Source organism: Centroberyx affinis, unplaced genomic scaffold, assembly GCF_046629955.1.
Source record: "Centroberyx affinis isolate AG114_WGS23_722 - 3 ecotype Tasmania unplaced genomic scaffold, CSIRO-AGI_Caff_v1 ptg005099l_1, whole genome shotgun sequence".
Taxonomy (NCBI): Eukaryota; Metazoa; Chordata; class Actinopteri; order Beryciformes; family Berycidae; genus Centroberyx; species Centroberyx affinis.
In genome coordinates, this window is record NW_027282524.1 from 1 (window position 1) to 133,605 (window position 133,605).

General features: G+C 43.8%; 3 protein-coding genes across 3 annotated transcripts; 1 reads left to right on the plus strand and 2 right to left on the minus strand.

Annotated features, from left to right (window-relative positions):
- Positions 1-629: 629 nt before the first annotated feature.
- On the plus strand, positions 630-22,083 carry LOC139666733 (elongator complex protein 2-like; the record flags this gene model as incomplete). The annotated part of the gene is made up of 15 exons (XM_071546052.1): positions 630-776; positions 1,166-1,261; positions 2,132-2,232; positions 7,462-7,593; positions 8,225-8,374; positions 12,045-12,236; positions 12,534-12,603; positions 12,821-12,916; positions 14,571-14,628; positions 15,746-15,818; positions 16,574-16,766; positions 19,397-19,518; positions 19,893-20,026; positions 20,374-20,487; positions 21,328-22,083. Coding segments are annotated over 15 exons (1,895 nt in total), but the record flags the coding sequence as incomplete, so codon positions are not given.
- On the minus strand, positions 8,578-10,825 carry LOC139666734 (bactericidal permeability-increasing protein-like). Its single transcript, XM_071546053.1, has one exon. The coding sequence runs from the start codon at positions 10,820-10,822 to the stop codon at positions 9,410-9,412; it is 1,413 nt and encodes a 470-aa protein (XP_071402154.1). The 5' UTR covers positions 10,823-10,825; the 3' UTR covers positions 8,578-9,409.
- Positions 22,084-29,721: 7,638 nt separating the features above from the next.
- LOC139666736 (gamma-aminobutyric acid type B receptor subunit 2-like) lies at positions 29,722-106,147 on the minus strand (the record flags this gene model as incomplete). The annotated part of the gene is given in 18 exon segments (XM_071546055.1): positions 29,722-29,887; positions 32,538-32,655; positions 37,327-37,456; positions 38,286-38,468; positions 38,787-39,011; positions 40,828-40,938; positions 71,002-71,124; positions 75,941-75,957; positions 75,960-76,047; positions 77,415-77,547; positions 77,986-78,136; positions 79,162-79,242; positions 83,339-83,399; positions 88,947-89,189; positions 89,927-90,115; positions 91,307-91,372; positions 97,271-97,372; positions 105,977-106,147. Coding segments are annotated over 18 exon segments (2,358 nt in total), but the record flags the coding sequence as incomplete, so codon positions are not given.
- Positions 106,148-133,605: the final 27,458 nt, after the last annotated feature.

Genomic DNA, 133,605 nt, shown 5'->3' on the forward strand with positions numbered 1-133,605 from the left:
GTCATCATTATCATCGTCATCAACATCATGACATCATGACTGACAAACAATCATGGCCTTCCTCCTCCCTGTGCCAGCAGTTGGGAGGCCTAAGGCAGTAGGGATACAGGAATTCTTTTGCCTGTTTTTCTTGGCATACCTAAAACACAAAATGTAAGGAATGGGCGCAGTTGGAGATAATTGCATTTGCTTTGATTACCACCTGATGTATATTTTGCTGAAGCTGCTGAACTGTACTCCTGGTATCTCTTCTCTCGAATGCCTAGATTACTGTACTGACAGATAATTGAAAAAGGCAGCACAGAATCAATACAAGCTCTATAAAACAAGGTCATCAGGGTCCTATCAACCTGGAAATTATATGATTTGATCATATATTATTGAAAGTCATCTTGCGGAGTTATCAAACATCTCTCTTCAATCTGTGTACTCATTTTTAATTATAACATAATTTTCATTCATCTCAAAGTGCCACAAGAACAGTAAAAACAAGTAAAACAATGGGTCAAAAGTAAACATAAATAAATTAATATAACATGGAAAGCAATAGGGGTAAATGCGGTGGAAAGGTAATCTAAAATGGCTTTCTGTAGAGGAAGGTTTTCAGGTGCTCTCTCCAACTTGTTCAGGTGGGGAGCTGTTATTAGCCAGCTGTTCACAGGACTGTCTCATCAGAGTGTGGCGGCTGTGTGCCAAGTCTGGGACGGACGCCCGCGCAGAGGACGATCACACCATCATCAAAATGAAAGAGGACGTTTTTGAAGTGAAGGAGAGAGGTGAGTGCCCAGTGCGGACTTGATTATAAAAGGCTGGTAATTAACCAAATGAAGACATACTGTTTTCGACGGTTTCATGGCACACGGGGGTCGCCGCCACCATAAGATGACCAAGCGTGTGTGTTTTTGCAAAGCTGTGTTTACGTGCGTCAGTGTAATGCATAGTGTAATTAATATTTCATGGAGCATTTAGAATCGCAAGTCGGTGTGCCATAGCAAGTAGAGGGACAACAGAAAAGGTTCAGACAGGCTAAAGCTCAACCAGGTCTGATCTATGCATACTCGCTTTTCTCAACTGCATTTCCTATCTCTTGTGTTCAGAACCTTTATATCCGCTTTATATGCTGTACTAACGGTATGTTTCTGGCCTCCCTGTGTTCCTGCTCCAGACGTGTCCGCAGTGTTTGCTGTGTCTCTTGAGACAGTCCTGGCAGGCCATGAGAACTGGGTCTATGGAGTCCACTGGCAGCCTCCGTTCTACAAAGGTACCTTGATCAAAACTTTAAAGGGAAGCATGAGGATTTTTTTTGGAGCCGGCCCCACTGATCACTAATGAAGCCTATTTTTAGGACAATCAAAAGGTTTCACACTGTTTTTGAGAAATTAGCAATATGTTTCTGCTAGAATTTGTTGGCAGTGCTAGTGCAAGTCAAACGGGGAATTAAACCTTTTCTTTCAGAATCACATATCCATATACATATCGTCTCTCCAAACGGTTCAATCATGTATTGTATTTCTACAGCCTGTGGAAGTAAATGGAATGGCTTGGGATGGAATGGCTTGCATGCAATGCTGAGAGACACTGTTTCTTTCCCATAGGTTTGCACTAGTATTGCTAACAAATGCCAACAAGAGATTGATGGCAATTTCTCAGAAAGAAAAACACTGGTGTGAAAAGTTATTGGCTCAAAGGAAAGTCTCAAAGGGAAAGGCTTCTAAACATGCTGAACCTTCCTTTCAGAAGTCTGGTTGGCTTAAAAGCTAACTGCATCAAAGGTAAAGGTAGAGCAACCCGCACACCAACTGGGCAGGGCCAAGCTGCCTCAAAGGGCACTCAATATGCTGAGATCAATGCAAAAATGTCTTCATTCATTAGGCGACATGGTGAAAAAAGTGCTCATGTCTGAAGTTAAAAGGCAGCAGATGTTTCAATCCATCAGACTATCCTCAGTGCAGTTACTAAAGATAATTTTAAATCCATTGTAGCTTCTGTGTACATCACATTAAACATGATTTTGTTTGTATACTGTAGGTAGAAAATGTTTACGTGATAGAGGGGTCAATAACAGGCCTGACTTGACTGTGTGTGCTGCTCCTGTGCTGATTCTCCAGCGTTCCTTTGTCTCCCCCTACAGGTGGCAAACTGCAACAGCCTCTCCGTCTGCTCTCTGCCTCCATGGACAAGACCATGATCCTCTGGGCTCCTGAGGAGGGATCTGGAGTCTGGGTGGAGCAGGTCAGTGTGGAGCATGCTGGAATACATGAGAGTGAATGCACATACACAGACTTCACACACGCACATTCACAAAAACTCACTCTGAATCACTCTCAATCGCTCTCTCTGAAGCGAAAGCAGAAGGGCATACCCAGATATGCGAGCACACACACACAGATCTACGAAGCGATTTCCCTCTCCATTTCTAGTAGCTTGCCTTTCAGTAGCTTTTGACATGATCTGGAACTGGAGCCTCCCCCCCCAGTATCCCCTCTCCCGCTGTCAGTGCCCCTGCGTTGGTTTCCACTCTCCCTGACATTGAGGTGTCAGGAATAGCAGTGATAGACAGTGATGAAGAGGCGCGGTGCCCGGCGCACCACTGTGAGTTTAGACAAGCCGAGGTTGTCCTCCCCCATCTTCCCTTCTATCACTCACTCACACCGAACCCCCTCTTTTGCAGCCCGTTCCCCAGCAGATCCGACAGGGGATGGAGAGGCCAACGGAAGAAATGCCAGAGCCTCTGCTGCGCCTTTCTCGTTATTTTTTGCTCTTTTTACCCCCCCCGTGATCTATCCATCTCTCTCCCTCTCCACACCTGCCATCCGTCATTTTCTGTCTCCTCCTCCTCGCTCTTCTTCTCTCCCCACATCTCTTCCCTCCCCGTCTCTTCTCCTGTCTTCTCTCTCTCTCTCTCACTTTATCTCTCTCCTCCTTTTCTCTCTCTTACACTTCATCTCTCTCAGCTCCCAACAGCTGCTGTTGTGCCAGCGCGGGGCTAAATTTAACACAAGTGTGGATGGCGAAGAAAAAGCAGTTCCCTGCCCATCTGCCCCACAGTTTTTTTTTTCTTTACATTTTCTGTGTGTGGCAAATTCTCAGATGGTGCCGGAGTACCTCAGATTACCTTTCCACACACTTGCCAGAAACACTTACTCATGGGCACATTTTCGAAAAAAAGCAGACACACACATACACACACACACACACACATAGAGAGAGATGTGATGCCTCACGTTGCACAGAAATCCCTCACCTCGCCATGGCAGGCACCTTGAGTGTCATCACACTCAAAGGTGATTCCACACTTGATCAATGACATTTCTGCGCCTTTGATCTTGTCATTCGCACGCACAGTGACTAGCAACAAAGAGCGGAGATTGGAGCGCTTGTGACAGTCTCACACCTCATCCTCCTCCATCTTGGCCTTGACAAGGGAGGTCATGATTAGTGGCTGAAGCTGTAGGCGTCACATCTTCCCAGGTGGATTAGAGGAAGGTGGGCAGTGGAATGGAAAGGCAGCAGCAAGTTCGGTGTGCCCCCCCCCCCCGGCACAAGTCCGGCACACCGGACTTGCTGCTGCTTTTCCACTTTCCACGTGTAAAACATGTAAAGCTGGGGGGGGGGGTCAGGCCCTCTCGACCTTCTTGATGTGCAGAGGGGGAAAAAAATAAAACCCCATATACCTGGAATAACCTTTTTGTTGAATGTGGAAGTGCATAGTATATGAGTCTCTTTTTCCTCCATTTCTCTTTCCCTCTATTTCTCTTCCTTCTCACCTGTTTTTTCAAACGAGGGAGCCAAACTCTTTGAACTGACAGGTTCCCTGCCTACAAAGGAAGCTTAACCTCTGAAGCTCACACACTCACACACACTCACACACACACAAACACACACAAACACACAGACATAACAGCGAAATGTCAGTGAATTAAACTGTATTTACGTTTTTGTCCCAGGTGCTCTTTACACTTTAGACAGAATTAAAAGCTAAAGCCACATTTTAGACACATCTCTTTAGTCTTTTTCTGTCGGGGGCGTGCTGCATCCCTGAACCGGCCTCACAAAGGCCGTGTTGTGCGTCACGGCAGCGTTCGGCAAAGCAAAGTCCTGAGCGGCAAATGACCGAGCATGTGTGTCTTAATTAGCAGAGTTTTACAAAGAAGCGCTCCGTCTCTCCTCCACGCTGATTAGAGTAATTGGTGAGATTTAATGGAGAGCGGGGTTAGCAGTGGGGTGGCCAGGGCCCACCGCCGCGTAAAGCACATCTTACTAACGAGACACACTGGTAATTAACAGCCCAGACTGACCGCGGCGGGCCACCACAATGCCTGGAGGGATTGTCAGTGTGTGCGTCTGTGTGTGTGTGTGTTTTTAAGAGATAACCTATTTTCAGACCTCTTGTGTACTCCGGACAATTTACAGTGAGCCCCATGGCAAATGAAGTAAAGCAGCTAATACCAAAAGTGGTAATATTTTAGTGTGTGTGGGTGCACGTGTGAATGTGTGTTTATGTTTTTGCAGGAACATGATACGAGTTGATTTCATGTTATACAGGTCGAATGGGAGGAAAGAGTCAGTCAGTCGGTCTCTCAGTCAGTCGGTCAGTGTCTCTCGGATAACGAAAATTTGATTTGAAAACCTGTATGGGCTTTCCCGCCCCGCTGAAGCTCATTCCGTCCTCGTCACCCTCCTCTCTCTCTCTCTCCAAGAATGATATATGCCCTCCTTTCTTAGTTGTCCTTGTTCCATTCCTCCCCCCTGTACCCCCGTTGGCCAGCGATAAGGCATGCCGCACATCCATATTGTTCCCCCTCTCGTAAACAAGACAGATGACGGGCTTTTTGCCTCTGTGAGTTTTTGCATGATTTACGGCAGGCTCTTGTGTGCAGAATTTTAAAATCAATCTGCTTAATGTTGCATCTCTCTTTCTCTCTCAATCTCACCATCTCTCTTTCTATCTTACCATCTCTTTCTTTCTCCTTTCTGTCTCTCTCTCTCTCTCTGGATGGGTAGGAGACTGTGTCACTCAAAGTGAAGCAATGCCTTTATTGCTATCATTAGTTCCGCTGTGTTTCAGCCTGGGGACAGGCATTATTTTGAAGGTCATCGATGACCAGCCCAAGCTTTTTAAGACTGCCGGATGATGGAGGACGCCGCTTGGCTGGCACATGCACTAGATAGACGTAATGAAGATGTGTATGTATCATTACAGGTGTGTGTCAACCTGTTGTGAGTCTGGGTACAATATAATCTATGCATGCACATTGTTATGCGCTTGTCCTGCAATCTGTCTCAGGTTATAGCTGCAGCTGAACGTGCTCTCGATCAACCTACCTGGTTAAAAATGGATAATAGGCTAAGCTGTACATGTTCTCTGATTGGAATCATTAGAGTTAGAATTTAGCACTTCTCATATTTCCTAACAGCCGATTTCCATATCGTTTAAGACACAAGCTAATTAAAGATGGAAGAGATATAATATCGCCGTAGCTGGATACAGACCACAGTGCTGCTGAGGTAGCAGTGTGGCACTCTCTAGGGGGGGTTCTGCCGCTATTGATCTGAATAGATCTCCCCTCTGGACCCAGTTTACCTCCAAGGCCTCTGGGCCCGATAAAGCTTTTAATTGTTTGACTTGCTCATGGCAGTAGGAAGTAGGCCTGGTGCAGAGTTTTACTTTGACTAGTCAAGTATTGATGTAAAAATTCACTCCACCAAGTAAATAATGTTGACTTACAGCTGCAGAAGGGAGTTCTGGTTTGTCTGTTAAGTGGCAAAACTGATATAGCTGCTAATATAATTTTCTCCTATCATGCAGTGGAGCGAGGGTGATGCAGTGGGTATAAAGCTGCTTTCTTGCGTTGTCCATTATAGTCCAAGGACAAAGCTCATTTATTCTACTAGAAGCCACTTATTCTGTGGCAGATTCAGATTATTGACACATTTTAGTCAGAACAGCTCTCTCTAGGAGAAAGAACAATTCCTATTTCTAGTAATTTACGCAGATTTTCAACATTCTGATTGATTTGGGCATTGTTTCTAAGTTATTTCTGTCTAGTGCCGTAATCCTACATTGAATCCTACTGGTTATGCAAGCATCAGGATATGATATTAATATTGTCTGTTTCTTCTATTTTGATTTGTAATTTCTGTTCTCTATGGATATTAATGTCAGTGAAAGGATGAATGCACACAGATTGTGGTGCCATTTTTACATTTTTAGAACTAATGAGAACCTTTAAGTTCTTACGGTGGAATGATATCATTCAGTTGTAATCCTCTTTTTCCTCCTACACTTCTATTTGCATGAAATGTGCTCCTTTATTTCTTTTCTTTTTTTTCTCACCTTTGGAAGAATACTTTGGGGAAACTTTTAATGCAACATTAAGTTCAGATGGAGTTTAAACAGTTACATGCTCATTTGCCATTGTAACTGGTAACCGCCTGTCAGGACATTGCTGACTTAACACATTGTGCTTGAATCAAAATGGGTTAGCGTCAATCAACATGGTGCTCAACTGTGGACAGGTGGCAAGAATCCTGAAACAAGCACTTTTTAGTTTCTATCATTGTTCTGACCTTTGAGGCAGTGATTATGGACTATTTTAAATGGGATTGGGTTTTTTAGTTCAGGCTTATCCTTTAGACAGAGGCCAGGGAGGGTTTACACTGTCTATATGATCTACCCTCTGAATATTACGCAGGGGTCACAGGCTCTCACCCAAATCCAATTTATGTAAATCTCACTCAGTGTTCTCAAGCTTTGCCGTTTTTTATGATTATTTGTTTCATACGATATGGTGCAGTGTGATTGCTTTCATTTTGTATTAGACAAATGTATTTTGTTAGAAAAAACAACACAATTTATTCAACTCTAATAAGTCCAATTTTGCATAATTTCTCATCTGACTTGTCAGCTTAATTTGTTTTTTTGTGCTTCTATCCACCATTATGAAGGCTGTTGGTTAATAAAAGTCTTGGAAGGAGACTGGGAACAGATTGCAGGTTTGCTGTCCCAAACATTTTCATCCTCCCTTCCTCTTCTCTACATTCTTGAGTCTGTAGCCTAAATGCTGATTTTGAGGTAACCAAAAGCTGGTGTTTGACAGAACAAATACGCTACATACTGGATGTCTGAATGGGATACAGGACTACATGTGAGAGTATAGCCTAAAAATTCATCACTATCAGAAATACCAGAATATTGTGTTTCTGAATAGCCTACTTTGGATTCAGGAAACCCTAGCAGGCCTTGATATCCCTGTGTATGTGGCAGGTGATGCATATTCATGTGGTAACAGTGTGAATTGCTTTTATTTTCGTCTGCAGCAAGTCATGATTCTGACCTGGAAATGAACTGTTTTTCGCACACCTGATGTCAGATACGAGTGTGTCAAATACGTAGATGAGTTGTTGGCTTTAATCAATAATGACCGACCCCGTAACCCTTTTTTTTTTCTGTCACACTAGGTGCGTGTAGGGGAGGTTGGTGGCAACACTCTGGGTTTCTATGGCTGCCAGATGAGTCCGGATGGCTCCATGATCGTGGCTCATGCTTTTCATGGAGCGCTACATCTGTGGTACAAGGACCAAAACAGACAGGTGAGAGTCAACATGGCCAAAGTAATACTTTCACTTTCAAATCGCTAGTTAATGCCAGCATTTTTTGTAGATCTTGTATATTCAATTACAAGACAAATGTTAAAATTGTATTTATTTATTTATTTATTATAAAATTGGGTATTGTAGACATAAGTAGAGATCCAACTTTTTTACTTTTGCAAGACGTATAACTTTTTGCTGAAGCATCGCCATTGTGGGTCTGTTGGAAACTAGATTAGATGGCAGTGAGTTGCGACTCAGCTACACTGTGTGAGAGACAGTGATTAGTGTAATTAGTTGCACCAAGTCCCCTGACTGCCACTCAATTTGACTGGCTTAGCATGTCTCTTTGTTGGGTGTCCCTGAGAGAGAGTGGGGTCTGAAGTCACAACGAGGGTTCAGGGATAACTCCATTTCAATTAAACCCGCTTGGAAGGTGAATTTAAAGTTCAGCACAAACCTGAAGGTATTGATAACTGACTCAGATTCTGTTTTGTTTCAAAGGGAATCAGCTTCATAGATGGGGACATTTTCATCAGCAGAGGAGGGATTGTAGTCTGACCTAGATGGAAAATATAGGGTTGAAAGTGGTGAATTGAATGTTACCTGTCACTGCATGGCATTTACCCAGAGAGAGTGGAGTCCAGGGGTTGTGATATCGGGACACTTCAACGCTGTCCTTGACCTGAGCTGGGATCCTGAGGGAGAGTTCATCCTCAGTGTGGGCTCAGACCAGACCACCAGACTCTTCACTCCATGGAGGAAGCGAGGCAGCATACAGGTAAAGTAGGGACAGAATCTCCTGCAATACCTTGACGTGCATTTATAAGAGCATTTGGAAAGCGATTGTAGCGCATAATTGGTGGCATTATTTGAACCGTTTTTAAAATCATTTGATCAATTTTCACAAAATCAAACGACTTGCAGAGCAGCACACACACACACACACACAGCTTTACAGCTGGTTTTGTTTATTGGGTTGCATGAAAGAGAAAATAAAACATTTCTTAGACTTATGCATAGTTAGGAATATTAGGAATGCACTGCTAATATTTGGAATACATCACAAACACCATCAGTCGAGAGTTCAGATCCCTGAAAGAAGATGAATAATTTTAGAGGTTTCAGTAAAACACTGCTGTTGGTGGCTGTATTCCCATGATATGAGCTTGCGGTGTAGATGAAGTACTATCAGTCTACATTTCCTCATTCTTGAGACCATATTGAAAATAGAAGCCCATGAGGTCACTAGCTTTCATACAATGGAAAATGACTTTTCAGAATGCGGAACTGTTTTGTTAGTTCCCAAGAATATGTTTTCAAAATTAATACATTCTGAAAGTAAGATTTACTAATTTACATAGTATCTAATATCATATCATAATATAAAAGTTCTGTGGAGTTGCGTAGTGAAATCAGATGTGCACACATAGGAACAAAGATGTGCGTATTTTGCCATTCACATTGTTATTGCTTCTGTATATCTCCTTTTCTCCAGTAACAAAACAATATCACAATATATTTGTATGCTTTTGACACTGACTGGTTGTACTGACCTATTTGTGATATAGTCAACACCTAATACATATTCTTCTTGCTACAATTTTCTAAAATATGCTTAGTCTCCATTTAATAGGTTCTTTAGTCACAGACCATATTTCCATGATTTCACATGTCATTCTATTACACTATGATTTAGTAATATATGATTATTAAGAGTTTCATAGAAGTAATAGCATAACTTTAGAGTAAAGGAATCAAGACTTGAGATACTTTGATTGCTCACCACGGGTAACACCGTAGGACACTGTGTAGATTAAACCGTAACATCAGAGGAAATGGCTACGAAGCCCACCTCTACCTTCACCACAGGGTTATCCAGGTGAAGCTGGTGGAAGCTGGGTAAAACCGTGCCCTCTGACAGTTTGGCATTCAGTTTAGGTAGAAACATCGTCTTCATTCCAATCTTCATAACATTTTCCAAGATGGTAGTTTGGAATATTCCCACCTCACTTGATGCCAGTGCCAAAGTAAATGTGTTCATCATAGCAGAGCCCCTCATCTTCCCTTGTGAGAAGAACACTTTGCATGTAAAGCTGGAATTGATGTTCAGTTTGAACAGGGGAACCAATGTTTTGTTTGGATGGATTGCAAATGCCTTGACTGAGGCCAAGAGCCCCAGATCCACTTCATCAGAGATGAATCTAAACATTGGAACTTCCCTGGCAACCACATGTAGTTCCATTAGCATGTTGGGGAACATCTTGGGAAGCTGAGGGATAAACGAGCCAAAGAAGCTGGTGTTGAGGTGAAAAGGAGAACTCGGTGGGATCATGCTGTCATTGATCTGGACTTGGAGCAATCCAGCCGAGAAGTAAGCATAGGAAGCAGAGTTGACTGAGAACTCTGACAAGCCAAGGTGGAGCATGTAGTCGCCATGTGGGGTCAACGTGAAGGGTTCGGCTTGAAATGTAGGTTCTGTATGGTGCTGGGCATTATAGAACTCACCCTTGAAATCAAGATGAAGGTTTGAACTTTGCACGCTGGGTGCACTAGTGAGTGGGAGCTCCATGATCAGATTGTGACTGACGCTGACGGAGACGTCCATCGCAGTTAGATGTTGTGTCAAGTCTTCAACAAGCCGCCTAATCTCTGGGCAGATTTTCCCCTCAATTTGGCTTTTTATTTGGCCTTTATTTCTGTCTACAAAGGGCTTGAACAATAGACTTCCCCCACCTTGGACGTTTATCGTTATATCACTGATCCGTGCAGAGCAGAAGGCAATGGAGATGGTTAAGTGTCCCATGTGGTCGTTGCCCAGCTTCACTGCAGAACTCATACCGATGTTTGACAGTGACAGGTCAAATGAACCACCATCATGGATGAGTCCATAGTGCGTATTCCACCTTCCGCTCACCCAGATGCTGAGTCCAGTGACCGCAGTCTGGAGTCCTCCAGTGCCTTCGTCAAACTGCACTGAGGGTTCAGGTAAGATGCATCTGGTGACTGTCATTTCACTGAGAACGTAGTCCACGTTTCCAAGCAGACCGAGGCTGACAGAACCCTGGACTTGTGGAATAGACACACTCTGTACCTTTTGCTGCATCCACTGGGTTCCCAGTTGGCTTCCATATTGAAGTGCCTTTTTGGTCAAAATGAGCTTCATTGCAGGAGTTTCTCCGTAGGAATGAGCAGTAAGGATCAACAGTAACACTAGGGATGACAGCATTCTTGCCTCGATGGGGGAGTGTGGACACTGTGCAGTGCAGTGCAAAATATATACTGCTTTCTGTAACTTCTCTTTCTAAATGTCAGATTTAGGTGACCACGCTTCCTGTTTTATATGATAGGGAACTTGCACATACTGTCATACAAACTATACCTGAATACATCTCAAACTTAAAGTCTACACTGACTGTGATTATATTAACAGTCAGTGTATTATTGGCTGCTGTACTGCTCAACCTATTCTGTTTTTTTAGAGGACAAGTAGTTTGACATGCGGCATGTTCCTCATGACAGGGACACAGCTGTTTCACACAGTCATGATGTGTTTGCAGGCATATTGTCTGATGTTTTGGCTTCATACTTATTACCTTATTACCTTCTATCTACCTTCTATCTTAAATGGCATTATTTATACATGGTCCCCTCAATTTAGGAAGCCAAAAGTATCTGAAGGGAATAAGATTATATAGTATATAATAAAGTAGTCATTTTTCACATATACTAAAAACATCTTGCCATGGAAAAAGTCTTCAATTGAAACGTCCGTAGACTTATTGTCACCTTCAGTCTCCATCCTCCTTGTAAGTAACTGTGATAAATCAGCAGTCGACTGCTTGGTTTAAATTACTCTGAGGCAGTATGGAGTCCATGGTTGTCATGCGCTAATCTTCTCCTATAGCCACTGGGTTCCTAGAGTTTTCCCATAATGAAGCGCTTTGTTGTTCAGAGGAAGCTTCATGGCAGGCTATTCAGGAATGGTAGGAACTCTTACTTTGAAGGAGAAAATTACCACTTTAACCCCAACTTGACTTGTTTTATATTACGTATATATGTATTTATGCGAAGGTGTAGTTTTCATTTGGATTCAAGCTTTTCTGTATAAGACGCATAACTGTATTCCTGACTAATTTTGAGAAAATGTAACTCGCATTATATATTTAAGGTGCAAAATAACAAACCAGACCGTCTTGACTTCTTTTTTATATATATATTTTTTTCTGTAACTTAGATGTTAAGAAGCTTCAAGGAGGAGGAGGAGGAGTTATTTATTATTATTTCAGCTCTTTTTTTTTGGTGTTGACTATGATTCACAAATAAATCCCAAGACAGTCCCACTGTTAACGACTGTCATTGTTTTCCATCTTGCTGTCTTAACAAGGCCAATACCACAGCATCCATCTCCGTCTCTTATGTCTTCTCTTCTGCCTCTCTATCCCTTGCAGGCAACCTGGCATGAGATCTCGCGCCCACAGATCCATGGGTATGACATGCAGTGTCTGGCCATGGTGGGAAGGTTCCAGTTTGTGTCCGGAGCCGATGAGAAGGTGCTGCGAGTGTTTCAGGCACCACGGAACTTTGTGGAGAACTTTGCTAACATCTCTGGCACGACTCTCGAGAAGCTGTTGGCATCCAGTGTGAGTAATACTATATTGAGAATTTTTCAGTTATCAAATTTTGTTTTTTTCCGTGCCCAGTAATAGTTGAGTGGTTAAGTCCGCCTCTTCTGGAGCCACATGTTCCCTCACTGTCCTAGAGTCAAATCCCACCAGAACTTTCTCTCCTGTGTCTCCCCTACTCTGTCTTTCCACTCTAAATAATAATAAAATAAATGGTGAGTGGACTAACCACTCCCCTTAAAAAAAACCCTTGGTGGTTATTGATATGCATTTTTACACAGGTGTGTGTTTATTCATGTATTTGTTCATTGCCAGGACACTGCCGACCTTCCAGAAGGAGCCAGCACACCTGCCTTAGGTCTATCCAACAAGGCTGTATTTCAAGGTAAAAACTTGTTCAGCTATGCATTTGAGCATTTCAGTTTTCAGGGTTTCGTGGCCAATTTTTGCCTTGTAATCAATTTCCATTAGCTCCACACAGTGGTTCTGGACAGCAGTGCATCATTAAATTTGGAGATGATTCATCTTTAAAGTTTGTTCAGTAGCTTCTACTTCACTTCTCTTATAAATGTTATTTACAAAAATGTAATTTTAATTTGCAGGTGACCTCGCTCCAAAGACTAATAAGGAAGAGGAACAGTTCAGCAGTGTGTCTGACCAATACCAGGAGTCTTACTTCCACCCTCTCAACCTTACTGGTACTTTCAGTTAAATAAATCTGTGTAAATACATGTTCACATCATAAGATAGACTCAAAGAGCCGTGAACAAGACGTTTTTCCCCTCAATTTAGTCTTTGTCATCGTTAAAGTACTCATTCAGATTAAACCTCCCTAGACAAGAACCGATGAAGCAGATTAATAATTTTTACAGAGAAAAGCAATGACTCACCTAAACTATAATGCGTCCCTATCTCCCTCCGCAATCTCAAAGCCTGATTCATATTCCTCTGTCAGATCCATCCACTAGTCGGACAAGGCGGCCCCAGAGCACACTTTAGAGTTTCTGTCTCCCTGTTGTAGGATATTCTTATAAGAGACAATGATATGCAGCCAGAAGGACAGCTAGTTATTAGTCTTTGCTCTCCCTGTGCTCTAAAAAAAATACAGGAAAAAGTGTTAGAAAGAATGAGTTGCCAGTCCAAAGCAACTGAAAACCTGAAAAAACCTGAAATCCTATACCTGAGATGAGGTGGGGAGGTTGAGGCAGTGAAATGAGGAGGAGGATGAAGGTAAAAAAGGTAGAAAGAGGTACACAGAGAAACAGGAGAGAGCAAGAAACAAGGGGAAAAAGAGAGAGAGAAAGTGATTGTAGAAAGAAGGCAGATGGGAAGTGGATGAGAGTGAAATGAAGAGAGCGTGGTGGGGCTGTTGGAAACCCCTAGGCTAGACGGTGTCGAGGGCCGTCATCAGCATGATTGAAGCCGCTCCTTAATCTGCAATGCTAATTAGAAAGCAGGCTTATGTGATTGCAAAGTTTAAGTATCGATGACCCCAGGCTGTAGAGAGCAACCAAGCGGCGAGACTGTTGTTAACAACACATTTCCTCTTCTCTGATTGGCTCCCAGAGGCAGGAAGATTAATGAATAATTAGACAGAATGGGAAGCCGATGACCAATAACAAAGCAGAAGGAGTGTGGCTTTCAATCACATGCAAAATGAAGGCAAAGAACGCTTGTGTAAGAGTCTGCGGTAGGAAGGAGAGGATTGGCACCCGGCTAAATTTGATCCCCCTCAAAGCCAGCAGCCGTTAAGAATTGGAGATAAAGCTGCGGTTGTTTCAAAATAGCTTTTTGGGAAAAGCGGCAAGTTGAAGGGCTAAGGATTTTATGCGAGCTAAATGCTAAGAGGAGCTGTATGTGAATGTGAGAGAACATTGTCTCCAGGCGATCAATCATGTTCTCTGTCTGGCATATGGCTGTACTTCTGTATTACTCTCTTTCTCCCTCGCTCTCTCTCTTGCTCTCTCTCTCACTCTCTTGTGCTTACCCTCTCTCTCTCTCCCTGTTGGACTTGTACTCTTGTCACATACACACTTCCACATGCTCCTTTCTCTCTCTATCCCTCTTTGGGTTAACAGTGTGGGGATTTAAAAGAGGGAAATTATAATAGCCACTCGGATGTAATCCTCATTTAGTAAATTGGGAACTGGTTGTATTTGAATTTTAAAACAGCTCAGTTTTCAGGGCCTCGCAAACGGCAGTTATGTAAGAATTCTAAAATATATGGTTCATCACATACTGTGTGTGTGTGTGTGTGTGTGTGTGTGTGTGTGTGTGTGTGTGTGTGTGTGTGTGTGTGTGTGTGTGTGTGTGTGTGTGTGTGTGTGTGTGTGTGTGTGTGTGTGTGTGCAGAGCCCCCACCAGAGGATCATCTCCTCCAGAACACACTCTGGCCTGAGGTCCAGAAACTGTGAGTATCTCTCCGCTAACAGCCTATCCATCCCTCTGAACTTGACTTTGGGTTTATTGTTATACATGATACCCAGAGAGCAATGTAACACTAACTTGCAGCAGATTCTAACACAACATACGATAACAATCTGAGTTTCTACCCCTACTTATTTCTACTTCATTCACTTCCCCTGCCTGTAACGACATTGGGGTTCCCATATCGCTCATAATGAAGGAAAATTACCAGATGGAATTGTTTTTGTTTGCTTTTGCCCAAAGGGATTAATATATCTGAGAATGATGGACTTCCTAAAGCTCTCAGTGCTGCCCCCCCCCCCCCCCCCCCCCACTCACCAGCCAATCAGAATGCAGATTCCTACTATCCCATGAGCCTTTTCCCCAGGCTGAATATATTGCCTCCATTTGTGGCCAATGTTAAATCCATTTACTAGTCAATGCAGCATAAACATGACGTATGGTGTGGGCATTTATTGGAGTTGTGGGCATTGTGTGTTGAATAGCATTTTTCTACCTCAATTTGGCATCAACCCCCTTGAATAATTTAGCGCATAATAGAAACATTAAAATGAGTAAGTGGCCGAATTATTTTTGTGGCATAAATAATTCTCTCACCATTGTGCCAAATTGCCAGGTTGCAGAAAGTTTAGTAGTTCTATGGGAATTTCTCTACTGACTAGCCGTCTGTGATTTCAGTTTGTTGACATTTTAAAACAACAAGGTGATAGTCAGCAAGCTAAAAGTAATTAGGTTCTGAATGATTAGCCAGAGCGTCATTGTTCATTTCTGTCAGAGGGAGAAGGAGCAGTCATTGCAGATCAGTATTTTAATTTCACACTCTGTCTGCTTATTTACCTGTCAGCTAGGGATGATGCCTTGAGCCTGGGAGCTTGTCAGGGCAACGCTTAGGAATAACAAAATACTTAATTTACTGTCAGACTGGGAAAGCTGTCTTTGTTGTTGTGCTTCCTTCTTTTGCTCTCCCCCCACTCCCCCTCTCCTCTCTCTGTCTCTCACAACCTGTCTGTCCTTCCACATATTCGTTGGCTTTTATCTTAGAGCCTGTTAATGATTAATCTCTCGCCCGCCTCTTTCTTCCCCTCCTCTCTCACCTCCAGGTACGGCCATGGCTTTGAGATGTTCTGTCTTGCCTCAGACAGCGCCAGAACGGTGGTGGCCTCTGCATGCAAGGTTAGTGTGATAACACCGAGGCCAGAGGCCACATCACACACACATACACACACACACACACACACACACACACACACAGAGTCTGTACTACATGGCCCCTGTAGCACATCACTTGGGGCTTTAGGTCGGAAGAGAGAGTGCATTATCTGTCACATCACATATGTATGTGCGCATACTCCCACACTTACACTCTTATACATACAAGAATGATTGTCTGCTGGAGGGCTGCATGTGCTCATGCATACGTGCATGCCCACACACACACACAAACACACACACACACACACACACATCAGAGCTGGGTTGACTGTGCTGTCAGTCAGGCATTGAAAGTACTGTGGTGGGGCAACGCAGGACAGCCTGTCCTGACCTTGGTTGTACTGCCAAACGCAGACACACACATACACACATACACACACACACACACACACACAGCTGGTAGCTGTCAGAGATGGACAGTATGGTTTCTCGCCTATCTCCATCTCTGGCATGCAGTCCTTATTTTCACTTTCAGCTGCCTCTCTTTCTACCTCTGCCTTGCCCACCTCTCTTTCCATCCCTCCCTCACTCCATGTCTCACTCCCTTCCTCCTCCCACCACACATTACATCCTCCATCCATCTCCCTGTCTTCTTCCAACTGTCCCTCCTCCCTTCGTCTTTTTCCTCCCTTTAGCCTCTACATGTTTTTTTCAACACGTCATTGCTGTACTATGTATTTTTTATGAATCTAAATGAACCTACACTGTGTTCCTAGGCGTCTAAAGCGGAGCATGCGTCAGTGCTGCTGTGGAGCACAGCCTCCTGGCGTCAGCTCCAGGCACTGCCCTGCCACACCCTCACCGTCACCCAGATGGCCTTCTCCCCCCACTCACAGCTCCTTTTGGCCGTGTCCCGAGATCGCACCTGGTCTCTATGGAGACGGAACCCGCCCACTCCTGATAGCTCAGGTGAGAAGGGGAGGGGCGCTTGTTGTGGAGGGATGTGGGATTAGTTACAGGATGAACGATCCAACTTAAAGGACCCATATTATTCAGGTTCATGACTTTGTTTTCAAATGTGCTATGGCTCAGGATAAGAATAATGTTCTTCATGATGTTTTGCAAATAAATGTAGTTTAGTTAAAGGGCATTTATGGAGTGAATTTGGAGAATAAGCCCTCACAGGGAGAACAGTCACAACACTGGACCCTGATTGGCCGACAATACCAGCTCCTCTAATTCAAATGACGTAAACCTGCTGATGGAGAAGTTCCAGCTCAAATGCTGCAAACTTGCCTGATGGGAAGGATTTTCCTAATTATTAGTGCAGTGAGCCAATCAAGACCAAGTGCAGTTGTGATGCGTTGCCTGGAATTAGTCCAAAACGGCCTGTAAAAATTGATAGATTTATTGAAAATACAATAACTTCAAATTTAACCACTCAAAATATTTTTTTTTGTTTATATGTATAAATAGAGGAAAATCGGATTTGTTTTGTTCCAATAGAATAGTTAATTGTGGCTATTGCAGTGTCGCTTTGAACATGGATGAGTAGTCCTTTCTGTTACCCATTTTGTCTGTTGTACAATTTCTCTAAAGATTTTGCTTGACTTACCTCTCTGAGACTCATTGCTGGTGACGTTAATGGTTACAGAAGCAAATTTGTGGCTAGAAGGTCACCATCTTCAGTCGCTAGATGGTCTGGGAAGTCAAGTGAATGAGAAACCCTCTCTCCTCCTTCAGTAACAGCTGTTAACCTTCTTTAGAGCAAAGGAGCCGACCCCTAAATACTCCTGTGCAGCTCCCCACTTGTCAACAGTACAAGACAGCGGATACACTGGGCAGCTCCCGTTAGAGTCTGTGTGTGTGTGTGTGTGTAACCGCTTCTCCATGCAGCTCCTCTGCAGACGCCCATGCTGTAAACAAGAGCGTGTTCTTAGCAAACTTGCTTGGATAAATAGGAGAATCTCAGCGCAGTGCCACAGACAAACAACCCGAGCGAGCCTGCGTCCAAGATGAGCAGAAAAAATTTCAGCACACAACCTTTAAGCCCACAGGATTTCATCCCACCTGCCTCTGGCAACGAATCCCATGGCCCTTTTGGCAGCTCAGGGTGGGCTAAATGGGCACTGACAGTGGCTAACCAGCCCAGCGCTCTCCTATTTGCCTGTATGGTGGAGTGCAGCGGGGCAGGAGTGTGTGTGTGTGTGTGTGTGTGTGTGTGTGTGTGTGTGTGTGTGTGTGTGTGTGTGTGTGTGTGTGTGTGTGTGTGTGTGTGTGTGTGTGTGTGTGTGTGTGTGTGTGTGTGTGTGTGTGTGTGTGTGTGTGTGTGTGTGTGTGTGTGTGTGTGTGTGTGTGTGTGTGTGTGTGTGTGAGAGAGAGAGAGGGTTCCCGTCTGTTCTGGTTGGCTGCTGAATCACTCAGGCTGATTGTGAAGAACACACACACACATTCTCACAGGCCAGACCAGGGAAGGTTAAACGAAGTCAGAGCTGATCAAACAAACTGACTCCCTCCATCCCTCCCTCCCTCCTTTCTTTCTCTCTTTCTCAACCCTTCCATCGGTCTTACCTGGACTGTTATGCCATCCTCCCTTCCTCTTCCATCTCCCTCTCTCCCTCTCCGCCTCCTATCACTCTCCCCCTGGGTCAAACACCCAGAAATCTTCATTAAGGAGACACTGTCCTCTTTCTCTCTTTCTGTCACTTTCTTTCTGCCTTCCTTCCAGGCTGTCTAGCCTGTTTATATGCCCTGTTTTTATATTCTTGAAGTCTTTTGCTTGTCGTCTCTCCTCTGAACGCTCTCTTTCCTGCCACACCTGCTCCTCTCTCTCCCATCCCTAACTCTCCCACCTCCTCCTCCTATATGTCTCTATCTCCTGTCTCCTTCTCTGTCTCTGTGTGGTGGGACTGACCAGCCCAACATGCCCCACCAATGTGGATGGAGACACCACACAGCTGCACCTGTCTGTCTCAAATATATGTGTGTATTATAGAGAGAGAAAGGGAGAGTTTTGCATGTGTGCACAGACAGGACAAGGTGATTAACTCGGCCTGCTGTGGCGACACTGTGGTTTAACAGCCATGTGTGCACGCAAGCTTGGTTATGTGTGTGTGTGTGTGTGTGTGCCTGTCGAGAGCAGCACAGCTACGGACACGCGGACAGACGGCTGCCAGCAGCATACAAACAAGCTCTCTGGGGAAAACCAATCTGGGGGCTGAAATGACTTAGGCTGGGGAAATAAACAGCAGCAGGTCATAAACCAAAACTGACTGAAATGGAGGGCCGGAACGAGGTTCTCTGTCGTGTTGGGTTGTTTATTTGTCGCTTGGGAGAGTCTTTGTTTCTGTGGAGTGGTGATGCAGGGATCCAGACGTCCTGACTCCTCGCCACACAAATCACAATAGGAATTTCAACTGCTGCCTCTTTTTGAATCGAAAGCAAGTGTAAACGTGTTTTGGCATAATTGAAAAGTGACAAAACATATGTAGTGTTGTGATTGATATTCAAGTAATTATAATGAAATCGAGGTTTAACTCATTCTTCATATATTCCTTTCTCTTCGGGTGTGAATGTGTGTGTTTGTCGTATCCATCCAGAGCCCCAGTTCTCCTTGTACGCACACACGGGGAAGGACACCGCCGTACACAGCCGAATCATCTGGTCCTGTGACTGGAGCCCCGACAGCAAATACTTTGTCACTTCCAGTCGTGACAAGAAGGTAACATGCAAATATTAGACACATTTTCTTATAAACTATATTGGACTTTCTTTTGGAATGGCATACACAACGAAAGTAAACTTGTCAGCATCAAATTTCCAAACAAATTCTGGAGACACATCACTGGAGAGATGCATGATATTCTGATACGCTAACTATGTATTATTACAGTCTCATTTTGTGAGTTTTGCTGAAAGGCAGAGCAAACTTCCTGCCTTTTGTTGCACAGGAGAGCTAGATATTTTTTTGTGATGGAGAGTGACGGTGACAAAATCGCCAGTTGTATATTGAGGGCATCTCCAGCAGTGAGGACTGTCCCCAATCTTTGTTGACCATTCATAAAGTGATGAATGCATGCATGTGTTGGTGTCCAGGTGATAGTGTGGGGTCCATGCAGTTTGGAGGAGAACGGAAACCCTCCAGAGATCCAACCCTGTTCCTCCATCTTGGATGTGGGCGATTCTGCCACCGCCGTAGCTGTCTGCCCCATACTCTGCTCTGATCACAGGTAAGACAAAGTTTACTCTTCTAGCCAAATTCTGAGATGGGGTCCTCTTGGTAAAATCTCATCCCTCTCATCAAGTCCCTTGTTTTTTTGTAGCCAACCCTATGAACAAGTATCACCTTGTTCATTGACAAGACCAGAATAATGTCTTTCTTTAATAGAGATATGGTTCTCTGTCTCGAGGCAATGTTGCCTTTGAGTCGACCTTTGCCGATGACTGGAGTCCTTGTGATGAACAGAGAAATCACAGAAAAATAAAAAAAAGTAATTGAATAATTTATTTTCAGGAAAACTTGTGCTCAATTGATATACAGTATAGGACTACAAATGTGTATGTGTGCATTTCACAGCTACTTGCTGGCAGTGGGCTTGGAGTGCGGCAGGATCCTGCTGTACAGGTGGAGCCCCAGCCAGGAGCCTGCTGGAGGACTGGACTGGAGCCGGTGTGGAGAAACGGACGCCTCGTATCCTTTCAACACGCACAACCAGAGTCCATATGAAGTTCATTAGCAATTTTCAAAGGCCTCTGCTGGCCACTGGCAGTCGATCTAAATGACAGAGCGGCAGCCAAAGAGCCGTTGTGTTACTGTAACAGTAGTGTGGCTTCAGCCTGAAGCCTGGTGGGAGCAGCAGCTTTCTGTTTACCATTACGGCTGCAGGAGAGAAAGGCACCGGGCCGCAGGGTGGAGCTGAATGGCTGCGCTTCTTTTGAACAGAGCAGCACTTAAATGGGAAGAGCCATCAACAGGTTCTTTTGTGTTTTTGTAAGAGTGTGTGTGTGTGTGTGTGTGTGTGTGTTGCATCCCATGTGGGTGTTCTGTGTGAGTCATCGGCTGTGGAGCAGAGGAAGTGAATTGAAGACTGGAGCCTGCACTGAGTCTTTGTATCAGAGGGCTTCTGCTCCTCAGACGGCCTTTACAGAAGTGTTTTGCTTTACTGCTGCGCTAGTTCTGCTGCACAGAACCGTATTTTTGCCAATTCGACAACTTTCAAAATGAATGAGTTGGTCTGTGCCTCATCAGCGTTTTTTTTTTTAGAAGTACTTTTTGAAATATATTTTTTCACCCCCCGTTTTGTGTGTGTGTGTGTGAGATTGTGTGCGTGCCCCTGTGTGTGTGTGTGTCTGCAAGCCAAGCGTGTTGTAAGATGTTTGCGACCAGTCTTTGTTCATGTCGGTGTGTCTGAGATGGAGAGACGGTAATGTGTTAGACGTTTTGCTGCGTCTTAGCTAATGCTTAATACATTCTGAGTAGGCCAACCGCAGCAGTATCCCGTTGTTTCCCTTCACCACGCTCCTCTCGCAGACAAAGCCACGCCCTGGCAGTGAAGAGGCTCCGCTGGAGGCCCAAGGCGGGCTGGGCGGGTCGAGAGAGCAGCAGCGGGGTCGGCGTGCAGGGAGAGAAGGACGGGCGGTCAGACGGAGGGAACGGAGCCGAGGAGGAGAGCTCCTGGGTCCAGCTTGCCAGCGCCAGCGCCGACCACTCTGTCAAAATCTTCAACGTCAACAAAAGGGCTCTTTAGCACCGCCAACACTGACACTATTATGTCTCACACACACAAAGACGCTCGGACTGAAGGGCCACGGGCCTGTCTGGGGCACCGAGGCCACCGCTGCTCCCTGGCACGCCATTCAGTCCCAGTGACAGCCAGTTAAGACAGGGGGTCACTCCCAGGACAAAGCCGCGGCCCACATGCCCCGCAGTCTGTCTGGGCAGATCTGACCGGATTTGATGGGTGTAAGCAAGATGGTGAAAACACTGTGACCTCAGGGTGGTATTTTGCTTATACACTTCAAAGTGTTTTAGAGTCAGAGAAGCGGCTTGTATTCACTGGACGTCCATTCACTGCCAGAGACGGTACGTTTAAACTGTCCAAGCAAACATTTACATGGTCAAACGCAGCCTATTGTTTCTGTGGCTTCAGTGACCGATCAAGAAACCAATTAGTTTGCTCTCTGGCTGTTAGGATGTAATATATTCTCTCCTCTGCAATATCTACAAGCATGGCTTATGTGGTGTATTGTTCCTATGTTTTGTGATCGATTCATTAAATTTCTTTTTATATCCAACTGTTCTTTGTCTGAATTAAGCTATAATGAGGGTGCGATCACAAAATTGAAGAACTCTTAATGCAACATGGTGCAAAATCACAGAAGATCGCTAGTGTACATTAGAGTAAAAGTAGAATAGAATATTAAAGTTGACTGTAGATTAGGATAAAGCAAAGGAGCGACACAGACGGCCCAGTTACTGTACACTGCAGCCCCAGATTAATGTAACAAGGTGCTTTTGGAGACCTGCAAGGACCTTAACAGAATTCCCCAAGGACAGAGGAAGTCCACGTTTTGGATTTACTGTGGGTTCAGCCGAGTGCGCCATCATTACATGTCAGCCATAAATCTAGCTCTAGGAGAGTGTAAGTACCAGCCATAACTCTCGCTCTAATCGCATAGCCCTGTATGTATGGAGGCATCAGTCAATCCAGGCCACACGCGCCCCTCTAGGAAATGGCTGTTTTTCAAACAGTGAAGCAAATGAGGTTTTGGGCCAATATGGCCATATATCAAGGGGTTTTACACATCATATATAACATAATGTAATTATTGAATCATTATCTCTGATGTTTCAATTTAAACATGAATGATCGTTATGCCGGGGAATTTCATCAACACATTTGTGTGAGAAGCGCTCTCTCAGCTCTTTGCCCTGACTAGCATACTAATACATTAGGCATATGTTCCTTTCTAAAATGTCCCCCCCAATGTGCCCTTGACCACTCATCCTGATGAGGGTGGATAATGTTGAAGCGGGGAGAAATTAGAAGTCATGTCGGGATATGCTGGAATTCCGCAGATATATGGGGGAAATGGTGACCGGTGGCACAGGTAATATCCCACTTAGAGGGGATCCGGCTAAATATTCTCAGAAACACCAGATCTATAAAGGGTAGTGAACAAGGGAATATTGGAGGTGAATATATTGCCCTGCTTCTATGTCAAAATGTCACTTCTTAAAGGCGAAGAGGCACAATGCTCTCTCCATTGAAAAGTTTATTTTATTGCAGCATTAAAATTGTGACATTTCAAGCCTTAATCAGATTTGAAGGTCATTTTGATAGAAATGTGATGTTTTTAATGCCACGGGTCGGTGTGTTGTGTGTGTGTACAGTATGTATGCATTTATTCTCGTTTGTGTGCATCCGCATGTGTTCTTGTACAGCAGTGTCTGTCTTTGATATTGTGTGTGTGTGTAGTTCCTGTGTAGCTCCCAGGCTTGTGCTCCCCCCAGTCATTCCCCTTTTCATCCATCCTTGATGTGGGGAACGCTCACTGCTGTAGCCTGCTGTACTCTCTTCCCACCACAGGTAAAATGGGTCATAGTAAGATCATTCCAAATGTTGCATGGACTTCCAAGCGAGTTACGTCGGATGTCAGTTGTGTGGATTGCAGGTCTGGATCAAAGATTAGCCCAGAAATGCAAATGCTGTCTGTCTTTTAACTCCAGGCAAGCTAAAACAAAACATCATTAGCCAAAAAAAGACAAACACTGGTCCAATAGATAGATAGAGATCAAAGAACAGCTACTTTTCAGCCTTTGAAACTTTTTTAATTTACTATCACAGTCAAAGAGTGGAGAGTTACGGAACATTTTGCAAATGCACAGAACAATTCTCTCTTGAATTCTATAAATGTTGGCTCACTTTAATCAAGTGCACAAAGCCCTCAACTGTCTACAAAAACACAATTTTCCCAGTTGTCCCATTGCCCATGAACCCAGACTTAAAAAGTGTGTGGGAAAGGTTGTTCTTAATGATGAACAAAACATAGCTGCTGCTTAGTATGAGTGAAGTTGTGTGTGTGTGTGTGTGTGTGTGTGTGTGTGATTTCGATCAACAGAGCAGCCGCACAGCCTTTCAGCAAAAACAAGTGTGACCTTGTACTTGCTTTCACACACCACCAAAGATATTGTGGCATAAAAGATGTCAAAAGAGCTCCTGTGAAATTCATGTGTGTGTCCTCCTCTTGCTCAACCCCCCTAATCTCAATCCTCAGATCAACGCATCTTAATGTGTGCATGTATGCATGAGTGTGAGCTGGAGTGCAACACAGGCGTACTCACTCGTCCGCGGCCAAGCCTTAATTTTTCCAATGGAACCGCCACATGTGAGGGAGGATACGGAGACGCGTCCCCTCCGCTGACACCCGGGTCAACTTAATCAACCCGCCTTCCATTTGCACAGCGTGATCCAGCTGAGCTGAGATGAGAGCCAAGGTCATACAGCATTCACACACTGCAGCGCTCCTCGTCCGGAAGCCGCTCTGCAAAATCTGGGGTTATCTTTGAATCAATAAGCAGCAGAGGCATTATTTGGCTTCGACAGCTGAAGTTCACTTGATACCCTGCTGAGCTGTATGAACAAGAGCAATAAAAGCCACCAAGAGGTTAGCAGTCATCCTTCAAAAGACTGAGGAATGAAAAATCTATTGGCAACTTAAAAAATTACACTTTTAATGTAGCTCATTTCGATTGAGTAGAAGCGTTTTTATACACATCTCCTTGAGCTTGGTATGAGAAAAAAAAAACCGTGCATGCTCCTTGTTCTTCATTTTTATGCGTCTGTGTGCATGTTCACCTGCATTCAAGCATGTGTGTAATGCAGGCACAGGTGCTCTCTTCATATTCACAGGAGAGTTTAGCTGGGTCTTTTCTCTTATACGCAGACGTCTGCCTTCTGAATTTAGCCCAAGTAAAGCTAAGAGGATGTAGAGTGTGTGCTATTTACAGTGGGATGGCAGTAAATGAGCGTGCCTGGCTGCCACAGTCCCAGGCTGAACTGCTCCACTTCTCCATGTGGGACAGAGTTGGGCCCCTGAGCAGCCTCGTCTAGCACAGACATGCTAAATATTTGAGAGTGGGGATGGAAAAGCTGGGCTAGCTTTGACAACAGGACATGTGCGCACACACACAGACACACACAGACTCACAAAAGCGGATGCAGAGACACACACACACACACACACACACACACTCACATGCTCATCCCCTCCATCCTGTTTGCAACTGGGTTCCTCCTAACAGTTCAATTATTTATCAACCTCAACATACAAAGCTTTTCATTACAAATTTATTCTCCCTTCGCACTGCCTCTGTGTGTGTGTGTGTGTGTGTGTGTGTGCGTGTGTGTGTGTGTGTGTGTGTGTGTGTGTGTGTGCAAGGACAGTAGACAGCTCACTCACTCTGCATGTCTTTTGGTGTTTCAGTAAAGCGCCATAAACTGCACTGGATGGTGTATCATATGGGTACGCTTTTACAGTGTTCAGCCTTTTTTTTCATGAGAGGAGCAGGGGTGAGAGATGGAAGATTTTTTGACTCAGTGGCATGACGTCTGACAGCTTAAAAGCTATATAGAGCACTGGAAGGTTATCAATGTGTGTGTGTGTGTGTGTGTGTGTTTTGGCCTTACCTGAAAGACCTGGCACACTACACACAATACACATGAAGTAAATAGGGTTTCTCTTGTACGTCTCCACAGCAATAGGATTGACATTCATAATAGCAAACATGATATGCTATTCTTTGTGGTGTGGCATTACTTTGTGCCTCTCAGGACAGTTTGGAAGAGGCATTATTATTTGGCAGGGTGTTTCATGAATACATTAACAACTGACCTTGTGCCCAAAAAGCAGTTATCTTAATAGGGTTTACTGGCAGTGGTTTAACTATGAGACGGGAATTTAGATCTTATTGCAAATGCATCGTTTAAAAGTGCAGATTGTGGACTGATTTCCTCAACAAGTAAATGCCTTTACCATGAATCAGCGTTTGGGAGCAGATTACATCGTAACATGGAGAACCACAGGGATGAAACAAGTCTAGCACATCAAGGACTTCACTGTGCGCTCTCTGCAGATGAAACAAACAGCGTTATTTTCAGTCTCACTTTATTTAACGATGATGTGAAAAGTAAAGGCTGTCCATAACATTCAGACAATTAAAGAAGAACGTTATTCAAAACCCCCCATAACAACCAATGGCTCCAAAAATGTTCATGTGTTCCAAGTGTGATACTTATTTTATACAACTTTTTCATATCTATACCTCATCTGTACATAACATAGTTACAGATACTGTAAATTAAAAAAATGACTTCCAAGTATCATCGTGGTGTATTTGTGAACGTCAATATTTCCTATGTAAAAATGAGAATGTACGTAAAGATCTTTTACATATATATATATATGTATATATATATACTGTAGTTCTCTATTTCTTTCTGATATAAGAAAACAAGTTATTGCCCCTCTTGAACATGTTGCATTTAACATAGGTTGTTTTTTCACCTTTTTAAATTCTTAATTGAACTTAAAACTCCATGGGATACCACATATGAAACTGACAAAAAACAGTAACAGTATGGACCTGTGTGTTTTTCCACTTGATATATTCTTGTATATTCTTATATTTTTGGACATGTATGTTTCATGTTCTCCAGAAACCCTGATGATGATACATACAAAGATATGAATATATATAAGTTATTTTGATCTTCAAACTGAAAAGAAAAGGTAAAAGCCAAGGACCTCTGGCAAATACAAACCATTAGTATGACGCTGTTTATTACAGGAAATTATGAGCCCTTGAACTACCACCATTGCATTTGAACAATTTTAAGAAAATGTTGAGGAAAAGGTTAAATCAATCATAACAAAACAAAAAAATCAGGGCACATTTAAAAAAAAATACACAAAAAAACTAGAAGAACAATACCTGATGATCTGCATTTGGCATTTCGGACTGACGATAGAAAAGTGACTCTGTGATTCCGTAAATGCCAGGAGTGGTTTATTAGAACTGACCGTTCACTTCGCTACTGCCTTCACTTTATTGCCCTCAGTGCCTAACTGCTAATCCATGTATGTAGTTTACATGGCGATGTTGAGAGTTTGTCCACTGAGAATCTTGGCATCGACATGTGTGACTTGATCAACAGGTTTAAAGAACTTAAAGCCATGTTTTGTCAGGAAATCAAAGTAAAACTGTATTGTAGGTGAGAGAATGAAACAACAGAGTGGATTTGTCACGACAGTCGCAAAAACAGAGGTAACTCTATGTGAATTATACATTTTATTTCATGCCGTCTTGAGAAAGCCAAATACCAAATATTCCATACATGGACACCATCATCAGGGTATCAGCAAATTGTACACAATCACATATAATGTAATATATAAAATGTGTGGTTGATTTTTCTTCTCCTGAAGGAACAACCAACCCTCAAACAGTGTCTCACTCACTTGTCAAGTGACCATGATTCTCTGGTTGGCAAAGGTGGAGGAGAAGCCGTGACTCCTTGGAGGTCTGTGCTCGGGGTTTCCCTGCCCCTGTGCGCAGTAGGGGCTGGAAGGGGAGGAGCTCTCACAGGAAGTCACCCTGATATGTCCAATAGCAGTTCGGTCTCCACAAGCTCCTCTCCCGCTCCTATTCTGGATCCTCCACTGGGCTTCCGAGCGAAGGCTGATTCAGAGGAAATCCACTCCAACTTGAGTGGAGCTGTCGCCAAGTTCTCCTACACTGTCCCATGCATTGAGGCGTTGAATGAAAATAAATCTATGACAGGTTGTACAATTTACAGATGTGTAGCTGATGTTGTAGTTTGCTGGGTCAGCACTATTATCACCTTATTGTGTACTGTGGGTCCTGCAGGCTACAATATAAGATAACAGGCACAGCGCTCAACAAACGCCTTAAAAACTAAAAACCAAGACACCAACGGTGAAACATATGTTGAAAAACAAACCTATTCAGACTCTCGATAAAAAGTCTTTTTTTCGGGAGTCCCTATTTGCTTTTTTCCTGTGTGAGGACAGTTTTACAAAGAAATGACGACACTATGTCGATGGCCCTTTTGCTCAGTGCAACCTTGTTGGGCCAAGTTCAACTGCACAGAATTACATTTCCATAGCAACTATGAGGTATGTTCACTGTTGCTAAGTGTGTTGTAAGTGATTTTTCATGACATTTCAATATATGTGAGAAAAAGCCCTGTGTCTGTGCTTTATGCTCTATCACTGTGGCCAACAGTGGTGACATCACCATCTTGGAACTGCAAGCTACAGCTGGCTGAGGCTTTATTACATGAGGCTTTCATGTATTCATCGCCTTTACCATCAGTCATGGAAATTCAGGTCAACCATTTGACACCAAACAAGTTGTGGAACTGGCAGACCTACATCCTCTCCAGCATCCCTTCTTCAGCTTCATAGTCTTTCATGTTTCATGCCATTGAACCCCGCTGGCCTCAGCCGTGCCGCTTGGCTCTGAGGGCTAGGTTAGATGGACATCTTAACAGTCTGTGGAGACCACTCTGTGGGGATCAACTATGACCAGGCCGGTCACTAACGCCTTGTCTGAAAAGCACCTGAATTCATAAGGTGCTCTCTTCTGTTTTCAGTGTGTATCTGAACGTGTGCATTTCTTGGCGTATAACACACATTAAAGACAACTGTGGAACTACTCTTGTGGTGTCTTTTAGCTCTATTTTCTAACATCTGCAGCCTTGGAGACCTGTTAAAAGGCATAGCATCAATATTCTGTATATCATGCTTTTTGAGGACATTAAGCAAGTTGTAAAATATGAAAGGCCTATGCAAAGTTTGATGTGAAATCTTTAAGGAAAACTAGTGGTGCAAATTTAGCAAAGTGGAAAATGAGCCATGTGCATCTTACTCCAAGTTAGAAGAATTGGCCCCTGGTGTCTTTTGACATTTTGTGACTCACAGGCTTTGATGTATCTTACTTTGTTGCCCATGAGCTAATGTATCATCACACTGCAGTGGAGCAGTAATATTACACAAACCAATCTCTATCTCTTACATATGTCTAATTCTTTGTAAGATGCCAAGGTTTTTTAAGTTTTAATTTGAGATTTTCATGACTTCCTGCCCCTATTACAAGCTCCACCCTTAATACCCCTTTAATCGTCCATTCACAGCATATACAAAGCTTACAGTACATCAAAGTCAGAAATGATGATATTTACATGTCTCCACAAGCTGGGGTGGGAGTGGGGTTAAATTGGATGAATCCTTTGTTGGGCTGTGGAAATTCCACGTTTCCACACTGGTATCCAGTCACTGAAGCAGTGAAATACTCAAGTTGGATGACAAGCTCACACATAGCCGAGAGTACATACATACGTACGACGAAGAAGGAACAGAAACAGACAGTCCCCTCTGAAGCAGATAAGGCTACACGTCAGGTCAGGGCTGGTCCACCGCTGCTCGGCTGTTGGGGCGTCAGTGTGTGTGTGTGTGTGTTTGTGTATGTGTGTGTGCGGGTTTGCGTGTGCCTGTCTGTATGCGTGTGTGTTTGACTGTGCATATCTGTATGTGCGTGGGCAAGGGGAGCAGATGAACAAGGGACGTCGCTGTGAATCATGGGAGTTTGTAAGGGTAATCCCGTGCCCACTCTCTCTCCTCCCACCCCTTCCTGACTGAGGGTTTCAGTTCTAAAGAGGTGGGGGGGAGGGTGTAGAGGTATGAAGAGTGAATCTCGGCCCCCCTCCCTCTCTCCTCCCCCTGTCCTCCTTGTTCCGAGACAAAATACGCACATACGCTGATGATATCAGTCTATTTGTTGTAGAAAAAAGAACCATGGATGTCTCTTCTGCAAAGTGCCAGGTGGGGGAGTGAATGAAGCTCACAGGCCAGAGACCATTACCCGGTAGGATGGGGGCATGTGTCTGTGCCGCGGGCTGGAACCGGGGCTGCCGTTGGGGCTGGTACAGCTGGCATCAACCCCTCCTATGGACGGTAGGTAGGCATGGTGCAGGATGGGCAGCTGCAAGGACAGTCGACGCTGTATGCTGCGGATAGAGAGAGACAGTTATACTGTAAGAGGATGCTCATAGCGTGGACATTAGCATGGTTTATGCGGCCTTCTTTATTCTGAGGTTCCTTGAGGTTTTATCCTTTTAAAAGGTGAGTGTACAGGGGCATCCTGGTGGCTCAGTTGGCTAAGGTACATACCATGTAACTGTGACTGGGTTCGAGTCTGGCCTGAGACCTTTGTCATATGTCACCCCCTTCTCTCTCCCCAATCTTTCCTGTATCTCTTCACTATATAGCTAATAAAAAAAAAAAAGGGCATTCCACTCACTTCAATATTTCTTATTTATTCAGACAGTTGGAAAGCAGAGTTGGAGACAGAATTGGGTAGACATAGGAGACAAAGTTCTGGCAGGATTTGACCTTAGCCCAGCAGGAACACGTGTGGCTCCAGAGGCAGTGGACTTACTCACTTGACTATTCAGATTTGACATAATTATAGTTTGCTACATCGATGGTGTCATCGCATCCATGAAAGATACTGTGATAACACTGGACCGACAAGAGAAAGGATAGCTCATACCTGCCCTCTAGCGATTATTCTGACTTTCTCTCCCATTCTTCAGTTTTGCTACCTCCAAGGCAGCACCCTCCTTCCCCTATCCTAGTCCTCTCCCTTCCTACTAACCCCCTAATCCACCATGCCTCCAGGCTTTTGGGATCACGTCTGACAAAAAGAACATTTCATGCTTCCGCCTGGTGTGACAGTTCGCACCGTACCTCGCCAATGCCACCACCACCGCCAGCCGTTTGCGAGCCAATTACATAACCAAATGCCAGTTATGTAAAAAATCAAGAGGGGGGAAAGTAATTTGAGGTCATTCAGCACTAGACCTCGAAGAAATCTCTTAATTAGGTGAACTTTGAAATATTAATGGTCCTCAGGACTACAGAGTTATCCTGACCTGTTCTATTTTTGTTGGGAACAAGATTTTGCTTGCTCATGATGTAATTTGGGAACCTTTGGGAGCCACCAGATTGACATATTCTATACCTTTTAATTGGGAGTTTGCCTTCTACACACACCCCCATCACACATATACATGTATCTACATCATCAGAACAGTCATAGCACAGGTTGAGCTCTTTGCAGCACCTCTAGCGCAGGTAAGGCTTTAGTGTCTTTCTACTATAAAATGAGGAAAACTCTGTCTGTCTGCATCCATTTTGCTCCTCAATGGGTTGGCCAATCAATCTGAAACTGCACATGGGCATTGAGCATTGGCATAGGCAGGGACTGACGAAGCTGATTTTTCCGTTTACCCAAATTTACGCTGTTTATGCGCATTTTTGGCAAGTCTGCACATAGCTGTGGCACGCACATCCCCGGGTATGGACTAGTGTTCAAGGACATTTGGAATAGAGCAGAACTTTCAACTGTCTAGTCATGGGACAGGCCATTCTGAGTTGATGCAATGTATTTTGAGATCCCAGTTGATAACAAACAACCTGAACAATGTTTACCTTGTTAGAGAAAGGTGTATTGCAATAATTTTGTTGGGTTTCACAAGGATGCACCTATACTATAGACACTACATTCTACAGTTATACATACCTAGCACTCTTCACGTTTATCTGTGACAAAGTGTTATCACTCATTCTGTCTCCTCTACCTTTACTCTCTCTATACCTCTTTTCTAACTTCTTTCTCTACATTCCTCTCTTCTTTCTCTTCCCTCCTTCTCTCTCCCTGCCTCTTCATCTCTCTTCCCTCCATGTGATCAAACATTCATGCGGCATGGGAATAGCTCCGAGTGTTCCTTTACTTCTGTTCTCCTCCCTGTCTATTTTCAGAGCTGCTTCCAATGCGAGCTGTAAATCACTGGTTACATAAGCCTCTGTGAGTCTCTTCTTCTTTCGCTCTCTCTCTCTCTCTCTTTCTATCTCTCTCTCTGTCCCCTTTCCTATCTAAACATCCTTCTCTTAATCCATTGCTCGTGCCATCTCCTTCTCTCTGCCTTCCTTTCTCTGTATTGTCCTCTATCCTCTCCACAGTATTTCCCCCCCTTGTCTGCTCTTTCTCCCTTCTCCCTCTGTCCCTCTATCTTGTGCATTCTCTTCCTAGTCCTAGTTAAATGAGTGTAGGAGGGAGGGCTCTCAATGATGCATGAAGTCCCCCCCACCCCCACCCCCACCCGTTGATGAAGTCGACATCCCTCAGCCTTGCTGCGTTATGAATAATAAGTGAATGTAGATCTGTATTTGTCGCACGAGTGTTTTGAGTGTCCAAGACCATCATCTTTTAAGAGTTGGGGCAACATACAATCAGCTGTATGTCTGTGTGTGCATGCATGTCTACATATGTATGTGCACGTATGCGTGTGTCTGAGTGTGAGCAGACATGCTGTGAGTATGGGCCTAGCATGATGGGAGAATTTACACATATGTGGTTATATGTATGTTGATGTGCGTGGGAGAGAAAAGTATGGGGCCTCAAAACTGGTCCATCCTCTTGCAGGGCTCGGTTGCCAGAGCAACCGCCTGAGAGCTGCTGGTGGTTGCGATACATCTGACGTCTAGTCTTATGAGAAAACCGACAAGACAGAGGAAGAGGGAGGGTGGGGGGGCTGTGAGGAGGAGGAGGAGGGAACAGGGGGGAAGAGGTGCTGAAGGGAAGGGAGATCTCACTGTTCGGGCGAGTTGATATCCTCCAGGGGACCTCTGTTTATTCTGGAAGGATCCATGGAGCCCCACTGTGCCTGAGGCTTCTGCTCCAGGTGGTTCTTCAGTATTGACTTCTCCCCATCTACAGGGAAACACAGGGAGACATCACAAAAAACATATATGATCGGGTGGCGACTGAGACATCACACTGAGCCGTTATAAGTTGCACTGTGGCTTCCCCAACATACGCAGCACCTGTGAAACATGAATTTCAGTCGGTCATGTCGACCACATCTCTCAACTGAGTGTAAGCCATGATGTTAAAATAGGAATCTGATTGCATAATTTAACCACACCTGTATTACACGATGAGATATTTCAAGCACAAACAAAAACAGCCAACACCTGCAAGTGATGAATTCAGCAGATGGAAATAGAACCCTCCAGTCTCTGAGAGAGAGAGAGAGAGAGAGAGAGAGAGAAATAGATACAGAGATACAGATAGAGAAAGAAAGAAAGAAAGAAAGAAAGAAAGAAAGAAAGAAAGAAAGAAAGAGAAAAAGAACAAAAGGACAAACAAAAGGACAAACAAAAGGACAAACAAAAGAACGAAAGAACGAAAGAACGAAAGAACGAAAGAACGAAAGAACGAAAGAGTGAAAGAGCGAAAGAATGAAAGAACGATAGAAAAAGTTGCCTCATGCTGTGTCTCCCTCCAGAGAGGCAGGAGGTGGTGGGGACAGAAAAAAACTTCCTGACATGATTTCTGCATTTCCCTGATGTCACAGAGGGAGGCAGACGGTGAGGATGAAACACGATCAGAACTGCAGTAAACAACCTTATCAGTTTTCCAAAATGGCACCTGGAGAGTAGTGGAATGATCCTTTTTTCCCTGCAGAGTTTCCCCTCCAGTTGTCCCAGATTTCCCACCACTTGGCATTCCGCTGACCTGATTCGCTGATCGCAGCGCTGTACTCTGTGCCCTCATTGGACATCTGAGCCCGCAAAACTATTTTAGAGCAAAACCAGCCCTCTATGCACTTTGAAAAAAAGCCTAACCTTGTAGCTCTGAGAGCTGTGTTAAAAGCACAGACATAGATATTTATACACTTCATCATGGATTCAGACACAGTACATATATGCATGCCTTTAAAATATAATCTTGTTTTGGGGATTAGAATATCAGAAAAGAAAGTGTTGGGTGTAATTTTCCAAAGGTCACATGGCTATTGCTCTCTGCAGCAACAGCGCTGATCTGTTCTGTATTGTTTGAACAGTACAAACTATATTGACTATCAGCTATCAACTATGTAGCAGAGATATAAACATGATCTAAAATGTGGACAGGCATGATGTGCAGCCTGAGTTGGGGCTCCCTCAGGTGCGCAGACCAGCGCTCGATGCCAGCCGGTCAGACGCACAAAACCACACCTTGCCTCCGTCATCCTCTGGCGTTCTCCAGCTCCACCATGTGCTGGTACATATTCATGAAGATAGGGAGAGAGAGAGAGAGCGAGAGAGAGAGAGACAGAGAGAGAGAGAAAGAGAGAAAGAGAGAGAGAGAGAGGTGGAGTGTTGCTTCTCACCCTTTGTGAGTGATTGTAATCGCTGTTGACACGGCGTCCTACTCTTATAACAGCCACTCATTCACGGCCTCCAATACATTTAGACCAGCTCTCTCATGAATACTGATGACTACAGTTAAGAGCTGGCGATGATGGTGATGACTGTCAAGCATAAGCAGATTGAGGCCGGGACAAGTTTATATGCTGGTGATCCTTACAGGAGGTTTAATGACCTGTGATTATATTTCCATAATGTGTGTCAGATTGACCGTATCTAAAGTGCTGCGTCTCTTTCTCTGAACACACGCTAAATAAATCTGAGTGCTGAGGTAGAGCGGTTATTTTAGCTCTTGTGAAATCTTTCGAGAACTTGAAAAATTTGTTATCTAACAAAATTTGGTATGAGCCAGTATTTTGCTTTAATTGTCTTGGAATGAGAAATATGAGTCAAAGATCTCGCAGTAGTGTGGTAGCTCATTTGCTAATAAGAAAACTTGGCACTGATGTCTTGCTCTCCGTGTTCCCTTTTCAAAAACACAATACATTGAGCTGCTCCATCAACCAGTAGAGCAATAACCTGCACAGCAGGACATGTCATATTTAATTTCCAAACTATCGTTATATGGGTCCCCATCACACATTAACTCCCCTCCCCTCTCCTCTATATTTCTAAAGCCAGACACTGTTTGGACTAAAATGGAGGGGAGTGTGCTTGTGTCAGTCTGTTTCTATGTCTATGGTCGTGTTTGTATGTGTGTGTGTGTGTGTGTGTGTGTGTGTGTGCATGCATGAGAGCAAGAGCAAAAGCTAGAGGAACAGAGAAACGGAAAGAAACAAAAGCAGCAAAAAGAAAAACAGAAAGAGGGAGCAGGAGACATGTTGCTCTGTGAATGTACTCATTAACTGCCATCAGTTCATTGCATAACCATGAACTTTCACAGATGAGGAACTTCTCAAACAATTCAGACACGCTCCGCTCCCAATCCGCAGAACAAGCGCAGCTGTTTTACTCTTTTACCTTCCAACACTCAGACAGATCCATTAGACACCCCTGAGAGCATCATGTGCCGGCGTGTGCGTCAGAAGTGCCGAATCTGGCTGCCATATATCGCCATCACCCCGTGTCTGTTAAATTGGTGACTAATGCAGGCGATGCTGCTATACCACAGCAGGCTATGGGTGCAACGATTCACCGATTCAAAACGATGCACCAGGCTTAATAATGTCTGAAATACACCTGCATCTATTCGATTCACAAGACCTGTATCAGGCAGATGTTGGGAGGGGATCACAGCTAAATTGATGCGGAAAAGCTCGATATGACACACATCTTTTTATTTTAGCGCCTAATAATATAATTTACTCCTTGTGTGTTTCCATACGCTTGTCTCTGCCAGTGTTGTCAGCCCAGTAAGAATCTTGTCACGTGTCTCTCTGCCCCTCAGTCAAAGAAAACAAACTTTACCCCCTCCCTTTCATACTCCTCTATCCATTAGTTTGTCGACCGACAGAGAGCAAATTTACAACACACCAAACTGCATTCAAATGTGTCGCCCCACTTTGGGTTTTATAATAAAGGTGGAAAACTTGATCAAAATGTGGTACTATGCAAAACTTGCCTAGCAGCAGTGATACTGGTAGCACTATTAATCTCATGACCCATTCTAAGAGATGCCATGGACTCGCTGTGGGAGAGTGTGTCCCTGTTTGCCCTCTTCACCTGCAGCCAGCAGCAGCACTAGTGATGAAAGAAGGTATCAAAAAGTCGCCACACACCAACAGCTCTGCATGGTCAAAATCCATTACTGAAGCTGCTGCGTATGTAAACATAGCAGCAAGGCGTTAGTAATAAACAATAGCCTGTTTGAAAGGATTATTTTGATGTGACTTTCATTTTTTCATTTCATTTGTTCATCAACAAATGAGATTCCACATATCATGGTCATCAAAAGAAGACCATTTTACTGCACATCTTCTTCTGTCACATAAAACTGAATTGATTTATGCCTAAAGATTGCTTCTTGCAACCAGTTGCAAAACTATGGTAGAAGTGAAATGGAACAATTTGGACTACATTGAATCTCATCGTATTGCAACGTATTAAACTGTACTGTAATACTGTATTGTAATGAGATGAATTTGACTGTATTAAATTGTTGGCTGCTAAAAATGTATCTTAGGTGCATTGGATCATTGATTCTGTATTGACATTCGTATTGAATTAGTTTCAGAAGGAGAGATACAAACCCCTACAGCAGACAAAGTGCACTCTGCAAGTGGCACTGTGGAAGCAAATGGCCAACATTGAAGGCAACAGTACGTTAGTTAGTAGTTTCACTCTAATTATTTTCATGCAGATTATGGTACGTCAAATTAGAAACGGTAATATCAAATTGGAAAATATTTTTTTTGATAAAATTTGCAAAAAAGTTCTTACGGAGCCCCTCTGGGGTCACATGGCAGAAAAAAAAACTCGATGTGTACATCCATGCGAACGGATTTGTAAACTGTGCGAACGGATTGTGAAACGGTTTTCAAATCCGTGCGCACAGTTTTAACGGCAGATTTAAAGATAGTGAAATTAGTTAAATTGATTTAGCTTTGTGTTTTTGGAGTTTCACAGCTTTTATGTGTAATTTAGCATTTATTGTACAAATCTGTTCGCACAGTTTACAAATCCGTTCACACGGATTTACACATCGAGTTTTTTCTTCTACCATGTGACCCCAGAGGGGCTCCGTAAGTTCTTGCCTGAAGCAGAGAGGTTTTTTTTGGATAAAGAAATTATGCAATTAATAGCGACTAAAACACATAAATGTCATATAAATAATAACTGATTGGCCTGAGCAATGGTTCAATCTCATTGCACAACATTTCAAAAGTGTCTTCATTCTGAAAGGCTGTCTGGAAATATCTGTCCACCACAACCTCCCAGAAATATATATTTGCTGTTTTTGTCTGTTTGTACGATGCCTGTTGTGGTTGCATGGCCATTAGTTCATAATACAGTGAATATTGCCAAGTGCATTTCTTTGTTTTCATCTCGAGAATACCATCAACATTAGCTGAAAATAAAAAAATAAAAACGTAACCAATAATGATTAATTCCCCTAAGTGTCTCCATTTTGGTGGATGTGATTTCTGATGTAACCTATTTATTTCGTCTAATCCATGTGATGAAAATTTGAAAAAAAAGTTGAATAAAATTATATATATTAAAAAAACACAAAACACAGCTAACTTCTCACCTTTGCCATCTGTGAAGTTGCGTATGCTGAGGATGTTGTTGGCGTCGGGGTAATGGTTCTGTTTGATGTAGGGAGTCTTCTCTGGAGTGTCCTGCAGCTGCATGGTCACTTCTTCCAGCTCCTTGTCCAGCTTTGTGAGCAGAAAAACAGACAGATTAATTCACTGATAAAACAAGAAAATCATTTTGTGTATGAGGAAAATGTAAAAAAAGTTTACTCATAGAAGTTAACTGTCTTTTACCACATTGGACTTGTTTTCATTAATCACCGACAACAGACAACCAAGCAAAAACATTCTATAATGATGTCATCAGCACAATAAAACCCCAATGTTGGGTCTGATGTTTTATGAACAACAAAGTGCTGTCGCTGCTTTTTACATTTGAAAACAAACACTGAAGAATGTCGCAGACTACTGTCTGCCAAAGACACTATTTCCTATTCAACATTACTTGTCCTCCAAGAGTGTCTGAGTATGTGTGGCATTTGCCACATTCAGGAACAAAAGCAAGTACAACAGCAGTAATTCATGTCTTAGAGATCTAGAGAAAGCCTAGGTGATTGCCTTGGGATTTTTCCTAATGTCATTCAATGTCAGCAATGTGGAACATCACGTTTTTAGGAAATAAATCTGAAAGGACGTACAGCTAGGCAGAGAGACAAAGCTTTTTGATAACGCATAATCTTTTGGTGAACAGTGTCGCTTTTATTAACAATAAACAATAATTTTATTAAGAATGATTTAAAGCAATTTAGAGAGTTGTTGAGAATTTGTACATACTGCTGTAACACAGAAAGATAATAGGAAAAAAAAAAATTCTGATCACAAGAATGAACTGGCCTGCTGGTTTCAACTAGAACAACTCTTCCAATTCAAAGCCAATGAATGTGTTGAGCAGAGCAAAGTGACTCCACAGTGAAGAGAAGTGCAACACAACTGTACGCTGCTCAGCTCAGACCTCTGTTATCCTCATGCGGAGGCGGTGGTTGTCAGTTTGAAGGCCATCCAGCCGCGAAGTGTTGGCCTGGTTGACACTGGTGACTGAGGTGGAGGTCTTGGAGTCCTCCTTCTTCTGGTTCTGGGTGAACTTTAGCCTCCGGTTCTGGGTGGCCGCGTCCGGGTTGGTTCTCATGGTGATGAACTGGGAGAAGGGTTATAGGTTTTAGAGTCACACTGGCACTCTGGGATCAAATTACATGGACTAGAATAAGCTCCACAGCAGCTCACTGGAGGTTATGATTCAGTTTTAGCTTCCAGAACTTGGTGAAGGGCAGCGTGTGAATGTAGTGATAATTATGCACTCTAGTCTTTGGCAATCCAGAGTTGTGCACTCTTGCTCAAAAAAACTCTGATGCACACACACACACTCACACACTCTCTGTCTCCCTCTCTCTCTCTCTCTCTCTCGCTCTCTCTCTCTCTGACACACACACACACACACACACACACATAAACTGACCTTGGGAACGAAGACCAGACAGAGCGTGATGGTGCTGCAAAAGATGATGACCAGCGCCACGATGCAGAACTGAACGTTGGGCTGGTCCCTGGTCAGAAAAGACACTGCGGCGCCGATGATACACATGATGCCCACGTTGTACACACTCATCCCTATGTACTTGCTGTCATTGAGAGCAGGGATGCTCACATTCCTGGTCTCCCATGCCAGGAAACAGCCGAACAACTGTCACACAGGGAGAGGGAGAGGGTGGGGGGAGTGAAAGAGCGAAAATGGTTTTATAAGAAATATGAGGGAAGGTTACAAGGACGTCTCCATAAAAACAAAAGAATTCAACCAGCCTACAACTGACAGCAATATTTCACTTTGGTCATGGTAGTTTTGCGCTCATATCTCTGTGTCGATGCACAGCCATCAGTATTGGTCATCCCAGCTATTCACAGTGACAGTGATGCCACTTTCTTTCATTTTAATTCTATTAGTCCGAAAAAAACATAAAAAAAATCACATAGACATAATAAAATAAAAGCAGGGTGATCGAGATAACTTGTTTTTTTCCCCATGTTCTTTGTTGTTCAGTGCTCTTCACTGTTCTTCACAAATACTGATGGAGTCTGAAAAAAACATGAATGTTGGTTGTGACTATACATTCCATGGGCAGTTACATACATCGATGTTGAATATTCATGTAGTCATATCATACAGAGTAAAGTCAAACATTGCTTTAAGAATTAAGAAACACTTAAGTGAAAGTATGATTCTAAATTATATGATACACACTGAAAGAGGGGAAAAATCATCTAAATAGGCCCAGCAGCCTCGGCTTTCCTGGTTGTAAAAGGTTTGTTTAGTGAGAGAGAGAGTTGTTTGTTTCCTGGAACATTAGCCACTCCAGACCTGCAGCAGCAGCAGCAGCAGCCTGCACAGCCTGCTGAATAATTTACTGTGTGCTATGTAAGGTGGGCTGCCTGCTTATCCAAAGTCTAAATGAGAGTTAGTGGAATGACAAGCAGCAGAATTACAAGAGCAGTCATTAAGGATTAGCGCACCTTAGGTGTGTGTATGCGTGTGTGCACGTGAGTGAATATGTGCGTGCAAATGTGTTAATGTGTGCGTGTACATGCATATGTGTGTGTGTGTGTGTGTCATGACTCAAGCCTTAATGCTTCACTCTGCTGTGCTGTCCCTCTATATGGCAGATACAGACGAGTAGAGTGATGCTCCTGTCAATCACTTCATGCTAACTTTTGCACCCCTCCCGCCCCCCATCTTTGTTCCTGTCATCCAAACCTTTCTACCTGTTGCCCCGCCATTCTCTCTCTCTCTCTCTCTCTCTCTCTCTCTCTCTCTCTCTCTCTCTCTCTCACTGTCTCATGCTTTATTTTTATACCATCCTCTTTCCATCCTCTTTCTTTTTTCTCAGTCTGCTTGAGATGATTTGTCTTTACTGCTCTCTCTCTCTCTCTCTCTCTCTCTCTCTGTCTCTCTCTCTCTCTCTGTCGTTCTCTCCTAGCCATAAGTGGAGTGAGGTTTGCATAATTTACAGTTGGCCCTGGTTTATGAAGGTATTCACACACACACTTGGCGGTGGGGAAAAGGAAAGTTTTTAAGCATGTTACACTTGGTTCAGAACCCCATGGGACTTGGCTCAGACTCTGTGGTGAAGACTGTCACTGCGTGTCGGCATGTGAGGTGTGTAAGCGACACACATCCACAAACACACACACACACATCCACGTGTTCACACACATGCACATGGGAAGCTGAAGGATAAAGCGTAAAAACAGATATTTCAGGTTTAACGAGTGCACTCTTCTTAGAAGTGGAGCTGAATGACTAAATATAACAGTGACAAAAGAAAGGCATCAAGGCTCGCTAAACGCACATTTGCAAGGCCATCGGAGTCAGACTGCATCTGTTGCTACACTTGAAGCCTTGTGCACTTACAGTAGGTGTGTATTAGAGTGCAAGTGTGTATTTAGATGTGTGCATGTCCAAACTATGAGTACATGATGAAACTTTCTATTCTCTCTTCTCTCACCATGAGCAGTCCCTTGTAGGCATAGACGATGCCCAGCCAAATGGTCATGTGGGTGTTCTCACAGTGCTCCAAGAAGGGACGGATGGAAATGTCTCGGCCTTGGGGGTCCGCCTGTGGACACACACACACACACACACACACACACACACACACACACACACACAGGGAAAGAGAAGAGGAAGAGAATTGAGTACACCCAAAAAAAAATCTGTCTATATTGCTTTGAAAAAACAAATCAGATAAATGAACAAATCAGAGGCAATGGCCAAAAGTGACAGAAAAATGAGCAGCGTCTATATCCCAGATTGTATGTGTGCAGTCAAAAACAACGCTCCCCCCTTGAGGAGCAAATAAACCCAGTGCAGAAAGCTAGTGCCAGAGCTGAAAGTGGAGGAAATCGTTAGAGAGCCCACGGTCTGTTTCCACACTAATTTTCTCTGTGCAGGTGTTCTAATTTCACATTCATCCATTGTGGGCGAACGCTCCGAGGGACAAAAGGTACACAGATTGTTCTAGATTGGTCGTCCGCTGCTAGCCAGAATGAATGGTGTCAGCGATCAAACATCCAGGTGTATAATCAAACTGTGTCCCGCCATGGCCCCCGGGCTTCTTCAAAGTCGGCTGAAGTTACATTAATCCTAGCTTAGGACGCTAATGGCCACGACTAATGAAGCTTATTCATTAACGTGATTTACACCTCCTCCCTTCTTTCTTTCTGCCTCCGTCTCCGTCATTCTGTCTCTCCATCCCGGTCTCCGTCTCTCTCTCTCTCTCTCTCTCACTTCATCTCTCTCTTTCTTTTCATTTCCACTTTTTTTTTTCTCACAGTTGGTGACACAGGTGACTTACAGGCCAAATTAGCACCTGGGGTGTATATTAATGCGATGAAACACGTCACCTCTCCTCTCTCTCTTTCCCTCCTCTCTCCCTCTCTGTGTCTTGGGCTTAGCTTTCAAAAAGCCTTTATTAAAAGCATTAGAGTGGGGTGCATGGATTTGGCTGCTGCTGTACCAATATATCAAGTGTGAGTCATCTGGGGCAAGGCTGGACATAATGCCATGCTGCTCACTAGGTGTGTGTGTGTGTGTGTCTTTTGGCTTATTTACAGTATGACATGTCTAATGGCCCAGCAGATGGTGTGTGTGTGTGTGTGTGTGTGTGTGTGTGTGTGCAGGCATTTGAATCTACATTATATATTGTATTTCATATGGTGCCTGTTGAATTCAGGGTCATGGCACAAATAGGTCTCGTTAAAGGGGAGAGAGGGATGATGAAGGACAATTTAGCGATGAAGAGGGGTGGAGAGAGGGAAGAGGGTACAGAGATGTTAGCTGGGCTTTGGTTCTGTCCCCTCGTAAACTACATAGACTGCATAGCCTAGTTTTATCTGCTCCATTTAGCCACACCTTTCAACAGGCCTGCTGTCACTTTCAAGCCAGCTACCCACAAACACATACACACACACACACACGCACGCACGTGCACACGCACACGCACACGCACGCACACATGCGCACACACATATATCTCTTCCACTAGCAATTATAACCCCCATATTCTCAATTTTCATCCACATTAATGGAAATTGCCTGCTTTTCTTTATGACCTTGATGGCTTTATATTAAATGGTATCTATGTGATGATCACTTAAAATGGGAAATGGGCAATTTATGAGCTGGACTGATTCACCAACAGAAATTAGCCCGTTATCCTGTGTTACAGTATGGTTTCAAGGTACAATTCCTTTTGCATTCAACAGCTTAATTTTCTGTATACCTCTGTCTTGGAATACAACTGTCACACAGCGTTCCTCATTTGGCTCTCACTCTCTTTCTCTCTCAACATTCAAAAAGTCTGCAAAGGATTACACATGCAGTTATCACATCACAAGCAATTTCAAAAAGAGATTGTGTCTCCCAAACTCAGATAACATAGCAGTCGGAACCCCGACAACACAAACTCTGATGTAGAGTCAACTTTTCCACCATCTGTAGAAGACCTTTGAAACCTCTGATGTCTTAAAACAGAAACACATTAAAGCAAGAGGACTGCTTCGGTGGCAGTGAGTTCACACACTTTGTCAAAGCACTCTTGTAACCCCTTCTGAGAGTTCCCGTGGCAACCATATGTCTCGTTGTCATCTCTGTGAGATTATTCCGGGATGGCGTTTGTTAACTTGAGGTGAAGGATTGGTAGAACGGGGTTTCTGCCTTAAAAGCCACTGAGGAGGTGGAAACACAGGAAAGTGGGGCAGGAGATGACGCACAGTGAGGCTATTTTTATAAGGAACCACAATTAGTTGACAGGGGAGAGAGGAGGGATCCTGCAAGTACTGGAAGTCAAGGATGAACATTTCATTTTAAAGCTACATTGTGTAACTTTTTAATGAAAAGATACTGCCTTATTTCCAATATAAGTAATTTGTTTGGACTGAACAAGAGAAAATCCACCTATCAGCAATGCATGAGACCCCCTGTTTGGCCCATTCTGGTCCGATCAGGCATGACCAGTGGCAGGAAATCTTCTCAGGGCACAGGACGTGATGCGTTTTACATATTGTAGGTAAATAATGAGGAGAATTACGCCGCAATCTGCAGGCTATTTTGGATGGTAGTAGGTGTAGCATGGCAGATACAGCTCCCCAGGGATTGGCTTCATCCCCTCTGCCTTCAGCCGTCCTCTGTAACTGCAAAAGTTACAGAGTGTAGCTTAAAGGACAAAGCAGTTGACCAAACTAGTATCAACTAACATGCAGAGTGAATTAGGCTGTGGGTGTAAATGTACCAAACCCCACAATGTATTAAGTGTGTGTTGTATGGCAATAGTTTGCATCCAAAACAATCTGGAAAGTGGTCAGAGCTCTCCAGCTCTGGTCTACAGCTTTGCTGCATCATCTACATCCTCACCATTTACGTGCTTTGGCTCAACCCCAGACATAAAACCTCTTATTCAAACAACAATGCTCTAAAAGTCACACTTTTTTCAAATCATTTGTTCATGTGAGACACACATTCCACATCAGTGCTCTTTGCATACTCCCAGCTCCACACCAGCAAACTTGTGCCACCAACAACAAAATGATAAGACAAAATGAGAAATTGTGCTTATTAGGCCCGGGCCTCTATCGCAGCAGAGCAGACGGGAGCTCTCGCCTTTTGGAGGGAAGCTGTCTGGGGAGTTGCCAGGCAACAGGGCTGTGGGCGGCAAGCGGGCCCAAAGCGGTGGTGACAGCGGTAAAAGCGCCGGTTCACTGTCATTTTTCACAGCATTAGCCCTGTAACGGGATTGCTCTAGGAGGGCTGGAGCAGGCACGGTACTGGCAGACTGTCTATGGAGAGATAGGGCTAGACGAGGCGATGGAGGGAGTGATGGAAGGGAAGGGAAGAAAGAAATGGAGGGTGAGATGGAGGAGAAGACAGGAAGCAAATGCAAGACCAAAAAAGGACAGATGGAATGATGGAAGTAGAGATGAATGGAAGGATAAAGGCATAGCAGGAAAGGAAAGTATGGACAGTTAGGGAGCCAACTCCGTCTTCTCAGCAGGCTCAGAACAGGGAAGAGAGAGGAAGGCTGGCAGGCCTATTTCTTTAGACAGATATGGGAGCAGCGAGATAGAGAGGAGGGAAGAAGAAATTGAGAGAAGAAAAGATAACTGGAGAGCAACGGGGAGAGGGAGAGGATACTACAGGTAGAAGAGAGGCAGGGGAAAGTCAGAGGGCAGAGATGGACCAACAAGTGAGAGAGGAAATGGAGAGCTCACTCATTGTCACCTGCAGCTACTGCTTGTGTGTGAGCATATGTGCCTGTGGGAGTGTAGGTTTGCACATTTTCTTGTTGGAATGTGGGCACACATAATGTGACCGATAATGTGTGTGTATAGTAGTGAATGTTTGTGTGTGTGTGTGTGTGCGTGTGTGTGTGTGTGTGTGTACGTGTGTTTGCGTGCGTGTGGGTATGAATGTGCGTATAGATGAGCTATCAGGCAGCCACTGACAGACACACTCCATCACTCGCACTGGCAATTACAACACAGGAGATTCCACCATGGTGAGAAAGAGGGAGAAAGAGTGAGAGAGAGAGATAAGGAGAAAAGATAGGTAGTGAGGGTGGAGCTTTGGACTTTGTGGCAGCAATTTATGTCAGAGTGGTATTTCTAAAAAGCAGAGAAAATGGCTGCGATGAAAAATGACAGAAGGAAAGCCACAGAGAATAGTGTAGAGGAAGAGAAAACGAGAATCAATGCCGAGAATAGATATTCTACAATAGCTTTTTCCCCTCAAGGGGGAACATAAAAGTTTTACCATATTTCATAAAGCACTGGATACAATTACTGTTGTGATTCCTCCAAGGATTAGGTCATTTACATTTATGTATAGGTTGTGGTTATTTGAAATAGTTCTCAAAACAATAAACAGTCATATGTTGTGTATTTACAGTAATAATAATTCAAAAAATACTTTCTGATGGGTGCTGTCTTGAACATCAATGCTCTGATAACATATGCAGCAGATGAGAGGCAATTGCTGCTGCCCTCAGAAAGAGAAGAGCGGGTCAATGGGTGGCATCATGTTTGTGCCCAGGGTACCAGCCTTGCCACCTGTTTGCCTGGGCATAGAGACAGGGACAGATATACACTGATAGTGTTATCTAATAAAGATGTCACACACACACACACACACACACACACACACAGACACACACTACCCTTTCTGGCACCAACTGTTCTTAGACTATCATTTTCTGCATTTGTCATATGTCATTTCCAGCATGTCCCCACTGTCTTAAGGTGAATACTGTTATTAAGACTCTGGTAAAAGATTGCAATTGTGGCAAATGGCATATAATGACATATCTACATTGGTGAAAGTGTTCTTAGAAAAGACGCAAAGAGGGCCATATATGGTGTGTCCGTGTCTCAATTTGTTCAGATTTTAATTTTTGCTTCATAGTCTCAAGGACCGGGGAATGAGGGAAAAGAGAGTGTGAGTATTTAGCATACTAAGAAATGTGTGACAACGGTGGAGATATTTGAAGAATGAATGCGGGAGTGGAGAATGAAAAGCGTGGATGGGAGACGGGGAGGGAGGCGGAGGGAGAAAAAAAAAAACGAATAAAGAGCACAGAGGGCAAAGAGATGGAAAGATGAAAGGCATCCTGACGCCATAGTAATTTGCAGGAAATCATATGAAAAGCAGTATGCACCATTTTCATAAGCCCTCTATGAAATTCTGAACAGTAAAGGACTTTTGACAAACAGATAGAGGAAAGTGCTTAGTGGGTGATTTGCTCAGCTGGTTGAACAGTGCGGTTGATGCCTGCGATGCCAAAAGTAGAGAGTTCACACCCATTTAGGAGAGTTACATGTCAACAAACAAAAACCATGGCACGGCTGATTTCGAACAACTAAATGTCCAACAATGAACCAAATATTAACCTTAGCCTAATTCCAATGTTAAGATTAAAGACAGCGGGGTCTGATTGCCTCACCCTTTATCATGTTATCACTTCATTACTGTTAGATTTTTTGCCAAAGCCTATCCATACGTTTGCTAGGTGGAGCTGCTTAGGGACGGCATGTGTGCATAACTTTTGGTGAGCATTTTACTCAATCCTGTGTATGGCTTTTCCGAAGCATTCCAATAATACAATCGTGAAAATAAGTTGTGAAGGAAAGAATGGATGGATGCTGTAGAGAGAGCTATATGGAGGGAGGAAAGGAGGGAAGGAAGAAGGAGCCAATGGGGAAGGGTTGGAGGGAGAGAAGGGAGAGGGAGAGAAGGAGCCAAGGAGGGAGGAAGGGAGAGATGGAGCCAAGGAGGGAGGGAGGGGGGAGGGGGAGAAGGAGCCAAGGATGGAGGGTGGTGTGCCCCCGGCCGAGGCTGACCTACATGCAGCGGGGCCAGGGTGGCAGGGCAGGAAGACGCCCCTGGCGGTCCCATGCCATGTGGGTCTCAGCCATCCCATTACACACTGGAACACTGCGTGCGAGCACCATCTAACTGTACATGAGTGTGTGTGCCTGTGTGAGAGAACATGTGTGTGTTTTACTGTAGTGTCCTAGTCACACTGGATGGCTGACTAGGATCTTCCACTCCACTGCATCTTCACAGATATTATTCTGGCTCATTTAAGAGCGTCAGAGAGGGAGAGAGAGAGAGAGAGAGAGAGAGAGAGAGAGAGAGGAGAGGGAGGAGAGAAGAGAGGGGTGTGGGAGATAGAAAAAAAAATGGGAGAGACAAGATAGAAAATAGAAATAGAAATTTAATTTTAGTCCTTTCCCTTCCATCTCCACACACAAACCACTTCCCGATCATTCAATCTTTAAAACTTCCCATCTCATGATACTGTTTCCAGCCCCCGCCCCCCCCCCCCCCTTTTCCCCTACCCCACTAATGATGATAAAATGATCTCTCTATTTGAATATTTCTGCTCTCTCTGCCTTGCTTGGGAATGCAGCCCCTTTTTGCTTTTTTCATACGAGCCTGTAATCCAATTTGAGGACTAATCCCTCTGCTACAGCCGTGGCCTGATGACCTACCATAACAGCAATGGCACCACTGGACCAAATTGGTGGTGACATAAATATATTGTGAGTGGATGTTCATTGTTATTCCTTTCCCTGCAAGAGACTGGCATGATGTTGAGTGATTCCACTTTGTTGAGACAGCCGGCTCACTTCTCCTGACCCAATCAATGGCCCCAAGATGGGCAGCATCCCAAGTCTCATGGAGGGGAAATAAGGGCTGGTTAAGGGTCAGTTTTGTTTCAGTTGCTCACAGTGTGCCAGGGAAGACCAGTCAATCATAGATAAAATGATATTTTTGAAGCAGGTCTGAGCAGCACAGCACAGAGTGAATTCTGGCAGGTCATGTCTTGGGGATGCCTTGTTTCTAAGTGGACAGTAAAAGGTAGGGAAATACAAAATCATTTTCTCTTTGTGGAGGATTGTTAATAACACAACTTAAAAAAACGACACTTCAAAGTAGAACAGAGGCAACTACCTCTGTACCCCAACTACACCTAAATACACACACACACACACACCTACACACACACACACACACACACACACACACACACACACAAACGCAATCAAAGGCACACACGTGCAGACACTCACACTGGGATAGAAACATGCAGATAGGTGCACACACACAAGCTTACTCACTTACACATGCACGCACACAAAGTTACAGCATTATGGCATACACACACATAAACAAAGCTACAGTATAATGAGATACACACACAGTGAGATCAAGACACAAACACACACACACACACACGGGCGCAGCTCCCTGGGCTCCAGCAGGGAGCTGCCTTAACTGATTTATTAAGAGCTAAACGCGTCATTAGTGCAAGCGGCTAACCCTGAACATTGGACCCATTAGAATATGCAAATGCTGTGGTATAGCCTGGCAGTCTGTCAGATTGCAGGCTGGGGCTTTTGTTATCATAGGCTCCAAATGCTTTTATTGCTGCTATTCTTTAACGTAACACCCCGTCATAACGCTAGCTTTCATCCGAACCTCCATCTGTACGCTGCTTGGCTTAGGGACGGGGGGTGGGGGGTAACTGTAACTGCCTTATGTCATTACACTGCAGGGGGTGCAGTAGGGTGGTGTAGCAGTAGTTGCGGAAGAGGTGGGTATATTGTTGTATAAGGAAGTTTGTATACTGCTGGGGAGGTGGTTTACTGATAAGGAGGTGGGAGTACTGTTGACAAAGTTTGCGAACTACTGGGGAGGAGGGTATATTTCTTCAAATCCAAACTCAAAACCGGACACAGCATTAATATAGGAACTAAACTAGGGCTGCCTCTTGGTCTTTCTTCATCATTCCACTCACTGCCTGTCTACTGTCTCTATGAGTGTGTATGTGGCTGAGTATGTCTGCTTCGAGTGTGTAGGTCATGCTCAGTGCTGTTTTCCTTGTCTTTACTGAGGGTGTAATGTTGGTGGTAGGCTAGGCTCGACTAGGTATGTGGGTCTTTTCAACATGCTATTTTGTGTCTTGTGCTTTGTTTCCTTCTGTTTTATTTTGTTGCGTACTGTATTGCATCATTTGTTTTTTGATTGATTGTTGATTAGTTAGATCTAGTTAGGCTCATTCTCTGTAAAGTCCTTTGAGACATGTTTGTGATGAAGGGCTATAGAAATAAACCTGATTTTATTTGACTTTTGTCTACAATTTTGTAGACATGAACACTCAGTCTACACCTTCCGCACATAATATCCCTCCCAATTACCCCAGGTAAAGTAAAGCATCCACACACACTCCTTTTAACACCTGAGATCATCAGATACAAGTCATTCCAGCACAACCCCCCACCCTTCCTATTTTTATTTTCTTCCTCCCTCTTTCCCTCTCACATTTCCTGTCTAGCTATCTCTTTCTTAGCCTATCTTCCTCTCCCTCTCTCTTTTTCTAGCCAGCTGGCCTGTCCTCCTCCTTGAAGTGGTCATTCACTCCAAATCCCATCTTCAGGAGGAGAGTCAGTCCACTCCAGGAAAGATGGACCCTCAGTGTCCCTCTATTACTTTCCAAAAAAACAGTCCCAGAGATTGGTGGAGGCGTTTGACCAAAGTGAGGAATAAGACACAGGCAGCACATTTGTTTTACTGTACACAAACCACAGAATGCGTGCACACACACACACACACACACACACACACACACACACAGGCACACACACACACAGGGCACATTGCCCTCTGCACCAAACAAAGATATATTGTATAAAACCAATTTTAACGGCAAATTTCCTATACATTATTCTGCCCCAGCTCCTGATTGAAGGGCCAAGGATGACATTCATGGACGACCTTTTCGCTCCTCTCATTTCTTCATTCCACTTGCTACTCTACCCTTCAACCCATTCTTATTTTTTTCCCCCCTTTTCTCCTCAAGGTGGTAAGTTTCGATTTATCTCAATACCAGCACTGCTTTCGGTGCTACTGCCCTTTATTGCGAACTAGTGGTAGTAATTATGGACAACAATAGACCACAATAAAAGCCCAACATCATTATGTCACTAATAACCTTGTTTCATTTGACCTGCTACACTACATTTCCCAACATCCTTTGTCAAACAAATCTGTGCCAGGAAGTGATTTCAATGCCAGGAAATAATTGCTATTATTCTCAATCATCTTCTCTCCCTACCTGTTTACACAGCCTGATACAATATCTCTGTGTTATAACACATCGTATCTTCCTCCGGAAATTACCGGAAATGATTTAGCATGTTAACATAAATTGAACAGGGGGGCCTATTTAGCCAAGTCACGAGCGAGTGCAATATGTTCACACAATATTTTAATTTGCTTGCAGATATTTCCCGCTCCAGGACCTAATAACATCAAATGCAACAGCGCTTCAACACAATAAGAATGCAGAGTATAATGACCTATTTCAATCGCTCTGCAAATATTCGCTTTTCTCTTCCTTTATGTGGAAGGAGAAAATTGCTTGGGAAATCCCCACAAGGCATTTCCCCGTGCGAGAAAGCAAATGAGCTAACTCCAGCATTCTCTGGAAACACACTGTCATCATGATATTTGATTACCCATGTTGCATTTGGACAGCAAGAAGAATCTCTCTACTTCCAGTAGAGGGAAACCACACTATTCTCTTTTGAGTAATCTCTCTCTGCGTGTCTCTCTGTCTCATTCTCTCTCTCTGTCTCTCTCCACCCCTCCCTCTGTCCCTGCAAGCCGAGTGCAGTAATTGAGTCCTTTGAGGCCCGCAGTTGCCATGAGCCCTGTGTTGTGGCTGCTTAATTGGCTGTGTTATTCACAGGCGAACCGCACTGTACTGTACTGTGTTAGTGGTAGCAGCTTATGAGTACTGTTTGTCTACTTATTCTAAGGGACTAGATGGCAATATTTATACTGACTGCACTTGCATCTCTCTGTATACATATACTTGCTATATTAAGTTGTGCGCCTTTGATGAGAGCTGTGCCTTCTATAGGGCTCATCTACCTTTCTGCTTCGTTGTTATATAACTCCGTCTTCCCCCTCCCCTTTCTCAACTTTGCATTTTTCTATCTCTATGCTATCGTCATCTTTGTATTAACCATCTCATCATCTACCTCTTTCTCCCCTACTCTGTTTCTCCTGCTCTCCACAATGTTTGAGCCCAGCCCTCCTCTGTGTCTCTTCCCTTATATTTCTCTTTCCATTTTCCTCCACTTTGTCTCTCACTGCAAAACTGTTCATCTAAGACTATATATAAGACTCACTATGAGATTAAATGTAATGTTATGTTAAGAGGGACATTTTCTGCAGCGCTAGTTGCATAAGCCCAGGTGTGTGTGTGGTGTATGGAAGTTAATGGGAGCAGACAGCATAACGCAGCCCTCAGCCCTACGTCAGCTGGCCTCGGCTCCAGGACTCAGGTGTTACGAGAGATACGCTGCACTGCAAAAAATGTCCCCCATCTATTACAAGAATTTTCTGGAATTAAGTCTTGATACAAGAGGAATGATCGATCTTATTTCAAGGTGTTGTCAATTGTTTCAAGAAATTTTTCCAAACAGATCAAAGTGCATTGGAAACTAATGAAATTACTCCATTGGCAGTTTTTTCACTTGTTTTAAGAAAATCAACATTTTAAGACACAATAATAGATTAAATTAGATCAGAGTCATTCAGATGGATATTTTTTACAGTGCAGCTGCATCGCAGGACCCCTAATATCTGCTGTAGGCCTAGTACTATATATCTTCCTCACTGTGTTTCCGTCTGTCTTTCTCTCTCTCTCTTGTTCATATCTGCTCTTCCTTTTCTCTTCCACCTTGTGCTCCTCCAATGCCTCCATCTCCACTCTTCCTCTCACTCTCCCCAATGTCTCTTTTACTCATTCCCTTTGTTTTCCATCTCCTCCTCCTTTTTACCCTGTCTTGTTTCACTTCCTCCTCCATTCCTATTCTTCCCATTCTCTGGTCCCCCTCCACTGCCTGCGGGGGCCAGCCTCTCACTCGACCTTAGTGAGAGGCCTAATGATGCAGAAATGTAGCAGTGCTCTGCAGGAGCTCTCTGATATGCTGTAAGGACAGGACAGCGACACACACACACACACACACACACACACATACAAAAACACAAAGACATGCATGCATCACAGGCTAGTAGGGACAAGAACATGGCCAGTGTGGGCCACCGAGGGAGGGGGAGAGAGAGAGGGAGAGAGAGAGAGAGAGAGAGAGAGAGAGAGAGAGAGAGAGAGAGAGAGAAACAAAGAGAGAGAAACAGAGAAAGAGAGACAGAGAAAGAGAGACGAGTAAGATTATAGGAGCATCAATAGCAGCCTGCGGGAGCTGACACAATGAGCGCAACGCCATTGGCTTAATATGACAGTCCCGCCAACACCTCGCAGCCTCTGCGTCGAAGACACACACACACTCACACACGCACGCACATACACACACAAACAAGGGTGAGTCAGAGACCCCCAGGGGCATCTCTCCACCTAGCTAAAGCTTGGCTCTGACAAACACAACACCTTATGGTTGGCTACTGTTGCCCAAGGAGAGAGAGAGAGGTGAGAGAGACCGACACTGTCCTAATTCCATCCCTGTGCTCAAAACACACGACAATGTTGTAATGCACCACACACCTACAGTAAGCCTGTAATGATTTAAAAGGATTCACACCTTCCATTATTTGTGTTTGTTTATCACCAGGCTAAATTATGTGTGTGTGTGTGAGTGTGAGTGTGTGCAAATACAGGTGCATGTACAATACAGTCTCATCAGGCCTCTGCTACATCAGCAGCAGGCAGGAAATCCATAAGAGCTTCACAGTCAATTACCTCAACTGTCATTGGCCTGCCATCACCTGCCTCCCCAAGGACAGCAACCAATCACACCCAGGAATGATGCAGTGCCACCAATCACAGCAGAGAATGATACAACCTCAGTCATGCCTAACTAAGGTGAGGTACATGGTCTCTGGCAGGAAAACAAAGCCAGATATCCGACTTAGGGCGTTAATCGCTGAGTAGTCTTGGTCTGCTGACATTCTCATAAATATTAATTAATGACGAGTAGGCCTACAACAGCCAAATGACCTAGAGTAAAAGATCAGAAAAATCAATGAAACACAATAAAGTATTCTTTAGTGACATGGCATGGCACTGCTCTAACACTTCCTACTGGACTACAATGTCCCCGCCCACCTGAAGAGGAACATGCTGTGTGCTGTGTGTGTGGACAGAACTCGATGGTTATAATGCGAGTATAGATGCTGAAATGTTGCAAAAGATTGATTCAAGGTGGGTGAGGTCAAAAGGCACTTTCATATCTTCTGCTGAAGTGTGCCAGAAAATGAAACTGTCAAAAAACTTCCAGCTTTTCTTTTTTTAAGTAGACTGCAGTCGAGGTAGAGATGGTGTAGTCAGCGGTGAGGGGGGCTCCCATGTCCCCTTGTCAAGTAAAACACACACTCACGCGTCAGAAGTGGCCACTGAAGCACGAATACATGCGCGTGCACACACACACACACACACGCTTACTTTTCATCCAATTTTAGCCTACTTCCTCACCAATCCAATATATCTGTGCTGTAGCTCAGAAAACCACCCATTGGATCTCTTCTTTACTTCCCTCCGGTCCAGTTAAAAGGGAAAAGGATGCCAAGAAAGTGCCTCTTTTTAGAAAGGAGATCAAAGCTCAAGCCAAATGCTTTCGAACAAACGGTGTCCCATTGCACTCCCATTTTAGAAGGAACACATGCTGCTCACCGTGATGGGTTGGACATGGTGCCGTGGAGATTTTGTGCCGGTATAGGGTGTCTACACAGCACACCACAATTTCATCAATAGCTTGCCATGATGTTTTCAACCCAACAAATCATCAGATACCGCCATTGTCTGATGCACAAAAAATAAACGTCAATCTCACAGTCAATTTCCACTGGCCTCATTCCTTTTGGAACACACACACACAAAACAGTCATGCCATGGTAATTCCACTGGCACTCACAGTCATGCATGTCATTATCTTTATGATTTCAGTCATGTGCCATCTAGATCCATCATAGTGAGAGCCTCATGCAAAATTCTGTGATGCAAGGTAGTGGATGTGTGAGAAATAGGGGTGTTGGTGAGCCCCTTGGATGTCCCAGAGGGACTGAGTTACAGTACGTCTAACTCTGCATCTCTGGTTCAAAGAATAGGGATGGAGGAAGGGAAAAGTTGATCACAGCTGAGCAGTGGAAGACTTCAAGGGACTTTCAAGTTGATAATGGTTAAAACTCCGTCCTTCACTCCTCCATCCCTTTATCACCTCTCTCTCCGTCTTGTTTCAAGGCTAGGCATGGCTATGTCTGTGACCACGGAGAATGGAGAGAGAGAGAGAGAGAGAGAGAGAGAGAGAGAGGGAGGTGAGAGTGGAGGACGCAAGAGACACACAGATCCAGCGACAGAGTGACAGAGTCCTATCCACAGGAGATAGCATCAACAGATAGGACAGGAGATAGACGATGAGAAAGAGAGCGAACCACAGCAAAGCAGAGAGTAATAGCCGCTCTGTGATGTCCCAGCCAAATGGAGCTGGCAGGGTGACAGTGGGATTATTATCGTCAGATGGTCAGATGGTGGTTGTTATCGGGGCTCAGCTGGTTGGGTCTGGCCATCGGGATCGTCACCAGGTGCTGCCATGTTCTCCCTGGGCACAGACCTACCATTGGAGGGCACTGCAGGGTTGGCACACTCCCCAGCGGGCATGGTTGTGACCAGATTAATGTTGGAGAGACAGGACAAAATATTTTCCTCTTTTCACTTGCAGGATGCTGCCAGTTTTAATGTAGATCACAGTTGATCCGAATGGAGGGGAAAGAAGGAAGGAAGGAATGAAGGAAGAAAGGAAAGAAGGAAGGAAGGAAGAAAGAAGAGAAAAAAGAGAGAAAGAAAGAATGAAAGAAAGACAGGAGAACACAGTCTTGTGAACTTTGCTATTTGAGTGTGTGTCCTTGAATTCGTTTAGACCAAAAGGTAAGAATAGAATTTCTATTCTGATTGAGGCAGATTAATTAAAAACCAAAGCCATGTTAATTATACGCAGCCATCTCAGAGAGATGAGCCTTCTGATGCGATCTCTTCTTCTCTCACCTCAGCTCCTCTGGCGTCGTCCCTCCTTGCTCTCCAGTGCATTTATACATCTGGTTTAAATTCACACTGCAGATTAAATCATCAGCCCTACTTTGCCCTCTGTCATTACAGCATTTTCATTCCAGTTTTCACTCAGCTTAACCTGCCCGTTCCTCATATTTATTCTTACTTTACTAATACAGATACTGTATGTAGTAGTAATCTGTAAAGTTTTTTATTTTTTTATTTTCAAGGATTACATTATACAAGCTGTATGAAGGTACATTGAAAAAAAATATCACGTAAGGTACTTAATTGAGTAGCATCAAAATGCTACTTCTCCCTTGCTGCCACTTCTCATTTCTTTCCTTTTATAGGTGTAATGAAGAACAGCGAATACATCTCTCTCTCTCTCTCTGTCTCGTTTGCGCTCTCTCATCTCTCGTCTCTCTATTTCTCTCCATTGCCACCTTATCGATCCCCCCATTCCAATCAGGCTCTCGCGGCTACGTGAATCTCATTCTGAGGACATGGCAGCACATTTCATCTGAGCACAAATCAATAGGAGTATGTCTTGTGAAGGAATGCATACAGTATGTATATGTACATGTACAGTACATTATATGATGTGAGCCCAAGCTTGAATTACATTACATTACAATGACATAAGAATCAGGATTAGTGCTGTTGTGTCTGTGTGTGTATGTTTGTGTGCTAAGTGACCACATACACCTCACCAATTAACCAGTAGGGGGTTAAAGATAAAGAATCTTGATATACACATCACCATGAATTATAAATGGACCTACTAACTTATTTCTGGTATATACTTTTAATGGTAGGTGCAATAGTCTGTTTTTACCATGAATATAGCACTACTCTCAAGCCTCTGTATGACTACTATGTCATCATGGTGGTCATCCCATTAGAGAAATATATACAGTATATACAGATAAAATGATATATATAGTAATCGATACAGGAAATGCAGCTTTTCCATGGGTGCTTGCAACCTGACACCTCATTGCAGATACAGCACTGTCTACTTTATACTAGGAATGCTGCACTGCTGTTATGGCTATTTTGAAACTGCAGGGCAACTCTTCCATCAGCCACACGTGCACGCACACACACACACACACACACACACACACACACACAACTCCCAAGGGATCATAAAATACAGGGCAGGGTGAGTGTGCATTTCCACGTTCACCGAGTGAAATATCAACGTGCCGCTGTCACGCAGAACCCAGGATTGCTGTTTCACACCTTCTTTGCTCTCCCCTCGCTCACACACACTTTCTCTCTCTGTCTCTCTCTCTCCCTCTCAATCACACAACCCTATCTTCCTCTTTTACTGTCCCTCAGTAACTATCCTTGCTCTTTCTCACTCTAATTTTTCGCATCCACCCCCCCCCCCTCTTCCTCCGACCTGTTCGGTCATAATGATAAATGAATGTGAGTAAAGGAGGTGCTACAGTTACAGTGCAGATAAGACGCCCGTAACTGAGCAACACTTTTCCCCTCTGCATCGCATTACATCACAGCAATAAACACAAACACACACTGTCACGCATGCAGAAGAGGCTGATCCATTAGGATCAGAACTTGAGAGGTAGATGCAAATAAGCCAAAATGACAGTCAGACAAATTCACAACCGCACACATAAATACACACACACACACAGTGATTTGGTGAAGGGCGGTACGGTGGACGATGGCGCACGGTGTGTCAGTCAGGTTAATTACCGGACAGATGGCTGTCACTGGGGTTGTGGTGGGGGGTGTGGGGTGGGGGCATGCCTGGGAGATAACAGCACTGCTCTGTCAATCTTGAGAACATACGCATAAAGACACACACACACACATGCACACACGCACACACACTCACACACACACACACAAAGCAAATGACGTTCAACAGGTTCGGCATTCAGTATGCAAGGATCTCTTCATTGGCATCTAATCATCTCCCTGCTATTTTCTCTCTTTCGCTCTTGCACCACCTTCCCCCTTCTTGTTCTTTCGCTCTATCTCTTTCTTTCCTAACACCTCTTGTGCGTCGCTGCTCTCTCGCTAATCCACAGTGACACATCTCACCATTCAAATCTCACACAGAGAGAGCCCGCCACGCTACAGCTGATAATGTGCAATGCGCCACAGAGAAGCAATCAGACGATTTAACACTGAAATAAACAAGCGGTTCGCACATGACAGGTAATTCATCATTAATGACTGTAATTTTCAGCAGTCATTTCTATAGAGGCTCTGGGCCTTTATTTATTTATTTTATTTATTTAACCTTTATTTAACCAGGCAAGTCATTAAGAACAAATTCTTATTTACAATGGCTTTATAGTTAGCATGCCAACAAGCTACTATAGCTGTGTTCTATTATGACAATCATGCTGCACAAGTTATAGCATTTAGGCTCTGTTAAATACAGCAGTGGGGGGGTGGTGTAAAATGAGTTTGGCTGAAGATTATGCTAATAAAGCTTGCACTGGAAACAACTTCAATGCTAATGTTACTAAATGCTAAATGCTTGTGACCTCAGTGAGGACACTAACCCTTCCCTAAGAGCACTGCTGTATCAAACTTGAAGGGTTTTAGATTTCCTTGAGGACACAAGGGAGAGAGCAGAACGCCATGTAGCTCTGTAAGAGGCTACAGCCAAGCTAAGTGGCTGGTGTACGGTTCAAATAGCGCCATATGGTTTACATCCCCCCCTCCCATGATGCACTTTCTGAGCAGCCTGGGCATATTGATCCAGGATTCATCATCTCTCTCTGCTCTCGGTGTTTCCGGTGGTTTCTGGAAGGCAGAGGTGGCTGCTGAACACAGGGGGGACGGAGAGAGAGGAAGAGGAAACAAGAGAGAGCTGAAACCAGGCCCAAGGACAGCTTGTTACACGCACTAGAGTGTAAAGAGGATCGGAAATATGGGACATTTATTGGTGCATTAGAAAATGATAAGTATCAGTTGCAATACAATGATGCTGGGTACATTGTGCCTGGCAGCAATGACACATTCAAATTTTATCCTGGTCACCTCTGAAAGTTGCACATTTTCATAGCAGAAGGCAATTAACAGCTGTGAAATAGATCCGTAAGCTTTGCCAGGCCGTGACTGTGAGCATTTGACTTAACTTCCTTAAAAGAAGGATGTTGACTGCTTAACACAGTAACCTGTGTGGTTATTATCCACTTAGAAAGCTATACATCAGATTAACCACTTAATTGGAACCATTTTCCCCCTGAACGTTTTGTTCCCATCACCAACACCACCCCTTCTTTTCTATGTAAAGAGCATTATTAATAATGCCTGAAGCATTATTAATGCTTTAACTGCCAAGCTGACAGCATCTGCCGAAAAAAGTGTGCGGGCTGCGCTCTAAAAAAAGACGCATGCTAAGATCAAAGCGAGCGGAAAATTCACAGGGGTCAAATCCAATCTCGCCGTGTTCCACTCACAATGCCAAAAAACTCCTGTGGGTCCTTTGAAGAGTCGACTTTGGAAATGACATGGAACATAATCAGGGGTTGGAAGAGGAAGAAGAGAGGGTGTAAAGAGAGCTGAAATTCACACAAACACACACACACACAAACACGCACACTTCACCCAATACATCACCCGGATAGGTTGGAACGTATTATCTGTCACAACATCGCTTCACAGACAGACGAGAGAATGGCAGTTAGATTATTTACTACATATCTCCCATGACAAATGACTGGGTGAAATTGCAAACCGGCAAAACAAAAAAAAAAAAAAAAAAATCTCTGTGGAGGACTGGGTTACAGGAGCCAAACATTTCTCCAGATTTTGGATGTTTTGGTCTCAGAGACAAACAAGCAAGGGTACTGCCAGCTCCAATGACGGCTTAAATAAAAATTAACTGCTGTTCATGTGAATTGTAAGTATTTTTCTGGCCTTACCACTATTATTCATGTAAAAAGATATTTTTGATGCCAGCTTTTATCTACATTCTGTCAGCTAACTCAACCAGGGATCACTCAGCAATATTTCTCCCTAAAAAACCTTGCAGTAGTAGTTTCTTTAGTAGAAACTCAATGACAAGTTAAGCTTTTACAAATTTGGCTTTTCTCGGATCATGGTGCAATAATAGCTTTAATATGGTGGGATCATTATGGCCAACATGAACTGCTGGAAAGTGTTCTGCAAGCTGTTTTGAGGGTACACAGTTGCAGTCACCTATTCTTGGGCCACTTCTAATATATATCTGCTTCTCACACACACATATGCACACCCAACACACACACACATCTGCACATACACCCAAACACCTGCGCGCATGGACACACACACACACACACACACACACACACACACACACACAACGACGGCAGCAACATCAGCAACGACAACAAGAAGGATCTGTCTCGTCCGACTCCATCGAGTCGGAGGCAGAGTATCGTTCGATAGTGTGTCCCCTGCCCGCGTCACCCGCGTGTCACCAGCTGTTTGCATCACTTTCGGGTGAGGGGGGGAGGGGGGGGGAGGGGTGAAAGGGATGGCAGGGGGTGCGGGAGCTAGTCTGGCGTGGTGCCAGCTTGTTGCCGCGGCGCTGGGTTTAATTATCTGACCTTCCCATGGACGGGCTCACAGGCTCCCTGCCGACGGCAAACGCTAATCAATGTCACCCTCGGCAGGGTGACGATAAGTAGCCGTGACACCCCTTCTTCTACCCTTTCTTTCTTTCTTTCTTTCATTCTTTATGCTTGTATCTCTCTTACACCTGACTGCTGTGTGTCTCTCATGACATATCTCCCCTAATGTCTCCATCTTAATAGTTATGGCTGTTATGCTGGCAGCCCTCTCCTCTTTTGGCTCTTTCACTCTCTCTGCAGCTCTTTTGCTGCCCTTCTCTGTCTCTTTCCTCCTCCCTCTCACATGCCTATCTTCCCCTGCCCTTCCTTCACCTTTTCTCTTGCATCCCTTCCTCTCTCCTCTCTTGTCACTCTGTCTCCTTTGAGTCTCTCCCCCCCCCATCCTCAACGCTCTCATACTGTTGGTGAAAGTCTGCAGTGCACTGAAGGCTCAAGGTCTTGTGTAAAAGAACTCTTCCTCTAGCTGCATGTATTTGTATTCCTGGGCTCATTGTGCTGAGGCAGCGCCGGCACTTTGTTCAAGCAGTGGCAAAGTGCTCACATCTCTCCATCGCTGGCCAACCTTGGTGGTCTCCTATACCTGACTCTTAGGAACAGTGGTGTGTGTACTGTATATACTGTATGTGTGTGTGTGTGTATGTGTGTGTGTGTGTGTGTGAGATCAGTAATTAACCTTTTTCTAACTGACCCCTCTGCACACACAGCATCATTGAGGTGCTAACGTTTCTCAGCGGTGCCTCCGTGTCCTTGGGAGGTGAACACACCTCTGCAGACGCTGTGCAGTGCCAGTGCAGTGTGACTGTGTGCAACAGCTTGTGTATGTGGGTGTGCATGAAAAGTAATTAGAGACAAGCGTGAAAAGTCAATAGCCAGTAGATCATACAATAGCACGGGTCTCATAAGGCACAGCTGCTAATTTATTAATTAATCGATCACTGTGGTTTGCAGTTTCCAGCATGTTGTAGTTGAATTACATTATATACAGTAACATATCTGAACTCATTCATAGTCATATATACAATTCATTCTTTTTTAATGGTCACTTCATGGAATGACAACAATACCACTCATCACATTTTGTTTTGGGTATGATCTGCTAATATTCCTTTACGTTTCCACTTTACAACCAAAGCATTTATTGTAAAAAATAATTTTCCCTAATTGGTCTGCATGCTTAAAGGAAGGTTAAATGAAAATAAAGAATTAAATAAATTCCCTAACGAGCTACAAGGTTGCTCAGGCAAAACCACCTGTTGGGAATGAGGTGGGTGGGTGGGAGGTGGGGGTCAAGGGTTGCTGATTACACCCTGGCTGGCTCATCAACAGGAACAGCCTTCTGAATGATAATGAGGTTAGAAAAAGGTTTAGTCAAATGGATGAAGGGACCTAACGATTTTCTGAGTACCTCACATCTAAATACAGCGACAGCCCAGCTTGAAGTTGCTCCTTTTGAGATTTCCTACATGAAAATTGGCCTTAAATTGTGCTGGCTATCTCCAGCACTATGATATATCAAAGAAAAAGATGCTATGAATCATTATCATCTTCATCTTTATAGCCACAAGTACCACTATCATTGCCACCAGCATCACCACTGCCACCATCATCATTATCATCATCATCATCATCATCATCACCTACAGCATCGCTTCCATAATCAAGCCCAGCATCACTATCTTCAGTCTCTAGCTAATCAAGTCTCTGCCAGTGGCCAGATGAGACAGAACGGCCTTTGCCTGAGCTGTGTGTGTGTGTGTGTGTGTGTGTGTGTGTGTGTGTGTGTGTGTCTGTGTGTGTGTGTGTGTGTGTGTGTGTGTGTGTGTGTGTGTGTGTGTGTCAGCTGCTGAGCCATAATGGAATCCTCAGGCCTGTGGACGAGTAGAGGAGGAGGAACACTGATGGATGTGTCTGGCCACTGATGGAGTGTGTCTCTGGTATGAACAAGAGAGAGAGAGAGAGAGAGAGAGAGAGAGAGAGAATAGGATAGAGGGAAGGAGGAGGAGTGGTGAGGGGCGAGGGAAAGAAAGAGAGAGAAAGCAAAGGCATAACAAACAAAAAGAGAGAGAAAACATAAAGATAGATAGCATTATATTGAGACAGAGCAAAAGGAGACAAGATAACATAGCAAAGTGTGTGTGTGTGTGTGTGCGTGTGTGTCTATGAGAGAGAGAGACAGGGAGAGAGAAAGAGAGAGAGAGAGAGAAAGATGGAGATCTCCCAACTGCGTCACGGTAACAATATCAGGCATCAACATGAATAGACCCCCGAAAAACACACACACACACACACACACACACACACACACACACACACACACACACACAGTGACTGTCTGCAAGGAGAATGCACCAGATTGTCTGTGCATTGTATAAAATGCATGGTAACCACACACACTCAGATACATATTTGCATATGTAAACACAATGTGCTCAAGTCCACATGCAAGCATGGTGCACACACACACACACACACACACACACACACACACACACACACACACACACACACACACACACAATGATGGATTCAACTTGCTTATCTTATCCCTTCATTCTTTCCCACATCCTGCCACTAAAAATCCATGTCAAATAAGTAAACAAGACAACTAAACACACATTTTCCTCTGTATGTGTGTGTGTGAGTGAGTGTGTGTTCCTGTGTGCATGCGTGTATGTGCAGCCACTTATACTGGACACTCCATAGGACACTGGACGCAGCTTTAGCTGTAACTGTGGGAACTCTTGACACCACTTTTCATTTGGAAGACTTCTAATTGGTCAATTGCATACCCCTCATGCTCAATCAGCTGTTGCCTAGCAACTGCAGTCCAGAGGAGCAGGAAGAGAGGAGCAGGGAAAAAGGGCTGGGCCAAAAGTGAGAGCAGAGCGAAAGAGAGGTAGGGGTGAGGGTGGAGGTTGGGGGTAATTCAGTGTGTGTGTTTGTGCTTTTGTTGTTACAGAGACAGAGGGAATGAGAGTGAGAGAAAGATATATAGAGAGAAAGTGAGGGAGGGAGGGAGGGAGAGGCAAAGAGATCACACAGCACTGAGACGGAGAGTAAGCAAAAGGAGGTAAATATTGCCACCCAATTCCATTTTCGACAGATTCACTTGAACAAGCTCAGCCATGCACAACCACATGTCCAATTTACCAGCTAGAGTGTCAACAAACACTGTACCTCTGAAGCAGTCCTTAGACGCTTTCCACTATGATTCACTGATAACTCTGTCGGCTTACACATACACTGTTGTCCCTCACAAGACAAATACCAGTGCATTGCCAAAGTGCGGCAAAACATCATGTGTAAATATTCCCCACAAAAATGATGAAATCCTGTGTAAACTGACACCTTTGTTCACTTGGCTAGATATCTAGATTATAGGTTTTCCTTCCCATACAGATTGAGATCTGGGCAAGAAAAATGTTAAAATGCTTTTAAACTTGAACCAATTGAGGTGAATTTGATTTAACCTGCCAGATTGTTTCAGAGGTGCCATTTCAGAGGTAAAAACGTTGGTTCCAAGATAAGGCAACTAAATGTACTTTTAAAAATGAAAAATATTCAACTCCTATTTTCACCAAGCAAAACTGCAACCTTTTCTATGTAGGTTGGGGTTATTGTCCTATCTAGGTGGAGGTAAGTCGTGACTGTTCGTGCCGGCTGGGCCATGTAGCGGTACGGGTAGCCTATAAACAGAAGCGGGTATCCCCTAGGTAAAACCTGTGACACACTTAGACAGCCTTGGAGGACTGCAACGTAGCAGGCTAACGTCAGCAGCACCATGTCACACTGTGACCGGCAGGACCTTAAGGTAGAACCTCTCACTATGGTTGCAGCAATGGAAGCAGGAAAATGTGACTGCCAAGTAGTTTGATGTTTGTATGCCTATCCTATTGCACTGATTTGAAGTATTGGAATATCTATTAATGTGGTTTTACAATCAGCAAGATGATCGTTGCCTATTTTTATAGAGCCTTCTAGATTAGGAGGATCTTCTTGAATGTCAATACTGCTACCTCAATGCATATTTCTTACATTAAACACAACACCAGGCTTTAGTGCAATCTAATACTGCAACACACAGCATAACAATGCATAACCATAACCATAACAATGCATAACCATCCTCTTGGGATATGCAAACAGCTCTCAGATGCTCACACCGCCATACAAATCACCAAGAGCGTGTGAGGTCTATGCACCCTCCCCTATTGTTCTCCTCCCTCTCCCTCCCCCCTTCCCTTCAGTGGTGGTCGATGAGAAAAGGCCTAGGTGGGTGGTGGTTATCCCTTAACGACCCAGTTTACTTTGAACGGGCATTGATCTCAGCCAGCGCTTCACTCAATGCTAACAAAGGAGCCTCAAAGCTCATCTTAGTACCACAATCTGTCAACGCTCCAAGGATAATGCTGCAGATGACGTTGTTCTTCACTCTGCAGAACAAACGCTTCCTGATTGTTGCATCTTGTCACGTATGTCACATCTTTGTCTCTGCCATTAGAAACAGAATTACTGCTGGCTATATCTGTGTGTCGCTCTAACCAGGCTTTGCTTAATCTAGTCAAATTCAATGTGAAATGAAAGAGATGGAGGTGAATTTGATTTCTATGTTTTTTAAATGTTTTTTATTTGTGATTTTCATCAAATACCATTTTGAGACTGGAGAGCCAATAGGATTAGATGAAAAATAAACACGGCTATCCTTTCTGCCTTCTTCCACAGAACAGGGCTTATAGTGAAACAGGAGCATCGCGTCCTTCAGATGGCATTCATGCAGTCAACAGTTGACTGGGACTGCAGTGGAGAACCTGTGTGAGCGCACAGGAGGGGAGGAGGGAGTACCAGGGCCACGGGCAGGTGTGTGTGTGTCTGTGTCTGTGAATGTGTGCGTGCATATATGTGTGTGTACGCCTGCATTGTTAACATGCTCTCAAATGTCTGTGCACACAAGCTGCCTGGTCAGCCTCAGCCCACAAAGCAGCGCAGAGGGGTTTGGACTCCCACTGTCAGCCGCTCTCGTCATCAGTCTGGCTAGAGGAACTTTGGTGACAGCTCTCCCACTTCCTCACTCCCCACCTGCCACTTCTCCCAGCCCTCCCTCATTCTGCCCTCCTAACACCGGTTGGAATTGGGGACACAGCCGGGTGTCCATCCCTCCCTTTGAAGCGGTCACAGGGAAAAATGGATAGCGCAGGAGACGGTGAATTGAGAGAAAAGAGATGGCGAGAGAAAAAAGACCAGCGAGAGCAAAGATGGGAGAGAGAGAGGGAGAGAGAGAGACAGAGGAAAGGGATGCAGGGGAAAGAAAGGGAATGTTCCAGGTCTTTCTGAGTCTCGTCCCCCGGTGCTGCTGCCACAAGCTTGTTTTTCGATTTTCTCTGCTTTTTCAGCGCACTCCCATGGGGTGGGAGCTGGCCAAATGAGGAAAGGCAGCAGAGGGGGAGAGGGAGATGGGGAGAGGGAGGTATGGAATGAGAAGGGGCCCCGCAAATAGAAAAGGAGCTGGTAACACAGGTCTGATGGTGTGAATGTCTTAGAGAGGGACAAAAGGAGTGAAATGGAGAGATGGCAAAGGTGGAGGGCAAGAGAGAGACGGCTCCAAAGTAGACAAATAGGCACGGCAAAGAAAATGAAAGATGTAAAATAAAACAGAGGGGATTGAAAGGGGAGGTGAGAAAACAGGTCCTCACACCTGTGGGAGGCGAGAGAGCGTGCTAGCAGGTCGTTGAGAGGACTCAGGCAAAAGTCACCGACAGACGTAAGAAAACAGATAAAAAGAAAAGTTAATCCTAACCCTAACCCTAAAAAATGTGTTTCATCAAGTCAGTCACTGAGCGCCCTTTACACCTGGCATTAATATGCGCATCTTGCATGTTTAGACTGTATTCGGATAGAACTTAACCGCATAAAAATCCAGGTGTGAATGCACTCAAGCCACACTGAAGATCTGACTGCTGAAACCACCTCTGGAGGTGGTCAGAGACACATTGGGCCACATGAATACCAAAGTGTAAATGCAAATGTATTTCCAATCCAGATAGAAGAGCAGTCGAAATGGAAATAAATATTTGTAGAGAGAGACTTTGGAGAGATCCAAATAGGAAGTGCATGCAAAGCAAACAAGAAACATATAGAACTGCCTTCTCAGCTGTTGCCTATGATGACTTCTTCCACTGTTTAGAGAAGTAAAACATAATGCTTATAACAATACAATTTCCCAAGCGCTTCCCACCTTACTGTAAATATTACTAAAGGAAGGGACACGCACGGCAGCCTGTGAGCAAGGGAAAGAGCAATCCAATTTCAGCGTGGGCATTGGAGAAGTATTTTAATGCCAGAAGTAAATATGGCAAAATTATATCTAGACACAATCCGGGCACAAGATGCATGTTAATGATGGGGGCCTTAGAGCGCCCTAACCCTCAGGTCAGAATACTTTGGCATCTCAGCAACCACCTTTTTTCCTGAGCCCAGCTTAGCAGCAAGGATCCCATCTCCATCTCCCCCGCTGATAATGAGGCTCATATTTTCAAACTAATCACCTTTAAATGGCCATCTCAGAAAGAGGAATATTTCCACATTAAAGGAAAGCAGTGAGTCATATGTTGCCTTGCTGCTGCACAGGGAGCGGAGACATGATACTGGGAGCAGATGAGTGCATTGTCAAAGCACCGGGACAAACTTTTCTTTCTCTCTATCTCTCTCTCTCTCTCTCTCTCTCTCTCCCTAACAGCTCACAGGTGGGGGCGGCAGAGGCACAGAGCTTTAGCCAGAGGGAAACAGAGGAAAATCTCTGTCAATACGTACGTGCATTTGTTTGCGTGTGTATATGTTTTTGTACGTGTGCCTGTCTGTTAACGTGTATTTGTGTTTGTGAGATTTGAAATACAGACTTGTTCCTTTATGTTTCCATATCAGCAGTACCTGTGTTTCTACATGGCTGTTTAAAATGCTCTCTGCATGTGTCGCCATGCTGAAGTAGCCGCCCCAGCCCATTCTCTCTATTTTTGTCTCATGGATCAACAGTGCCACTCTCCGCGTTATGGGTGTCAGAAACCATGGCCGTTGCCATGGTGATGCCACACTGCAATATTCTTTTGCAGCCCGCCTGCCTGCCGATGCTTGCAGCAGCTTCAGAGCCGGGGAGAACGGCAGAGGAGGGAGGGGAAGGAAGAGGAGACAAGAGGAGAGAGGAGAGAGGAGAGACTAGAGGAGAGGGGGTCTGCGGCAGGACCCACCAGAATGCTAATCATCCCTTCTCGACAGTTTGTCCTTCATTACGCAGGAGACAATGCCCATGACCACAGGACAGGGCGTTGCGTATGCGCACGTAAACAGACAGGCACATGTACAAAAACATATCCACGCATGAGTGGGCACATACAAAACACACAAACGCACATAGGCTCCAACATACATGCAAGGTCATATACATGCACTCTGCACGAACACATGTACAGATACACAGTACAATGACACAAACATGCACAATACACAATACATACTCACGCGTGCTCGCCTCAGTACACGTGTGTGCATTGACACTGCAACACGTGTCGGTACTGCGGGGCTTAATCTGACGGCAACCAGCAGTCTGCCCTGCTGCTGAAACATCCATGCCATTAACAAATGCTCAATTATTAACGAGCCACAAAATGGATCTAATTGCTCGCCGCAGCCCAACGTCTCCATCAGCATTCCCAAGACATTCCTAGAGCCAGCCAGAGGGATTCCTGCTCTCAGACAACTCTCTGGGAAAAAAAGCCACTGATATGCAGAATATTCCCTGCACTATTCAGATTTAGGGGTCGGAACAGGGTTAAGAATGAGGGAAGAAGGGGAGCTGCAATTACTATCTGGGCCAAGTTGCCTTTAATCTTATCAATATTTTTATTGAATTTAGGGTGCAAGGATGTGCCTTATGTATATACTGAAGTGCAGATCAGAACCAAAGCTTGGTTTAAGAGGGTTAGGGGACAAAGTCAAGGTCACAAGTCTTTTCTGGTGAAGGCATTTCATCTGCATAGTGTAATTAAAACTGCCTCCTTGAAGTACAGCCATGAAATAAGACTCAGGGGTCACTCTCCTCTCATTTTAGAAGCTCAAAGACGAACTCGCTACATGATCTCTGGCCCATCTTTACTTTTCTTTGGGAGGGTATTAAATCAGTCATGTTTTATGAAGCATTCCACAAGGATCTATTGTTAGCCTCCTCCCAGTTTCATCGTCTTGCTAATGCTAATAAAGGATGCAAAGGGGGATGCCCTAGTTTTGCTAATGGTGGCTCATTAAGCTTAGCCTGCTGGTTGCTGGTTTCACCCCTGGCGACGCAGAGGATTGACTTTGTCCACGTTCCCACTGGGTAAATCTTGGTTGAACAGCGTGAGCGCGATCATCTCAACTCACCAGTTATCCAGACTGTTGAACGTCCCTGTGTCTGTGACCACATGGGGCGCAGATAATATTAAATGCGGGAGTACACGGTTTAATATACTCTGTTCCACACACACACACACACTTCCACTTAACATCATTACCTGAGCACCTCCATACTGTATGTGTATCTAACCCCAAAGCAGCAACTACTTTTCCTGTAAACAATGTGTAAATACCCATGTTGGTTCTGAGTCAATACGGAAACCCTCTTGTGTGACGGTTAAAACAACAAACCTGGTAGACGAGCACGCTCACAGTGACAGTTCAATAACACCATGTTGTCACACTGCATACCCTTGGGTACGGCAGGTAGATACAGCTCTGAGAACCCAAGGTCAGTGTTACTCCCAATGCGCTGCAGTGGAGAGGGGGAATAGAGAGGGGGAAGGGAGAGTCTGAGAGAGAGAGAGGGAGAGAGAGAGTGAGAGAAGGAAGAAGATACAACAGAAATAGAGAAATCGCGGGGGAGGGGAGGGTTAGCAGAATGTGAAGGCTCACAGGAAACTGGGGAGCTAATGGTCCTTCTCCTTGCACCAATCAATCAGGACAAATCTCCCTGGCTGTTGTCCCCTGTGGAGACGATCCAGTCCATCGTGGTCCCATCTCTCCCCAGCCCCCACCAGGTGAAAACCTTAATAAAGGGACCCAGTTCCATCATCTGAGTTTTGCCAATATCTGCCTTTTTATCTTTCTGTTTGTCTTTTCTCTCAAGATCTATAGACTTTGTCCCTCTATCTGGCACTTCAAAGCAGTCTCTAACCTAACACAATCACTTCATAAGCAATATCTCTTTCTATCTCATTTCTTCTGCCAAGTGGTCTCTGAATCTCTTTCTCTCTCTCTCTCTTTGACCGTCATCATCAATCTATATGAAAATAGGCAATATCTCTGTTTCTCACACTGACATTGTCTATTTCTGTGGACAGTGTGTATGTCCATACAGTGTTATCATCATTTTCTCAAGCCTCTGTCTCCTCCCTACCCCCTTTCTGAGTGTCTGGGTTGCTGCTGTCTTCTGGTCCCACCTGACAGGCCTGGAGGCCCAGAGGCCCAGTGGAGCTCCGGGCTCCATGCTGCCTCTCCCCCAGCTGAGCCCCAGGAGGGCCCATGGGTGCTGGTGCTGGAAGCCTGGCAGGCTGGGCAGGCATGTGGATCCTCTGCCTCAGCCCAGGCATGCAGATCCAGGACCCCAAGGGGAATGTAGGCTCATACACTGAGTGGCTAATACATTCACAACACTCCCCTGGCTTGGGGCTTAGAGTCTGAGAATGCTCCACGAGGACCCGACTGCACACACTGACAACATTCACAAATGAATATGTTAAGCAAGGCTTTGCTACACCCTTTAGGCAGGCTTAAATATATAAGTGGCTATCATCACAAAGGAAATACGGCTTTGTCTAGAGTTGTACAAATGTGCTAAGTATACCTTCAGAGTATGCCAAAAGGAGCACAAGTATGTAAATAAGTCTGGCAAGATATTATGTATCTCTACAACAGCTTCTTCCTCAAACATCTCCAATAGAAATCTTTTCATCAAGGAATGAGACAGGGAAAAAACCTCTGAAAAGCTGACCTGCTCCCAGGGCTCTTTGATAAACACTACTTATCACTTCACAGAATTTTCATTTAATTGAAGTCACCAAAAAGTCAAAACAGGTGCAAAAGAATGTCAGCCATCCTTACATCCCCCACAGGACCTTTGCAACAAGCAACCAAACCAACATGAAAATCCAGTCAATAGCATCAAAGAAGTCTCCAGAAAGATCCACCATTGGGCCTGCCTTTCATTGCAGTGACCTCCCAATAACCTCTGTATATTAGCAGGGGGCAGTGAGGATCCCATCCAATGGCGTCACTGTTTGAGGACGTGGGCCTATTGGGAGCCAGATGATGGTTTCGTGGCCTACATGGAGAAGTCTGGGGGACTTGAAAGACGACTCATTAGGGAAAATCTCCACTTAGCAGTGTACTCCTGGTGAGCCTGATCAGTCTGAGGTTTGTCATCAAAGACAGATGCTTTAATCTCAACTGCATTGGAGTAATTGGGGTTTCTGCACTTGCTGTGGGTTGGTAGTAAAAAGCAACTGCAGAATAAACATAATCTTTCCTGTCCCTTGCAGTTGTTTGTTAGGACATAAATGAGAATGAGATTTAGGAATGTGAAATTGAAAATGTTTGTTTATTGATGCTGTGGTTCTATCAGCATGCCCAGTCGCACAGATAAAACTAAGGTTACAGATAAGAAAACAAAACTGTATTTTAGTGTTATCTAGTGGTGAAACCTGGCCCCAGTAGGACCCTTTATGCCCTTCACTGATCCAGACATTATTCACAGCCTGCATTCCCTAAACACTCCTGACAGTGTGTCAGTAATGTGCAAATATGTCATGTGTCACCCAAAAACACACTTCACACTCCAACAACCTCTGATGCCAAAGCTATATCCATTCCAGCCAATTGGGGCACAGCTAGACTAATCCTTAGCCAATCTCAGCAAATCTGAATCTACTCAAACCAATCATAGCACGACAGAGTCCATTTCAGCTCGACACCCCGCCTCCTCTCCAGCAAGGCAAGAATGATGCCAAGTGCCTCTTTTCCAATGGGCCTTGCCAATGTCTCACATCCAAGCTGGCGAATGTCCGGCTATGGGATGAGCACAGGAGGCAGCGATGGCTCACATCCTGACCCAAAAATAACAAGCACAACAAAGACACTAGTGCTACAGCCCAAGGCGGACATTTTGTTTGCCTAAGCTCCAAATACACAGGCATTTTTAGTGAGAATCTGTGTCACCGGGACACTCAGCTGAGGCTAATGGTGTTACATCAACATAGACAAAACCACAACCAAGAGCAAGTCTACATTTATTTATTTCAAGACAAAATATAAGAAGGAAAAACCCCAGTCCCTGAGGTCCATAGCCAAGATATACATCTCTGATCACATCAGGTAATGTGAAAAAAAACCCAAGTTTCTTTCAGCCAAAATAAACATGCAAACTGACCTCCAAGCTGTATTCCTCCACGGTCCTCTTAAGCGGGTCCACAATCTGCCAACAAATGAGGATGCACAAGTCGATCAACAGCATCCCACCTACGATGATCAGCAACTTCTGGTCCTTGATGATCTGGATGGGGAAAGGAAGATGCACAGCAGATGAGAAAAGTAAAGAAGTAGTAAGATTAGTTTGCAAGTAAATACAGTATGTTTTCATGGCAGCTGTGGCAACAGCTGTGTTCGAGGCTAGCGCAAGTCCAAGGGCACACCTGCTTTGCAACTAATATCATGTACAGTATGTGTGTCTGTAATAGGGCTGAAAGATATTGCAATTGCAATTTAAATTGTGATTCATATCATTTTCTTGTGATAACTTTCTATTAAAATTGTTTAAAGAAAAGTGATTTTGTTTAAAAAAAAAGAAAAGAAAAGATTTTAGCAGAATTTACTGAGTTTTAGTATGATGAAAGATTTTTTCCAATATTGCACTTGATTCATGGACCAAAGATTTCCCTCAGCACTAAAATACTTGTTTAGAAATCCATTGTGGACGCCCCTCTCTTAAGCGATTAATTGCAGCCTCTGTGATTTGGAAATTGCATTTTTTTTTCGATTAATTGTTCAGCTCTAGTCTGTAATGCCCTTTCAAATGACTAGTTATTAGCCATTGCAATTATGTTAACCCAGTTGTTCTCAACCCTGTTCCTCGGGAGCCAGAGCCCTGCTGGTTTTCATTCTAGCCATCTAATCAGGGACTGATTTACACCTGGGCTGCCAGGTGAACGCAATTACCTGCAATTAACTACCTGGTAGGATAGAAAACCAGCAGTATCCTGATTCCTGAGGACCAGGATTGAGAACTAGTGTTAAATAACTATTTTTGTACCTTCAGTTTTGTCAACACTGGGCCACCACCAAAACACCATTTTACTACCTTGTAGCCCGGGAATGTGGAAAGGATCCACCAAACAAGTACCAATCCTGTCAATCACTAAAGCTCCTCTTTTGTACTGTGAACTTTAGAGGGATGAAAGCCATGCCCTGTTTGTGATCTTTATTTATAATAGCGTTTGACTGTCTGGGACCGCAGATCAAAGGAAAGGTCAGGGAACACAGGCGGGGCTGTGTGTTTGGAGAATATCACATGGCCCAGATGCAGCACGGTGGTCTCTCACAGGTCTTCATCTGCCGCTGGGCTCAGGATGAGATTCATGAGGGGATTGTTTTTTGATCTGCTGTCTTTTGATGGCTTTGGCATTGAACAAATATAGGCAAGGCGAGGGACATTTCTTGTAGAGATATTGCAACGCTTTAGGACCACGCAGAGAAAGTTAGCAGCAGAGCAGGTTCAAAAAGGTCTATAATATGAGTTAGTGATGGTTATTACCAACCTTGAAATGGCCTCTGGCAAGCTAATGAAAAATCATTTGATGCTAGTAGGGGCAAAAATATGATATCCACATTTTAAATTGAATACAATCTGACTGATGGAATTAATGTTCTCTCATTCCAAATGATTGGCAACTAGTACATTACTTGAGCACAGCATAGCTAAAGTGTACCATTGGTTGAAAAAAAACGTCACATTGTGATGCAGATATAAAAGCCAAATTAACACATAGCTACATGAATGAATCACAAAATCATGACTGAAAGAAAAATGTGTGAATGAATGAATTGAAATGAAAAAAAGACAAGTGATTGAAATAAATGAATGTGCAAATGGTCACGGCATGAACGATGCCATGTACAAAAATGATCTTGTGTAATTTCCATATTTCTAAATAAATCTTTGCTCCTATCCATTTACTGTGTAGTGTCAACCAACAAGCGTACTCTGATGTCCGGGGGGCTTGCTATCTCTGCTATGCTGACATAATTGCATTTTAAATGCTTCAGCCAAACCTGAGGCATTGCGACAGTAAACTACTGCTGATCTATCAGGATCCAGCAAGTAGTGGGGAAATGTACAATTTGTTCAGTATACTTAAAGTTGCTATATTCAGAAAACCTCAACTGATGTGCATGTGCGCATGTGTGTGAGCATTGTGTGTGTGTGTGTGTGTGTGTGTGTGTGTGTGTGTGTGTGTGTGTGTGTGTGTGTGTGTGTGCGTGTATGTGTGTGTGTGTATGAAAGATCAAGTGCTAGAAGATGTGTGTCGTGTATTTGCATGTGCAATGATGTGTCTTGCTTGTATGATTGTCTTGTTCACCAGCTTTATTCAGATCACTGATATATAACCATACAGCATGCAACTTTAAGATATATGTGTTTCCTGCTCATCAATTTGTGTGTGTGTTTGTGTGTGTGTCGAACTATACGGGATCTCACTCAGGAGTACTCTTGAGTAAATCTCTTAGATAAGACAGGCGGACTGATTAGTAGAGAGGGCTGGGTGTGAGGGGTCTGGGCAGGGGTGAGTGCATGGGTGTGTGTGTGTGTGTGTGTGTGTGTGTTAGTGTCAGAGGGGGAAGGTGATTGACAGCCCCCCTGTGCTGTCTCTGGCACTGAGCTCTTTAAGAAGTGAAAGAGTGCGGGGCGCATCCCACCGAGTGGAACCCTTATTGAATGCACCCCTGATTTACAGTCTGTGCTCTGCCAGTGTGTATTGGAGATGGAGGGAAGGATTGAGCGAGGGAACGAGGATGGGAGGAAAGACGGAGGGAAGGGAGGTAAGACATGTGCTTTCAGTCCCACTGTTTGAAGAAGAGATGGGGCTTACTGTCCCTCCCCTGACAGTGGGTTGCAGGAGATTCAGGACACTGACAGCAACTATCAATCCATTGTCGCCAAAGCACCTGCACTCAATCAATGTGGAGCAAGTGTTTTGTGTACACACACGTGTCTGTCCTGCCCACGGACCCCGGCCCTGACCCAGCAGGGAATATGTCTTGAGGTTTAAGGGCTGAAGCGTGCGGCGGGGGTGAACGCTGCTTCCGAGGAAACATTTGTTTTGTCTCTGCTTGGATGGAGAGAAGGGACGGAGCGAGGCGAGGAGGGAGGAGAGAGGGGGAAACTGAGCAGAGATAATTGGCTGTGAAGTGTCATGGCAAAGCTACTGAGCTCGTAGAAGCAAAACTGTTTTGTTTGCCTCAAATGACTACTCTGAAAAAGACCAGGAATAAAAACAATATGAAAGGGCAAGTCCGGTGTCATCCAACAGCTGAGAGAATCAGTGTGTTATTCTTGCGTTGGCCTGAACTCAGAACTGCAGTGGAAATACAAACTAATTCAGAGCTTGGTCATTCCTCCCTGTCTTTTACACTGTACTCCTGGTTCTGCCTCTCTTCCTCTACCCTTTGCCCTCTCTGACAGCTTTCCCCTTTTCTTCTCACAGTGCCTTGCCTACTTTCTTTGCCCCCTCTGTGCCACTTTCTTTGTCTTCCGTTCTTATCCCTCTGCCTCCGCTGCCTGCTTTGCCTTCCTCCTTCTGTCTCCCCCCCTCCCTCCCTCCCTCCTCCCTCCCTTCTGCCACCACTTCTCTACTTCCCTCCGACCTCTTCGACTCTTCGATCCCTCCCTCTTTCCTCCCTCTCCTCCCGCTCGCTGACAGGCCACCCACACTTCCTCCAATATGCAAGAGGGGGAGGGAAGGAGAGAGAGAGAGAGAGAGAGAGAGAGAGAGAGAGAGAGAGATCTATAAATACAAGAAGGCCAAGTACAGTTACGACACACAGTGAGCCTGGCACCTCTTTATATAACTGGGCTAGTGAAACAGATTGTGTCAGATGTTTATAAGGCCATTTGTATATATCTGAATCTATTTCAGAGGAGGAGAGGCTGAAAGCGGGTGCCAGGGGGTGCCGGTCTTTGTGAGTGTTTGTTAAAAAGCATGAGTCTGAGCACCCACACACCAATGTTGGGCTTTCAAAAGCTATGTGAGGCTTCCTGAATAAGAGTCCGTCCGTTTTGGATATTTCAATGGAACAACTGAGACTGTATAAAGTTTTATTGATATTTTTATATTTATTATTAGTTAAAAATGTCATCCCAAGTTAAAAGAGCTCATTTACTAATACAACAGGAATGTTGTTGAGCAAATAGATTTCTTGCCACATTAGATGACAGAAACCTTGATTTTGAAGGTTGTGTTACCAAATTGTAGCAACCCTGCTATACACTGCTACATATGACTTGACAATGTTTTAGTACAATGATTGTGTACACGTATAAAAAAAATATAAAAACATTCCAACCTACTGCATCAAAAAACCACTAACAATAGTGACCCAATTTTATTTCTAACTCTCCTGTATCATCTCTTATTCTGTCCCTAATTTCTTTTCACCATCGAACAGATGTACATGGCATGATAATAAAAGGTTTAGTGCCAGTTAAACAAGGGAGGATAATATTCATATGTGGGCCCATAATGGCCAATTATCATGCTGGCTCCCTCTGATCCGTATCCACAAAAAAGACTCCTTGATTCCCTTACATTGTATCAAAGGGCATTTGTCAAAGGGCGTATAAAATAGGGATCTTTCACTTTTTTTATGGTGTGAACAAGCTAATAGGTGATTATTGTATGTACTGTTTAGAAAAAAGGATTGTATAAGCAGGCCTGTCATGGCCATTTTTTTATACTGACAACAGTGCCATGTGTGTCATAATTTGAAAGAACATAGGTATCAGTAATAAGGAATCCCTACTAACCCTCATGAAAAAGTGTACATATGAATATATACTGTATAATTTCTACTTCCCTCAATATCCAGACATTATTAGAAACTATATACATGCTCATGTATATGTGAGCCTTGTTTGTTTATTCGATGCGTAAGCTGTCTTTCCAACCTGATCTCCCTGTATCACTGTATCATTGTATCACTGCTGTTTGTTATTTGAACTTTGAGATGTGCCATTGTCACTATCATGTATACCTGTTGAAAAAATAAAAACTTAAATTACAAAAAAAAGGAACTATAAAACTATCTTCTCATACCTTCTTCTTCATCTTACGTTCTTGAAGATGGCGTGCACCCTCCAGGTCTTGGCAAACATGGCACCAAACGCCGTCGTGTACCCAACGATGAGGATCCATGTCCGAACCTGTCAGAGCAACAGAAACACACATAATCCTGTCACGTCTCAAACTGATCAAGGCTTAAAACCAGATTTGATCTGACAGCTATTTGCATTTTTCTTTGCTCAACATAGAAGTTCACTCAAAATAGTATTTGTGAAGCATTCTAAAAATAACAAGCTGTCAGATTTTTTGAGCTCTTAGAAGAAGTCCTGGACTACGGAAGCTGTCAAACTCCTGAGCGTGTATCATCTTAATAAGAAACAAAGTATAGACCTATCCTGCTTTGGCACCAAGGACTCTGCTGACGTCTTTTTAAAGCTTAGCGTTTGAATATAGCCTACAAGATCCTAATATAGCTACAGAGTCTCTCTGTGTGTGCGCTCCGGTATCATACATGCGCGCGTTTGTGTGTGTGCATTCATCCCTCTGTCTGCACCACACACACACTCCCACACATTTGCACCTGCCCTCTTTGTGTGTCATTCTCTACCATATCTAGAAAGCAATAAAGTCAGCGAGGGCTAGGTAAAGAAGACAGCGAAAAACAATTACGCTATCTATTCACGAGGAGACCAGCGCATATTGATTGGTGGTGAATGGATCAACCTCTGTGCTCCTTTGCCGTAGCACAAGGCCCCATGTGACAAGCTCCATTTTGGGTTTGCAGCAGAGCTTTAGCCAGGCGCTGGCAGCTCGATACGTGCCCTGCCTAACATTATTTTGGTGTCCGTGTGTGGTGTAGGTGTGTGTGTGTGTGTGTGTGTGTCTGTGTGTGTCTGTGTCTGTCTGGGAGGGAGGTATCTCAGTGGAAACCGGTTATCACTGTAATCAAAACTCTTTAATTAATCCAGTGTCTCACATAGTCACATTCTAACGCTAGCTAGGGGAGACACTTAATGTGCTCCGTGTTAGCTAGAGACACATATAGAGAGATTCAATCGCTCTCTATTATACCGTGTTTACCCATAGTGCGGTCCGGAGTTGGTCACATATGTGATTTGTGTTTCAGCAGAATGCTCCATATTCAGGCAAATTCAACATGTTCAACTCACCCTACAAAGTATAACTGATGTAGCAATTTCTCTTTCGGAAACTGGACTACAATTTATTTTGAGAAAGGAAGTAAAAACAGGATAGTGGATGATTGTTTACCGAGGCAAGATGACACAATTAGAACAATCACAACTGAATACTACAAATGAAAAGCAACAAGAAATATTCATTTTATATCTAAGAGACATTATAAATCTGAGGCGTTTGAACGGGCATGGCGCTAGTGCCAACATGTCACTTGTTTGACCAACCACCATTCCTGGACAGGTCCAGTAGGTGTGAGTCCAGCCTCGGTCCTGTATTTTATGTTTCGGTGAACGCTGCGGATGATACTCACGGTGCAAAGGGTCTCAAACTCCTTGTCGGAGACAAAGCCTCCGTCCAGGCCGAAGAGGAAGATGGAGGCATAGGAGAGCATGCCTCCCAGGATGATCAGGTTGTTCATGTAGGGACTGGACATCTTGATTAGTCTGGAGGAGAAGAAGAGAGGGTTAGAATAGAATAGAATAGAATAGAATAGAATAGAATAGAATAGAATAGAACAGAATACGTCCTATTCATCTGTCTGGAAAAGAGCATAAGGAGCTCAGTATGGAGGAGAGTGAAATATGAAATAATAATATACCTACAAACGGTTAAAGGTTAATTATCATTCTCATCCTTTCACTTCTATGCCACTCCCTCTCCCTTGACACTTCCCCTCCTCCTTTCATCCCTCCACAACTCCTTGCTCATTAGCTCATTCATCCCTCTCTTCCCCTTCTCTTAACTGTAACCCCTCGTTTACCTCCCCCCCCTCCCCTGCCATACCCCCTAAGTTGCATTCAGCCTCCATCTAACCCACAGCCCCTCCCTCCCTCCCTCCATCCTCCCACTCTTAAAGGTGTATTCCACCGCTGGAAGCTGACCTGTGGTTGCGGTTCTTGATGTTGAAGAAGAGGAAGGCCCCGGCCATGAGCATGCCCAGTATGGTGATGGTGGACAGGATGCTGTAGAGAGGCACGTTGATGTGGCGGCGCTGCAGACGCACAAACGTTCGATCCTTGGGAGGCTCCACCCCTAACAGGAGCAGGAGGTGGAGTACAAGGAATGATTCAGTTTTAAAATCAAGATGAGTGACTGAGAGAAGATTTGAGCCTGCAGTGAATTCACTAAAGACAGTCTCTCGAAATCAGTGAGCCTTAAACAAAATGCAACAATATTGATTGATCATTTGCATAACGGTGCCTTTCTGGACACTTTAACTTTTAACTTTCTCCAGTGATGTTACTCTCATCACTTTGACAACTTAAAAATTGGCTTCCTTCAATTTTTTTCGCTTCAACCACAAAAGTGGCAGATATCCAGCTGTTTGAAACACATTTGCCGGCCCTCAGTTTCCCTTAGTTGTGTGAATGTACCTCCATGCAGTCCGGTTATAGTGGTCAGACCCTGCGCTTTCTTATCTTTTGCCCTATTTTTCTCTCGCCAGTGTGCCAATCGATCACAGTGGCATCATCTTACACATCTCTGCTTACTGTGGTCAGAGATGTGGAAACAAGCATTTTAGATGGAACGGTCCAAGATTGTGTGTATGTGGGGCAAGGCTGAATGGAAAAAGGAGGAGGGGTGGGGGGGGGGTTGGGGGTTAGGGGAGGTGTTCGCCAAGGGGATCCAACAAATTACAAAGTATGTCAACACAAGCAAACATTGAAGGGGTAAAACATGGACTCGTGAATAATTTAACTGAGAGAGGACAGTTTGGCGTGGAAAAGGAGAGTGCTGCGTGCCCCGGATCCTACGCTGAGTGGTGGTCTGTGTGTGTGTGTGTGTGTCTGTGTGTGTGTGTGTGTGTGTGTGTGTGTGTTTGTGTTGGGGGGTCGCTGGAGTTTGTAAGTGTGCGAGCGAGCAAGTGAAAGAGAGATAAGAGTGCTGAGGTGGCAAATGATGGACCTTTTACATACATACAAACACACATCAGGTGCATCAGGACACATTTTCTCCTCCAGTGATCTTTACATTTCTCAGACCACACACACACACACACACACACACACACACACACACACACACATACACACACATACATCTTGACTTCTTCATACCTTGGAACTTGATGGAGTTGTTGACGAGGTCCAGCACATCGGCAATAGCGTTGTACTCTCCCACCTTCACCTCCTTGCCCTCTGTTGAAAGGACACACACATACATAGTCATCAAACAAAAACTGTATTTAACTACAGTACCTGACTGACTGGGTGCTGAACCACTTCTCTTCATGCTGTAGTATTATAGCAAAGGGCTCAGTTCTCATTTGAAATCATTTCACCTATTATGTGCTTGGTTTACTTTGCTTGAAAAGCAAGATGGGTGGGGTTGACACTTTTGAGAAGTCCTAAAATGGTAATTTAATATGCCATGTATAGGCTTATATAATCATCCATTATGTTACAAGCAGCAGCCCCAGTAATCTGCTTGCTTACATCTGGTCCAGTGTTGGAGTTTTCAGGCCAGACTCCCAGCAAAGTCATTAGAAATCTTTCTGATAGACTGGTAAATTATGCAGTGGGGAGGGAAAATAATAAAACGCTGATAGAAAGTGGCTTGCAGGGTTTATAGAACTTAGCAGCAACGATCCTTATTGGGAGAAAAAGCAACAGAGTCTACTTAAAGTAAACAAGTAAATCCAATTCAAACAGTAATTGGACACAGTGAAGTATGGCCCAGCTTTGAACAGTCTGGCAGAGTGGCACAGCCTCATCCAGAACTTTAAATCAAAGGGAGAGCTTCCAACACCCATCACTAATATAATAGAAAACCCTAAAATTCCCTGACTGTTAAGCCATTCAGTCAGATTGTCTTTTAAGATTCTCCATAGAGTAGGTTTTAAGATGCAGCTTAATAGGGGCGGGAAATGGTCTTCCTGTTTTATACAGTCTCAATTATCAGTTTATTTTACCTCAAGGAAACCAAAAGGGCAATGAAGAACAGAGACTACAGAAACCAGCTAACAGGCCAAGACACACAATAGCTCAAATGTAGCAAGAGTGGCCTTTTAAATGCATACTGTGAGAAGAAACTGCATCTCCAGCTGACGTGGGCGGAAATAATAAATAAATGCAATTGCACCTTGGTATTTATAATGCAGTATACATTGACTTGAACATTTCCTATGTACAGTAAAGGGATTTTAAATTGCAATATATCCCAGCCTGTAAACACCACTGTCTCTCTGGGGTCCTGTTCACACATAGCTATTTCAGGATTCAGTATTTTCTCTTTTAGGAGCAACGATGGGTCCCTCGGGTATAATGTTGGAGGAGGCATGACCCTGTCAAACAGATCTGGGCCTTCACTCTCCTTCACTCATAAAGATCACTCACTTACAGTGTACACATGGGAGGAAAGGAGAAGGGGATGGGAAGAGAGGAGGGATTATTCTGATTCTTTTTTGTAAACACTACAAACAAACCTGCATTTTCTTCAGGTGTGCACACAAAAATGTTCTCTCTCTCTCTCTCTCTCTCTCTCTCTCTCTTTCTCTCTCTCTCTCTCCTTCTCCCTGTTATCACTCTTATAGGCCCATTGAACTCCTCGGCAGCATTGTCCTTGACTAGGAAAATGACAGATAACATCAGCTATTGCAGCATCAGAGGGCACCGCGCTCCTCTCTCCTCTCCTCTCGGTCGCTGAATCAACTCATCTGATCTCCAATTCCGGCATGAAAGCATCAACAAATGTTGAAAATGTTCGACTGACTATGCATGACTATGCCAGTGCTGTGAATAGTATGTGCATACACAATGAGGACTCGTATTTCTCCAACCTCTCAGTGCTGAACAAGGATCAATGCCCGTGTCTCCCTTGACCACGTCCTTTGTTATGATCTAAACGGCAAAAGGGATCGTAGATCAGCACTCCTCCTTTGAGATACCAGGCCAGCACTCTGTCCCCACAGGGAATATTGATCGCTTCTAGAGGCTGTTAAAACTCAACCGGTCGCTCAGTCTGTGGAATGACATTTCATGCCTGTTTGTTTGATTAGTCACCTTAACGACTATAAATTCAATGGTGATTATGTTAAACGGGCATGAGGCAACTTTCATGAGACTTAGATAAGACTCAACACTTGTGACATACTGCATGGTCACATTCAGTGTGGTTTCTTTCAAGTTTGTACTGAGTGAGATCTGTGAAATTCGACATCCGGAGTAACATGGTGTGTAGATTTCAATGATGTTCCTGCGAAAACTATTTAAGACGCAAAGGACTGTAAGTGACCTGTTGCCTCGAGGTAAACAGTGAGATTGTTGCTAGTTCAAATCCCTAGAAAGGTAGGAAATTAATTACCGGTATTACTTGAGGGGTGTTGTAGATGTATACTGAGGTCAATCCTGTTCATATCTTTCTAAAGAATCCAAAAAATCTCGACCATTCATCCAGATACATCGCACTCCCTCCTTGCACATATATATAAACTGGGATCAAGACCTCTGGTAGCTATCTCTTATCCCCAAGAGAGACAGTGGGAATGTGAACTATTGGGGCCCCCGGCTGAAGACGTCTGACAGGCTAGAGTGGAGGATCAGAGGCTGAGGACGGATGATAGGGTTATGTTGAGGATCACTGCCTTCTGAAATATTCAAGCCGGGGCTATCCCTCCTCTCCTCTCCTCTCCTCTCCTCTCCTCTCCTCTCCTCTCCTCTCCTCTCCTTTCCTCTCTGCCCAGCTTATGCTCTTGGTATGTCAAAAGGGTGACACATTCACGCTCCCTGACAAGTGAGAAAGAAGTGATAGAGCAAGGGGTAAAGAGGGATAGAGGAGGTGTAATAAGGCCAAAAGATGACAGGGAGAGAAACTGGTAAAGGAGAGGAAGATTTGGTTGAGGAAAGTGTTGTGAGAACGAGAGAGAAAGAGAGAAACAAAGGGTGAAAGAAAGAAAGACAGAAAGAAATGAAGAAGAAATAAAGAAAGAAAGAAAGAAAGAAAGAAGGAAAGGAAAGGAAAGGAAAGGAAAGGAAAGGAAAGGAAAGGAAAGGGGCAGGTGTGTGTCACAGGGTGTTGAGGGCACTCGTGTAATTTTTCTCGCAGCACAAAAAATCAAGCCTCCGCACTCTGCAGTGCAGCCATGATAACATTTCCTTTCTTTCCTTATCCACGGCTGCCAGGTGCCTTCAGTTAGACTGGCTGCTCCATCACCTCCCAGCCAAACAGGCCTCCCTGCCTTGGGGAATCACACACACGCATATGTGCACAAACACATAGACATGCCTATGCACACTAACGCAAACATGCACGCACACACACACATACACAGAAACAACACAGAGACACATTCATGCATAAGCACACACTTTTCCCTGGCTCCCTTTCTCTCTATCTGTCTTTATCTCTCTCTCTCTCTCTCGCTCTCTCTCTCTCACTCTCTCTCTCTCACACATACACACACACACACACGCACACACCCCATACATGCACACTCAAGCCAACAGAAACATATGTATACACACACGCATGCACAAGCACACACATATATACCACATTTTTTCTCTCCTTCCCTCCCTCCTTTTCTCTCCCTCTCCCTCCCTCCCTCCCTCCCTCTCTCTCTCACACACACACACACACACTGCACACACACATTCATCCCGTACATCCATACCCATACACGCTCAAACCAACACAGACTAACACATTAATGCACAAGCACACTCTCTCTCTCTCTCTTTCTGTCTCTCTCTCTTTCTCTCACAGACAGAAAACGGGCACACATACATACACACAGGCACGCACACACACACACACACACACACACACACACCCCGAGTGCCCCTTCACTACACCCTCCCTTCCTCCCCACCCCCACCCCCACCCAGTGTGATGTAAGCAGCCAGAGGGAGCACCTCTGCAGTGGGGGAGATAAGATGGGAAGGCGGAGAGGATTGAACAGCATCATGCAGTATGCTATATAGGGGGAGCCCAGGAGCTGGGAATCCCCCGAATCGAGATGCAATCTCTGGGTTATTGTCCCACTCAGCAGGCCCTATAGCCCGGCCCTGCTGGCTGGAAGACAACCTCTGGATGATGCTATGGGGACAGATAGGGGGTACTGGGGGATGAAATTATGTACAATCAACGTACACAGAACTACATTTCCCATCACCCCAGAGGACACCGATCACAGTGGACCTTGTTGTTGGATGGTACAGTATATATACAGGTTAGTTTGAGGGGTAGAAAGGATATTTTACTACTGTACTTTTGGTTTAAGACTGTGTCCCATACCTTGAAACTGGTTGAATTTGATGGTGCCCATCCTCTCTCCATTCCGGAACATGACTTGGCCCTGATTAGAAGGAGAGAAGAAAGATTAGAATATCATCTCTGTTAATAAAATATTCATACAGTCATTGAAAACACAAATTCAACAGTAAGTCATAGGAAAAAAATTTAAGTCGGCTAAACAAGACACAGAATAAGTAGTTAAGTGAGTTCCAGCAAATGATGAAAAGGTGTTTTATTCCAACTAAATCTACGCACAGTGCCTTCTTGGTACTGGCTGGAGTCCTGGCTGCTAACCAGCCAGGCAAAGGGCAGCAGAGTCTGGGCTCTGGCATCTCATTTGATTAGAAGTGGCCAAATTGATCTGTTTATGGAAGTAAACAAAATTATCTTTGGGCGGATTAATTTACTAATATTCTTGGAATAACGGCAGGTCAGCAAAACTGTCTGATTCAGCTGTGTATGCCCACTTAGCATTAGTACAAATCTGTGCCCAGACAGCAGTTAAAAAGCAATTGCCAAAGTGAGAGTCTCACCTATGGCTAAAGAAGAGTCTTTAGTGCTCAGTCTCTTTATTACAGGGATTTTATTGTACATTTTCATTAGTCAAAATTAATTTCCTACCAAAAGTGTTTGTGTGCCTGTCAAACAACCACCTTAAAGTGAAAAAATAACAAAGAAAAGTCTTTGATTTCAACTCCGCAGGAAGAAGATAAGCAGGAGAGCGTCTGGCACTCCCAAACAAGGCAGACAAAAGCAATCCAACTTTGTGGCACTATCATAAGAGATATTCAAATCAATTTGGGCAGAACTGGCTCCTGTCACTTTCTGGCTCCTGTCTCTTTCTCTCTCCCATGTACTCTCATTCTTTCTCCCTCTTGTTCTATTTTTTTCTCTCTGTCTGTCTCTTTTTACTCTCTCCCTCTTCATCCACCAAGACTGTTCAATTAATTCAGCCCACCATCTGCTTACAGAGCTCCATAATTAAACATTTAACTGGGTTTACATATTACTGGCTGGCTAACAAAACAGGTGAGAGCCAGCAAGAGACACAGATAGAGATAGACAGAGAGAGAGAGAGAGAGAGAGAGAGAAAGAGAGAGAAAGAGAGAGAGAAGAGAGAGAGAGAGAGAGAGAGAGAGAGAGAGAGAGAGAGAAAGAAAGAAAGAAAGAAAGAAAGAAAGAAAGCGTGCATTTGCATTGGCTGATTAAAAGACAGCTGAGGGGGAAATATGGGGAAGGAGGCTGGAGAGCCAATTTTGCCTCAAAAAGATGGCAAGCTTTGAAGTAGCAGGGCGGGATCCCACCCCTCCGTTTGAATCCCAGTCTTTGTGTGGCATCTTTGATGTTTGTCTGCGTGTGTGCGTGCATGTGTGTCTATGTGTATGCACATAATATGCTGTCATATTATGCTTATGTACATGCACGTGTTCCTGAGAATGTGTGTGTGTGTGTGTGTGAGCAGAACAAGCTACTCCTGGGACACACACTCTCTAATACTGCCTTAGCCTCGGTGATGTAAGCTGTACATCGTATCCTCTGGTACCAATTTCACACCAGTGTGTCAATCTGACTTGACAACGCTAGCAAGTTCCTTTCGTCACACATTGCTCTTTCCTACAATACGTTATGCAATTATGCTTGAAGTGTAAGTAGGACAGTGCAGTGCACCTCAGTTCAGCTCATTAGGCATTACAGTACATTCAGATAACTGTGGTGTGTAAACAGGGTCAGACAATGTAGGTTGAAAATAAGGGAACTTGCCTTGAACTGGAAATTGAGAGTGGTTGCACCATCATGGTCTCACATAGCATTAGCATTGGCACTAGAAATACCATTCAGATCAGCAAAAGGAGAGGTATCATAAACCTTACTGAAACAGCATGTACTTCAGCTATTTTAACAGTCCTCCATTTGTCCCCTCAAATGTATACATGGGTTATAGAATATACAAAGTATGTCCAAAATGTGCAGGAACACTGACTCACACCCCTAATTGGAAACAAAATATCTCTACTACAAAGATTAAATTGACTTCCTCCAACCAAAAATCGAATAACCTGCTGTAAATCCTCTTTACACAAGGTATTATGCTCCTCTGCTTCCTCTGCTCCTCTGGAGCTTAGGGAATCTCGCTGGAGTGTTTTGACCCAGACAGGTCACCCCTGTCTGGTATTCAAAGGACGTTGAGACCTGTGTCACGACAGTGGGTGATGGAGGGAGCAGTGTGTGTATGCGTGTATGTGTGTGTGTGAATGTGTCTCTCTGAGGTGAGACAGTGGAGGTAGAAAGCTAACGCTTTGTCTGTGGAGGTGAGAAAAAAGCCAGCGATGGGGGTGTTGGGGTCAAGTGAGATGTTGCTCCGTGGGCTTCAGGTGTGGCATCCTCTGGGTTTTCAGGGTTTGAGGTGGGAATACAATGGGTGTGGATGTAGCTATGATGCAGGCGCACATGCACACGCACACATTAACAAACAGATAGCAACACAGATGCACACAATGCAAATGCACTCTCTCTGTCTCTCTCTCTCTCTCTCTCACTGTCTCGCTGTGCGTGTCTGTTTGAGATGGCTGTCGAGCCCCAGGCTGTATTATTTACCATTACCAAGAGAGACACCAAGAGAGACACACACTGACCACAGCCAAGACAGGACAAAACACACACACCCCCCACCCAAACACACACACACACACACACACACACACACACACACACATCTCTCTCCCATCACAGTCTGCTGTGCCTTCCTTCCATCCAACCCTCCCTAGTGTTTCCACAGTGTACAGTGTCCTGTACAGAGTGGCCTGTGGTTCCAGCAGCTCTCTATACTCCCTGTGCCCTGGAGGTCTCTCCCAGCTAATGTCAGCCTCCTTCTCTGTGGTCCTGCCAGCAGCCAGATCAATACTGTGGAGCCCTCAGTGATCACACCACTGCTGCTGCAGCTGCTACTGCTACTGATGCAGCAGCAGGATTGAGCTCAGTGCAGAATGGACACGGTTTGGTCCCACAGGAAACAAGTGTGCGTGTGTGTGTGTGTGTGTGTGTGTGTGTGTGTGTGTGTGTCAGAGAGAGTGTGTGCACAGCATACACACAGCACAAAACCGCGCAGCAGTAAAGAGATGAGGCTCAAATCGGGCTATGACCCTGTATGATCAAGCACAAATGACATTCAAACCAAGGATGTACAACTAGCATTTACTGTCTCACTGGTGCTTCTGCATGGGTCGATGTGTGTATTTGGGTGGAAACGATTGCAATACACAAGCAAAGCGACAGCTGGTTGCGTAATAGCTGCTTTTGATATCTACATTCCAAAATAGCATAAAAGATGTATGCAGTGTGCAGGGGAAATTGCCTTCCCATGTCTTTGTTCATCATGTGTGGGTGGATGTTTCTATGTGCTATGTGTGTGCCACATACAGGGAGCGCTTTTGATCTCATTTCATGTAATCCCTCAAAAGAACAGCTATAATAGTCTGTGGATCTCAAATCTTTTGCCACAAAAATGCACTAAATTATTTTGCAATGCTGCTCTGTTCAAACAACGTAATTGCTTACCATATTCACGAAAGAGTATTCTGTATTCTTGCTCTGTTTTTGTTTTGTGTTTTTTCTCGGATGTCGGCAGCACATCGATATAAAGCAGAATTTACTTGGCTAAATAAGTGTTCTGTATGTCACTGTTGTCTTTTTCTTCAGCGACACAAGTACCTACAGATGTACTGTAGCCATCTTAAAGTCCTCCGTAATGCATCTAGCCACATCTACCTCCATTAATACCTCAATTGCAGACTATTCTAATGTTCTAATGATGATAAGTAGAACTAAATAGTCATATTGTAACACAAACCATGTGTCTCTAAATCAAGCGTTTTCCAGATCATTCCTTGTACCTTCTGACGGTAAAAATACATTTCCAAACACTTCCCCTTGGTGCTTAGAGAGGCGATGCAGCAGTTTAAGTGTGAAGTGAATGGAGTATAAAGTGGAACTTCTATGATGGCTACATCTGTGTAGGATCAATATGAATCAATATAGATATGAAGAGGAGAATAAAATTACTCTACTAGCCAATTTACACAAAGTAACTAGATTTTGTCTTTTCTCGTATCCCTGGAGTACAGAGAGAATAAAATGTTATCCAGTCATCAATATTCCTGCGTTGCCTGGGTCCCTCCAGTCTCACTGTCAGCCTGCTCCTGCTCAGGAACACTGAATGGGGCTATGCAGAGAGAGGGGAGAGTAGAGGGGTGAGGAAAGATGCCCTGGAGGATTTGGTCTAGCGCTGCACTACACATACCCCTGGGGACATTAGCCTTAGAGAGGACCTCACAATAATACAAGTCAGTAGCCTGCACCGATTTTCTGCTCCGTTCTTTCTACCTCTCTGCTGTATTTCCACCAGCCTCTCTATCTTGCTCTCTCTATCTATTTCTCTCTCTCTCTTCTTCCACCTTGACTTTTCCTCTCACCCTTCCGTATTGAGTGGATGTTTACAAGAAAATGCAGAGCGGTTATTGAACGTTCCACCACTGTAATCTCTTTCCGTTTTCCCAATCTCTCTCTTTTATCCTCCCTTACGTTTTTTTTCAGGGAGTTTATTTGTAAATCTGCCAAAAAAAAAGTACCGTAATGAATGAAATAATACGGTGCCGTATTGTAAGGTCCCTGCATGCCTACTGGCTGTCCAGGCTGGGAGCTGTGTGACATCCTCGAATAATGGAGTGGCCTTTACTGGGGAACGGGAGATATCCTCTAACAGCTCAATGGGAAGTGACGTGCGCATGCACACACTCACACACACACACACACACACACACACACACACACACACACAGACACACAGTTCTAGCCAGCATAGCCACCAGGATCAATCTTGAATGCACTGGAGTGAGTCGGCAGCCCTAAATGACATCTCTTTAGGCTTCATACAGAGACAAGGATGGCTAACTAACCTTCTCTGCAAACAAGCTCCCAGTCTTAGAGAGAAGTAATTAATGCCTCAGCCTCTAAGTGTTCTTCTGACATTTGCGCACCGCATATACACACAGTACACATATACATTACATACATACATGCACACACACTTAGATCCATTCATTTTAATTACCCCAAAGAGACACTGCTTTGTCAGCAGTAACAGATTTTATGGTGTTTTGAGCACAACCACTGTGTACATCCCAGTGTTTGCAGAATAGGTGTGTGTGTGCATGTATATGTGTATATGTGTGCTTGTGTGTGTGTGTACATGTGTGTGTATGTGGGTGTGTAGTGGTTAAGATAGAATGCGCATGTGTCTCTCTCTCTCCTGTCCCTCTTTCCCTCTCTCTGTCTCTGTCTCTGTATGTGATTCGTCAATATTAATCAAACCCATTTGTCTGCATGTATGTATGTGTGTGTGCCCCTGGGAGTGTGTCGGTGTGCCCATATGTAAGTGAGTGTATGAGCATAAACGCTCTTGTGTCTCTGTGTAAAGTATGAACGTGTGCATGTATGAATGGTAAACCATTTCTACTCCAAATCAAGCCAGATTGTATTCTCATTGTGTTTGCCATAGTCTTTATTGATCATATCTTCAGAAGCCAAAATGACAACCTGGCCCGTAACTCACCGTGACGCCGTTGAAGTTGGTCTCGTTCATGACGTCCAGCACCATCTTGCCCACTTCGCGGTCGTCCACGGTGAAGTTGTGGTAGACATCCTGCCGCTGTTTGAGCCGGAGCAGCTCCATCACCCGAGTCAAGGTCTTAGCGATCACCCAGATCCCATCGTAGGCGAAGCCGTGGAACTTGCTGGCCTCCACACCTTTCTGCTGAAGCTCCCGGCTGTACTCCCCCTCATACTCCTTAGGGGTCTGGAGGAGAGAGAGACAGAGGGAGAAAGAGAGAGGGAAGGTCAAGATAGGTGTGGTGACTGTTTGTTACATGGAAAAAAATATTCTGGCAACAGTAATTGTGTAAAATGCTACTCAAAATGCCATGATTGAAAATGTGACATATTGCAGTATCAGTTATACACCAATCTCATGATGAAGATTAGAAGCTAAATGTAGTAGCTATTAACACAATAGCTTTGAAGAAAGGAAACTTAAAAAATGTATAAGGCATAGCCTATCATCAGTTTCTTGCAGAAACTTCATCTCCAAAAAGTCAATTTTTTAGTAACTAAAACGAAAATTGTATTATTTTTTTCTATTGCAAACCAATTATTTATGACAATTTAGCTTGGTCCCAGGAAAATAGAGCATTTTCTACGCAATTTGAAACACAGTATAAGGTTTCTGGAAAACGCTGACAACAATATTTACAACATCATTTACAGTATCACCTGTTTCAACATCTCTTGCTTCTTGAAACAAATGACAGTATCTTGAAATAGCGGATCACTCCACTAATGTCAAGATAATGTTAATTAATGAAATTCACACACACTATGAGTTGCTTTGCAACCGAAACAAGTGAGATTATTGAGCTCACTAGCAAATTGTTTTCACTTGTGGTTAATTAAAATAAGATTTTAAGACTCACTATCATGTTAAATGGCTTGTTAATATGTACATTGTTCAGCAGTGCCACATTGTGTGTCACTCACCCTGCCAGAGATGCCCTTGATCTGCCGAGTGCTAAGCGGCTCAAAGTCCACGCTGATGTAGCCCTCCATGGCGGCGAGCAGCTTCTTGGTGGTGCAGTTGGTGGTGTTGGCCTGCTCCCACCAGTTGCCCTGGTACCAGCCGGGGATAATCCACTGGTACTTACTGCCATACATGTTCAGGTTGAACGCCTGGGAGGGGGCGAGAGGGAGGTGGCAGGGATGTAAAAGCATGGAGATACAGTGTGATAGATTCAGAATACCGTTACTTATATTTACATGTGGGCTGCTGACTAGCCACAAGCTAGAGCTTGACTTTGGCCCCAGAGTTTGAAGCTGGCACCACCTGAACCTGACAAAATCCTTTTCAATCCTGAACTGAGCCCCAGGGGTATAATTATTTGTGAACCTACTAAAGCCCATATTTGCTAATTTTCTTAAGATAAATTAGTAATAATAATCTTCAACAATATTTGAACCAACCAAAACCCAAGCACTTAAAGGAATAGTTCACACAAAAATGAAAATTCTGTCATCATCTACTCACCCTCATGCCAAATGAAACACAGGTGAAATGTGTTAGTCCATATAACACACAGGGAGGTTGCCAGCACAACTTGGTAGCAGCCTTCTCCAAAACAACTGAAGTCAATGGGGACCTGTTCTTTAGAGTTCCAAAACAAAAACAGCCAAACAATCACACTGTGAATAGAAAGACCTATACACCATTATTTGTTGCAAATCAATCAGCTGTAGTTAAGATTTGCACTAAATAATGGTGTAAATATACTGTAGGTCTTTTTGGAACTCTGAAGAACTGGTCCCCACTGACTTCAGTTGTTTTGGAGAAGGCTGCTATGGAGTTGTGCTGGAAACCTCCCTGTGTGTTATATGGGCAAACTTCACCTGTGTTTCAACTGGCATGAGGGTGAGTAGGTGATGACAGAATTTTCATTTTTGGGTGAACTATTCCTTTAAGCAAGAAATTCAGCTTGGCCTGACCCATGGCTAGTTCGGGTCCTTGTCAGGTTTGAGCATAAATGTCAGGCTCTATTACACACACACACAGACACAAACATTTTTCCACCACATCTCCACCTTCCATACACACATCCCCCCCCCACCCCACTAACACCGAGATCACATAACACCCAAATCAGCTGTTCAGAACAGCACTAGCATGTCCAACAACAGTTCCCATTGATGTGGCAGGCTAAGCTGTTTAGGACTCCCATCTGTAATCATTAAAGACAGCAACGTCAGTGCTATGATGCTCTGTAAGACACTGGTAGCCAGTGTCAATAAAGTCAATATCAATGAGCTTTTAGCTGTAACTGAGTGTTGTGCAGGTTGAAAGGACACAATCCAGGACTGAGGACTTACACAACAGAAGACTTTGGAGGCCAGGTTCTCATCAAACTGGCCGATGATGATTCTCACGTCGTTGTCCTGGACAAAGACAGGTTGAGAAAAAAGGGGACATGGGTTAAATGTCAATTCCTGGTGCATTTATCCTTTAGTACAATGCACACACACTGGTAAATATAGGCTACCGTACATTGAAATGTATGTCCTGGATTAACTGCCTGAATATACAGTATCACTGGCACTGAAAGAGTTTGATTTGGTGCCTTGTTTTGCTGTAACCCAGAGTCTTTTTCCCTGACTTTAATGACATTTCCTCGGCATTGCTTTCAACGGAAGACCTCTGCTCAATACCCTGCTACTGCACAATTAGGAGAAAAAGTCTATCAGCTTTAGGATTAACTTCCCTGGTTGTGATGCGTTTTCTAATCATTCCATAATATCCCACTTGGATAACAAATGGACATAGCATCAGCACTTCAGCACTTTTGCATATATTTTCATCACTATTTTCACCCCATCAGTAGCTACATAGTATGTGGGATCTGAAGAATGAACCAATGGTTGTTCGGAGAGGGTGAAGCAATATCAAGTCGCAAAGTGTCGATCCATAACAACAGAGACATTAGTGTCAGCGGACAGAATTGCATTCCTTGCCAACAGGGTTGGAGAGCACAGATTTACATGGGGATTCGGAGCACATGGCCCGGTGATTGACTCAGTAAATAATTCAGATTGCCCGGCTGGAAGTGCTTCGTGGTGGGAAAGCAGATCAGGTTCAGGGGCCAACAGTCTGTCATTTACTGTGTTTACGTGCACATGCGCACGCATACGTACAGTACAAACAGCGGCACACACACTCACACATACACACACACACACACACAGAGAAGCAAGTGTGCACACAAGCGCATGATCCTAAACACAAACACTCAAACACACACACACAAACAAAGAGCCCCAAATCAAATCCAATAACACTGACACAGCTTTGATGAATCTACATCTGGGCAACAAGGCTGGAGGTGATGTGTGCCGCATGGTGAAAAGTCTATCATAAGGTTCCTACGGCGAGCCTGACTTTGCCCTAGGTGTCACATCCACAGAAGGTTGGCTTTGACTGAGCAATGCATTTCTGCTGCCCAGGAGGAAATCTGAATGAGAAAGACTGACCGGGTCAATAATGGGTTTGCACTTCACTGCATTTAGTGGAAGACATAGATCATTTTGGTGTTTATCGGCAATAGTCATCTTGTAATAGGATGAATAATCACTCTTCTTGAAAAAAATACAGATTATTGAGTGTTTTCCATGGTGATGTGCAGGACTTGAAGTGTTTAGCATTGAGTTCTCAAGTGGTCAGTTCCTTCTTCTATTGATTAGGTGAAAAAAAATATTGAACAGGCAGCGATACATTAAATCCTCTCAGTGGCATTGTTGACTTCAAGGACTTAAATGGATGCAATCTTGCAGTCTGAGGTTTTTCTTAGGTTACCGTGGGTTGAGTTTTCAATGAAATATAAAAACCGAGACGGTTTCATCTGAAAGTAGCGATTTCAAGTCAACAACATTACTGCTGTGATTTCAGTGACCCTGTGGTGTCCCGCCTTTATTCTAAATAATGAGAACCCTTTATGACTACGTACAGTTCATGAGGGCCACGTCTATTAGGCCAGTGGTTCTCAAAGTGGGGTCCGGGGACCCCCAGGGGTCCTTGAGGGGGTTCCAGGGGGTCCCCAGCAAAAAGGGGAATAATTTATTTTCACTATAATTCCATCCATAAGTAACACAATGACAGAATATACTATTCAGACTATTTTGGTCATGGGTTTCATACACTTTCTGTAATAAAACATCTGAAAGCAAAAATCTTATCAGATGGGGGACCCTGGGACAAAATCTTATCAAATGGGGGTCCATGGTCTAATTTGTGTCAGTTTAGGGGTCCTTGACGTGAAAAAGTTTGAGAACCACTGCATTAGGCAATCCCCAATCACTACCATATATGTCATTGGTCCACATATCAGAGGGAACAGCCAATCACTGTCATCTTAGTTCCAGTTCCTTGAGGCGACTGGACGCATGGATCAACCAAACAGCCAATCATGGTTATTCCATTGAATTTTGTAGTCGTTGCTGGATTTAAAAAAAGTCACAACCACTGTTACTCACACACGCTTCTCCTACTGATGGGTGGGTGGTCGAAATGCTAATGCAATGCATGTCCTCAAATTCTATAGCAGCCCCAAGTTTTATTTCACCACAAAACCTTCCATACAGGCTCTAGCATAGCATGAGACACACACACACACTGAAAGGAGTGAGAGCTGCAAAAAAGCAGAGCAGCCCAATCAAAAGCCTACACTGGTGGCTTCTCATCAGAGCCAGAGAGCATGCTGGGACATTTAAAGGGTCTTTTGTATGAAGCTCTTAGTGTTGTTCCACTTCTCTGGCACTTTCACAATGTGTATGTGTGTAGATGTGCAGAGAAAGGCAGGTAGCAAGTCTGAACTTTTCTGTGTGTGTTTGTGTGTGTGTGTGTGTGAGAAGCGCCTGTGGCTATTCAATACTACTGCTGTTCCCTGGAGGAAAGGGCACTTAACCCAAATGACTCCAGCTGTGGCCAAGGACCACAGCCTCAATATGAGTTCTGGCCTGCCTGGCAACATCATGAAAAGACAGTGTAGCTGAGGGCAAGAGTGTACGCATGTGTGTGTATGTGTGTGCGTGCGTGTGTGTGTGTGTGTGTGTGTGTGTGTGTGTGTGTGCGTGTGCATTAGAGATGGATTGGGGCACTATGGGGCCCCAAATTGCCTTCATCATTTGAGCTTTCTAATAACTGTAACAATAATCGTTCTCACAGAGGGTAGCAAGCTAAGCATTAAGGGCAGCCTCGACTGCTTAATCCGTGACAACGTTGTTTGTAACTTTACGATGGTGATTTATACGTGATAATGCTTTGGGTAATATTGTACCTCTTAAGCCCAATCAGGCACTGATAAGGCTTATTAGGCACGCGCACGCACACACACACACACACACACACACACACACTAGGTCTTTTATGAGAATGTGGTAGATGTGATTTGTAAACTGGACAGTGTGTTGTTCCTACCCACTAACCCCCCATCCCCACCCCTCCTCCCCTCCCCCCGTCTGGGTGCGATGATTACTGTGCAGCAAATGCGCTGTGTGTGGGTGTGATCATGTGCATGCCCTCACGGGACAGATCTGTGTGCGCGTGTGTGAGAGTGTGTGTCAGTAGCTTCCCTGATCTCTAATGGATCCTAGGTGAGCATTAAGTGAGCACACTGTTATAGCCGCAGATACATTATTCTCTAAACTGGCACTGTTATATGAACTGGAATTAAGGGACTGCTGCCTTCAAAATAAAAGTCCCTCAGATGATTTCATAAAACAACAACATTAATGGACAACAAATTGTACATAATCAAAATCTTTTTAACCTTCATAAGATATACTATACTATACTATCTCGTAATGTACTATCACACCATGCTACACTACACTACACTACACTACACTATACTACACTATACTATACTATAGCCAAATCAATGCAAATCAAGATATTTGAAACTTCAATTCTGAAGCACATTTGAAACTTCAGACCTAGAATTTGGGGTGGACTGGCCCTTTAAGCTGGATGTGTAGATGTCTGTGTATCCCAGCCAGGGTCTGCAGTGTGCGGCCCATGCTGCAGCTCAGTGCTATTTGGGGATTTGGACCAGCAGAGGTGCTCCATCAGTTTGAAGGGAGAGCCAGGAAAACACTGCGGACCGCAGTAGCAGTACCAGCCAGCCTGATGATATTATCAATAACAGGCCATCCGAAATGGACAAGCTAATGATAATGTCAGTGCAAGCCGTTTGTCTTGAGCTGATCCTCTATGTCTATAGAATCGTTACAAGAATAGTGATCTTATGCTCAAAACGGTCGTTAGAAGTAAGTCAAAGTTAATATTAATTTAAACAGTATTATTTTTACTGATAAGGTCTGGCTGGAGGTGGTCAATTATTGTCAGGTGTGTGTGTGTGTGTGTGTGTGTGTGTGCAGGTGTGTGGTTGCGTAAGCCTGCTTTTATTTTTTCTGATTTTGTGTTCCCAGCCTCTCCGGGAAGAAACAGAGAACGTGGAACAGAGACCAAGAGATGGAGAGGAGAAAAAAGGCAGAAAGAGATAGTGAAATGTAGAACAGCAGTGACAAGTCGAACGCAGTAGTCCCTATCTGATCACACGAGGCTGCTTCAGCACCCTGCAGCAGCGATGTGTGTCTCCTTGTCACAGCTCAAAACTGGAATGTTGCAGATGTGAGCGCTCTATTTGCGGATCAGACAGTGGCGGCTGCACCCCTACAACCCCACCCCACCTCACACACACACACACACACACACAAACACACACCTCCCAAAAAAAACAAAAAACGATGTACCAGACAAAAGCCAGACTTCCCGACAAACTCTATGTCACCCTCTACCTCATCATATTACGTGACTGTCGGTGTTGCGACACGAGCGGGAAACAGACCATTAGGGTATCAGAGGCCCCCCGCCCACTCCATCCAAACGCTCTGAAAAGCTTTCGAGGCGACACTGTGATTTGCATATTTAGAGCTGATCAAGGAAGGATGGTGTCAGCTTAAAATGTCAGCCCTGAACACGCAGAGTTACACATATATTTTTAGGAAAGACGGCTTATCTTTCTGTTCCTCTCCTCTCTCTCCCTCTTTCTCGACGTCTCTCTTTTGCGTCTATCTCAACTTGCTCCGTCTTGTATAAGTCACATCTTCCACTCATGTATCAGACCTTGTTTTTTTCTTCTTGCTCTCTCATCCCACTCCCCTCTTCTCGCTTCTCACATCTTATCCCTCTCCCTCTCTCTCTCTCTCTCTCTCCCTCAAGCTGCCTGCCACCTGTTTGATTTGTGTGTGCTTCCTGGTCGGATCAGTGCCACAAGTTTACTTCCATTTATGATATTGCTACTCTATATGTGGCCTTGAGACGCATTGCATTTACACTTTGCTGTTAATGTGACTGAATGCGTCTCTGACCACCAGCGGAGTTTGTTTCAGATGATCTGAGCTTCAATGTGTCTTGACTGCAATGTAAACACCTTGATTTTTTGCTCGGTGGCCAGGTGTAAATGGTGTAAAGGTCTTTTATTGTGTGTTAGGAGGGGGAGGATAGGAGAAAAGAGGACAAGACAGGAAAGCAGGAGAGGAGAGGAGAGGAGAGGAGATGAGAGGAGAAGATGGGAGGGGAGGGAAGAGCTGAAACAGAGCTGACAGAGTTGTCTAAGACTATAATCAGCCACAGCAGCTCAGCTGTACACAGGGTTCATGGACTTGAGAGAGAAATTGAAGGATCCTGTGTGTATGTGTGTGTGTGTGTGTGTGTGTGTGTGTGTGTGTGTGTGTGTGTGTGCCTGTGTTTCTTGGTGTATGTATGTATGTATATGCCTGCAAACCCACATCAAACGGCCATTAGACAGAGCAGGTCATTAGGGGTCACTGTACAAACTCCCCCAGCCATGACAGCATCCTCATTAGGCCTCCACTAGTCTCGTGGAGAACTGCCCTACTTGGATAAACCATTCATCATCTGGGATTCACTTGGGAGGAAATCAACTCATTCAATAGGCTACACAGATACAGCATTGAAAAAAAGTTTGCAAAAGTGACACGAAGATCAATAGCAGTCTAGTCATTTGGTATATCTGAGAATTATTTGGATCGAGCTCGCCTTGAATTATTACAGTTTGGTTCACCAATGAATTCACAATTTACATACACACTGGAATAGTCTAATAGATTAATGTTGGTAGTACATATTCACACAGATGTTAGTTGGGTTATTCAATTCTATGTGTACAGGTATTCTAAAGATGGCAGGTCTGTCATTTCATAAGGTTTGGGTAGTGTTGTTATTCAGAGCATGTAGTTCTTGTAGCCTCAACCACTTACCTTGAGCTTCTTGACGTTGACACAGGGGTCGTTGGAGAAACTTTCTGTATCTGCGATCTGAATGTCCGCTTTCTCCAGCTCACTAGTTAGGTCATTCCTCACCTGAGGAGGGAGACGGAGAGAGAGAGAGAGAGAGAGAGAGAGAGAGAGAGAGAGAGAGAGAAAATAAGTGAGCATGGTTGAGCATCTACAATTTTGTTCGTTCATAATTTCTCTCTTCTTTTTTGTTATCCATCCTCCCATTCTTTTTCTCCACACCAGCCTGTAAGGAGCTTGTGGCTGCACACCTTGACCCTATTTTCGTTATTGTTATTCTAATCTGCACTCAATATCACCACAGTACCACATTCCGTATTATCAATTAATACCTCTGAAAATACATTAACCTCTTAGACATGAAAATTGCCTCTTATATAAAACGTCACATGAAGGCCAAACGTTGTGCGGTTGGCTTGATGAGGAGAGAGAGAGAGAGAGAGAGAGAGAGAGAGAGAAATACTCAAACTGATACAGATGTCTGCATGAAGAGGTAGACAGAGAGAGGGAGACATATGGACATGATGCGGAAACAGGGCACCTGCAATGCGCTACACCTGGATTGCTCTCTAACTTCCCATGCACTGGATGAATCTGTATGGATATATTTCATTTGCTGCACTTTGTTTTTTACAATCTGGACATTTCTGTACTTTCTCTGTATATGACACATGACACTTATTCTGTACCTATGTTACGTTAAAAATGCACATTTTTGCACACTACAGTGCACGTCTATACGGCACAACACTTACTGTACATATTTATGGCCTTCCGTAGACTTACATTTACACAATATGTATACTGTAAATTCACTGCTTTCTTCAGTTTCCTATATCCCTCGTGTTATGTTATTATTGTTATATACTGCACATAATGATTCCACCATTTCATACTGGTATACTACTATATTTCTACTTTATGTTCATATATATAAATATATTTTAGATATATTTTTATATATCATGTTACTTACTTACTGTATATAGCACATATTTAATATTTAGTAATCCGTATTTAAACAAGCAACTGATACTGTTAATAACATCTGTAAGTACCAACTTTAAGTAGCAACTGTAAGTAAATCATATACCAAATACCTATATCATATATCAAATACCTGTAAATAATCCATACTCTTTCACATACTGTACTTCCCACTCATAAGTTCTACCTGCTGAACCGCCGGCTGTATGTCACATATTAAATTGTGAGAGGAGAAAAAGTGTCAGAAAGCCAAACAGGTTGACATTTCAGCTTGAAGAGTCAAAGACGTATATTAGTTCTCATAAGCAAAATGTCTTTAAGTAGGATTTCTCTAGGAAGACACTGGACACATCAAAATCATCATCACATCTTGATTTGAATCACTTTGTTTAACGTGGAGTGGTAACCTTACATGCCTTTGTTATCGATACAAGAAAACAAGAAAGCACAATTGTACACTCAAGTAATCTCAACTTGTCACCCAAGGCTTGACTACAGGCAGACATATGTGAACTAGTGGAAATGTGTCTGCAGCAGCTGTACACGCTATAGCTGTACAAAGCTATACACGCTTTGATGTACTGATTCAGTGAAATGGTGGGTAATGGGATCAGGGAGGGAGGAGAATACAGGAGGTACCCCACTGTGATGGCAACCTCAAGGTGGTTTACCATACTGTCTCTGTGTCTGCCTCTCTCTCTCTCACCCACACATACACATATACGCTCATACACATGCACATTCTCTATGATTCATCCCCTTGGCTTCCCACCTATAAGTCAAACTATAATTATAGAATGGCTTCTCTACTGAGAAATTAGAAGGTGTATGTGTGCTGCTGGCTTGAATGGGACGGCCAAGCTCTGGTGATAGAGATGGCAAAAGACAGCTAGCAGAGGAAGGCCCTCTGTGTGCCCTATGTTTGTGTGTGTGTGTGTGTGTGTGTGTGTGTGTGTGCCATAGTCTGTTGTCATATTGGTTACTGCCTTGGCAATGGATTGGACGCACACTCAGAGGGTAGGACAAATATACACAAGCACAAACACACATTCGTACATGTGCACATACACACATACTCCTTAAGAATATCTGCAGTACAGCAGTACAGCAGCACAGGAAAGTGGTCTGAGGGTTCCTAGTAACCAAGGCCCTAAATCCATACCACTACTACTATTTTTCAGTGCACTTAAAATTAGAGTCATTACAACTATTTTGTGTAATCGGCTAGAACATTGTTGCCATCTAGAAATCAATGAATCCAAAGGACCCTAAATGTATTTCCCTCATCAGGTCTCTAAATGTCTCCTTCGTAATCGCCTCCTCCGCTATCTCATACCCTGAAGGAAGCACTACATCACTCCGTACATCACTCACTCCCATAAAAACATTCCCCCAATGTACTGCTCACTGAGCTGAAACAACAGGGAGGCTGGAGTGGATCAATACAACCAGGTTTTGCTCTTGAGAAACAATAGGCTTGGTGGTCAGGACAAGGCACAATGTCCTGTTGTGTTGAGGGTTGATCTAAAAGGCCTGGCTGCTGCAATGCTAAAAGGACACTAGCTTGGAAGAGAAATGTATGTCAGCTGCTTAGTTTGGTGTTTGATGAGGTATGCTGGAGTGTACACACAGGTGGATGGAAAAACAACGACCAAAAAACACATACAGACACAAAAAACATACAGAGATGCAAAGACATATTTACATTCATGAGTGCACACACAACACCAACATCATGTGCTGTGCAACAACAACACACACACACACACACACACACAAGACTAACACGCGTAGCCACTCTCCTCCGAGGACAGAGCCCTTGTCACAAGAGGGTTTTTTATTGGTTCAATTTTGTGTTTCTTCCATTGAGTTGGAAAAGGACAAATCCATCCGTGTTTCCGCTGAGTGAGTGTGTGAGACAGAGAGAGAGAGAAAGAGATGGAGGGGAGAGGGGCGGATGGATCGAGGGATGGAGGGAGGGGAAAAGGGAGCAGCTTTTACGCCGTAACAAAAACATCCTCTATTGTCTGGGACAGCCTGGGAATCCCCAGCAGTAAATACAGATGAGAAATAATCCTGCTGCACTTCTGACACATGCGCGCACACATACAGACACACACACACACACACACACAGACATGATGGACAAAATGACAGTGTCGGCTGTATTGAGTTAAAAGTGTTTAATGCACCAGTGCTGGGAGAGGACATTAGCACAATATGATTCTATTTATACGCAGGGGTTTAACAAGCCCCAGCAAACACAGACAAAGACACACACACACATACAGAAGCTCACAAATTCACACATGGCTATACACACATATTGTGCAAACAAACAAAGACAACATGTACGCATGCGCACACACACACACACACACACACACACACACGCATAAACACACACAACCGCAGCCTAAATGAGGATGAATGAGCCTCCCCTGCTGAGCAAGCTGAGGATGCCCTGTGAATGTGTCATCTCTTTGGGGTGTGTACGACTCGATGCAGTACCATCCCAGGCTCACATTACATGCTGATGCTGGCTTCCACTCCACTGACTGTGGCCTACAGCATGGCATAGACTGAAACCTAATTGGGACCGCTGGCTGTGTGTGTATGGCGATGCTGTGTATAAGATGCGCGTGTCCTGTCTGCAAAGGGCACAGGGTCACACATCTGCTCTGCACTGCAGCACTGTTGAATTGAATGTATACTATATAGGACATTTTGAAGCTTAATGTGGGTATTCTTCCTTTTCAATATTCTAGGTAGCATAAATGATTTTTTACTTGCCCCAAAAATATAAACCACACCCTTCAGGCAACTGTAGACTGACTAAAGTGATGAGTGGCTTGTGATGATTCAGATGGTGCCACAGTGATACTAGACAGACAGATTGCTTGATGTTTAACCGTGGTCTAACCTCAAATCATTAACACCATTTCAAAGCACGTTCAGACTGTGATGCCCCTCTGCAATGATGGGTGTGACTGTGTAAGTGCATGTGTGTGTATTTGTCAGTGTCACACACATATCAGCACATTAGCAGGTGTTGCTGATCATTCCATCTGTCTGAGCTTTGTGCATGTATATCTGTGCATGTGACGCACGTGTGTGTGTGTGTGTGTGTGTGTGTGTGTGTGTGTGTGTGTGTGCGCGCCACGTGCGTGTATGTGTGTGTGTGTATGTCTCATGCATTTTGGGTTTTGTGAATGTGGTAATCCGGTAGGTCTGTGCACACATCTGTTTGTCAGGCTGTGCGTCACACTACCATGCAGATCCCTGGGTTCAGACTATGACGCCAGTCATGCGCTCATGCTAACTAGCATGACAAATGGTTGTGCCGCAGCCTGATGACAAGTTATCGGATGGCTTCCTCTCATGGCCTTACATGCACTGTACAATGGCATGAATGACTCATTCTGTGGAGGAATTTATATAGTATTACAATTGCATTGCATTACATTTCTCCACACGCACTAATGGACACCAATGGAAAAATAATTGATGCCTATAGAAATGAATGAATTTTAGAATGAAACCACATTTGTATGTAAAAACATTTGCACAACACAGCATTTCTATTGCAACAAATATTAATACCCGTGAACGCTAAATTGTGAATTGGAGCATGCACAAAGATAAGAACCATGCGATTTATGATTTTTTTAAGAGGTCGTAGAAAGAGCCCTCGACAAACTGGGTCCATAATTCACAGTAATGCACATTTATCTCTCCAGCCGTCTGCTCTATATTTTGAATGTGTGGGGAATAGTAACAGTAATCGCCATTCACTGACTACTGAGTCTGGCAAGAATAAAGCAACGTCTGTTAGATTTATACTATATCAGTGGTCATAGTGTAATGAAGCACTTCAGCTCAGAGGGTGCCAGCAGGGTACAAAGTCCTAATCCCGTTCTCAGTCAGGTCTGCCATCTGACTGACTGATGATGGCTGCTGTGTTCCCGGGTGAGCACCGTTTGTCTGGCAATCTCAATAATGTTGATTGGAGAGCCAGGGAGCTTGTGTGTGTGTGTGTGTGTGTGTGTGTGTGTGTGTGTGTGTGTGTTTGTGTGTGTGTGTGTGTGTATGTGTGTGTGTGTGTGTGTGTGTGTGTGTGAATGTGTGTTTCTGTCTGTGGCAATGCATGTGGTGGTGTGGGCAGACACCTCCGCAATTACTCATCATTTCCCCATTCTCATCTCTTACTACAATACACCGTGACCCCCATCAGTGGAACATCAGTGTCCATCCACAAATGATATGTGTGTGTGTGTGTGTGTGTGTGTGTGTGTATGTTTCTACGGTGTCTATAAATAGTAGTGACAAGCAGCCTTTAGCTTACAGGTTATAGTCCCAGGGGACACCATATGTATGTGTGTGTGTGTGTGTGTGTGTGTGTGTGTGTGTGTGTGTGTGTGTGTGTGTGTGTGTGTGTGTGTGTGTGTGTGTGTGTGTTTGTGGTGTGTGTGTGCATGCCACTGACTCTGAATCCTTAACAAGCATTACATAACATTAACCTTGCAAGCAGTCTCCCTGGGAAACAGCACTGCAGATCAGTAAAAGAGACAGGGAGATAGAGAGAGAGAAGGAGAAAGAAGGGATAGTTTGTTTTCTTCCTGCTTATCCAGAGTCAGACAAACTGGTGAATGCCTTTCATGTCTCTGCATGCAGTTTGAAGGTATAGAAATGGTTAGCTTAGTGCAATGTAGGGAAAGTAGGGTAATTTAACTTCTCCAAAGATGTATGGCTGGTTTAAAGTTGTAATTTGACCACTGATAAAGAAATGAGATTATAACAACTTCCGATCACCCTCCTTCCTTCATTCCTGGCTGGAGTTGGCTATCTAGCTAGACACATATCCATCAGTCTTTGCTATCATTGAAAATTACCACAGGTGAGAGAGAACATAGGTTTGAGTATTTCCTATGACAAATCGACAACAGAAATATTATTCAATAATTCATTAATGTTGACAGTGTGGAATAATTGTGTCAGCCCTAAATACGACACATACACATATTCATGTACACCCATAAATATTCATGCAGACAACCCACCGTCTAACATGATAGACACACTGCCACCTGCATAAGAACATTACATAATTTGCTTTTTTTAATTATTATTTTTCTATTCTTCAGTGGTATCCAAAGAACATTTAGTGGTTCACATCTCATGAAGCATTTGTCTTGCTACACACCATCGTAATTTCACAATGCTCCAAAAACCAGCGTGCTCTGAACTTGACAGAGGATTGCAACAATCGCAAAGTGTGGAAGCGATGCTTGCATATTTGTAAATCAGGATTAGAGGCCAATCTTGTGGCAGGTTGATTGAATCGGGCCGTCCGTCTTTCTCTCGTCCTAAGCCCCTTGGCGCTTTCAGGAGGGGAGAGATAAAGGGATTTGGGCTCTCGGAGATTTGCAGCGAGACTTCTTATACACCCCCCTTCCACACACACACACACACACACACACACACACACACACACACACACACACACACACACACACACACACACACACATGCACACACACACACCACTGAGCAGATTGTTTTCAACCAGGGCCTCAAGGCAAGTGCTCACCAGTCACCAGCAATACATTTCTAAAATTCATGCTTTCAATATTCTGATATGTTTAAAAAAAAAAAAGCGCTCTGCGATGTGTTTGACTTGCTATCCAAAGGCGTGAGAAACCTGTATGTTGTCATTTTATGTTCAACCTTCATGCAAAAGGAAATGTGTTCATCCATTTTGTCGTAACATGGTTTTAATGTGTGAGATCCTTCCCTCATGGTTTTGTGAGAAAAACTGGTGTATCATATCTCCTCCAATTTCTCTTTGTACAAAAAGCTACTAGCCACAATAACACCTGTGTGTCAGTGTAATGGAGGGAAACTTTTGCTTGGGGATTGAGAATGCAAGTGTTTATCCTGCTGTTTCAGTCAACAATCAAACATACCACAATTTCCAAAATAACAATCTTCTAGCTTTCAGATGAATTTCAGTGCCAGCAAAGTCATGAGAGAGTTAGCCATGTGTGCTGAGTCAACACAGATAGTTTCTCATCTTTCCACAAATTACATTTCCCAACACTAGCAATGTGGGCCGAGTGGTGCTTTTTGTCTTTTTGAAAGGGAGCGGGACATTAAACTAAGCGCCAGATGGAGTGTAGTAAATAAATAATTTAACAATCATATAACAGCACTAATTCTTATCACAAAACTTGTACTCCGATATCTACTCACATCTGTTCCTTTGGCACAAAAGTGGCTGGAAACTCAATTTCATTCTTTCCAAAAAAGTGTACGGTTTTTATTCATTGCTGAAGACGTGAAACATTGTGCAAGTGGTAGGATTTAGTTACAGACTTAGTTAAATGTTTATCTCCAAATTTCCTCAGAATCAAACACTGAGTTTCAGGGATTATCAGGGGGCTATAGTGATTAAGCACATTCTTCCAGTCAACCAGTGTTGAATAGGTTGAATTTAATTGCTTTCAGCCGAACTGCTTGATTGCCACCCACTCAAATCATGTTGGCATTATCTGAATGGTAGGGCTGATAAAATATCTACCAATCATTGTCCAGTATTGATACCACTCCCAGTCTCTATTTGTATCTCAGTTTTTATAGTTTTTATAGTAAATTTAGCAGAAAGAATAACCTGCATTAAAGAATAATGTGCATTTGTCATGTATAAATGAATATGTTACACATATTCATTTATACATGACAAATGCACATAAATGTTAATTTCCAGTAGTTTTAAAGGGAAAATCCACCTTAAATCAGAATATATTCTTAAAATTTTACACAGTTTAGTGTTGATTTGAGAACATGAAAAAGCTTCTCCTATAAAGCTAGAACAGAGTGAGCCAAGATGCTTTTGACTGTGTGATCAAGAACCAACACCTGAAGCTGCGCTGCTCAAGCTAACAATCTACTGTATGTGCTCACAAAATGAATCTCCAATTCATCGTCTGAGAAGCTCGGGGGTAGGCATGATCGGAGTGAGTGAAACGACTAGTAGCACAGTGTTGTTGTGTAACTACGAGAATTACTGAAAAAGATATTTAATTCATATGTTAACTTAGCTACTACAATTAGAAAATCCCAGAGCTCTTCCTGATATGTGGAAGTACAGTGCACCAGCCTCCCTTTGGTTGATACCTGTGTGACTTCTACCGTACTACCTGGTATACAAGCGCACACTGTATTTCAATTATGCAGGGCTCTTTGTGTTCTGCACAGCCGAATGAACCAACGAAAACACAGAACCCGGCTCTTATACAGGAGCTACTAATAATAATAGTGTGTCTGGATAATAGGAATAGCGGGGATTGTGTTTTAGGGTGAATTTTTGATTAAAACCCCAAATCTGATTATGAACATAAAACTGAACATTGTACTTGCTGATGGACAATAATCTTTGCAACATTCCTATCATCTCTCAGAATACAAGTCTTTCATACTATAATGATTATAGACCATACATGTCTAAACAAATCATTTACAGATTCAAAATAGAAACAGGGAAGGCAAGTATCTGTTGCAGTGCTGACCTCAGCAGTGGTCAGCGTAGTTTCCTGTGTCTCTCACTCTACCCCCTTAGGCTTCCTCTCAGAAAGTAACATTAGAAAATGCAGTAACTTTAAAGAAGGGGCAGGAGGCACTGACCTCTGAGAACCTCTGGACATCCTGTGTGAGCGTCCCCACGCGGCTCCAGTTGTAGTAGTTGAGGAACTTCACCACAGCCGGGTTCACCGCGTTGTCGGACGGAACAGTGCGGAAGAAGTTGGGGTACTTTTTCTTGTCCCCCAGAACCGGGGTCGTCGCCGCAAAGGACAGCTGAAATGAAAGAAATACAGTTAGGGTTAAATACTACTTTTATAAATAATGCTGGCATTATACTGTCAGTACTCAGGTTAAGATGGTACCACTTGAACAGTAAGTGTCACTGAACCTAATACACTGATGACAGAGTTCAGGTCTGAGTTTGAGCTTTAGACGGCGGCCTCTGTCTTTTCAGGGATTAAACTGAGGCAGTATGGCAGCGACACACACATATAATCTCTGAGAGTCCACTCTAGTGGGTGTGAACAAATCAACACTCTCACATTCCTTGAAATGTCAGCAAAGCTAGCACCTTTACAGAGTGCCTGCAGTTAGAAGAACTGTAAATATTGGGTGGGACCAATGGCCCCCTGGGATCCATGCATGACCTTACTGTAGCTGGGTGCATACTGTGCCTGTGTGTGTGTGTGTGTGTGCCTGTGTGTGTGTGTGTGTGTGTGTGTGTGTGTGTGTGTGGGTGTGTGTGTGTGTGTGTGTGTATAGGTGTGTGTGTGTTCCTGTGTGTGGCAGTATGTTTTGATGGAGAGAAAAAAAAAGCAGCTTAGCAATATGATTCATCTTTGGGTTGAAACGTTAAAAGCATTTTCTCTCGCTTTCACAGCTTCATATGCAAGCGGTTTGAATTAAGTTCCTCCTTCGCACCCCCTCCCCTCCCCCCCTCACCCCAATAAAATGTGCTGAACCTCAAACGCTAATTGCCTTTTTAGACACACCTATTATTCCGTTCAAACACTGCTACCTAAGCACATTTACATCAATTCACGTTCCAAAAAAAAGGAGAGTACACCAAACTTTGAAAGGCTTTTTCCAGAGCATTACCACACAAATGAACAAAATATGATGTAGCAAGCATAAACCCCCACTGAGTCCAATATCTTCATAGCTAGAAAACTTTGAGTGTGTAACTTAAGTTAAGCTGTTTATTGGCCTGGTAAAAGCAGCTAAGAGGTTAGGGTTAGGGTTGGGGAGTTCATCTTGTGAAAGTATTCTCCTGAAACATGATGAGTTGTTTTTCTAATGCACAGGCTGCTGTTCACAAGATGACAGTCTAAACATATGTACAGTAACAAGTCTCTCTCTCTCTCTCTCTGTCTCTCTCTCTCTCTCTCTCTCTCTCTCTCTCTCTCTCTCTCTCCCTCTGTCTCTCTCTTTCTCTCTCTCTCTCTCACACACACACACACACACACACACACACACACACACACACACACACACAGCACTGATCTAAGCTGGCAGCAGTGTCATGAACTATAGTGGCATACTAGCCCTGGGATATATTTACACACACACACACACACACACACACACATACACACACACACACACACACACACACACACACACACACACACACACACACCATCACCACTATAGTCACAACTGTCCTCAATCCTCCCCACCTTTCATTTTTCATTTCCATACTAATCAACTCTTACTCACTCTCTTCCACTTTGTCGCATATTATCCACAATAGGCACTAATTTTCTCCAGAGGCAAAAATAGCTGTAATTAATTTCTGCATCCAGATCATGACTTGCAAGTCTTTACACACTATACACTGTAAAAGCCAGCATGCACCAGAACAAAGATCCACCACTGAATTGTCTCATTTAAACATTTTACATTCCATTTATATGGCTTCACAATTAAGTGATGTTATTAGTATTAGTATTATACAGTATTATTAGTACTACATTACATAAAGAGCAGAAAAATGTATTTTGTATTTTTGTATATGAGTGTTTATCCATGCTCGCCCTGCAGAGGCTAGCTAGCAGTTGAGCTGAGATGCTAAGTCACTGCGCTCTATTTTCAATGTCCTATCTGTGTTAAATTTAATGAGCGATATGAATCAGTGCAGGGTTAATTACATACTTTGTGGAGATTAAGCAGAACTTGTGATTCATGATAGCGATCAAAACTAGGATATTATCATTCTGATTGAGACCAAAAGGTATGCCAGTAGATTTCCTTAAAGTAAGGAGTTCAGGAGGAGTTCAAGCACCTCCTAACTGTAGGACTGAGTGTGATCTTCTCATTAAGCCATATCCAATTTTTCACACCCTTTACTATTAATTTACCAGTGGCATAATTTCACAATCTTCTGAAACCTGGTTGCTATTGTACAGTCATGTAGTAACCTTAAGTGAAATACAGCATGTGGTTGAAAACAGAGTAACTTATTTGTAATGAGGGGTGACACACTTGAGATTCAATCAAGGGTCAAAGGTCAGTCAAAAATTAAATGTTATTTCCACATAGCAGGACTGATTGCACAGTCCCAGCAACTATGTACTGTATGGTGAGAGCCATACAGGCTTTATTTGGGAACATGAAAATGTACCCAAATTGTATGTTGACCCTTTCCTTGTCCTTATCCACTACGACTAGCCTGAGAGTCCTTTCAGCGGATCCCAAACCTTCGACAGGCCTCTACCCAACCTGCAGGAAACCCTCAGTGGTCCACTGTTTTTTTGCAAAGACCCATAGGGGTTTGTGTACACACATCAACAGGGAAGGCTTTTAGAACAACACACGGATTACAGCCGTCAATTAAGCAGGAAGAAAGGCCTTTATCTTGCTACCAGTGCTAAATCCAAAATCACCCACCAGTCTTAGAGGGCTTTAAGGGGTCTTTCCACTGTTGTCTTAATCTCCGTTTAGCTAAGGCTGTTTGCTACACCCACACTGGGAGAAGCTCCCATGGATCTCCAATAAGAGCTAGTGATTTTCCCAAACTCCCATGACTGCCCTGAGAAAAGACATTAGTGGTCAGAAGAAGCTCCACAACTGTTTCCTTTTCCCTCAGGTGCTTTAGGTTAGCTTGGCTTATGTTGCCATGTGGGATTTGTTATCTGCTTTTGGCACAGTTTTACCACAGTTTCACCATTATTGACCCACATTCACATATTTGAAAGTGTACTGAATTGCAGGTGCTATCGGTTATCCATTTGGTTTGCTTTTGGAGAGAAAACAACATAATTGGCAGTTTTCACAGGGTCATGAGCAAATGAAAGTTGTGACCCCTTTTGTTACTGTTCCAGTTCATAATTAGGTCAGCTGAAGGTTGGGGATAAGGGTTTGCAATACATGAGAATGGACAATGAATAAATCTATTATTTGATCTGTCAAATCAAACAAATCCTGACCCCCAAATTAATCCAATTCATCCAACACTGTTCTATTAGGAAGGTTGGCAAGGCAACCAAGATAAGATAAAAGGATTTATGGTAAGAGAAAGGTGTAGTACAGCAGGGCTCCGATTGATAATCCATTTTTCTTCAGGTACTGTGGTTAACCCTACTGAATGAGTGTGTCCTATAGGCTATAATCTATAATCTATAGGTTCCAAATCAAGGTAGACTGAGCTCACTTGTGATCATTTGAGACCACTTGAAGTACTGGAGAGAAAACACACTGTTTCAGCTAATGTTGTTCACATATTGGAAAACATCATTGGAAAATCCAATAGAAAAGTAATCAATTTTCCATTTATTCAGCTACAGAGAAAATTAAGTCATGTGGTGACCCCTCAGGTTCACTGAATCTGGATCAGCAGATGTGTGTTGTTGAAGTGCATAAGGACCTGCTATTACATTTGACAAATCAAACTAACCTTTGCCTCACGATCAATACATGTTTACCTCGCAACAATTTGTGTCATGGGGTTTGGTAAGGCAGGGAGAAGGGGAATGGATGTCATAAGATCCTGCTGAGCAGGTTGAAATTGCAGTAATTTCTTCCCTTGAAGTGTTCTTGAAGGTGCACTTGTTTGATATATTGTTGGAGAAAACTATATAGGAGGCTACAGAATACCATTGGTCCCACTGCTGTGAATCAAGACGGGCCATGAGCAACTGAAATCTTATTATTTTAAGTATTATTGTCCAATAGCTAACATCAGGCATGTATTATAGATTTCCCATTGTGTTTGATCTTGGAGAGAAAACTAGGACATGCACAGAAATAAGTGTTGTCTCTGCATGGTCACTGAATCCAGGTTAGTTGATGTGTGGGAGAAGAGGTTACTAAGATTAGAATAAATTATTTGATTTGACAGTTCAAAGAAGCGCAAGTCAGCGGGTCAATCCATGTCACCTACCGCCATTTTGTGAGGACACTTTATTAAGATAGTCAAGATGAGAGGGAGCTCCAATGTATTATTTGAATGTATTATTTAAAGAATAGGCCAGTCTTTATCTAACTCTGAACAGCCTATTCAAAGGGAAAGCCAAAAATAGCTCTATGATATCACACATCTGAGAGTAGTGGCTTATGTAAGAGGGTTTTAAAGAGGGTCGGTCCAAATAGGATGGTCTTTTGTGGAGAGCCCTACACCAGTGTCAGATTTACACATGCAGCGTGCACGCACGCACACACACAGATCACACACAGGTAAAGGCAAATGCGTGCACACAGTCTCTAACCACAGCTCTCTATGACACACACCGACTAGATCAGCCTCCCTGTGCCAGCGGTAATTAAAACTGTGGCGATGGGCTACGGGCTGCCTCTCCCTCTCCCTCTCATCTCACTACAAGGTCACCCAGGCTCCAGGTAATACGACTGGGGATCTGTCTGGCCCCGCTGAGACATAACGTCTTTGTGAATACTGAGGTGAATCGCTGATACCATCGCTGTGGTGATCTAGTCAGACATTCTGTACACATAGCCGCTTATCACATTCCATTTGAACTGAGTACAAAAGGCTGCTTCTCCATTTGGGCTCTTATTCAAGTCACAATCAAACTGGTTTTATGTTTATGCATGGACAGACAGTGAGACAGGGGCACGAATAAGAGGTATAGACAGACAGCGTGAGAGAGAGAGAGAGAAAGAGAGAGAGAGAGACAGAGAGCGAGACAGAGAGAGAGAGAGAACAAGGTGCCTAAACAGTTATTGCTGATTCACCAGGCACATACCCCCAGTGAATAAGGTCTTGTATATCAGATTGCGTGACACGTTACTGAGCCAAGGTAAAGGAGTCAATAGATATCATTTCATGCTAAACATTCCAAGCCAATTTCACCGACTGGTGCTTTGTAGGGCTTCAAGAATTGACAGCGCTGCCTGGCATCTTCACTGACTTGCAGTGAGCTAACAATGAGCTTAGTGAATTGAGTGTCCATTGAATAGAGAAGGTAATTGCTTCACACTCAGTTGCTATCAGTACCCTATAGAGGGAGTTAGGTGTTGTGAGTGAGTGGGTGAGTTAAAGCTGGTTTACCTCTCTGTCTGCATTATAAGACAGGCCGCCAAAGCTCTGCTGCAGCTTAACACCTAGATACACTTTATGCTTGTGAAGAAACATTCTCTTTACTTTATATAAGTGCAGGGAACTGCTTTATTGCCTTGTTATAACCCCCCTCACCAACAGCTACTCGAAAATGTCTCTTTGTATATATCCTTTGCAAGGTACCTGCCTGATTTTGCATGTTTTGGCAATCAATGTTGCATAATTTCAAGGCAACAAGCCCTGCAACCTTTGCTAGCACAAGCAGTTTGAGGGAGAAAGAAGGAAGATGCAAGAGTGTGTCTAATCGCATTGATGGATCTAATAGCATTGATCGGTCCTAGAGGGACTGGTTAGCAATAGGCTCTGTTGGTGCTAATTGTGTGGTTGGCCTTTGAATAATGAAGTGGCTGGCAAGGAGAAGCTCTATTAGATAAAAGATGAATGGTAGGTAAATACCAGCTCACTCATATTGGTTTGCTCATGCCTGACTGTCAAGTTTATGATACCAAAGGTGTTATATCACTGACTTATCTGACAGTAGGGCTGTCTAAAATGAAATTACCACCAAAGTGGCTTTTCTGCTGTCTGTTTTCACACAAACGTATGTGTGTGTACATGCCTGTGTTTTCGTAAGAGCGGGAGTTGGGAGAATGAGGAAGGCAACGAGAATTTATGTTACAATCATTCTTACAAATGGCTCAATTTAAAGAAAATTAATGTTACTCTACCAATGTTTACCACTTCTCCAATAGCAAGTACTCAGAAACAAGTTGCTCACCCTCACACTTTGACCGAGAACCTCGATCAAATATAGTATGTAATATAGTAATATAGTAGAACAGCGTGATCAATATTGCAACTACACACTGAGCAACCTACAAAACATCCCAAAATAAATATCACACCTCACTTTAAATTCTCTTTCCAACTCTACAGTCTTCTAAATCTAATACAAATGACAAAACAAAGTGCCTTTCTATTTAGTTAAGTGTTGGCGTGGACACTTGGAAAGTGTGGTGCAGCAAAGGCTTATGGGATATCGATAAGACATGATTAGCAGGTCACCCAGAGGTCACAGATGAAGTGATGAATGACCTAGGGGACGTCCCCAAACACCACAGATGTCCAGTCCTAAGGTAAACATTAGCTTGACAGTAAGCAAGTCAACAGCAAGCAAGTCTTGCATACTGTTGGAGGGGACAACACTCAAACTGGACAAAACACGCAAAATAGATTCCATGATGTTTCCCCTTGCCCCTCCTCCTAAAAGTGCATAGTATGCTGCAAAAAAATATCAATCTTCACAAGCCATATAATCCAGTATTGAGTCTTAGAATCTATTTTTCTTAAAACAAGTGAAACAATCTGTAAACAAGGTGAGACAATTTCACTTGTTTCCAAAGAAAATCAATTGTTTCGATAGTAATTTGAAATCAAGTAACATTATCCTTGATGCTAGCAGAATAATCGCTCTTATTTCAAGGTATTGTTATAAGACTGCATTGGAAACAAGTGAAATTATCTCACCCCACTGGCAGATATGTTTGCTTGTTCTGAGAAAAACAGTGAAGACTAAATGTTAAGTTGGACATTTTTGCAGTGTAATGGATCCCCATAAGAGAAAGAGAGGGGAGTTCAATGAATTTCCTTCGATCCCATTCATAACTAGGCCTCAGGTCATGAGAGGTGATCTGAGGCCATAGTGAACTTTATATAGTCAAGTTACCTGACTGTCAGTCCTGGAATGCATGCATCCCAGAAGAATGGTAAGAGGCAACTTCAGCGCGATATAAAATCGAAAAAGAACGCTCTCATAACCACAAGGGATACTATCAAACAACTTCAAACGCTCAACCCACCTGCACCTATTATCTCTACCTTCGCCCACAACACAATAGATTCAAAGCCCATCCATCTCGTCTCCTTCCTGCCAGAGCCCCGGGACCCCGTGCGGAGTAATAGCCAGGTAATAGTGGTGCTGTTGATCAGGAAGCATGGAGGTGGTCCCGGGGTTTATTCAATATTCAAGAGAGGCATTTGGTGCACTGTGGGGGCGCCCCAGCTGGAGAGCCGGCGGTAAGGGAGAAGCTTTGGACCCCACACCGACCACAGCCAGAACTCATTAGCACCAGGACGGAGGAGGGAGGGACAGTGGGAGGGAGAAGGAGATGCATAGATAGATAGATGGAGGAGGAAGGGAGTGAGAGGCCCAGCGGTGATGAAAGAATACGGGATGGAGGTGGAGAGACAATGAAGAGAGCGATGCAGGCAGAGAGAGAGAACAAACAGGGGGGAGAGGAAGAGATGAGGAAGGACCTGTGTGCCAGTCATGATGTGCTGTGTGCGCATCTGATCATTGGTGACAAAATGTAATAGAGGATAATGCTCACGGCGCTTTCCAGGCAGAGTGTAATATTGCATAGTGTTGATCTCTGTAACCAAGTTGGTGTGTGTGTGTGTGTGTGTGTGTGTGTGTGTATGCGGCTGCACGCATGTGTGCTCCCACACAATCGGGTGTGTTATGCATAACTACCGTACCAGATTAGCGTATGGCTCAGTCAGGCATGTGTCGGCGGCAAAAGCAGCAAAACATTCCCTCCAATTATGGAAAGGGAGGCGAAGCAGCGCAGTGAAGTCGTCTCATTTTAAAGTTGGAGGCTAAATGGAGAGGAGCGAATCTGCTCGACTCCGCTGCAATTTGGCTCTGTGATGTGAGAGTAATGGAGAACATATTGCTGCATGGATTGTCAACTATGGGAGAGATCAGATGTTCTAATAGCACACACCAGGCACAGTGGTTTTAGTTCCACACACTGCACAGTAGAATTGGAGAGATTACAGCTTCACACACATGCTTGGGTATGTGTGTGTGTGTGTGTGTCTGTGTGTGTGTGTGCATCAAGCAAGACACACACTCGTCCTCATATATATACACTGTAGGCCTACACACTCACACCCACAAATACAAACATCTACACATGTGCATACTGTGGATGCATGCATTTACTGGATGTCAACACATATAGACTCACGCAAATACACAGACACGAAGCATTAAGGAAGCTTTATGGAAGAGAACACTTTACCTCTTGCTGGGCCATTATACCACACACACACATACACACAAACACACACACACACACATTCAGAGGTAGGTATCACAATCGATTTTACAAGGTATTGGTTTCTCATTTCTAGAAATGGCTGGGAGCTATGGGGGCATGAGACACATTAGCCATATGTGTTATCTGTGCCCGTGTATGTGCGTACGTGTGTGTGTGTGTGCGTGTGTGTGTGTGTGTGTGTGTGTGTGTGTGTGTGTGTGTGAGAGAGAGAGAGAGAGAGAGAGTTGTACGTGCTGGGGGTCTCAGGTATCTAGCAGCACCTGGAGGATGGGGAGCGGAGGGTGATAGCAGCAGTGCTGGTAAACAGATGATAGGAATACATCTAGGCATGCAGAGAATTCAGAATAATTGAGGGCATTTAACCCCAATTACACTGATCATTTTTGGCATGCCTCGTGTAGAGGGAATTATACATAGAAATATGATATATATGAATATTTTTTTTTTATTCAATCTTGTGTAGAATTAGTACTTGAGGTGTGATTAGGGGAAAAGGCCTACCCCACTAGATCTGAGGAAGTTCTGATTTTATTTGGAGTTCATTTAAAATAGTTTAGTGAGTTCAGACCTTGTGCCTGGTTTTAAACAGGCCTTTTTATTCAATTGTGCATTAGTATCATTTATGGTATAATGTATTCCTGTGTTTAGTATATGAAGTATTACATTAAAAGTATTCACAACTGATGACTTATTGCACATTCTATTTTTAGTTAAAAATACATTTAATTTGGATTGTGTTAAAGCATAAAATTCCAATAGTGGAAAAATATATTTACCTTTTTTATCCACATAGGCTACAATGTCTCACTGGCAAACACTTGTTCAATACTTAGGTTACAGTTAGACATTTGTAATATTTTGTTCTCAAAATGTTTCTAATTTTACCATTCCAGCAATTAAGTCTCATACCAGGTTACTTCAGTACATCTTTTTAAGGTGTAGGGCATTCTGCTTCAGAATTCTGGTGCACAGAGTGGAATACCTGTGCCAATATGGATGGCATTTCCTTTTTTCCAAAAAATAAATTATCACCCTTCTGTCACTATATGTGAAAGCAGATTTTTTTTTCTGTCCATTTTCTTCACTGACTTCCATAGAACACATAGAGAAGAAAAGTCAAGTCAGATTTATTTATATAGCCCTTCATCACAAAAGCATCTCTCAAAGGATCACAAAACAAAATGAAGGTGCATTGAAAGAACACCCTCTTTCACAGTGATGGGAGAATGATCCATTATTTTTTCTTTGAGACCCCATGAACTGAACACCATGAACTAATGTGAACTAATTTTGTAACACAAGAAAAAGCCCACAAAGTCAATATAGTGTGAATACTTTTCATAGCCACTATACTATATTTATTGAATTTATGTATTTTGTTATTCACTGCGGACTTTTATTTTGAGTACATCTAAAGCTATTTTCCTTCTCCCAAAATCAAAATCTCAATGTCTTCTTACTTTTCATAGTTGATTGTGTTCGACTTAAAATATTATGCAAAAACTGTTCTTTTGATTCTTACTTTTTATAGCACCAAACTTTGGATTCCAACTGACTTAAGTGTGAAAACAATTAGGTAAGCTTCCCTTTATGCCATCTGTCCAAGTTCCTAGAGTCTGACACAGGCAGAGCCAGTCTGCCACACTGTGTGTGCATAGCATGGCAGTGTACATCATCACATACTGTGCCGACTAACTGGCCTTCAGACAGGTGAGTGATGTGGCGGTGGCCTCCTTTCTAATAGCTTATGGTCTGCTGCGGCCCCGTTCTAACATGTCAATCATGCTACGCTAGCTAATGCCAACACATACACACACACACACAGACCGACTGACTGACTGATGCTCTGTTTATGTCTGCTGGCCTTGCACAACACCGCAGCACATCACTCTCCTCTCCCGTCAATCGTTCAGACCTGGCTTTCATCCCCTTCATTCTCTCTGCTCTCCAGTTCTGTCACTCTCAGCCATTATCCCTCCCCCTTTCCCTCCACGCCTCCTCATATCTGTCTGTTGGCTTCACTGGCTAAGACACTGTGAAGTGTCATAGGTAGAACAAGATGTACAGAGAGGAAGGGAGCGAGGGGATGAGAAGGTAGCAAGTGCGGGGGGAGAGGATAAGATGACAGCAAAAGAGAGAGAGGGACAGGAGGAGAGCTGCTCTAGCGAAGCCATTCAGTATCAACACATTAAAACACCCAGAGGAGGCTTTCTTTGCTGTCACCCATTAAACAAACCATTAATCATCACAATAATTCCAAGTCGCGCATGTGTCAGATACAAGGTTGTATCTTTAATGGCTCTGCTTCAATAAGTCATTGATAGGCTGATGTACTCGTCAGTTCTCCCGCTTGTTAATGCGGTGTAGAGCTCAGATTAAGATGCTAAGACTCGCCCCATTGGCTGACCGCTTAAAGCTAACTCACTGACACTGGCTGAATAGAGGAGTATGCTCTCAGGCTCTACTCTAAGATCATGGGTGACCTCAACGCTTGGCTAGCCTGACATGCTTGAGCGTCTGACATGATCAAATGTGTGAAATGGCTCTCAAGTCTTGTGTGAAGATTATGGGTGCTTGAGAAGTCAAACAGATTGAGCTGGAATATGGTCATAATGCATCTATTAAAAGTTACGACCTCATGTCAGCAGTAAAATTGGATTCATAACAGTACTGCATGTGCCTACATGTAAACATTCATTATTTCAAGGGCTATTAAGTCATTAACTAAAGCTGTAAATTAAATTGGACACATGAACACGTATGCAGAAAGCGGTCGCCCTACAGTATCCTTTCCTCGCTCTCCCTCACCAAACAATTCATCAGGGCCTATTTCACGTGCAGTACAGTATGTGCTTGGTATGTGAGATGCGACAGGCCCATGGAACATTAATCAATAGAAGGTGTCAGCTGTCACCGCCGTGTGTCAGGGACTGAGAGGCAGAAGGGAAGGGACAGTGAGGCCGCCGTCAACACCCCGCCGCCACCTCCGCCTTGTGACCGGCTTAAAGGACTCTGTGCCATCCATCATGTGACCGGCTGTCGATGGGCTGCCCTTGAAGGGTGGAGAGGAGAGGCTGGAGAGACACGATTGGGGAAGAACATTTCATTATCGATCTGGCGGCGTTCGTCGGATGCCGCAGTTTTTGCATGTTTAAAAACGACACATTAAGTGGCGTGAGAGTGATAGGTTGACTGATGGTATTACTGTAAGTAGGACAGGTAAGATTGCCCATAATGTAGATGGTGGATCCTAGTAATCTGGTGGATATTGAAATGAGGATGTGAGGTGGGAGGAAAAGATATAAAGCCCATTTAGCTACACCATCAGACATCAGTTATATGATAACTGAGCATCTTTAGGTCTGGAAGGAAAGCAAATCTGTAGGCTGTGGGAGAAATGTGACAGTTGCACATATTTTTTCCACCCTTCTTTCATTCCTGAAATGATCTAAGCCATCTATTAGACTCTTTCATCTGGGGGGAGGGAGGGGGAGGGGGTAGAGGGAAGGGGGATAATTGCAGCATCACATGTAACTGCTTTCCATTTACAAGACTGCTTTGAGAGTGAATGTTTTCTTTCTCCCTCTGCCCATACAGTTAGATAGTATCACTGCATGCTAGACAAACCTTAGACACAGAGAGATCTGTGAATGGTCGCGGGGAGGTGGGAGGGTGGGGGCTGTGAGTGATGGTATTCTGCTCCCTCGCTTCATAACTCTATTCTATTTATAAATTGAGATTTGATACCGTAACCTGAAATCTCACTGTGCTCCCTGCCGCTGCCACTTGGCTGCCTATGAATGATTAATGAGCAGATGCTGAACTGTAGAGACCATTATTGTTCTTTTTTTCCCTTCCCTCCCTCCCTCTTCTCTCCATCCATCGCTCTATCCGCTGATTCCTTTGGGGAGGCAGGGGATTACATTGCATGAGCTAGTATTTTTCTCTGCTTACTTGGCCATCTCGTAATGTACACACTGCAAAAAATGCCCATCTTAACAAGCCAATTTACCTCATATTCAGACCTTAAATCTGCCGATGGAGGTGAAATAATTTCATTTGTCTCTAGTGCAGTTTCACCTGCTTTGAGAATGTTCTTGAAACAAGTGACAATATCTTGAAATAAGGAAGATTACTCCACTAGTATCAAGATAATGTCACTTAATGCCAAAATATTCAAAAAAGGTTGGAAACGAGAAATTATCTCACCTTGTTGGCAGATTGTTTCACATGTTTTACATAAATTAAGATTTTAAGTCTCACTGCAAAATTAAACGACTTGTTAAGATGGATATTTTTTGCAGCGCACTTACCTCTATCCCCTCTCCCGTCTCCCTCCTCCTCCTCAACCCCCCTCGTATCGTATTCAATCGCCCACTCTATAACTCTCTCCCTCTCATTCTCTCCTCATGCAGAACAAACGCTGGCTCACTCGTACATATGTGCGCACGCCATAATATTAGCGCATGCACACGCAGACGCACAAGCACACACACTTTCACATGTGCATGCCCAAACACATATACTGTACATGAAGCTTGAGTAAATAAAATTGAAACAAAAAAACATTCTGCCAGCTGAAACTGCAAGAAAATCACATTGTAGAGAACTACTGTGGCCCATCTTTCCTCTGAGGAGCCGTGTTTACTGATCTCAGTTAAGTATTGCATTATGTTACAGAACAGCCAATGAAAGGCACAGTGTTATATTCATTCCATAATAGTTTATGTATGGGCAGTGCAGGGGAAGCCCACACACAGGCGATTCATGTCTTGAGTGGGCAAACATTCCATTTGAGACACAGCCAACATTTGCAACTGACTAACTATCTTTTAAGTTGGCAGACATCTAGTTTTCTCTCTCTCTCTCTCTCTCTCTCTCTCTCTCTCTCTCTCTCTCTCTCTCTCTCTCTCTCTCTCTCTCTCTCTCTCTCTCTCTCTCTCTCTCCTCTCCCCATTTGCTGGAAGAACCATTTGCAGTCCATACTTACGTATGGGACTCTATCTCTCCCATTTGGTTCAATAATGCTCAGATGTGAGTCTTCCCCTTGCTTTTCAATTAAATTGTTGATGAGGGGAGTGATAAATAAAGCATGGGTACACAGAGCAGACACGCCATGAAGGAGCGAGCGTATAGGAAGAGAAAAACACTGCCTCGCTGCCAAAGGAAGGGGATGCTGGGAACACCCAGATGGTTTCATATGCAACGCAGTCCCGCTCTCTCGTTCTCGTTCTCCTTTACCTTGTTCTTTTTTTTCCTCCCTCGTTCTCAGAGGACGGGCCGCATCTCGTTTTGATGCAAAGCGGAACAGGAAAATGAGTTGGAAAAGAGGCGAGGATGCGTTCTGATTGCTCTAGAGCAGTTGAAGCTCCGTGGAATAAAGCATAATGCTTTGAATAGGGCAAACGGTGCTTTCCGTTCCATTGAACACCGAGTGCCTGATGCCTCTCTATCACATTTTTTAACTCATGGAATTCTCCTTTCCCTCTCTCTCTCTCTCTCTCTCTCTCTCTCTGTATCTGCCTATGTTTATGTGTGAAAATTCCCATGAGATCAGGTTGGCATGCATGCACATGTCATCCTGTGTGTATCTTTGTGTGTGTGTGTCTGTGTGTGTGTGTGTGTGTGTGTGTGTGTGTGTGTGTGTGTCCGTCAGCACCAGAATGCCTTGGTCGCTCAAGCAAGGGATTCCATTACTGAGGTCAGGCAATATGGAATCTAATACAGCGCTGTAGCAGTGCTGGAGAAGTTCCAGTGACTTGTCCTGAGTCTGAACAGGAGCTTGTGGTGGGCGGGCCTCTGTAATTGGTTATACATCCATGAAAAAGCTCCCCTGAAATCAATATTACTCAGGCTACCAATCCCATTTCCCTTTCACTCTTCCTCTTCCTCCATTCACAAAAAAAAGACAATAACGTAATCCTCCGGATTCATCGCGACTGCTCTCCCTCTCGCTCCTCCCTCCTTCTTTCATCTGTCTCTCTCTTTCTCTTCATCTCTCTCCATTAGAGGGCTAATGTGATTTGCAGGCCATCTCTCCCCTACTTACAGCTAAGCAGGCCTAGAGATATTTGTCTGGAGATGAAGAGGCACAACATACTTTTACATACTGGTGTCTCCCTATGACAAGGCCAATGCATTATTTATACATTAACTTGATTATGGTTATGAACAAGTTAGAATTTCAAAGCAATTTAAAAGTCATTGCTGTGATGCTTCGGGGGGTGGCAGTTCAGAATTTTTATTTTGTTGCCATCTCTATCTAGTACTATTTCCCTTTGTCCCCGTTCAAATTGAGGCTTTTGATGATCATTTTTGCACCAGCCTGGACTGCAAAATACTAGCTGAGGGCCTTTCAGCAGTCTTATTAAAATGTCCCTCCACCCTCCCCTCTTCACTCCATACCTACCCATGTTAAGATGTGTATGAACTACAATGTGAGAAAACTAATGTGTGAGTATGAGGAGGGTAAAAGCGGGAGAAAGTGTAGAATTACTGTATTTGTCTTCTGTATCTAGGTGGAAAATGTACGATAAATGGAGGAAAATGTGTGGGAGTGAAAGTTTAATCTGATGACAATATGGGTACAAATTATAAAAGACAATTGTTGATTAATTTGCAGCTGTTGACCTCATCACTAGTGTGAACTGGAGTATTAACACACACACACACACACACACAGACACACACACAACAAACCTCCTCCACTGCCTTTCTCCAATGGTTGATCCAACTACACACACAGTCCATTTATCAAGAAAGGGAGGAGAGAGCAGAGATGCCTCCTGTTTCATAGTGGGGGGGCTGGAGAGCGGTGTTATCACTCTCTTGATCCGCCATGAGCCTCCCAGCGAGCGCCGCAGGGAATGTATTATCAGCCCACTTAGAAAACGCTCGTTTGAGATGCACTGAGAGATGACTGTATTTTTATAGAAAGGACTTCTTTTAGACAGATGAGTTGTTTACCTATGGCAGATGTTGGATGATAGGAAGCATATGTTAAAATGTGCATGCACGTACGCATAGTCATGCAGTCACAGACACCATACGTCCCCCACTCTGACACAAACATACACACACACACAGCCTGTATGCATGTATGTAGGACACTCAGGTGAAGTACTGCAGCTCCTCAGAGAAAAGGGCTGGGGGTTGTGTCGGGTTGAAGAGTTTTGAGGGAAAAGGATCAGACACAGAAGAGACACAGCGAGATACATCTGCAGTTGTCTTTGAAGTGATAAAATGAGGGCGACCCAGGAACTAAGCCTTCCAGACACTAGAAAACTAGCGTTGTGAGTGCACATTGATTATGCAATGACTCAGTGTTGACACATATAGTAAGCATGCATCTAAACTTACACACACACATGCACACATACACACACACACCATACACCTTTGTCTCTCTGATTAGTGAAAGTAGCCTCTTTAAAAATCTGCTACCAGACAGACTCAACATGCTCTCTAATCTGTTTATAGCCTAGCTGTCCTTCCATCAACAGCACGATGTGTGAGGCCGGACAGCAGAGCTCAGAAAAATACCGTAGTTGAATAAACCACAGGGGAACAGAATTGAATAATCAAACGTGACTCTTCAATCAGCCCCCATTTCCTGACATGTGACCCGCCTTGGGCTTGATGGATTATTACTAACAGATTATTCCTCCAGAACCGGAGGGGAGCCATGCCCTAGAGCTTCGCACAGCCAGGCACAGCACTCCCCCCTGGGGTGAGAATGAGGCAGAGGCTGGGTACTCGCCTGGTTCTCTGGGTTTCACTGCAACACATTCAGTGGTCTTCTTTGCTTTAGGGGGAAAGGCACACATTACATGCACGTACATGTTCCAGCACTGAAATACAGACAGCTCTATGTTGTTTTTTCACTCAATTTACTTGCCAAAACATACAGTTGGTTCATGAAGCATTTATGCCTCTGTCTTGGCCTTAGTCTATACCACTCTCTTACTCATAAAGCATTCATGTGAATGCCTCTTAAACAGAAAATTAAGGATACAGCACAATAAGAACTGCAAGGAGGGAGAGACAAAGTGAAGGAGGCAAAAGAGAGAGAGAGAGAGAGAGATCAGTTAGGTTGTTAGAGATTGTGGGGATGTGAAGGAGTTAACCTTCACATGAAACAATGATACAACTGTGGCCTGGATTTCATAACTGGCGCTGAGTTATGTTTATTACACCCAACAATTACATAAGACGCTTTGGCGGGTCAAATGGAACTGGAGGGGGTTTTATTGTTTTGGAAAGGAAGCCCACCTCGTGCGCATGTATACACACACACACACACACACACATACACGCACACACGCGCGCACAGGGTTTTTAAAGGACATCCATTCTGAAAAGTATACCTGATCTATAGTGAGATCCTATATTGAGCTTACTGTCTATCTGTCTAACTGTCTGCTTACCTATATGCCTGCCTATCTGTCTGTGTGCCAGACCTAATCAATGCAGTCACCTTGGCGACAGATAGCTGAGATTGTAACTGGGATCTGTGCCACTGTGGGTGAATCAGTGGACCTTGTCTCTATAGCTAACCTGCTCTCCTCTCCTCTTTTTCCTCTCCTCCCATCACTCCCAGCTCTCCTCTTGTCTCTTCTCCTCCAGTGATTGAATATGGAATTAAAAAGGTCATAGATGTTGTCAAAAACAAGATATAATATAACCTGTGTTTTAGGGACAAATTAAACAAAATATACTGATCTAACTAACAAGGAAAGGAGACTAGGGGAGGAGATATGGATAGAAGACTAGGGGAGGATAGAAGGAGTGGAGTATTGGGATATGGCTGCATATAGGTAATGGGAACTGGGAGAAGAGAGATTTTTTAGGAAATGTCTGTAGTCCAAGGCAGGAGTAATGGATGCAGGAGGTGGAGTTTGGTGATGTGACAGGAGACAAGGAATGGAGAAAAGGACAGGAGGGAGGTAGAGAAGTGGGATGTGACCCAGTGAGTCAGAGAGAAGGAAGAATCAGTGGGGTTGAAATGCCATGGTGACAAACTCAGTCAGTCAATATCCCCAGCAGTACTGTAACTGGTGCTAGGACAGGCACCTTGAGGGCAGCTATATGGTAAAGGGCCCCTGATTACTGTAATAACACCATGGTCCCACTTTCGACTAGGACAGCCACAAATGAGGATAGAGGAGGATGCAGAGGGAGGAAATGAAAGGAAAGGAAAGGAAAGGAAAGGAAAGACAGATAATGAATACAAAGAGGATGGAAAAGAGAACTGTATATGCATGCATAGGCATAGGGGAGCCTGCTAGAGGGTTTGGATGCATGCAGGAGTAGCTATGACTGACGGAATTGAGAAACAGTGAAACACTAGAGAGGTAGAGATAGATAGAGGGATACAGAGCAGACAGTTTGGAGGATTCTCCCCACATAAAGCATTTCATCTGGGGCTGCTAGACCACTGAGACTTGTCCTGGTCTACCATTGATCGCAGCCATCTTCCTTATAGCCAACACATTGTGATTGCGCTTTGCAGTGGTATTGACTTTGTGTTAAATCTGGTCTGTCACAGAAACTCACAGCAAGCACCTTCTGCATTCTTCTCCCCCTCCTCCTCCTCCTCACTTTCCATCTCATCCTCCTCATCCTCCTCAGCCCATGTCAAATCTTCTCACACTGATGGATACGCACTCTGTGGCTGTGTAAAAGTCTTTCTTTTCACACTGCAGCCTAAAAAAAATACTTGAGGGCAACGGTTAAAAACAATTACAGCAATTGGGGAGGCTCCGCACAGGCAAGGCAGCAAGCCCTGATGGCCTCAGTCCAAGGGTGCTCAAAGCAAGTGCCAGACAACTAGCAGAGGTTTTCTGGCACCTCCTCAATCTATCCTTGAGTCTGAAGAGGGTGCCTCCATTATGGGAAATCTTGTGCATTGTCCCAGTGGCCAAGAGGGGGATCCCCCAGTACCCTCAATAACTACAATGACCTCTCAAACAAAGGGAGACCTATGAGAGGCTGGTCCTGCAGCACCCTGCATCCCTGGACCCCCTCCAGTATGCATACCAGGACTACATAGGTGTGGATGACGTTCTTTGACTGGACTGGTCCGACAACACAGAGGCACTGTACAAGAGAGGGCAGATTAGACTCAGGTCTTTCAATGTATGTATTCAGTGCTCTTTGCGGTGGTGTGATGTGGAGGCAGCATCACGGCTGTGGGTGCAGGCAGGATAAACAAGCTGGTGACAAAGGCTGGACAGCCTGGAGGCAGCAGCAGAGGGGAGGATGAGGACTGAACTGAACTCCAGCTTAGACAACACCTCTATGATGAGCTGATGCAGGTACGGAGCACCTTCAGCCTTAGCCTCATCCCCCCAAGGTGCAACACGGAGTGCTTTAGGCAATCTTAACTGCCGACAGCCATCAGATTGTACCATGCTTCCTGTTCGAATGGCCCCAGTCTCAGCCAAACTGTACTGCATAAAGCATTTACTACTTTTCTCTGGACTAACGTATATGACATTTGCTTGCACAGCTTCTGATCTGTGCATATGTCTGCACACTCTCTGCATATGAGTGGGTTCATATCTCTGGACACTTCTTTTTACATATGGTACCTCCATCTGGAGTATTTCATAAGGGACCAACTAGCAATGCACATATCCAAATCTGCATGTTCTGTTATCTACTTCTGTAAATTGAATATATTTGATGAGGTGTACAACTATTCCAATTATTACTTATGCGTAATTCTACACATATGTATGGCCCTGTTTATATGAATAAGAACACATTTTTGCACATCCTTAATATATGCTATAATTTCATATACTGTTTTCCTTTATATTCTTATATTCCTCTCATTTGTTACATACACCATATAGATATTTTTATAGTTTTTACTTATTTTTTGCATGTTCTCATAATGTACATATTTTTTCATTATTTTTTCTTCTGCTAGTTCTACTGCTATTACTATTGCTACTAGTAATCCATACATTTTTCATACTTTAAATACATTTCTACTTAACGTGGTCTACCGTTGAAACTGTTGATTGCGTATGGTCATCTAATTCACATTAGTGCTATTAATATTTATATTCTATTTTTCTATGCTGTAACCTTTTATCCTTTTGTATCCTATTTGCATTTGCAATGGCCCATTTTCCCCACAGAGATCATGTGAATTTCATCTTATATTATCTTATTAAGCACTATCAGCATTAGAAACAGTAATCTACCTGACTATCAAAAGCATTGATGCAGCACTCTGAAACAGCTTGATGCAGTGAAGATATGATATATATGTGAGGCCATGCTGAGACATGCAAATGCATACGTTCATTCAAAAACGGCAATGCATTGTTACATTAAAACTGAAATTTCATCTCTTCCCTCTCTTCCTCTGTCTCTGTTTCTTTCCTCATTTCAACCTTTTCTCTCCTTTCCGACTGTATTAGCACCTTTATTTGATATTCACAAAATGCATTACTGTGCTGTGCAACCTTTCCCACCCTCAGGGGAGGCTACGCTCGGCAGCTTCTCCAGAGAGAGAAGAGAACAGCAGATTCCTCTCCACTGCTCAACAGCCGTCCAGTCCTCTGGGCAACAACTCCGCTGCTTCCCTACTTGTCAGAACACCTCTTTGCCATGCAAATTGCTTTGTTTTCTGACGCCTTCTTTTCCCAAGCATCCCCTCAGAGCAAAAGGGAGTTTGAAAGGAGAAAAAAGATTTTTTTCCCATTTCAAAACTCAGCCTTTGAAACAGTTTGAGCCCCTGTTGAGGGGGGAAATGGTACGTCCTGGTGGATTTATGACTACAGGGTCAAAGGGGGTGGGTTTTCCACTTGGGAGATTTGGGGGATGGGGGGGGGGGGGGGGGGGGGGGGTTTGGCTGGAATGACTGTGAGGGAGAGGCTTGGGGTGGTTTCGATCATTGATTGTTGTGAGTTTCTCAGAGCAGGTGTGTGTGTGTGTGTGTGTGTCCTGGTTCTATCAGCAGGACAGCTATGATACTGTCCTTTGGGAGAATATTAGGCCCCTCTACAGTAGCAGTTCTGTCAGTGTGTGGTGACACACCTTTTCTTAGCCACTTTTTGGAAGGCTGTCTCGACAGGCTGATGCAAAGACATATGGCCCTACCAAAAAAAAAAATAAAAACATACAGGCTATGGACTGCATAGGAAGAAATGCAATGTAGTCTTCTTTTCTTGTCACTCAAGTTTTGTGGGTCATGTGTGACTTCTGTCAAAGGTTAATTGTGAAACATTACAGCATTCAACTTATGAATATGCATACACACACACACACACACGTGCATGCATAGACACATAGATACACACAACTTGCAATGGCTGATGTAACAAGACTAGTAGGCTCTCTCTCTTAATGCTGAACTACCAACCCACCACCATCTTCTCATCTATCTCTTGCTACAGAATTCTCTCCCTTGCCTTTTCTTTCTTCCATTCTCTGACACACACACACACACACACACACACACACACTCACTCTCTCTCTCTCTCTCTCTCTCTTTTATTTCATCCATCCGTGCTATTTTATTTCATCCACCCACCTCCCCTCCATGCCAACTTCCATTCTGTGTGGATCTGTGTGATTGATGGAGCTTTGAGGAGCAAGGGTAGGAGAGTGGATCCAGGATTCACCTCCTTGGAGCGTGGCTGAGGGGGTGGTGAGCACCTCCCAACTGCTACACACACACACGCACACACACACACACACACTGAAAAGGGAACGACCAGGCTTTCCCCTCGCCTGCGCCCGCCCAGGAGGCGCCCCAAGGTGAGCCACAAATAGAGAGTAACCAAAAGTGAGAATGATCCTCAAAGGTGTTTCATTTTTTACTCTCAGTCAACATGCTATAAAACATTTAATGGGTGATAGAAACTCATCTGGTACCATTAATCATGATGGCTTCAAACATTTACTGTAAGTTTGAATTGCTCATTTTAGCCTTACAGAGATAGTTAGACATAATCAAATGACACATGATTGATATGGAGGGATATTACCCAATACAGAGAGAAACACAAGACGCAGAGAGAGAGAGAAAGAAGTGGAAGAGTGTAGTGTGCAAAGAGTAAGTAAATGACAGAGAGTGTGAGCAGGCAATGCCCCTCCACACAGCCTCTGACCCATGTATAATGACTCTCTGCCTCTTCTTTCTGAGGAGGGGGGATGTGGAAGGGAAGTGTGTGTGTCTGTGTGTGTGTGTGGGGGGTGTGTGTGTGTGTGTGTGTGTGTGTGTGTGTGTGTGTGTGTCTCTCCTCCTCTGACCAGTACACGTCAACATAATAAAGACAATAGACATATATAAACAAGATATATACACATGGATATCCAATAACATAGCAATAAGATATAGGAAGGATAAGTGAAATGAAAAGATGACACTGATGCTGCCAGCCAAAGCTGCTCAGGCAGGGTGTTCAAAACCCAAGGACCAGGACAGCAAAGACCTGACTACCTTTGGTCCTAAACACTTGGAAGGGCCAAGAAGTCTTGCTGCACCTGACTCATACGGAATTAAAAGTTCCTATAGTCAGGAGCACAGACCTTGACAAGCCTTGAATCCACACCAGGCAAGATCTTTATGGAAAAATACAAGTATCAGGAAGTGACGAATCCAAATTTAAGAGCAAAACACAAAACTGTCTTCTAAACAAGAGTGAGAGCGCTCTGTCCGGAGAAAGTTGGACTCACCAACGATGGCTTAACCTGCTGCAAAAAACATAAATTATGTCCAAGCAGTGTGTTTACTGATGTCCTGTTACATGATTTCTGGGAAATTAAGACTTTCAATCTTTCAAAAATAAAAAGCAGTTGTCTCCACCAAAGTTGCCTACTGCAGCTTTAAAAGTAATCATTAAATCATAAATTCTGAAAATAGCTAACCAACCAAGGTTAATATGATGCAGCGACATACAGCACACCACCTTGTCCTCACCACTAGTACTAAGAATTGTTCCTGGTCCTCCGTGGCGCTTTCCCCTGTGGCCCAAACAAACACACAGTCTGACAGATGAATGAACAGATAGATGGATGTTTGATGTCTAATGGCACAGACACTGAGTGAAAAGATCTGCTCTCAAGCTTGGAGCCGCTAAGCCTGTCCCATGACTTTGTATGGTAAGAACTTGGAACGGGATATTATCCATAGTCATCTCCAAATATCATCACAATACACGCATCCAAATGTCAACCATTACATAACATTCACCAGGAGGATGTCTTCCATCCTTTCATAATTCTTGTTTGGAAGCAGAACTGTTTTCAGTAGAGCTGCCAGCCACACACCTGCTCTCTCTCTTTTCTCTCTCTCTCTCTCTCTGTCTCCTATAGTCTGACCATGATTACAGCGCCATACAACGCTCCACTGCAGACGTGACCGGGGTGTCAACGCCGTCCGCTCCCACGCTCAGCATGCTGGGTATATATCAGCGTCTCATCTCCAAGACACAGGCTCCAAGGTCCCTCAATGTGAGACATGCCATTAGGCCCCTCTCTCCCTCTCTCTCTCACTCTCTATCTCTCTCTCTCTTTCTCTCTCTCTCATTGCTTGAACTGTCGGCGGTGTCATTGCTGTGACTCCACTTTGTTTTGTTGTGTAGATGTTGTTTCCTTTGATGCTGTTCTGTGGAGAACCAAGGTATTCTGTGGATTCTGCGGCCTACATGCTGTTTGTATCAATGTCATAGTAAACCACACAACACCAGGGTGCCTGCCTTCACCTCAAATATAGCAATATTCTGCTACTGGTGTCTAAGCTACGCAGAGGAAATGAAACTTAAACCTGTCCCTGATTTAGAAGTTGTCAGAGAACCCAGGGTCTACTAGTCCCACACTGAAATATGCCTATGTATTCACCTGAGTGTCCTTCAGCCAAGCTGTTGCCTCGCCTCTAAACAAGTGGACGTGTGCCAACCCTCTAAAAGGTATCCCTCCTTGATCAACAGTTCAGTTGCCATGAGGAGAGGCAGTCGAGCAGAAGGCACCTTGAGCACCTAGCTATCAGTCATCGGTAGTAGCCACTTGAAAGGAGACATGTGAAGGGGGCTAAAGAACTGGACTGGAACTGAGCCAGTGTTTGTTGCTAGTCCTCTAAGTTGTGGGTAAATTATACTAACTTTTATTCATTCTTGACTTTTTTGCATTCTTGATTAATCATTCTTAGTAAGAGAACAGAGGAGATAAGGAAAAGGAAGAGAATTGGAACAAAGCCAGTGTCCACGGTACATGGGCTCTTATTTGGCAAGAGGGGTGTTTTTCATCGTGATAATTAGGTCTACAGAAAGTGTGTCACTATGTGTGAAAAAATGTATGTGTGTGTCTGTGTGTGTGTGTGTCGGGGCTGTTTGTGTGGCTCTATGGGCAGATGTGTACAGTATGCATGTACACCATATCCAGGTAGCTCACCTAAACCATACTGATGGCACAGTGCAGTCTCAAAGTAAAGAGCCACCAAACAGCACAGATGGGGTTGTTAGTCTTAGAGCCCTGTAACTGAAAGAAATTAATTACCGAGGGTCTGAGTCAATCAGCCATGGATTTTCAATTATTCTTCGAATGGCGGCCATGAAACAGCTTCAACTGTGAAATATGCTGTCGAGAGGCTAAGGCCTCAGAGAGCGGGAAGCGGCCTGGGAATTCATTTCGATGAACTGCCCTCAACACAAGTTGAATTTTTCAATGATGGCATCTGATAGCATCTGGCCTATGGCGCGGAGGGCTACTCCACTGAGGAATGTGCATGCGCGTGCAAGAGAGAGAGAGCTAGACAGAGACAAACAAGAAGTGGCCAAGATCTCACCATAGGCTATGGGGTAATACAAAGTCTGTCCAGCTAGACAGAAATCTCTCTCCCTCTCTTTCACTGCCTCCCTCCCTCCATCCTTCCTTACCTCTCCCTCCTTTGCTCTCTGTGAATTTTCAATTTCCAGAGGCCTGCAGGGGCCAAAAGGCTAGCTCAAAGAAGACCGTAAATTTTTAAAATTCCATCTCCTGGGCTGTGAGCGAGACACGGCCGGGGTCTGAGGTGGAGTGGGAGTAAGACATCAAGCAACATGAAAGACCCCTGAGCAGGACGGCACCGGAGATTGAATACCGCTCAAACCTTTGGTTTCTGCAGGGACTGATATATTTGTGTAGTATAAGAATGTGTTAAAGAGGTGAAATACTTGCATGATGATTTGGTATTTATCCTTGGATCAGGAATTGTCAAGCCATACCAATATGCAAGGCATTCACCAACATATTGTTCTGAATCATAAGTTAGATTGGAAAAACAGATTAACACAAAAACAATATGGCTTCTTGCTTCTCCTAACCACGGTCTGCTATACTACTGCAGTCAGTAGGAAGTATTGGCAGTTAAGTTACATACAGTTACAGTAATGCTGGGAGACTGAGTGTCTCCTCTGAGGGTCTTACTGAACCCCCAGGGTCAGACGGTGCGAGTGGGATGCATGTGAAGCTCATCCAAATGGTCAGGCCACTACTACCATGATACTAGGACTGGCTGCTTTACACGATCAAATATGGATTTCACATCAAAAGATAAATATAAAGCAATATGAAAGTCAGCTTTTAACTATGGGTCTTTCATGGCACCCATGTTAAATCATGTATATATACATATGTAAAACAGTATATATACTTTAGTGCAATGTCCAAATACTATTAACTCTGGCTGTAGCTGTTGTTGTAGCCTACTAAAGATTCAGTTAAAGTTGTTTGTTTGGTCAGCCCATCATTTGGTAAGCCATTTATTTAATGGTTAACACTGGGATTTAGGGAGGAATATAGTTGGACGCTTTAGATGGTAGATCAGTGAAACAATAGGACTGCACAATGCACTGGATCATCTCAGGGTTATAGGTGACAAACATGTTCTGCAGATCATAGCCCCTATTTCATAGACAAAGGAGAGCTAGCTAAACGCTCTAATGAGAAGAACTTTCCCCCCCGTAATCTGCAAATATCCGTTTAGAAAGGCAGAGGCGTGTGTTCAAGGGTTCACTGCTTACTCCTTAATTATACAAATTAAGCTGATTACTCCCACTGTTCTCTGTGCTGGTGGGGGAAAAGGAAGGAACGCCGCAGCACAGCCTGGAATCAAAGTTTACCTCTGCAGGATAAACGCCCAGGATGGATCCAGGTAAAAGATCCATCCTGTGTCTCTTAAGGCCCCATGCTCTCTCCCTCTCTCTCAGCCTGCTGGATCAATGAAAGCAGGTTGGAGGGTTGAAGGAGGAGGGGGGTGAGGGCATGGAGGGACAGAGGGGGGAAGGGGGAGTTGTTCAGGAAACCGATCGATGGACAAAATAAATATTTCACACTCACCAGCGCCCCATGGTTGCCTTTTGATAGCCTCTATGAATTCTCTTACAAGGTGTGTGTGTGTGTGTGCGTGTGTGCAACGTTGGACTTCCTCCTGCTATAATGAATGGAAGTGGTGCAAATCATAAATCATCATTGTATGGGCTGTCAATACACCATGTAAAGTTTGTATTGGGTGCACTTTACATTTTCATGCATCATCAAAGGCTTGACACTGTGTGTGGCTTTTGCAGTGTGTCCTAATGACACTACAGTAAATGTCAAGATTATTATTGGCAGGGTCATAAGTCAGATAATGTGTGGTTGGCTTTGAATTTTCTAAAGAGTGTGTGTGTGTGTGTGTGTGTGTGTGTGTGTGTGTGTGCGTGCATTGCGTGTGTGTGTGTGTGTGTGTGTGGGTAGAGGGGTGGTAAGATGGAGGAAGTGCCAGTGGTTACTTTCAATTATGTCCTTATTCATATTTAATGGTGTTTATTGGTGCTAAAGGTCAGTGGCGGCGTGTTTATGTGCGTTTCCCAACACCGAGGGAGGCGGCTGGCATCCTGCTGGTAAGTCAGCGCTGTCTCTTTAAAAATGCACAGGGTTCCACCGCAGGAAGCGGTGACCCCCCTGGCGTTAACCTATTGAACGGTAAATATCAGGTATCATGGCCAATGAAATCCCACGACTCACGATCCCCCCCACCCCCACCCCCCTCTCAACCTTCTGCAATGATCCTTGAGAATAAATGTTACGGTATCTGCTGAATGTAATGAAAAGAAGTCGATTCAGCGAAGATTTAGAGCACTGTCTCTATGTTCTGTGCATCTGTGCAAGGGATCTAAATATATCATACATATCATACAGATCCAGATGAGATGGACATGATATATCCTGGTTTACTCGTGGGTAATGTGGGGGATTCATTACACACAGTACACAATAGGGGGTTTGAAAAGCCAGGTGGCAGCGTGTGTGGAGGGAATTTGAGACTGCATCAGCGTAGGACGATGAAGAAATACTGGATTTTTACGCTGATCATATTCCAAGGTATTTCATGCCTGATTTCCTACAACTGGAACTTGAAAGTGTTGCCATCAGTTTATGCAAAAATAAGCTGTCTTCGACTGCTAGTGTTCAGAAAAGCACCACAGGACACCTTTGAACTCAAAATGAAGTGTCTTCCTATCACACTGAACTGCAGGCGATGGTTTCAAGTACGGCACTGAACTTACTGAATATGATCCTTCCGATGGCATGAAAAAGCTATCATCGACATACAGCTTATAAAAAAATCAAATATGTTCCAAGATGTTCTGCAAGGACACTGTAAATCCTTTTGAAAAAGATAATTAATGTATATTAAGCCCCATGCAATTATTTAATCTTGACATTCTTAATTAGTCCTTACTAGGATAATCCACTATTTCATGTGGTTGTTTTTTTTATTGTAGTTGGCCCCAAGATAAATCTTTGGTGTTTTGTTTTATCCTGAAAATAATGTCACTGAGCACCGAGGAATTTTTGATTACATTTATGCATGTCAATCAATCGCAGCAAATCGTACTATAATGTTCATTGTGTTTTAAATAGCCTAGTTACTGACTGATACAGGTAATTATTCATTGTCAAAAATAGCATTCTAGTTTATATTTGCTGGGCTCCTTTCCTGTTATGGGTTTTATCTCTTAAATTGTTCTTGGATATTATATCTTCCCTGTTGAAAAAGTAAAGTAATTAGATGAAATGTTCAGGGAGGACTGGCAAAGATCTGTGTA

What these genes read in the sequence shown, in the direction of transcription:
- LOC139666734 (XM_071546053.1), bottom strand. Translation starts at nt 10,822, where the DNA reads ATGCTGTCATCCCTAGTGTTACTGTTGATCCTTACTGCTCATTCCTAC.